Source organism: Cricetulus griseus, chromosome 3, assembly GCF_003668045.3.
Source record: "Cricetulus griseus strain 17A/GY chromosome 3, alternate assembly CriGri-PICRH-1.0, whole genome shotgun sequence".
In the NCBI taxonomy this organism is placed as follows: domain Eukaryota; kingdom Metazoa; phylum Chordata; class Mammalia; order Rodentia; family Cricetidae; genus Cricetulus; species Cricetulus griseus.
In genome coordinates this window covers 101,232,099-101,376,277 of record NC_048596.1, presented here as the reverse complement: position 1 = coordinate 101,376,277, position 144,179 = coordinate 101,232,099, and the positions used below count along the sequence as shown (strand labels likewise).

Below are 144,179 nucleotides of genomic sequence, written 5' to 3'. Positions count from 1 at the left end.
TAGATCCCCTGGAACTGAGATTACAGACAGTTGTGAGTCACCATGTGGGTGCTGAGAATGGAAACCTTTAGAGGAACAGTCAGTGCTCTTAACTGCTGAGCCATCTCTCCAGCCACCAGTACATTTAACTTAATACAAAGTATTTAGGTATATAATGCACAAACATATGTAAGTGCCTTTACATGCCGAGCCAGAGTTTCATGTATACAGTCCAGTATAGCCTTAAATTTCCCGTATAGCTGAGGGTGGTCTTGAACTCCTAATACTTCTGCTTCTGCTTCCCAATGGTTGGGATCACAGGTATGTACTGCCACACCTGCTTGGGTTTTATTTGTTATTTTAAAGGAGAGAGAATCTTAACTACATAGCATAGTCTGTCCTTGAACTCTGTCTCCTGCCTCAGCCTTCCAGCTGCTGGCACAGAAGGTGCCAGCACAGGTATGTATCACCACACCCTGGCAACCATGTTTAACTTTTAAAGAGTTGCCACACTGCTTTTCAAAGCACCAGAAAGCCCACACCGGGGAGCCCATCCGTCGCTATATTTGGCAGGTACAAGTGTCCACAATCCCCTCTCCAGCCTGGGCTCCGACTCTGCTGTGTGAGTGACTCAGTACCAGGAGGTAAGTGGCTGAATGGGATGTCTGAGTGGGCCTTAAGGGTTTCAGGGAGAGTGGATCTGGTCTCCCTTGAGACTTGGAGTTAATAAGACTCGTTTGAAGAGGAAGCCTTTGAGTCCCATGGAAGGTTCCATGTTTTAGCACCCTGGAAGCCAAAGGCATGGCACAAAGTACTGCTTCACAACACTGGACCCCTGGGACACACAGTGACATGGGATCAGGGGGCCTGCCAACTGGAGTCTCAGCACCCAGGAAGCTGTCTTTACCTCTGAGTGTTTAGGGGCAGGTGTGTGTCTCCTGGGTCTCCCAGGAGCCTCCAGGGTCTCTCAGGACCCCCACTGTCCAGCACAGGTGCTGGAGACACTCTCTAAGCTTCAGCTCATAGGCCCTGCCTGCTGGATCCCAAGTCCTTAGTCATAATCCCCAAAGCCTAAACCGACCAGCCTGTGTCCCTTGCCTGTCAATCACATGCTCACTGCCCACCCCCAAACACACTTTCTAGGAATCAACCTCACCTTGAAACCCAAGGACACTTTCTCCCCATCCATCCTGACAAGGCCCCAGGTCCCTTCCAATTCTGCTATCCTGGAATCTTCCTCTCCCTCCTCCCTCCCTGGTCACCATCTCTCCACTATCCCTGTCCTTCCCTCCTCTGCTCAGTCCCCTGCTCCAGCAGCCAAGCCCACAAAGGCCTTGCGTAAACCTCCATTCAGTCTTTACTCTGTTTAAAACTGTTGGGGTCGAGAATAAAGAACAAGGATGGCATTTAAAAACTGATGTCACCGGAGTTCTCGGGAGCATTGGGGTTAATCTGGAAGGACTGCATTAATGGAGCTGTTTGTCACTCTCAGGCAGGTGGGGGTGCAGGCTGGGGTCGGGGGAGGAGCTGCCTGCACCAACCAGGATTAGTCTGAAATGACTGTCTCAGAGTGGAGAGGGCCTTTCTCTCCAAAGAAATTGTTAGAATGTTGATTAGTTGCTGAGAGACTGGCAGTTCTCCCAGCACTATAGAGCAAAGGCAGGGTCAGTCCAGCAGCAGTTCAGACCTTATAAAGATAACAGATAACCAAATTGCTGTCTGCTGCCTCTGAAGCTCCAGGCTGGCCTCCTGGCCTGGGCAGCTCTTAGCTCAGGGGGGTAAGGGACCAGCAAGTGTGGGGGTTGGGGGCTGGTTAGACCTCAGAAACAGGTAGGAGGCAGGATACTTAGTCCCCTATGCCTCTAGAACTTTGTGATCTTGAAGTCTCCACCCTACCTAGGCAGTCCCTCATCTCAGCCAAATGAAAACCATAATAGTCCCTGTTTCTGGTGAGGAGAATCCAGTGAATCAGAGGCTTAGCTGTAACTTGATGACCTGCTGTCTCTAGACATTAATTTACATATTTAAAAACATCTTAAGACATTACTGTTTTTGTACATGTCTTTCATAGTCCCAAGTGCCTTTGGTTTCTATTATACTGATATTTTAACAGTATTTTGTTTTGTTTTTGGAGATTTTTTTATAGTTAAGGCTGGCCTAGAACTCAGGCAATCCTGCCTCAGCTTGAGTGCTGGGATTACAAAGCATGAGTTTGAGACCAGCCTGGGCAACAGGGCAAGACCATCCTTCAAAACACCAAAATAAACAAATGAAGCCAAAACAGTGCACATCAACAAGCTTTTCTTGACTACTTGTTATAGAAACTATATCTGAAAAGGGCATATTTTCTTACTAATGTAATCAATTAATCTTGAGATTTTTCTGTGTGTGGCCTGACAGTTCTCAAGAAGGCCTTCTGTTCCCTACAGGAATATTTGAAAATATGTAGAGAATATTTTTGTTATGCCCAAGCTATACTTATTTTAATGTGTTTTCTTTTGTTTAGATTTTACATGAAGTTAACCAATCTTTTTGAAAATATGCATCATTATATCATATAAGAATTTTATTTCAGGATAGAGAGGGCATGTTGACAACATTACAGAAAGAAGAAATTCAGCCTGGCATGGTAGCCCATGCCTAGAAAAGCAGCTCTTAGAAGTCTGGGGCAGGAGATCAAGAGTTCAGGGCTATCCTCTGCTATGCAGCTAGTTGTGGGCAAGCCTGGGCTTCATGAAACCATGTCTTAAATAAATGGATACTTTTATATTTTTGGTTGTGAGCCTAGCCTTTAATGGCTGAGCCATCTCTCCAGCCCAATAGATACTTTTAAAAGAGAAAGTTAATTTAGAATTTCATATAGCTGTAAATATCTGGGGCTTAGAAAATACCTTAAAAATGTCTAAGTAGAAAAACAAAACTAAACAAAACAAAACTCTAAGTACCTGGCTAAGTTCATGAGCACCATGTACATGCCTGACTAGTGACCCCAAAGACCAGAAGAGGGCACTGGATCCTAGGGACTGGAATTCCACATGGATTTGAGCCACCATGTGGGCTCTGGGAACTGAACCCTAGTCTTCTGCAAGAGCGGTAAGACCTCTTAACCACTGAGCCATCACTCATGTCCCTTCTAAGACTAAAACAAACAAACAAAACCAAAGTGTTATGATAAATCTTTCCGCCAAAAGCCGCCCGAGCCCTACTGCCACGTGTGTGCTCTACGCCAGCCGCCTGCCCGAGTTAGAGCCCAAATTAATACACAGAGAGACTTGTATTAGGTTCAAAGCTGCTTGGCCAATGACTAGGACTTCTCATCTGCTAGCTCAGTCTTAATTATCATAAATTTATATATGTTATAAGACTTATCTTTATAGAGGATGCCTTTTGCTGACACCCTCTCTTGCCCGTGGCTCACATCCTGCCGGTGGAGGATGTGAAGGGGAAAAGAGGATACTTCCTGTTTCTCCTTGCTCAAATATGAGTCTCCTTGCTATGTCACTTCCAGCCTGGATCACCACTTCTCCACTACATTTCCCAGAATCCTCTTTGACTCCTAGTCCTGTCTAACTTGCTGTTTTGTTGGCCAAACAGAACTTTATTAAGCAATCAATAAGATAAACATACACAGAAGTACTTTCCCCATCACCAAAGAACCCCATACCTTTACTTTTGTGTTTATTCCATCTGGATGATTGAACCCATGCCATCAAGCCTGGCAGCAAGTGTCTTTACCAGCTGAGCCATCTTTCCAGCACCAACTTCTGAGGTTTTAAAAAATAATTTGGTGGCACACACCTTTAATCCCAGCAGTTGGGAGACAGAGGCAGGCAGATCTCAGTGAGTTCAAAGCCAGTCTGGTCTACAGAGCGAGTTCCAGGACAGGCTCCAAGGCTACACAGAGGAACCTTGTCTCAGAAAAAAAAAAGAAAGAAAAAATTTGAGTCTGGGTAGTGGTGGTGCACACCTTTGATCCCAGCACTAGGGAAGCAGAGGCAGGCAGAACTCTCTGAGTTTGAAGCCAGCCTAGTCTACAGAGCAAGTCCAGGACAGTCAGGTCTGTCACACAAAGAAACCCTGTCTCGAAAAACCAAATAATAACAACAATAAGAAGAAATATATAATAATAATAAATATATTAATATACTATATTGATACAATAACATGTGTTAAACAACAATGATTACTATAATTATCATTTGGGAGCTGATTATGGTGAAGCTGGTTTATAATTCCAGGATCTGGGAGCTAGTGGCAGAAAAACCAGTATTTCAAGACCATCCCCCCACCCCTGCTCCTTTTTTCTTCTCCTTTTGAGATGACAGGGTCTTGATGTGGTAGTTTTAGCCCAGGCTCAGAGCTCCAGAGTGCTGGGGGTTTGAGCATGTGCTCCTACACTCCTCTGGTCGCTATCATATTTATGTCGGATTTTTGGATCTATCGTCAGGAGTCAGAAATATCTTTCTTTTCCCAACTCCTGGGGTCCTTGGGAAGTCAGAGTATGCTGGGCTTTTCAAGAAGTTGTGACACCCGAGGGCAGCCTCTACCGAAGCAGCTGGATGCAGAGTGAGGGCTGGTGACAGGAAGTCTGGTCTAGCTCCCCAGTCACTGATCTAACAATGCCAGGAGCTACTTGCCTCTCTGGATGCCAGTTGGAGCGGCCGCCCGGAAACCTCAGCCCAGCTGGCCAGCCCAGCACAGCCAAGGAGAGATGCAACGTGTGGCAGGCGCGCCCCCTGGTGGCGCACGGGCCTGGAGGAGGCACCCCGCACGCCTGATCCTCGAGGTGACTTGGGCGGTGCCCAGGCTCCTTGGACCCAGTGACATTTCCTCTTCTTGGACACCAGAGCAACTCAGCCTCAGAGATGATCGGCCAGGCCCCAGAGTCACACGGCGGATCCAAATCTGCTTTCCTGCCATTTCTAAGTTACAAAATGCCAGAATCTTTTTTAAAAAATAATTATTTTTATTTTATGTACATAGATGTTTTACCTTCATGTGTCTGTGTGAGAGTATCAGATCTTGGAGTTACTGATAGTTGTTAGCTGCTGCCGCGTGGGTGCTGGAAATTGAACCCAGGTCTTCAGGAAGAGCAGTTGGTGTTCTTAACCTTTGAACCATCTCTCCAACCCCGAAATAGCAGAATCTTAATATCCTTACCCCCAAAATGTAGACAACCTTCTTCCAGGGAACTGAGAACAAGGCTTCAAAGCAGGTAACTTCAGATTAATGATGCCCAATTGTCCACAGTGAGAGCTGGCATCAGGACTGTTTGTTGAGAAGAAAGCATGTTTGTGTTCATTTCATTCACTCATTATAGTTCTCACACACACTGACTGACATCTCGGTAGACAGAGCCAATGGTCCTCCAAGGATCTCCACACCCTAATCTCTGAAACCTGTGACTAAATTAGGTTACATGTGAACTATGATGTATGATATTGCTAATGAGCTGGCTTTACAACATGAAGTTATTGCCTACCTGGGTGTGGAGACAAACTTGTAATCCACCCTTTGGGAGGTGAAGGCAGGAGGCTCCAGAATTCAAGATCACCCTTGACCTCATAGCAAGTTTCAGAGTTTTAGTTCCAGGGAAGGGTGGAGGAGAAAGAATAGTTAAAGAGAAGTTTGGCCGTAGAGAAATATAGCATTGCTGGTTTTGAAGATGAAGGAGGCCTCCTCCTCTAGAAGACAGGGAATAAAGTGGGGGTGTGGTCTCCCCTAGGATACCCAGGAAGGAAGGCAGTTTTACCAACACCTTGACTTTAGCCTAATGAGACCCGTGTTGTCAGAGATCTACGGGGTAAGTGGGCTTGTCCCTTGATTTTGAAATGAGAAATGTTACAGCAGCATCAGTAAACTAATATAGAGTTCTTGAAGATATGCTCCACACCATTGGGACAGATGGCCGCTGTCCACTCGCCCATGCATTCCCTAAAGCATTGGGGAAGCAAGGCCGTAGCTAGTAGGAGGTCACAGTCAGGACTGCAGAAAGCTGCCTGTGACGGATGCACCTCCCGCTGTAGCTCTAAATAAGCTTCCACTTTGACCTCACAAGAGGAGCATGGTGGAAGCAAGACTGCCAGACATCCCTTAGTTCTGAGTGTGAATTGACTTCGGGGAGCTCCACTCACTGGTAGAGGAAACGGTGGAAATGACAACTCATAATTGCGCTGCACCTGACAGCTGACGTTGATCTTGGCAGCCATGCCTCTTGCTGCCCACAATGAATGGATGATGGAAGACAGGTGCCCTGGAAGGCTGGTGTGTGAGGATAAACAGATATTCCCAGCCCAGAGGTCTTGGAGTTGGCTTAAAGTAAGAAAAACAAACCTACACGTCTGAAGATACTCATGACCAAGAACCCCTGAAGTTGAGGCCAGATCGTGCACTAGGGTATAGTGCTTTCCAGATCTGCGCTCAAGGTGACATCGGTGTGCATCGGGGGTTCAGATCGGAAGATGCACTCTCAGCTCCCGAGCTTTCTGGCCTCGGGAGACCCTACACGGTATCTGTGGCTACAGTGCAGCTCCGGGTTGTGCAGCGCCTTCCACATGAGCAGCATCTCATAGGGCGCGAAGCGGTGCACCAGCAGCAGCTCACGATACATGCAGGGGTCGAAGGATGAGCGCTGTGCACCGGGTAGCCGCACTCCAAAGGGCCGGATGCCTTCGTGGCCGCTGGGTGCCAGGCCGGCCTGCTGCAGACACATGCCCATGTAGGCGTCGTCGATGGGGAAAAGTGGGACATGGAACGCCGCGCTGCGCAGGTCGCGGGCTGTGCGGCTGGACAGAAGGAAGCCGCCGCCGCTGCAGTACACCGGGTAGGCCTTGCCCGGGAAGAGCTGCGGGGGCACGAAGTACTTGCTCCAGCTGTCGCGGATGGGCACAGAACCGTCCATGAGCTGCCCAGTGAAGAGGTGGCGCTCGGGCGACTGCTCCTCCAGGAAGTGCAGTACGTTGGCCGTGTGCACAAAGACATCGTCGTCGCAGCTGAGCAGGAAGCTCGCACCCGGGCAGCGCTCCGCTGTCCAATCCAGCAGGTGCAGATGCTTGAGCGAGAGGTTGAGGAAGGTGTCCTTGAAGTCCCACTGCAGCACATCGCCATGCTCGCGCGCCTCCAGGTCCAGCAGATCGGCTAGCTGAGGCTCGCGCTCTGCCTCTTCCGGAGGGGAGGTCCCCAGCAGGAAGAGGCGACGCACCTGTCGCCCGCTGTAGCTGCGCTCCTGGCCCCACGTGCGCCGGATCAGCTCGCGCCGCTCGTAGTGTGCAGGCGACGACTTCACGGCCAGCAGCAGGAAGACGCCGCGGTGGCCCGCGCACTTGTGGGGCGCGTCCCACAGCTGTGGGAAGCTGCGGCAGTGGCGGTAGCGTAAGAAGTCTTGAATCCGAACCGGCAGCTCCTCGAAGCCGGCCGTGAGGTTCACAGAGGCGTTGGCCACGCACCGGGGCACCGGGAGGTGTGGCGACGGCTGCACCGCAGCTGCAGAAGACCGTGGAGCGGCGGTGGTACCCTCACCTTTCTCCTGTGTGGGCATCTGAAGGACCCACTGGTGCAGCCCCACAAAAGTCACACCCACTAAAAGGAGAGCCAGTGTCTTGGGATTCTTGGACCTGCAGGAGAGTCGAGCCATCTGCAGGGGGGGGAGGGGGGTGGTGGAGTGGGGGATGAGAGTCACAGATGAGCCAGGAATCTTCGATACCAGTGGGATGCCTCTCTATCCCCATGAGGTCGCTCCCAGAGTCCTGCTCAGCCCTTTCTCAACTCTGCTAAGAGGTTAACTGAAGTTGAGACCTGCATGATGCATGCCTTTAGTCTATCCGCACAGGAGAGCCGGAAAAGTAGGAGGATCCAGAGTTCGGGGTTATCCTTAGCTACATAGTAAATTCAAGGCCAAACTGGGTTACTGGAGACCTTGTTTCAAAAAACAAAACAAAAAACAAAAAACAAAAGACAAACCCCCACCCCAAAAAAACACAAAACCAAAACAAAAGGCCCTGGTGCAGTTGTTATATATAGTGTTGTCTAGCATAAAGGAGGTCCTGGTTTGGGTACCCAGAACTACATAAACTGAGTATAGTGGCTCAAACCTGTAATCCTGGCATTCAGAGAGCCTGGGGCAGGAGATTTATTGAACCAAAACAGAACAAGGAATTTCTGAAGACAGGGAACATTCTAGGTCTCCCACAGTGAGTGCTTGCACCTTCATAGCTCTTTATCATGGCTGATGTCACCCAGCATGTTAGACACATGTTCAAAGTCAGTCTCCATCTTGCTTTGAGTTATCATCCAGCCCTTTCTCTATCAGTGGTACCACTATTCACTCATTTGCTCAACCAGAAGCCCCACATCTCTCCCCTGACCTCCTCAGAGTGTGTCTCCACCCCACACTCTGCTGGTTCTGCATTCTACATTCTCAGGGTTACCCTCTCCATCTCTGTCCATCTGGACCTGGTGCTGGCTGGAAGGACAGCATAGTGGGACAAATACTGCTTACTAAGACACCCTCCTTCACTTCCTAGTGCTAGGATTACAGGAATGGCCAGCTGCCACTCCCTGCTTGAGGCAGCTGGAGTAAACTTTGAACAACGAGGGTATACACAGCATCCTGCTCTTTTACCAACCACCTGGCATGGCAAACTGCCTTAATTCTTCCTGCTTTGGAATTTGGTCCTGTGTTGTTTGCTAACCTGCACTGATCTCTGCTACCTTAATTACTCATCTTGTGGTACACTTGAAGAAGTAAAACCTTGAGAAAGTTTCAGTGGAGGTCAAAGGAGAGCAGGCAAACTGCCAGCCATTCCCCTTTACCTCCCCTTATAGCACCAGCATCCCTGGAGCAGGGATGGAATCTGTGTTCGTCACCATTGTAGGCTGAGGAGATGGTGTAGTGTGGTGAATTCTGCGTACTAGGGGTTCAAATACTGCTTCTGTTACTTTCCAGCTGCTTAGTTAAGCAAGCAGACATAGGCTTGTCTCATACCCACCCTCAATTCTTAAAAAAAAATTTATTTGAGACATGGTCTCACTCCATAGTCTAGGGTTCAAACTCTGGATTTTCTTGCCTCAGCCTTCCAAGTGAAAATTATGGGTATACACCAACCACCACACCTAGATCCTTGGAAGGGTTTTTTGTTTTTGTTTTTGTTTTTTCCTGTTATTTTCTGGTGTGTCTGGTATTGGGGAGTCAAACTGAAGGCCTTATGCACACTGAGCAAGTGTAGTGCCACTGAATTACATACCTGGCTCTCTTAGGACTTTTAGTGACAAGTAAATAGTAATGTCTATAAAGAATTTAGCCGGGGAAAGGAGTTCATACCTATAATCCAAGACTCAAAGGTAAGCAGATCATGAGTTCAGAGCCAGCCTAGGCTATACAGTGAGACTCAAAGAGGGCCAGTAAAAGGGCTTAGTGGAGTAAGGTGGTTGCTGCTAAGCCTAATGATCTGAGTTAGCTCCCTGGAATCCACATGGTAGAAAGAGAGAAATGACTTCTAGAGATTTGCCCTCTGACCTCTGCACCCGTGCCATGGCATGTATATCACAAATAACTTTAAACAATAATGACAACAATTAATTTTTAAAAGCTAGAAGGAAAACAATAGCTTGGTATAGTGCTTGGCACTTGGTTAAGTGTTCAGTAAATGTTAGCTAGTATGACTGTCAAGTGCAGATGAATGTTCTAAAACATGTGCTTATCATATATTTTCAGACAGTAGCTTTCAATGATAGGTGTTACTGGAATGGACTGTACTGTAGTACTTGAGTATTACAGACTGTTCAGTGTCTAGATCAGAGTGAGCATAGAACAGGTCCTCAGGGTAGAGTGGCCATTTAGTTACTGTGCACACACACATAACAGTGTCGCTACTGAGCACTGTTAGAAAGGTCAGCTGTAGATTTGCACTGTTGCTCACAGTCCTGCCTCAGTAAAGGAGGGACAGTGACAAGTTGTGCCCCTGTTACTGTCACAGCTACTTAGTGCATACTCCTGTCTGACAAATTTGGATCAGTGATCTCTTTTCACTTTCTTTTCTTTCTCCCTTCCTCTTGCCTTTCTGTCAGGGCCCATAAAAATGGCTTTACTTTATCTTGGTTTAAGGTCAGAGAGTTCGAAACTATCCTTACTTTTCCAAAGTTAAAGTCATAAGATCTAAAGGTCTAAGGCGTGACTATTGTAGGATGTTGGGTCTTAGGTGTGGATGTCTTAACCTGAATGACAAGAGATTTGGTCTGAGGTGTGGTTACTCTTAATTGTCCAGGCCAGATAACGAGAGATTTAGTCTAAGGCATGGTCACCAAATGTTTAGAGAATTAAGGAAGAAAGTCTGTTTCTTCCTCATATCTTGATAAAGAAGTCTTTTGCCATTATTTCCCCCCTTTTAAAGATTGGGGTATTTAAGAATGCTGCAGAATTAACAAGAATGTTGAAGAATAAACTTGGTGCATTCGGTATTCACCGGATTTCCCTCTTGATTCTATCCTGTGTCTCTCTCTTCCTTAGTACCTTTACCTGCCATTTCTCAATCCACACTCCCCCTATCAGGTACGAACTGAGTAAGTTGGCTGGATCTGACTGAAGCCCCACAAAGATGGGTTACTACAGATAGCACCAGACTGGCCCTGTAAAGTGGGCTACTGAAAATGGTACTGCTACACCTTCCCTTCCTTCTTTCCTTTCTACTCCTGCCCACCTGCTTCTGACAAGGTCTTATGTACACCAGCCTGGTCTTCAAACTCATATACAGAAGGATAACCTTGAACTTCTGATTCCCCTGCCTCTAAGTGCTATAATTACAGGCATGTGCCACAATGCCCAAAGTATGTGGTACTAGAAATGAAACCCACTGCTTCATACATGCTGGGCAAACACTCTATCAGCAGCCTATAAAGCCTTTTTTCATGAACAAAAGAATGAAATATGAATGAACATAGGATCTGGAGTCTGAATAAACAGGCTTGAGTCTCAGCTCTTTCCATGGATTACTTAATCTCCAAGGTTTGAGTTTCCTCCCTGGAAAACATCAATGACATCTCTCAGCAAAATAAAATAATCATGAAAATGTTAAAATGCCTTACAAATGCCAAACTACTATATCTTAGGTTTACTTTTATTTTTTGAGACTGGCTGGCCTGAAACTCACTTTGTAGACAAAGCTGGCTTCAATCACAAAGATCTGGGATTTAAACATGAACTGGCAAGTCATGTTTTGAGACAAGGTTTCATATGGCTTAGGCTAACTTTGAACTTCTGATCTCCCTGCCTTCATCTCCCTGGTGCTGGGTTTACAGGTAACTACTACAACTATTCTCATCTTAAAACATAATTTAAAAGTATTTCTCTAAACCAGGTTTGGTGGGTGGCCATGCCTGTTATCCAGTATTCAGAAGGCTGAGACAGCTTGGACTAATCATAGCAAGACTTTTTGGTTTTTGGTTTTGTTTTTCGTTATGCTTTTCAGCTCTTTGTGTAGAGTCACTTCTAGAAAGAAAAATTTTCTCAGTCTTCATGCTTCAGTAAATCTGCTTTTAAAGAAGAGCACATTTCCTCTGCTAACTCAGAAGAAGCTGGAGCGTAGCCAGTTTACAGTAGTGTGATATGGGGAAGGGCAGGTCCTTTCTGAGGGCGGAGCTGGCTCTCTCTGTGCTAGCATGTACAACCTCTGACTTGGCTCTGTCTTGACAACAAGTGTCCTCTCTTTGGTCCCTTTTGCTGGACCTCCCTTTTCTCAGACTGTTCCTCCAGGTGCCGGGAGTCCCTGCCTCAGCTTGGACTTAACTCCAATACCAGCTCCTTCAGGTCACTTCCTGGTAAGTCCAGGTCAACAGATTTGTCTTCTTTGGTGCTGTGGCTACTGAGCTTGCATGAAAGGGGACAGTCTGTCTCTTGAGCCTCATATGTGGGATTGGGCAGATTGTCTCATTTGCCCATGCTGTGAATTGATGTGACTAAGTACTTAGATGCATGTCTGCCACAGGTTAAGTACCACAGTAACCTTGACCCTAATAGGTGCACCTTCATGGAGCCAGGCTAGCCATCCTCTGGAGTGACTGGACCTTCCCCCGGTGCTTTGTGGTCCTCTGGCTGCAGCTCAACTGCTTATTGTTCTATACTTGTAATATGGCCCTCTCTGCTCATAATTCACCCTCCTCCTCCCAAGAACTATTTTGGCTATTTCCTACCCAAATATCAGGATTGCCACCCAGCCTCCCAGCAGCACCCCAGAGTGCTCCTGGGGGAGTATTTGAACAGAAGACATGACAAGCAAAGTAACTTTTGCTATCTTTTGGTGTCTGGCCTCTCCCCAGCACCCAGAACTAACCACTTGGATTTGCATGGGCTGTGAAGTTTTCATCTAAGAAGGACATGGGGTGAGAGGAGGGCACAATTAATTCCCAAAAAGAATGACCCTGGGGTTTGGCAAATGGTTCAGTGGATGGCCCTGCTGCCAAACCTGACGACCAAAGTTTGATCCCTAGGACATTCATGGTAGAAGGAGAGAATTAACTCCTGCAAGTTATTCTCTGACCTCCCATGTGAGCTCCCTGCCCCCTCTTCCCTGTCCCCACACAAATAAATACATTCCTTCTCAGTAAGAAGACCGCACACCACCCCATCTTACCTTGTGTGTTTGAGAGAGGAGACTCCGTCCTGTGCCATCCCAAACAAGGACAACCTTTGCTACACACTGGTTTCCACCCCCTACCCCACCCCCGTGACAGTGGCTTAGTTTAGTATTCTTTCATTTAACCAATCCAGGTCTTTACTCCTCCTCCTCAGGGGTAGGGTGATGGCAGCCACAAGTTTCTTTAGTCCGTGCAACTATCTGGTTGCTCTTTCAGCTCAGGCTTGCATGTGGCCTCCTCTAGAAGACGCTTCTTTGAGCCCTCTACCCACTTTTTGCTGTATATTCTCTGAGAGATTGCAGATAGGATGAACAACTATCTTAATGCTGACTGTCACAATCAGGGTTTCCTGCTAGATTAGAACCATCCCAGGTATGGGACCTGATATTAACAGAATATTCTTTCAAGTCTTCATTGGATACATTGCATGAGGCTTGGGAGATATAGCTCAGTAGGTAAAGTACTTGCCATGTAAGCATGAGGCCCGAGTTCTGATCCCTAGAACCCTTGGAGGAAGCCAGCCGTGGTGGTGTACACCTGTAATCCCAGCTCTAGGGAGACAGACAAGCATAACTGGGGGCTTGCTGGCCAGCTCCAGGTTAATGGTGGGAGATCCTGTCTCGAAAATTAAGGGGGAAAGTGATGGAAGAGGACATCTGATGACTCTCTCTGGTCTGCACATGCCCCTGCACATGTATACACGCACGCATGCATGCGCGCGCGCGCACACACACAAACACACACACACACACACACACACACACACACACACACACACACACACACACACACACGATCATATATATATACTTTTTAAACACACAAATGACATCAGAGTATACTGACTTTGAGAGTACGGGTGCTGGAACCTAGGGCCTATGCATACCAAAAATGTGGCATACCACCGAGCTACCACCTTCCCCCTCTCCTCCTAGTTTTAACTTGATCCTTTGGAAAGTTTCACCCAGTCCCAAGTACTCTGGATTTGGCAAGTGGTCAAGAGTCTGTCTCACCACTTTTAAGAGTGCTCGGGACAGAGATAGTCCCAGTCCTCAAGGAACACAGCATGTCTTTGGAGACAGAAACCATCTGGAAAATGAAAATGAAATTATAAGACATGAGTAGGATGGCAGAGGAAGCTTGGGGAAGGGTCCTGGAGTGAGCCCAGAGAACTTCACATTTGGGCTGCTTTCTGTCAGGTGGAGAGCTTAATGCAGACAGGCAGCCACAGTCGGTATTTCTCAATATTCTGTGGTTTGACTCAAGTTTCTTGTGCTGGACCCACCAGCTTCTTCTTGTGGGCATCTGTATTTAGTGAGTGGTAAGACAAGGGCTGGCTCAGCTGCACTGCCAAATTTTACAGCACAGTGGCCTTACTCGAACTTACATAAAATCATTCTATATAGCTTATTGATCAAACTGTCATAAGAACACCCAAGATGAAGAGGTTTAGAGAGTTCCAGAAATTCATGGTGCTATCTAAACGGTCACATTGAGGTCTGAAGATGGTAAGGGGTTCCCACAGCAGACAAGGAGAGGTCTAGAGGGAGAGGACACTCTGGGCAGGGGAGCATGCCTGTGAGGCACTCAAGCTGTATATACCACGGATGAGGAGCATTAGGGCCTGAAGACACAAAGCTGGGAGGGCCGGGGAGAAGGGCCTTGAATGTCATAACCGGACTTTCACTTGATTCTTTGAAAAGTTTCACAAGTCCTTATCTATGCTCATGAATCTACTCTATCAGCTTACACTGGAGGCAAGGTTGACAAAGGGGAGATAATCCAAGGCCTGGGTTGCCAGAGTAGTGCCTAGTGCTGAGGCGTAAGTAGGTAGGGGCTCTCTGAGTAGAGGGGTAGGCATCTTCATGGCCTGGTGACTTACTGAAGGGCCTGTATGAAATGAGTGAGGGGTGGGAACACGGAGAGTAAAGGGAGGCAGTCTGGGCAGGGGAGCAAAGGTTTCTAAGAGCAGGGCAGTCTAAAGACTTACTGGAAACTTCATGGAAGGGCAGAGTTCTGAAGAGGCTGAAACACCAGTTAGATCTGGGCAGGAACAGTCCTAGGAAGGGACTCCACCGCATCCCTCTCCAGGACTGCGGCCCATCATTTTTGAGGCCATTTCTGGGTAGCTGACTGTATTTGAACACATTTTCTTTAGGCTACCTGAAAACTCCTTTTTTTTTTTTTTTTTTTTTTGGTTTTTCGAGACAGGGTTTCTCTGTGTAGCTTTGGAACCTATCCTGGCACTTGTTCTGGAGACCAGGCTGGCCTGGAACTCACAGATATCCACCTGCCTCTGCCTCCCGAGTGCTGGGATTAAAGGCGTGTGCCACCAATGCCTGGCCTGAAAACTCCTCTTAATAGAAATATTTTCTGTGAAATTTGATAGTAAGCTGAGGTAGAGAGGATTCCTGGGGATATGGCTCTTAGAATAAAATGAAGACTTTAAGACAAACAGTTATGACCTCTATAAGTAGTCTCCGGAGTGGCCACAACTGAAGTCAGCAAGGGTGTGGGGAAGAAGCAACTTTGAAAACATATGGTGTGTTCAGAGGGGTTATTAAAGCAAGCCCAATTCTTTCTTTACTTTCTCCTTTATAGTAGGTGATGTAAAAAGTCTTGGTCCACTCTCTATCCTGCCACACCTTAGTGTGAAAGGCAGGAGTGTAATAAGAGCCTTACTTCTTACTACTTCCAATACAAACAGGTGTTGTGGGCACAGGCAGCCCCTGTTTGTTCTAGGCTGCATGGATCAGTGAAAGGGATCTGGGATGGGGCTGACCCCTTGTATCCGCCAGAAGTTATAAGGCACTCAACAGTCCCAGACAAGGTAATCTTCTGACAAGAATACAAGGAAGCCACTGTTGGATTTATGCTACAGAGTGCCAATCCTACATTTCACAGATATAGAATCTAAATATTAGTTAAGTGACTTTGCCACAATCACACAGCTCTTCGGTGGAGGACCAGGATCCTAGCCAAGTTTTTATGTACACAGAAAGGAAATGATGTGTCTAGTAGAGGACAACCTGACCTCTGTGATTAATACCCGAGAGAGCCAACTGTATGCTGAGACCCCCTCATGCCAACCATGTAGCTAGCTCTGCTGACAACCAGACCCTGCTCAGTCACTGGGTTTCTCTAAGCTTTTGTCTAAGTGGGTAGTATCTCTTTGGGTTGAGGGTCCGTCGAATTTCACTGACCTATGCAGATCTGTCTGAGAGTCTAGGATTAGAGGGCCTGAAAGAACGGGGATGGACTACAGTCTAATGCTGTGGACAACCTTACTCGAGTTTTAGTGTACTTTTATGTATGAATATAACAAGGAAAACAATGATCCAAGGAAGGTTGTTTGAATTTAAAAAAGCATGATCAGAAAAACATGTAAATAGACACCAGTAAGCACATACTAAATATTAACAGAGCAGCCCTTCCCCAGAACTTTCTCAGGACAAGCCAATTTAAAAACAATTACCTGGCATGTACTATACATTATATCTGGGAAAACACACAAGCAAGGCAGAAGCCATGTCCAGATTAGGGGTACAGTGAGGACAGCACTCAGCATATCCTTTCACCAGTTTGGGTTCTATAGCTATGTTTCAATATCCAACAAAGGGCTGGAGAGAAGGCTCAATGGTTGAGAGCACTGGCTGTTCTTCCAGAGGACCCAGGTTCAATTCTCAGCACCCTCATGGAAACTTACAACTGTCCATAACAAATAACAACAAACAAACAAACAAACAAAGCAAAACAAAAGGCCTGGTGTTGATGGTGAATGCCTTTATTCCCAGCACTTGGGAGGCAGAGACAGGCAGATCTCTGTGAGCTCAAGGTCAGTCTCTGGTCTATAGAGCAAGTTTCAGGGACAGGCTCCGAAGCTACAGAGAAACCCTGTCTCGAAAAACTAAAATAAATAAACAAACAAGTAAATAAATAAGTAAAACAAAACCACTGTCTGTAACTTCAGTTCAAAGGGACTGGACACACATGGCAAAGCACCAATACACATTTAATAAAAAGGGAAAAAGCCAACATCCAACAAGAACAGGCATATCTTATGAATAGAATGAAAATATTTGTGCAGGAGACACAAAATCATCTCCAAATACAATCCAGGGAACAATATGTACTTGAAGTAAAAGGCCTCTGCCTTTTCCTGGAGCCTCTCACAGTTCCTCAAGGCATTGTTCACTACGTGTCATTCTTTTGACCCTGTTGTGATAATTCCCCTTTTTTATCCTTTAAAGCAAGAACAGCCAGTGTGGTAGATAAATCTGAGTGTTCTTGGGCATTTATTCTTGTTTGGAGGCATCAACATCCTAAGAGAAACATGAAAAGACATATGTTAAGTGTCATGTTATATGCTAGAGCACAGTGCATAGTAATTTGCCACCAAGAATGTGGATCCATGACTTGTCAGCAATTCCTTTTGCTATACATTGTCCAGAAATTCCACAACTGTCTGAAAAATTTCATCCTGGTACCTAGAAGTCTAGTCCTTCATACCATCTGGAATGGGACAATGGCTGCATGTAGGTCAGAACCTCCTGAAAATTCGGGGAAGCTCCAGTGATAGCTTCCTGTTGGGGCAAATTAAAAAATTCAAAGTAAATAAGATTTTAGCAAGAGTATCTCAGGGAGTTTTTGCTGGAGTGTTTCTTGTCCTGCCAGGTCCTGCCACCTTCTCAGTCCCAAATAAGCACACAGACACTATATTAATTATAAAACTGTTGGCCAATGGCTAGGACTTCTAATTGGCTAGCTCTGTCTTAATTATTAACCCATTTCTATTAATCTATTATTTCCATGTGGCCCTGGCTTCTCAGAGAATGCCTGGACCTGTTACTCCTTCCTCAGATACATGATGTCTCTTTGGGACTCTCTCTGCCTACCTTTTCCAGAATTCTCTTCTCCTAGTCTCCTCTATATTCCTGCCTCTATTGGCCAAACTGTTTTATTCATCAACCAATAAAAGAAACATATATACAGAACATTCTCCCCATCATCTCCTCTTTTCTGTCTAAATAAAAAGGGTGTTAATTTTAACATAGTAAAATTATATATAACAAAACAACTATCAATCAAGAACTATAGTTACCAATATTTAGTCCACTAACATTTGGCAAAATTTATAGAAAATATCCTATCATCTATCCTATCTTTGCGAGTCTACAGTTTTATGTGTAACTTATATGTTATCATAACCAAGGGAAATTATAATCATAACTATCTGTCTTCAACTCCATCAAAGTCTCAGAAGGATAATATATAAACTCTAAAATTGATAGAGACATCTTGCTGCCTGGAAAGTCACCCAACATTCTTCTGTAACGTTGGAGAATCCATCTTCAGCCCATAGTGTGTCTGGAAGACTTCTCGGTGAAGCAGGAAATTTTAAACAGTCTGCCTGTATTGTCAGATTGTCAGTCATTTTTCTCTGTGTCCTGCAGAATGTCTGGCAGACTCTTCCATGAAGCAAGAACCCTACAGGACTGTCCCATCTTGTTTTTTCAAGTTCATCAGTCACTTTCCTGTGGGTCCTGCATGTCCAGTTTATACATCATACAATCAAACAGTCCAGGCAAGAGCAGTTTCTTGCCCAAATGGCTAGTTTTGTCATGTTGAAGGCAAACTCCATAACGAGTTTCTTCAATGCCCATCTTCCTCTCCGATATAATTGGTGTTATAAGGAGCAGTTGTGTCTTACTGTCATGAAAAACCTTAACCATTTAAAATGCCATATTCTGTAGGTCTTTGAAAGATTTAAAGAATATCTATCCATTTGAAATATATCTCTATATATCTAGAAAACCTAAGTTTTGACTATTATAGGTGACTATATACAATCTGTATTTAATAATACATTACATTTTTTTAAATGAGCTGTATAAACACAACACCTAAACAAAAGGAGAAATATAAGTATAACAAATTGACCTTAAATTTGTATCAATAAATCAAAATCCATACCAATGCAAAGTATTCATTTCTATATCATATTCCCTTTTATTCTTTTAAAAGAAGATTGTGATCATTAACCATTTATAACCAAACCCATTTAAATGAAAAAAATCTATAAACAATATTTGGGAATTTGGGCATCCTTTTCTCCAAACTGCTTCCTGCTGCTATGGGGATCCTGAGAAAACCCAGAAACCTGGCCAATCCTGGCTGTTAATAGTCTGCAGGATTGCACTGTCCCAGCTGTTTTGGATGTTGGATAAACTGGGCCACTGCTTCAGGGGGTCTTGCTTGATCAAACCATATTATTAGTCTAGAAGGAATCCACAGCTTCTCATTTTCCGTGGAAACAAAAACAGAACCTCTTTTCCAAAGTAACATGTCCTTATACTTAAGTGTAAAATTCAAGGCATTTTCAAAATATATAAGTTGGATTAATCCAGCAGCATTTATAATCAAATGTCTTTTAGCAGGTGTTGCTCTTTCCTCAACAATCAAACAATTCAAAGACAACACAGTAACATACAGTATCCAGACTCTGTGTACTTTTTCCATTCTTACATGGCTTTTTTTTTCACTCTATTTCTTTTAATTTTTCATTTTTTTGAGACAGGGTTTCTCTGTGTACTTTTGCCTGTCCTAGATTCCACTCTGTTGACCAGGCTGACCTTGAAATCACAGAGATCCGACTGCCTCTGCCTCCCGAGTGCTGGGATTAAATGTGTATGCCACCATCACCCAGTTACTTTATTTCTTTTTTTAACCAGTTTATCCTTTTTCTTCTCTCTCCCAAGCCTACTTATATTTTCCCGACCTGGGCCGGTTCACCCCTCCTTAGGCAACCTGATGCCACCCCCTACCCCAAGGTCACCATATTGACACCGAACTTAGTGTTAGTGCAGACACACCGCTCAGCATAGCACACTACAGACCAGAACTCCTGGACTCAATCGATCCTCCTGTCTCAACCTCCCAAGTAGCTGGGACATGTGCAACACCATGCCCAGCACCTATGTATATTTTTAAACACACTATAAACCCTTTAGAGGTTTTTCTTCATCTGATTCTGTCTTTGTTGTATATCTCTTTTTCTGGCCACGAGTCTTTTATCTGCTAAACAGCATGGCTAAAATTAAAGCAGTGGCTGTTTTAGCACTGGCTTTCCAAGATGGTGGGGATACACTTACCACCAGCTCTAGGAGCTGTCCTCATTGCCTCGACTCTTAACCTTTTTTTTTTTTTTTTTTTTTTTTTTTTGTCTGTATGAGTAAAAGCTAAATCTGCCATGCAGCATGCTGTGTGTCCTGGAGATGTGGTCACTGCTGCTGCCAGCTGCTCCTATACACCATTTAATTGTTTGTAGAAGGGCCTCTTAAAAGAGCTGTGCAGTTTTTATTGCTAACACTGAGTCAGGAAGCCTCTCTTAAAGGAGCTGTGAGCCTCTGCTTGTCTCTAGCAAACAGAGCCCACCTGAGAAAATGTTGCTACCAAGAAGCCCTGCTTGTCTCTGTCCTTTTGTTTAGAATCCCTTTTAAAACTCTTGTCAGGTTTTATGTGGAAATTCTTGCAACCCTCATTGCCAGTGACATTTTGTATCTGGAATTTCTTGTCCTGCTTGTTCCCGAAGCCCCTTCAGCTCCAAATAAATACATAGAGACTTATTATTACTAAACTGTTGGCCAATGGCTGGGGCTTCTTACTGGCTAGCTCTCTCTTAATTATTAACCCATAACTACTAATCTACGCATTTCTACATGGCCTTTTCTTACTAGAGAACACCTGGTGCATCTTATTTTCCCGGTCTCTACATGGTGACTCTTCGTGGTCTCTCTCTGCCTGCCTTTCCCAGAATTCTCCTTTTCTCCTAGTCCTGCCTATCTTCCTGCCTCTATTGTGTGTTTTATTCATCAACCAAAAAGAGAAACATATATACAGAAGGACATCCCCCATCAGGGAGCAGTTCCCTATTTTTAGTTTTTAAAAGTTGTTTCTTTAGTGTGGAATGTGCATGTTCTACAAATGTTTGACCCTTTGGGTTGTAAGGCATTCCATCGATATGTTGAATTTGCCATTCTTTTTGTTTTGTTTTGTTTTGTTTTTCAAGATGGTGTTTCTCTGTGTAGCTTTGGAGCCTATCCTGGCACTTGCTCTGTAGACCAGGCTGGCCTCAAACTCACAGAGATTCACCTGCCTCTGCCTCCCCAGTTCGGGGATTAAAGGCGTGTGCCACCTCTGCCCAGGAAATTTGCCATTCTTTACAGAATTTCTTAAAATTCTTACTAGTAAAAGCAGGGCCGATATCTGTTTTAACTGTGTGGGAATACCCATACAGTGAATGTCTGCAACGTGGAAATAAGAGCTTTGAAGGAGGGTAATTTATCTAACTCTGAATGTGGAATAGTTAATACTTTACTATGCAAGCCTTGAACATCAACACTTAAATTGTCATGTGACCTTCTTTGCTTGAGAACAACATCTCAGAGTCATTGACATAAACAGAAATGTTATTCTCTTCCCAGTTAACAAAGTGAAGCACAGGGAGGATCAGTTCCATTAGCCCAATATGTCTCAGCAGTAACAGACATGTTCAACAGAGACAGCATAGTAAGGAACAGCAATTCTGCAGTCACACCCTTCCCCTGAGATTTCACTAAGTCTCTTCTGAACGTTTTGGAGGGGTCCAAAAACATTCCATAGCAGTAAGGCCATCAAATTTAAAATTTTAAACTATATAAAATAGAAGATAAAATATTGTGAGGAGTAGCCATACCACCCTTCCTTTACTTTTTAAATAACATTTAAGTTGTCCATTAGCTCTTTCCACAACAGATTGACCCTGAGGGTTATAAGGAATGCCTGTGATGTTGGTTATATTAAACTGTTGGCAATTGTCCTGAAAAGGCTTGGCAGTATATGCAGGAGCATTGTTACTTTGTTTTGTTGTTTGTCTGCTTTTTCGAAACAGGGTTTCTATGTCTAGCCCTGGCTATCCTGGAACTTGCTAGGTAGACGAGAACTCACAGATACCCATTTGCCCCTGCCTCTGCCAGGATTAAAGGTGTGCACCACCACTGCCTGGCTTGTTAGTTAAAAAAAAAATTTACAGGTGCATAAAACAGCAAAAGCTAGTGTTAAATCATCTAAAGCATTTAAGAAAGATTTTAATTTTTCATGAGGAATGCAAATTTAAAGAGTTAATTCATTTTTATTTTTGTAAACAAATCTGCTTTTTATAGAAAGCAGAATATCATCCATATGACATATAGTGACAGAGTAAATTGTACTTTAGCTTCTTTTAAAGCAGCAGCAGCAACAAACTTTTGACATAAAGTTGGGCTATTTGTCATTATTCATTCCTTTTCCTTGTTGAATGACTGCCAATAATTGAGGCATTGTCTGTCCTTGGAGGGGTGTATCCAGAGTTAGCCTTGAGTATGCAAAAGCCCAATTCAGCACATAGGTAGTTGTAATCATCGGTATCTCCTTTCTTCCAAAAGGGATGAATGCTGTCTGGCATGAAGCATTAGCATTCTCATATGGCAGTTGCTTAACAGTAAGTATTTCTGCCTCTCCATCAACCACAAGACAACTGACTACCTGTAAAAGATGAGAAACAAAATTTTGATATGGCTCATCAGGCCCCTGTCTAATTTTAGAAAGCTCCTCTGCCTTTTTTCCCAGAATCTGGTCACTTAATGGCATTCGTGCAGTGTCTATGTTGATGTTCCCAGAACAGCAGCATATCACCCTCCCCCATCCCCAGTTCATTCCAATCATCATTAGAGTCCTCAGGTAGAGGAAGACACAGTATCGTAGGCAGGGGAGTGGATGGCCAGGGGTGCTCATCCTTGACCAGAACTAACATTTTTACTTTCCATTTTGCTCACTGGGCCGTTTCTGAATTTGCACTGGAAAAACTTTCTACCTTGTAAGATTTTTTTTCCTCGTGTTTCATTATCTGGCTCATACTCATGTATATAAAGAATCTGTTTATAGCCTTTTCTAAATCCTTTGGCTTGTCCCCATTTATTGTTTGTATCATGGTGGGGACCCAAGTCATCCAGAATTGCACTGAAATGAGCTATGAGCTTTCATTATATTTCCTTTAATCTGATCCCATATTTCAGGATCCAGAGAGCCCTTTTCAGGAAACCAAGGATTATATTCTGTTATTTAATCCCAGAATTCTTACGGCTGGGCTTTAGACTTTGCAGCACCTCTCTTTTTAAAGAAATGATGCATCAACTCCATATATAGTACCCGTTTTCCTGCTTTTGACACCATATCAATCCCTGCTTACCTCCTTCTGCAGGGGTCCTCATGTCCTCTCTTAGCTTTTCATTCAGGTCCCAGATTCGGGCACCACTTGTCAGCTTTTGCCAACCTATGCAGATCTGTCTGAGAGTCTGGGATTGGAGGACCTGAAAAAATGGGGTGGACTACAGTCTAATGCTATAGACAACCTTACTGGAGTTTCAGTGTACTTTTATATATGAATGTAACAAGGAAAGCAATGATCCAAGGAAGATTGTTTGAGTTCAGAAAAACATAAATAAACACCAGTAAGCACATACTAAATATTAACAGAACTTTCTCAGGACAAGTCAATTAAAAAAAAATTACCTGGCATGTACTATACATTATATCTGGTAAAACACAAAAGCAAGGCAAAAGGCCATGTCCAGATTAGGGGTACAGTGAGGACAGCACTCAGCGTTTCCTTTCACCAGATTGGGTTCTATAGCTATGTTTCGACATCCAATAAGAATAAACAGATTTTATAAATTGATGCAAATATTTGCAACAGGAGGCACAAAATCATGTCCAAAAACAATCCAGGGAACAATATGTATTTGAGGTAAAAGTCCCTCTCTCTGCCTTTTTTTCCTGGAGCCTCTCACAGTTCAAGTCATTGTTCACCTTGTGTCATTCTTTTGACCCTGCTCTGACAAGAGTCCCTTATCCTTCACCATTCTCCACTGAATCCTGGGGTGACTCCGTTTCCAGGACTCAGCCGGTGATCCCTTTTGTCAGCTCCCTTATTTGTATTATCAGTGTTCCTGGAGTTTATGACTTTACTCCCAAATTTCAGCTGAACTTCAGACCTGCTTATCACTATTATATTTCCCACTATCATGTTCAGATTGTAAACTGTGGCATATGATCCTGATTAATGATTGATGTAGGAGGGCAGTATCACTGCTGGAACATGAACAATACAAACCCAGAGACTGATATTGGGGTTCAAGCTCCAAACTGAAGATAAAGCAAAGCAGCCAAGACAGTAGATCTTACCTCTACCTCAGGCTGAAATGGCAATCCTGCCTTCATGAATTCTCAGACTGCAATCCTACATTGCTACCTCTCCTCAAGGTGGCTGGAGACTAAATCTTCTTTTTATACCTCTCAAATCCTGGGATTAAAGGCATTTGAACCCAAGTGCTGAGACCACCTTTGTGTTGAGCTGTTTCTCCTTAAGACTGGATCAATTTCATGTAGCTCAGTGTGGCCTTGAACTAACAGAGATCCGTTTGTCTCTTGAGTCCTGGTATTAAAGGTATGCACCACCACTGCCTGGCTCTATGGCTAGCTAGTATGGCTGCTGGGATTTAAGGTGTGTATCATCATTGCCTGACCTCTATGGCCTCAGCAGCTTTGCTTTCTGAACCCTAAGGCAAGCTTTAGTAAATCATAAATAATATATCACCACACTCCCCTGGACTGGTGACCCTGAGTTGTAGATAAAAACAGGTTGAGTAAGCTATGGAAATCAGCTTTCCTCTATGCCTTCTGTCTGCTTCAGCTCTGCCTCCAGCTTGCTACCTTAAATTCCTGCCCTGACTTCCCCCACCAATAGAGTGTGACCTGAAAGTTGTAAACTGAAATAAACCCTTGCCCTCCCCTCAAGCTGCTTTTGATCACAATGTTTCATCACAGAAATAAAAACTCTGAGACAGAGTCCTTTCCTCACTCCTAAGCTGATAATGTGCTTCTTTCGCTTCTTTTGGGAACACATCTCGGTGAGCGTCTCTTAGAGTTTCCACATTTTCTTCAACAGAGCCAAGATTTCAAAGCAAATGCTTATGATCTGCAGTCAGAGCTGCACCTTCCATTTGAACTTCAAGAGAAGTGTTAGGTTTCAAACCTGGAACAAATGGCTGCGGTGCCTATTTAACACATCAAATTGAACCTGTCCATCAGGGTCTCCCTAACATCCCTCAGCCCCTACCTGTTACAGGGTCTTCCTGGCTGGCATATCCTGCCCCCTACTCTGAACTCTCCATCTGGCTTCCCTTGCCCCAGATGCCCTTCCCTATGTAATCCAACCATTTTGCTCATGCTCTCTTTGTACCTTTGGGCCTCCTGGCTGCTGTACCTGGTTCCCCTGCTCTTCCCTCTCCCTTGTCCTCCCCTCTGGTCATGGAACAGCTCAGTCTGAGCATGTCTACTCTGAACTGTCCCAGATGTGCTGCCCCTGGCTATGCCCTCCCACATATCAGCAATAAACGTTCTCCACTACACCTAGGAGCAGTCCTGTCCTTTTCTTTTTTTCATTTATATGGTGCTGAAATCACCTAGCCTGGCTTTGAACTCACTATGTAGCCAAGGTTTTGGTCTCCCATTTTCTTTGACTTACGCCTCTTCACCTAAGAAAAGTTTCCTGAATAAGGAAAACCAGACTGTCTTGGAATTTGGACTAAGGCTAAACTATAATATCTGATCCACATCTGTTAGACTGGATACCAGCTGTTCCTCTGTAGATGATTAAACATCCACAGAGGATTAACCATGGGTGATACCCTTCTCTGTGGTTCCACAGTACATCACAAAGGGAAAAGAGATTACTTCCTCTGGTGGGGATGTTTCATTAAAGCACCAAGGTGGGGGTCTGCATGTAAAGAGATGAATCGGATGCTTGATAATACTCACCTAATCTTGTTTTTTTTTTCTTAAAAAATTTTAAAGTATTATTGAAATCTGTTTTCCAGAGTATAAATGGCAGCACAGGATAGTCCCATGTGCAAGAGGGTGGCTCTTTCACATCTTCACAAAGTATTTGTGCTTACCTTGGTGAGACAGACAAACCATTGTTTGCTCAGTAGGTACTTAGCATTCTAGCTAAGAGGAAGTCAGAGGAGGGGAAGGAAGGGTAATAATGTCCACCTTGTAACGTCCACAAAGAATCCACAGTGGAAAAACAAACAAAGGCTTTGGAATAAAGGTGAATTAGCAATAACCTGGAAGTCAGCAATGATCTCCATACAAGGGGAACAGAAATCTCCTTGCTTGTGAGGCCTGACTGGGGAACTGAAAGAGCCTGGCTTTGACTTTCACACTCTTGGTCCTCTGAACAAGTGAAGTCTGTAAAGAAGTGATTGCAGTCTTGTCCGTGAGGGATATAGATACCTCTCCTATGAGAGGCTAGGAAATTTATGCTAGTGACCACTAGTGTTGCTGAATGAGTAACTAAAAACTTGCCCTAAGAGCCACATAGCCTTAGGGTATGCTTTATTATTATTATTTTTTCTTTTCTTTGGTTTTTCGAGACAGGGTTTCTCTGTAGGTTTGGAGACCATCCTGGAACTTTCTTTGAAGACCAGGCTGGCCTCAAACTCAGAGACCCACCTGCCTCTGCCTCCTGAGTGCTGAGATTAAGGCATGGGATCACCACCGCCTGGCTTGCTGCTTTATTCTTAATCTTACTTGGATGCTACAGAATCTGAGTCTTATAAATTTAATAACCTTGTCACAAAAAGATGTACCTCTGTTTTTATTTATATACTTTATGTAGAATAATTCTTGGCTGAACAGTACAAAAAATGGAGTGCTATGAAATAAATGCATTCTTTAGAAGTGGTCCTTCATGTCAGGTGCAAGTAAAATTGTAAGACCCCCCTGGAAGTTCAGGCCTCCAGAATCTTTTCCCAGGACTGCGGCCATCCCAATCACCATGAGAAGGCAGAAACTTGATGCAAACAGCAAGAGGCTTTAATGAAAGGTGGACGTTTGTACAAACGGGCTCTTTCAGCATGCAGGCTAGAGAGCAGCCCCGTCCCCCAGGCACAGGCGTTTTTAAAAGCAAAAACCATAAGCTTAGGGAGGGGCTTCGACTCTCTGTCCATTGAACCCATGAGTCATGAGTTCCTAGGAAGCCCTTTGTCTTGAGGGGAGGCCTGAGAATCAGATAGCCTCCTGACCCCACCAGTTGTAAAACCTGCAGACCTCAGGATGTGCTAACTAATGGTAGCTATCTATCTCTTCGTTTCACAGGGACCCTTAATTGTTAATTATTGACACATTGGCCGGTGGGGCAATCTGTTTCGTTCATGAGCCCCTTGGGGAGGGTGGCCATCTGGGAATTCTTGGTACCCAGTTATCTTATGGCCTTGGAAGGGAGTAATTGTTGGTGACTGGTAAATTCCAAGCACTAAGTCATAGTAGTAGCCTTGGTCAGTTTCTGGGCTATATTTCTTTGCTAATTTTTAAGTCTTTCAAAATACAGTTTCACAAACTACTTTGGAACTCTTTAGCTTTATTCCCTTCTAAGAGAGGAAGGAGAATAAAGAATAGATAAAACATATGATAAAACCAATAGCAGAGAAAGATAGGAAACCCTTCCAACTATAGGCTACACATAACAAAATAGCATGCACAAAAAAGCCCTGTGACCTCCTGTTGCCAGAGAAGGTAGAGGCTTTGTAAATGTTCCACAAAGGACTGGACCTTAGACTTTCCCCAGCTCTCACGGAGGGGGCGCATTCCTATTCTTTGAAGTATCTGTTTTTTTTTTTTTTTTTTTTGTTTGTTTTGTTTTGTTTTTTTAAATAAAAGGTCTCTATTTCTATCACTAACTATGTGTCCCTGGTACAGTTTTCTTTGTTTAGTCCAGAGAACCTGGAAATCCCATGCGGGCTGTCTGGACTCTGATCTATGTTTATAACACATTTGGTAAGCACCAGCTTGAAACACAAATACTCGCATAGAGATATATGTTTTCTCTTAAGAACTTTAACTCAGGCGTTAGAGAGATGGTTCCAGTGAAGAGTGTTTGCTGCTCTTCTAGAGGACACAGCAGTTCCCAGCACCAACTTAGGGCCACTCCCAACAGCCTGTAACTCTAGCTCCAGGAGACCCAATGTCCTCTTCTGGCCTTTGTGGGGACCCCTATACACACGGCATACTCCCCCACAAAAACTAAACAAATAACACTTTAAGTTAAAGAAGCACAAAATGTCTTCCATCCCCTCCTGCTTTCACTTTCCCTGGAGCAGTTGGGAATGATGGGCAAGCTCCCAGACAGAAGGCACCAGCTCCAATCTATCTGTTTCCCCTTCTTTCCTGTGGGTGGCTTACAGTGGTTGTGGTGGTTGGAATGAGAATGGCCCCCACAGGCTCATATATTTGAATGGTTAGTCATCACAGAATGGTACTCATTGAAAGGTTTAGGAAGTGAGGCCTAGGAGGAAGTGTATCTTTGCTGGTGGGCTTTGAGTTTCAAAGCTCTCTCTTCCTGCTACCTGTGAATCTAGATGTAGAGCTCTTAGCTACCATGTCTGCTGGCATGCCTCCATACTGCCCACTGTTATGATAATGGGGTTAACCTCTGAAACTGTAAGCTCTAAGTTAACTCTTTATTTTCCAATTAAATTAAATTAATTTACTTCATATCCCCACCTCAGTTTCCTCTGCCTCAAATTCTGTTCCCCAACCTGTCCCCCTGACCCTCACCCCATCCACGCCACCTTCGTTTCTATTTAGAAAGGGGTGGTCCTCCTAAGGGTATGAACAAAAACATGGCATATTAAGTTGCAGTAGGACTAAGCACCTCTCCTTGTATTAAGGCTGGTCAAGGCAACTCAGTATGAGTAATAGGTTCCCAAAAGCCAGCCAAAGTGTAAGTGACAGCACCTGCTACCACTGTTAGGAGTCCCACAAGCTACACAACTGTTACATATATGCGAGGGCCTACATCAGGCCCATACAGGCTCTCTGGTTGTCAATTCAGTCTCTGTGAGCGCCTATGAGCCCAGATTAGCTAATTTTGTGGGTTTTCTTATGATGTCCTTGATGCCTCTGGCTCCTACAATCTTTCCTCTCTCTCTTCATCAGGATTCCCCAAGCTTGGGCTCATGTTTGGCTGTGGGTCTCAGAATCTGTTTCCATCAGTTACTGAATGAAGCCCTCTCTGATGACGATTTGGATAGGCAACAATCTCTCTATGAGTATAATTATATTGTTAGGCATCATTACATGACTTTTTTTTCCTATCATGTTTGGTTCTATCCTAGATCTTTGAGCCATCCAGCTTCTGGGTCCTGGCGTCCAGGGAGTGTCAGGGATGGGCTCACTCTTGTGGCATGGATTCTCAGGTTGGACTAGTCATTGGTTGGCCACTCCCACAATCTCTGTGCCACCTTTATCCCAGCACGTCTCATAGGCAGAACAGACTGTAGGATGAAGGTTATGTGGCTGGGTTAGTGTCCCAGTCCTTCCATTGGAAGTCTTGCCTGGTTACAGGATATGGCCAGTTCAGGCTGTGTATCCACTATTGCTAGCAGTCTTAGCTGAGGTCATCCTTGTAGATTCCTGGGCGTTTCCCTTGCAACAGGTTTCTACCTGACCTGGAAATGCTGCCCCCCACCCCTCCAGCCTTCTCTTTCATTATTCTCCTCCTCCAACCATCCCCCAACCTGATCCCTCATGTTCCCATCCCCACTTGCCCCCAGTCCACCCACAAGATCTGTGCATCCCCCTTTGAGGCCTCCATGTTACCCAGACTGTGTTTGTGGATTGTATCATGGTTATGCTTTATTTTACAGCTAATATCCACTTATGAATACATACCATGTTTGTCTTTTTGGGTCTGGGTTATCTCACTCAGGATGATTTGCTTTTCTAGTCCCTTCCATTAGCTTTCAAATATCATGATGTCATTGTTTTTAACAGCTGAGTATTACTCCATTGTGTACATGTATCACATTTTCTTAATCCATTCTTCAGTTGAAGGACATCTAGGCTGTTTCTATTATGAATAATGCTGCTATGAACATAGTTGAGCAAGTGTCCTTGTGGTAAAAATCAGTAGCCCTCTTATATACAAATGATAAATGGGCTACTAAGAAGGAAATCAGGGACATAGCGCCTTTCACAATAGCCAGAAAAAATATAAAATCTCTTGGGGTAACCCTAACCAAGCAAGTGAAAGACCTGTATGAAAAGCCTTTGAAGAGAGAAATTGCACAAGATATCAGAAGATGGAAGGATGCTTTAGTTATGGTTTCTGTTGGTGTAAAGAGACACCATGACCACAGCAACCTTTAGAAAGAAAAAACATTTAACTGGGGTGGCTTACATTTTCAAAGATTTAGTCCATTATCATCATGGTGGGATATAGTGATGTGCAGGCAAACATGGTGCTGGAGAAGTAGCCAAGTGTCCTTCATCTTGATTTATGGGCAACAAGAAGTGGTCTAAGATACTGGGTGGTGTCTTAAGCATATATTAGACCTCAAAGCCCACCTCCATAGTGACACACTTCCTTCAATGATATCACACCTACTCTAATAAGGCCACACCTCCTAATAGTGCCACTCCCTCTGGGGACCATTTTCTTTCAAACCACCACAAAAGACCTTCCATGCTCATGGATCAGTAGGATTAACAGTAAAAATGGCCACCTTACCAAAAGCAATCTACAGATTCAATGCAATCCCCATTAAAATCCCAACACAATTCTTTACAGACCTTGAAAGAACAATACTCAACTTCATATGGAAAAACAAAAACTCAGGGTAGCTAAAACAATCCTGTATAATAAAAGAACTTCTAGAAGTAACATTGTCCTGATTTCAAGCTGTACTACAGAGCTATAGTAATCAAAACATCATGGTATTGTCATAAAAACAGACAGGTAAATCAAAGGAATCGAATTAAAGACCCAGGAGTAATCCACACACCTATTGACACCTGATTTTCAACAAAGAAGCCAAAATTATACAATGGAACAAAGGAAGCATCTTCAGCAATGGTACTGGCATAACTGGATGCTTACATGTAGAAGAATACAAATAGACCATATCTATCAGCCTGTACAAAATTCAAGTCCAAGTGGATAAAAGACCTCAATATAAATCTAGTTACATTGAACCTGATAGAAGAGAAAGAGGGAAATAGCTTTGTATGTATTGGCACAGGAGACAACTTCCTGAATAGAACATCAGTAGCATAGACACTAAGACAGACATTTAATAAATGCAACCTCATGAAACTGAAAAGCTCTGCTAAGACAAAGGACACTGTCAATAGGACGAAACGGCAGCCTACAGAATGGGAAAAGATCTTCACCAAGCCCACATCTGACAGAGGGCGGGTTTCTAAAACATAAAGAACTCGAGAAACTAGACATAAAAACAAAATAAATAATCCAATTAAAAATGGGGTACAGATCTAAACAGAGAATTCTCAACAGAAGAATCTCAAATGGCAGAGAAACACTTAAAGAATTGCTCAGTATCCTTAGTCATCAGGAAAACGTAAATCAAAACGACTCTGAGATTCCATCTTATACCTATTAGAATGGCCAAGATCAAAAACACAAATGACAGCTTACACTGGAGAGGATGTGGAACAAGGGGAACATTCTTCTATTGCTGGTGGAGCAAACTTGTGCAGCCACCATAGAAATCAGTATGGCATTTTCTCAGAAAATTGGGAATTGATCTACCTCAAGACCCAGCTATACCACTCTTGGGCATGTACTCAAAGGATGCTCAATCATAAACACTTTATTTTTAAGAGTTGCCAGGTTATAGTATCTCTTCACAGCAATAGAACACTGACTAAGATAGTGTCCTAGGGCCACAAACCAAGGAACTCACACTAGAAGCTGCCAGTTGAATCCTGTACTTAAGACTGGGGATGTTGGAAAGCTGCCTGCTGCCCACAAGTAAAGGATGGCTTTACTAACCAGTGTAGCACTGACTACATAGAACCATTATGAAAACAGGAAGGTTCACTCAGTTCCCACAAAAGACTTGACCTAGTGGTGTGTATCTCTCCCAGGGTGACAGTCTGGTGGGCTCGAAGTGATCAGGGCCTGGGGCAGATGGGAGAACATCCCTCAGCAGTGCCTAGCTGTGATCAAGTGCATTTCCATGGCAATGAGCCACAACTGGTTCCAGGACATCTGGAAAAGACCATGGGAAAAGTGGCTGTGGTTGGGGTGTTCTGCCTTGGGCCCTGATAGTGCAGACACTTATCTACCCAACATTAACTACTGCCCCATCATCACAGCTGAACTTGCCAAATCTTGGGCAACCTGCTCTTTTGGCAACCTGTGCTTCCCTCCCGGGGATCACCTTGCTGTGGTTCCACAATGACATTCCTCAGCAGTGGGTCAAGCTACCTCTCCTATGGCATAGTTTTTCAAATGCCCACACCTCATCCCCTGCTCATGGATGGACTGGAAGCAGAAAGTACTGTTGCTACTGTGCCTGGGAATACAGAACTGCTGGGCTCAAGTCATGGGGATTGGGATGGGGGTGGGGATGGGAAAAGACTAAGTAAGAGGTTACTTTGAAATCTATTATGGCATGTTTGATCAGGGTGGGATTTATGCCTATGACATCGAAGTGTACAAGTTTAAACTTGGCCACCTTTCCCAACATGACAGTTAAAGACTGAAATAGTGAGGGACCTTTTTTTTTTTTTTTTTCTGAGACAGGGTTTCTCTGTAGCTTTGGAGCCTGTCCTGGAACTCTCTCTGTAGATCAGGATAGCCTTGAATTCAGAGATCAGCCTGCCTCTGCCTTGCTGGGATTAAATGCATGTGCCACCACTGCCAATCCATTTTTTTTTAAATTAAACTTATCTATTTAGTGTGTATGTGTATGACATGGCACAGGTGGAGTCAGAGAACAACTTGCTGGAGTCGGTTCTCTCTTTCCACTACATGGGTCCCAAGGATCAAACTCAGGTCATCAAGCTTAGCAACATGTGCCTTAACATACTATGTCATCTCACTAGCCTAGAAGAGGAGATTTAAAACATAGTCATGCTGGGAGAATGAGTAGAGGGATCTGATGGTCCCCAAAGCATCTTTTACATGCTGGCATGAGCTTTAAACTTAAATGAAAATGAAGAGATAATATTATCTTGCTGCTTGTTTACTCAATTCTGGTTCTACAAGATGGTCCAAGAAGATCCTATTGCTTGAGGAGATGGCAAGCCACCAGCCAGGAGTTAAGAGAATATCAGATCCCCTGAAACTCGGGTTATAGGCAATTGGAGTAGCCTAGTGTGGGTGCTGTAAAGTAAACCTGGGTCCTCTCAGTAAGAACAAGTGCTCTTAACTATCAAACCATCTCTCTAGCCCCATGATACAAGATTTTCTTTGTTCTGTTCTATAAAAACTTTATGAAATTGCTATCATGTGGGAATACAGTATTTGGGGCGATTTGAATCTGTTCCTAAGTCATGGTCACTTGTTTGGTTCCATGTTTGAGGTCAGATCTATGTTGTGTTGTTTTGTGTGAGTTGCTGGGGACTGAACTTATGGCTTCTTACATACATTGGTGGGTAAGCAGCACTCTACCCACTGAACTGTCTTTCCAGAACCTAAACATGGTGCTTTAAGACGTCAGGTACCAGAATGTGCTCACTATGTCCAACCACTTAGTGTTACCTTCTCAGGTAGATGTTGGCAAATGTTTTTGGGACTTGGACTTGCTTGGTTTGGGTCATGATTCACTGGTTTATTATGCGTTGGTGAGCAGTCAGCAGTATGGTGTCCACTGTTTGTTTTCAGTTCATGTGGTTTCAGAACAATGGGTTTGTTTTTAGGATGTTTGGTTGTTAATTCACTAGCATTCTGCCTTTGATCCTTTTGCCACTCCTCTAGTGTCTAATTTACAGAAGAATATTTGAAAAGTTGTCATTTAGTACCTCAGATAGTTTTGTTTGGTAACTGTGTAAACTAAAGTTATAAATATTTAAAAATTGGATAAATATAACTTAAGGTAATTTGATTTTATGTTTCCCAAAATAGGAAATATTTGGTATCTCATACACACACTAAATTGGAAGAGCTGGACTACAACAATTAAAGATCACAGCTTTAATGGACAGCTTACTTTAATTGAAATTTTATTTTTGGTTTTTCAAGACAGGGTTTCTCTATGTAGCCCTGGCTGTCCTGAAACTCACCAGGCTGGCCTCATATTCACAGAGATCCACCTGCCTTTGCCTCTTGAGAGCTGGAATTAAAATGTGTCCCAGGCCTAATTGAAAATTTAAAACATCTAAAGAAAACACTGAAATTTTAATTTACAATTAATAATTTACAATTAATTTACAATTTAAAAACTGTATCTAAGATACAGGAATGTTAAAAATGAGTAAGAAATTAATAAAAGTTTTAAGATTGCATAAGAACTAAAATAAATTCTTAAAAAAAATTTCAAGCATTCTTGGGTTATGTTTTCTGCTCTGACTTCTCCTCTTCCTTCTTTACCTTCAAACACAATAAAATTTTCTATCAAAGAAAATAATTACTACAGTCTATTTTAGGATAAAACCTAAAGAGAAAAGAGATGCCATTCTAAAAAATTTCCTGTTGATTAACTCTTAAACAAGAAAGGAAAATAATCTAATCCTACCTAACAGCTTTATCTTGGAACTTTCTCCTCTCACTAAGACTTTCCTACATCTCAAAGACATAGAGTTTTAATTCTACTATACGGGTCCTTCTTGCTGGATGTAATCTATTCTAATTGTGTCATGTCTATTCTTGGCAATTGTTTTCATGTAATTATCTTTGTCATTTTGCATTCTAAGAAAGAACTAAGTATTAAAAAGTCTGTGGCCATTTCATTTGTACATTAAAAAAACTTTACTGTGTGCTTCTTTCAGTATGCCTATTTTTTAAAGATTTATTTTATGTATACAAGTGTTGTGTCTGCATGTACATATGTTCACCACATGTATGCCTGCTACCCAGGGCATTGGATCCCCTGGAACTGGAGTTATGAATGGTTATGAGTCACCTTTGGGTGCTGGGAATTGAACCCAGGTCCTCTGCAAGTGCAACAAGTGCTCTTGATTGCTGAGATATCACTCCAGCCTTATTGCCAGGCCTAATTTAAAACTTGTAAGTAAACATGAATGTCTGAGAGATATCTTAAAAGACTTGATAAATACACACTGCTTTATAATAAATGTAGGTACTTTTAACTCCCTGAAACTTATTAAAGTGGTATTTTTTTAACCTATCAAATGTTTTATGAAACTTTAAAATGTTACCTGTGTATATAAAATGAACAGCATTGGCATCACAATGAAAGTTCCATTAAGCCATTAAATCTTACACTGGATACATAGATTTTAATAAAGATTTCTCCCAAAACCTGATGGGAGTATCCTTCTGTATGCTGTGAATATGTTTCTCTTATTGGCTGATGATTAAAGCTGTTTCAGACAATGGACAGGTAGGATTTAGCCAGGCAGGAAATCTGAACAGGTATAGAGAAAGGTAGTAGGTGGAGTCAGAGAGACGCCATGTAGCTGCCGAGAAAGGAAGAGGATCTGGCATCACTGGTAAGCCAAGACCATGTGGAGATACACAGATTAATAGAAATGGGTTAATATTTAAGAGAGAGCTAGCCAGTAAAAAGCCTGAGCCATTAGCCCAACAGTTTATAGTTAATATAAGTCTCTGTGTGTTTATTTGGGACTAGACAGCTGTGGGACCCAGAGGGACAGAAACTTCCATCTACAAAAAACATTTCTGGAAAAGATTAAAATTTTATTTCATTTTTTTAAAAGTCAAGGATAACAAAAATAAAACAGCATCAACATGCTTTATGTTGACTCAGTTCTCTGGATGCTGTGGTTAGAATTCTTCAGTTGGAATGATTCCTTTTATAAGAGTGCTCTTAGTGTACAAGTATTGGATGCAAGATTTCTGGTAAGGCTGAGATACATCTAGAATCATGGATATGTTTGCCAAAGATCTTTAAGTTGAATTTCCTTTCCATAATGAAAATTACAGGAATTACAATACCATCAAGTAATAACATTAGACTGGGTATACTTACTCTGTATGTAATAAAAAGGACATATGATTAAATCTTACCAGAAAAGGAAAGTCTCCCTTATTTTGGTTACAACTAAGTGCATTGCTAAAACCTTATTTCTCTGGAGATCCTGGGCAAAGACAATATACTGTATCTGACAGGGTATTAATGCTGATTACAGAAGGGCAGTAGATGTTTGGAGACAGGATACAGCCTGTAGAGGTCATTCTAAGGAAGTGGCACCAGTGTCCATAAGACCCAGGTCTCCACAGCCTGAAGAACACTTTGAAGACAAGGCCACCTACACCTATAAGCTACTAAAAGGCTTAAGGACTTAAAGGACCTCTTCAGACAACAAACAGGATGTCTTAACTTCTTAAAGGCAAAGATAAACTCTATTATAAATCTATCTGTAATTATAATCTTATGTTTTGTTTTTTTTCATTCTTTTTCTTTTGGCACTATTGGTACTCAGTGGTTACAAACCCCATCCAACCCCATCTTCCCTCCTTTAATCTATCCCATTACTGGATTTTTCCTGAAAATTGTTCTTTTGCATTTTGTCATGATCTCAATGTATAACTATCAGTTGGGAGTGTGTGTGTGTACACACACACACACACACACACACACACACACATGTCTTTTTTTTTTCTTTCTTTAAGTAAAGGACCATATCCGGAACAATTTACACAAACATAGCTTTGGTTTTCCTGACTTTGGTCCTTTTTGGGCATAATCACATTATTCTTGCATTGACAGCTTTTCTTTAGATTTATTTATTTTAGTTATTTTACTTGCAGATATGTATGTGTACCACTTGTGTGTCTGGTGCCTGCAGATGTCAGAAGAGGTTGTTAGATACTTAGGAACTGCAGTTATGGATAGTTGTGAGATACCATGTGGGTACTGAGAACCAGACCCAGGTTTCCTGCAAGAGCAATTAGTGCTCTTAACTGCTAAACCATCTCTCTAGGCCAAATTCTTGCATTTTTTTGATCCTGGTAAAATCTGTGTTTTCAGGATATGACAGTTTCAAACTTAACTCATTATGATATAGGGATTCAAGTCAACTCCCACAACAAAAACTCCAAAGCCTCCCTCCAACCAACAGGAAGAGAGCTTTGTGGTCTCTCTTTGGCAAGGACTACACTCCTCATCATCATGGAAATTATACAAAATAGATTATTATCCTTTAGGCCCTCAGAAAGATTTTTGAGACCAAAGCTTCGAGGATAGAGTAAAGTGAGGTAGGCAAATGGGAAGTTCTAGAGGCAAACAAACAAACAAACAAAACACCACAATCCCAAAGGAAGACTAGAAACCCCTCCAACTGCAGTTTATGCATAACAAAACAGCATGCTTTAAAAAAAAGCCCTACCTTCTCTAATTGCCAGAAAAGATGGGAGCTATGTTAAATGTGCTATAAAGGGTAGAAACTCTTGGCCAAGGGCCTTTCAGCCTTAGACCTTTGCCAGTCCTCGGGCCCACTCCTCTCCTAGTAAAAGATCTCTATTTCCATTACTACCCATGTGTCTCTGGTCCAATTTTTGTTCCAGGACACAGGAACCTGGGCATCTCAGGACTCTGACCTACAATCAAAGTACAACTGAAGTTCTCTTAAGATTTATGTTTTGGCATGTCTTGTTTTTAATAACAGGTATGCTTGTTTAATGGCATTCTGGGAAACATTTTTGGTTTTAAAAATGTACTAAACATGTTTTTTTGTTGTTGTTGTTTGAGACAAAGTTTTACTATGTATCTCTGCCTGGCCTGGAACTATATAGACCAGGTTGGCCTTAAATTCACAGAGATCTGCCTGTCTCTGCCTTTCAAATGCTGAGATTAAAGGCATGCATCGCCCTGCCAGGCTAAGGCTAGTTAATGAATATTAGAAAAATGGGAAAGTTGTTTGTTTGTTTTTTATCAATTTTGCATGAGAAAAAACCTTTACTTTTCTTTTGAAGCCATAGCTCAGGATGCAATCAATAGATATATGATCTTTCATTTACTGTTTTCGACAATCAATTCAATTTCTTATACACTCATGTCCAAATTAGAACTATATGTGTCACAGTGAGATTTTATGGCTATTACTTAGTTTTCTAAGTTCTAGATGTGGTAAAAGTTATAAGTCAGTACTGTTTCAACACTTGTATTTCTTCTCAAAAAAAATGAAGGAGCAAATATTTTAATAAGCTTTATGCAAAATAGTCCTGACCATTTTACTTGTAGTTAACCTGATATATGTGCCTAGATATAGCCATGACTTCTCTGAGAACTGGTAAGTACTGCATAATGCAAGAAGTAAAAAATGCACAACTTTCCCCAATAACTTCACTTAAACTATGTTGGCATACAGAATATGGGTAGGCCAGACCACCAGTTAAATTTGCTAGACACAAAAATAATAATAACTTGAAGATCAAAGAAAACAAAATAACAGACTTTAACTGGTGAAAAGGGCTACATTCCACAGGTGCTATGGAAGAGCTTCTGGAGGGATAATAGATGGCCCATCCCTTTGATTGGCTGTGGTCCACAGAGCCAGAGACAAATTCTTGGAGGTAAGAACATAGCCCATTCACTGGCAGGTCAGAGTTTGCTTACAGCACTCTAGCTAGCACCAAGGCAGATAGTAAGGAGCTACCTAGGATCCCACAATCAGGTCTTTCTTTTTCTTTTTAATGTTAGAAAACCATCTGTGAGGTTAAGAAAATAATATAAATCAAAGCTGACATTGCTAAATGCTGGCTTATAGTCAGCCATCTGGACATGGCATTTTACTAGTCCTTAATGACTTTGTTCAATATTTAATCAAAAATTAAGAAAGGTATAATTAACATGCAACTCTTGTAAAAAAAATAAAAAAATATTAATGTCCCATGAATGACCAGCACAAACTGTTAACCTGTTAAGAAAAGCCCAACTTCTCCACCATTCCAGAATATAAATATATGCCATCTGCTTTTCTGTAAGCATCTTAGGTCGAGGACAAATAAGATAAAGCCAGAAGCTAAGCAGCCAACAGACCAATTGCTCATTCTCTATGTGGCTGATTCATTCATCTCTTGTGATGGGCGTGGTGTCTTTGAATATGCAAGTCTTTGGGGACTTCTTGACCATCTTGCCAGAACTACAGTAAGTGCTTTTTGTTTTCTTGGTAGAATAATTCATCAGTGTTTCCTCGGAGGTTCAAACATGATCACTGGCCACATCCCAAAGAGAAACTGTGGAAACAAGTGAGGACAAAACGAGAAGAGATTATTCTATGTCTAAAAGAAATGAGAATTAACAACTATAATACAGGTTAGGCTTGTTAGTATGAGTACCCTGGGCACAGCAAGGATCTTCCTGACTTTTATCAGATCTCAAAAACTACTTTCACTTAATTTATTTAATGTATTAAGCATCTACTTTGCCAAGCATGGAAGTAGACATTTAATCTGTAATTCCTAAAGATATTTGGTGTTGGGGAGGTGGTGTGCATGTGCACATATGTGAATGCAGTGCTTGTAGAAGTCAGAAGAGGGAACTGGGTTCCCTGGAGCTGGAGTGAGAGGTGGCTGTGAGACATCTGATGTGTGTGTTGGAACAAGGGTCCTTTGAAAGAACAGGACATGCTTTAACTGCTGAGGCATCTCCCAGCCCTTTAACCTTCCATTCTTAAAATAATGCTGTAACATTGTAATTAACAGCTCCATTCTGTTGAAGAAACCCAGGCTTAAAGGAGAGACTTATCTAAGATCACATAGTAATAGATGGATAGTAAACATTTCAGACTTGATGTCTGCTGGTTCCAAAGTCTGTGCTCCCATCTACTGCTCCATAGCTCCCTGTTGTCTCTTACATCCAATTTATCTTCTCAAGATTACCACCACCTGCCCTTTGCAACACAGACTTACCTTCACTTTTGGCCTGTATTTCAGGTAAAGTGTTCTTGTATATAAACTGAAAGAAAAGTGGAAAAATTTCTTAGACAACTCAACTCATAGACTATAACTTCAGGTAATTTTAGGATCAAGCATCTCATTATAATGCCCCATGTGGTTGGTATCACAATTCCATCTTTGCAAATGCAGCTGTAAGCATTAATTAAAGGGATGAGAAACCCAGAAAGGCAACAGTTTTTTGTTTTTTGTTTTTTTTTGGTGTCTGTCTTTAAACTGAGTCACTGCTAGAGGTGAAATTAGATCAGTAAACGTTTGCATATAGTAAACACTGCTGAATTTTTCTCTGAAGGTTGCTAGGTTGTCTGTAATATACAACATAAATAGACTTTTTATATTTATGTATACTACACTATTTAAATGTATTTGAACAGTAACAAGTATATTATTGACAACATATACAAAACCTAATTTTCTATTATTCCAAATAATGTAAAGGTCAAGAGATCCTACATGTTAAATTTCTGAAATTTAACATGGCTATGTTATATTTTCCTGTACTAAAAGCTGGAACTGCAGTGAATGGCAGTTTAGATGTTACCTGAACATTTGCTAGCTGTAAAACTTTGAACTTGTTAATTGCTAATATTTTTAAGTGTTTATCCAACAACAACAACAACAACAACAACAACAACAACAACAAAACCCTAAACAACTGCTTTTAGTGGAAAGTTTGTTAGCATAATTTAGGTAGAAGTAATTTTTCACTGGGCGTGGTGGCACTTGCTACCACTTGCCTAGTACTCAATAGAGGAAAGCAGGAGGGTTTGGGGTTTGAGGCCAACCTGGGCTACTTAGTGAATTTCAGGCCGTCTTAACCTACATGGTAAGAATATCTGGGGGTTGGGGTTGGAGTTGGAGGAACAAGTCCTGTTCAACTTAACCATTTCAACAATCTATTAAGTATTTAACAGAATAGGAAATTGAGGCTTAGGGCCAAATAAGCAATTTGGCTTTGTCTTCTAAGTAAAATGGTAGACTAGAAGTTGCTTCCATGTGACCTGGTTAAGGGGGAAAATCAGTATAAGAAAAAGACCCTATCCTACAGAGAGAAAGAAAAGCTTTTGTCATACAGGTAGTATGACTGAAAAAGTACAGAAAAAAGCAAAGCGATGTAGCAAAAAGCAGCTAGGCCAAGAAAAGTAAGAATCCCTCTCCTCTCCCCACCCCCTCCCTCTCTGAGCCTAAAGCTAACCTGCAGTAACCCCAGTGTAGGCCTCACCAACTGAGAAAAACCCTGGAGTCTGATAGCTGAGGTCAGCAGGTAGGGCATCCTCTGAAACTACCTATTTGCTGTTCACTGCTGAGGGAACACTTGACATCCACTGCTGAATTCTCCAGCAGGATGATCAATACTTACAGTGTTTGTAAAGTATGAAGTTGGGGTTTCTGTCCATACAGACTCTTGTGCTTTGGTTGCTCCTCCACTCGTCATACACTTGGGAGATCCTACCTAGAACATTAGCTACCTTGGGTACAATACTGGGAATCTCCAGAGAACCTTTCTAGCTCACAGACTGACTCCAAAACTAAGTATAGTCAGCTGAGACTCTTGATACACAGAGAAGCCACTAACGTTAGACAGCTCTAGTGTACTTTGGACACTTGTCCACTATATGCTCCTTACCAGCAAAAAGCATAGCAGAGACAAGTATCTATAAGTTAGTAGGCCTTCCCCTACCTTGTATCTATTATTTACCATCTCCAAGTTTCAAGGGCATAGAAAGCTGTTCCAAGGCTTGGTCTGTTTCTCTTTCCTGTTTTTCTACCTGTGTATTCTCCTTTTTCTCTTCACTTTTAGTAGTATTTCTACACACACACACACACACACACACACACACACACACACACACACACACACACACACACACACACACACACACACACACACACATTTGATAAACATGTTTTTACTCCCTACCCCTGTCCCCCGCCTTTTCTTGTTATTTTGAGGATGGGTCATATGTAGTATAGGCTGGCCTCCAATTTATTATGTAGATGGGGATGACTTTCAATTTCTGACCCTCCTGCATCTATTTCCTGGTACCACCATGCCCAGTTTTATGTGGTACTGGAGATGGACCCCAAGGCTTTGTGTATGCTAAGCAAGTATCCACAAAGTGAGCTACATCTTTTCTTTTTTTGGCTGTTTCCTTTTTCCCTCCTTCCTACTATATCTTTTTTTTTCTTTTTGAGAGAGTTTCTCTGTGTAGCCCTGGATGTCCTGGAACTTGATCTGTAGACCAGGCTGGCCTCGAACTCACAGAGATCCGATGCCTCTACCTCCCTCCTGAGTCCTGGACATTTTTATTTTTTAATCTCCCTTCTTACATTATCTAATTTTGTTTTCAAATTTTGAATAATGGGAACTCTCTTGTTGCTGTTGTTTTGAGACAAGTTATCATGTAAATAAGGCTGGTCTTAAACTCACTTTGTTTAGCTGAGAATGACCTCTGAGCTCTCAAACTCATGATCATCCTGCCTCTACTTCCCGAGGACTTGGATTACAGGTGAGTACTGTGATCAGCTTTTTTTTCTTTTTCTTTTTATGATCTCTTAATTTTTTTCCACTATGTGTATGTGTGTATATCTGTGTGTGCCATATGTATGTAGGTGCCTGCAGAGGTCAGAAGAGGGGGTTAGGTTCCTTGGAGTTAAGATAACAGGCAACTGTGAGCTGTCCAATGTGGGTAGGTTCTGGGAACCAAACTCAGGTCCTTTGGTAGAGCAGCAAGTGCTGTTAACTGCTGAGCCATCTTTCCAGGCTGTCTTGATCTTTTTTTTTTTTTCTTTCCTTTCATAATATTCATCTCCACTCTTTTTTTTCCTGTTCTTTTAACTTTGCTTTTCTTTTATTGCTTACTGTCTCCTTCCTTTATCTCATTCAGCATTATTTTCACATTTACTCTAAGCAATTTTTAATTTTATTAATTCTTTGAGAATTTTTCACAATGTATTTTGAACATATTCATCATCCCCATCCCTTGCTTTGCAACTGTTTAACTTTGTAGCACATTATATTAATTTTGCCACTTTCTGTTTTATGGTCAGTGATATAGTATTGGACTTTAATCAGTGCTAACAAGCACTTGAACTTCATTTTGTAAAACCTGTCCTTCTGTCTCCCTTGCTACCTTAAATTTTGGATGAGACTTTGCTTAGATATGCATGCATACACAATAATTACTTAGGGATATTCATTTAAAGTTGATAATGCCACACTGAAAGAATCAAGGTAAGAGAAACAAAGATACTGCTACGATTTGCAGATATCACAATCAGTACGTTACCAATGACCATCTTTTTACAACATCCTGTTCCAGACAACCAGACAGGTACCTAGAAGTCTTCAGTCAATTGCCTTAAACCTGAAGGCTTAACTAATTTCATCTGTTCTTTCTGACTTTCTTTTCCCTTAGTTATTCTCTCTAGGATCCCAGGAATAACAGTTCCAATCAATAGGTCTTACCTATAAACAACTTGTGATGATTCAAAACTAGACTCTCACCCCCAGCTCTGCATGGCCATCTGAGTCAATGTTTAGTAAGATCAAGACCGCTTATCTATGCATGTTCAGATCTTATTCCCACTTTTGTTTCTTCCCAGTTAAAACCAGAAGCTCTTCAGTATCTCAAAGATAGAACTGAAGACATTTGGTCTTGTACTTTCTGGTATAGCTATGCTGAATATAGTCTATAGAGTAGTTACAAAGATGCTCTGTCATATCAGAGTATTCCCACGTACATCCAGAGTTTTCCACAAAACTAAGGAACCTTCCTAATCTACCATGATACAACCCTTCTAAGCAGGTAACTAACATCACATTCAAGCTACTTGTTTCCATTTTAAGTGTCCCAAGGATTTCCTTTTCTTTCTGTACTAGATTCTGACCCAGACACACATATACCAACAGGTTATATCTTAACAAGCTTTGTTTTCCTTCACTACAAGAGTTCCTCAGTTTTGTTTCTCATGCACTTGCTGGTCTTAAAGAACACGTTTTTCATTCCGTAGAATGACCTTCAACCTTTATCAATTGTCCCTCAAGATCAGACCCAAGCCAAAAATTTTTGATTCAAAATTTTTTTCTTCCTTTTTTTGGTCCCCTTCCTCCCTTCCTCCCTTCCTTCCTTTCTTTTCTTTCTTTGGCCTTGAACTCAGAGATCTGCCTGCCTCTGCCTCCAGAGTGCTGGGATTAAAGTGTGTGCCACCACTACCTGGCTTCTTTTTTCTATAAATATTTTAGTTTGTTCCCAAGAAGAATCTGAGGCTATATGTGGCATTGGTGAAGAGATCAGTATATACACATTCATTAATTAAAAAACATTATGTACTGGGTTCTGACCACATACATGCCAGACGTTATTCTGTACACTTGAAAGGGGGTAATGAATAAGTAAGTCCCTACTTGGATGAACTTACACAGGGTTGGAGAGGAAAACAAGTAAATACAAACATAATGTGTGATAAATACTTTAAAGGGGCTGGAGAGAGAGTTCAGCAGTTAAGAGCACTGGTGGTTCATAATCATCTATAGCTACAGTTCCAAGCGATCTGATGGCCTCTTCTGGCCTTTGCAGGCACCAGGCACACACACATAGCACACAGAAATACGAGCCAGCAAAGCAAAATAAAAATAAATAAATTAAAAAAAATCAATCAAACAAACAAACGAATGATTTGAAGAAAGATAAAGTCTAATAAGTGGGAAAAGGATGCTATGGAGGTATGACTGGGTGGGATGGCCAGTAAGAACTTAAGTCCATTTTTGACAAAAGTGTCTAATCCTTAACAGTCTCAAAGGGAACAAAGTGATACCAACTTACTTCTGGAAAAGGGTCCTATCTCCAGAAGGTCCAGATTGCCTCTCATCAAGACTTGGATGTAACTGGATATCTTGGATACTAGTCAGCTGTGAGCCATCCACTTTTGGAATACACTTGATAGACTCCCAACTATCAGCTGCTCCATGATCTCATAAATGTAAGAAGGGATTTCTTATGGTCACCCAGTAGCAAAGGCAGTGCTGGAATGCTGATTTTACCTCCAGCATTTTATATTTTCACTTTCCTTCTTGATTTATAAAGTAAAAAAAAAAAAGCAAAATTCTTCCAATAGTAGGTTAAAAAGCCTTTATTTCCTACCTGAAAAGGATGTGAAGATAAGAACCCAGGCCAGTTAAAATATGCCACCATGCATGAAACTGTGTTGCAACACCTAGGATAGGGGGTGCTCTCTTTCGGAAGTTCCTGTGTGGAGAAGGGGGAAACCATTGTGTTACAACTGAAGGTATACTAGTGCTGACAATCTTACATTTTGAAATATTCTAAAACAGGCAATTATTTAATTTCCTCACATTCACTGTATTGTTTTTTTCTAAAAGTATATTGTGAAACAGACAATATTTTCAAAAGTTTCAAGAAGAAATGACTCAAATTAATGTAGAAAAAAATTTATTGACCTCTTATTAACTTTAACTTTAATGCCTATTAATTAAAGGCTTTGAAAAGTCTTACCATAGAATCTATCATTTTGTTTCAGGTAACCTCTAATCTATGGAATTTTTTTTTGGTATTACTTTATTAATACTCTGGAACAACTATTATTTGGAACACACTTTGAGAAACACTAGTTTAGTTAGCTATTTGCTCAGGAAAAAATACATTTCCATCCATGTCAGTATACCACTATACAGTATGTAATTCTTTTAATATCTATGATTTCACTTCTAAGTGCTTCTTTGAGGGAGCAGTGATTAGCAAAGCTATATACAGCAAGAACTTAAAATTTGTAGATTAGTTTCCCAAGTCAGTCACCTAGGAGTTCAGATGGGTCTCAAATTCTTTTGGTTAAAGAAGTATATGTCATACTAATATTTATTAGAGAAGAATACCAATGTGGAATGCTAACTTGGGTTAGTGGATCACACCCAGGGGATGACTATCCATCAGCATAACAGTTTCACTCTCCTAGGCATTCTGCTAGATATTTCTAATTCAGAAGCATGCATCTAGCTCTTACTTACTTTATTATTTCCACCCTGGTCCCTCAGGGATTCATGTAGTCTAGGCTAGCTTTCATGTCATTAACCTTCTGCCTAGAGTGCTGGATTATGGGCATACACCACCATATCCAGCTAGATCTTAGTGTTTAAGCAAGGAATGCTTTTACTTGTCTACATTTATACATCTTTTTACTACAGGGATCTAAGCAAAGTATATACTTACCTACATTTAAAGTTCCACAGTTACATATGCAACTTTTTGATACAGGAAATCATTGAGAATTTCAAACACATGCAAAGGTATGTAAAATAAGAGCCATATGAGGTGGTATATGCTGGTAATTCTAGCATTTGGGAAATGGAGACAGAAGGATAAGGAATTCAAGATCATTCTTGGTTGCTTAGTGATCTCAAGACCAACCTGGGCTATATGAGACCTGTCTCAAAAAAAAAAATCACCCTCCTCAAAAGTAAGCAAAATAATAATATATCTATTACCAAACCAGTAATTATCAAATTATGCTAAATCCATGTCATCTGAATCTTCATCTATGTCTCTCTCACATTACTTTGAGGAAAATTCTAAATACATTTTATCACTAGATTATTTCAGCATATGCCACTAGAAGAACTTCTTTAAAACACAGCTACAAAACTATTTCACATCTAAAATATTAGTAATAACCCTTTACTATAAAAATTTAATTATTAATCAAGTTCAACATTTCTGATTATGTTTTTACAGTGAACCAAGATTACAAATGGCTTTCCTACACTCATCAGTTTTGGTTTTTGGTGTTGGTGATCCAGTCCAGGGTCTTATGCATACTAGAAAAGAATCTGAGCTATATCCTTAGCTTTCATAATATATCTCTTACATCTTTTAATCTTAGGTTATACCTTCCTCTTTCTTCCCTCCTGTAATATATCTGCTGCAGAGACCAGATCATTCAACTTCTAAGTTTCCAAAAGTCTAACTAAACCTTGCTGTTTGACACCTTCCTTGGAAAGTTTTACATGCATTTCAAATGGTTATTATATATCGTTCTTGTTTACTTGATTAAGCTGTTTAGGTAATTTTCTTTTCTTCTTTCTTTCTTTTCTTTTCTTCTTCTTTTTTTTTTTTTTTTTTTTGGTTTGTATTTTAGAGACAGGGTTTCCCTGTGTGACAATCCTGGCTGTCCTGAAACTTACTTTGTAGAACAAGTTGGCCTTGAACTCGCAAAGAGCTGACTGCTTCTACTTCCCAAGTGCTGGGTGAAAGCATGTGTCACCACAACCAGCTTGATTAGGTAGTTTTCAAAGACACAGTAAATCTGTGATTAACTGTATAGTTTTGTGATCCACACATAAAAACTAACCCAAGATCATAAAATATTCTGAGGTTTAATTTCAGACAATTTAAATAGGTATTCCCAGAGTTTAATTTTACTGTGCTATACAGTGTCAACATTGGTAAAAAATACCTTAGGACACTGCTGTTTCTACATGCCTACAAAATTTTCTGCTTCTATGTTGACAATTAGGGTAGTTACCAATTTGATCAGAGAAGAAGGCCAGTTCAGGTACCCTCTTCACTATTGCTAGGAGTCTTAGCTTGGGTCATTCTTGTGGATTCCTGGGAATTGCCCTAGCACCAGGTTTCTCCCTAACCCCATAATGGCTCCCTTTCTCAAGGCCAAGCACTGGACTGAGCTTCGGGAGTCCAGGACATGAGATGGAGGAGGGATTCATAAACAAGGAAGGTCAGGATCATGACGAGGGAAACCCACAGAGACAGCTGACCAGAGCTCATGGGACCTCATGGACAGCTGGGGAGCATGCATAGGACCGAACTAGGACCTTTGCATGTGGGTGACAGTTGTATGGTTTATGGTTTGGTCTGTTTGTGGGGCCCCTGGCAGTGGGGTCAGGATTTATCCCTAGTGCATGAGCTGGATTTTTGGAGCCCATTCCCTATGGTGGGATGCCTTGCTCAGTCTTGATGCAGCAGGGAGGGGCCTGGTCCTGCCTCAACTTGATGAACCAGGGTTTGTTGACTCTTCAAGGGAGTGCTTTCTGGGGAGTGGATAGCTGGTGGGAGTAGAGGGAGGTGGGGGGGGAGGAGGAGGGAAGGAAGGGGGAACTATGGTTGGTAAGTAAAATGACTACAAAATTTATAATAAAAAATTCTCTGCTTAATATAATGCTTCCAAAATTATTTTCTGGGAATGAAAATATATCTTACCTCAGTGAATCACAAAAGATGTTATCTACATTCCACAATAAAAAACCCAATAAAAAGATAGTCAAGGATGTATAACCTAGTCCTCTAAGCCATGGATAAACCCTGTGGAGAAAAGAAAAGCAAAATGACAAATCTTCAAGTCACATCATGATCAGAGGTGAGAGCTGGAAGTCATCATTTTTATGAAAAAGAAAAGTCCTCAGGAGACTAAGAGAAAACCCATTTATTAATGTAGTGCCTTTGCCAATCATGTATTACATACTTGAAGAATTTTTTGAGGTGGGTCTTGCTATGTTGTTACTCAGGCTGTTCTCAAATTTCTGGACTCCCATTGTTCTCTTGCCTCAACCTCTCAGATGTTTAGCTATTTAAAGGTACTGAGAGAGAATTGCCCATCAAGACTGTTGGATCACATTTTCTGCCAGACACTGAACACACAACTAAATCACATAATATACTAAGTGCTTAATGTGTCAGGTATATTCTAAGCACTTCAGTTAATAACACAAAGCCCTGCTCTCAGGGAACTTATAGTATGGTTGGAGCAGGAAACAAAAACACTATTGGCTATAAATGTTTTGAAGAAAAGTAATTTGGAGGTGATATGGAGCTGTCTGTTTTGGTGGGGGTTACCTTGGGTAAATCTGCAAATATACCTGTGGAGCAGGTATTCTTTTCACTTCACTGCTGAGGAAACTAAAGGGAGTAAACTGCTTAAAATATAGTAATAGCAGCTTATTCACTTTTTATAGCTTTAATAAAGTAGTTTTTTTTTTGAGATAAGGTCTTATGAGGTTTGGCCTCTAGCTAGGCTGATCAGGATGACCTTGAACTTTTAACCACCCTTCTGCCTCTGCCTCCAATATACTAGGATTATAAGCATACACTACCACACCTGGTTTAGGACATACATATTTAAAAAGCACATCTAGGGACTACAGAGAAGGATCAATATTAAGATAATATACTGAGTTTTGTTCCCAGTACCCATGTTAGGTAGCTTACAACTGCCTGGAATTCTAACACCAGAGGGGCCAACTCCCTCTTCTAGCTTCTGAAGGTACATAACTTACTTGTACATACTCACATACACACAATTAAGAATAAAATAAATTTCAAAGATGTACATATGAATCAAGACTTAGTGGCTCATATTTCTAATCTCACACTTTGGAGGCTGAGTCAGAAAGATGTCATGGTGGGAAGTCACCCTAGGCTATGGAGAGAACCCGTTTCAAGAAGACAAAAACAAATGAAGGTATATCTGTTGAGTCTATTTGTAATACCATGCAACTACTTCTGTGGTCAAAAATAACATATCCATTATCTCAGAAATCTAGAGGGAGAGGAGGAGAGGGAGGGAGGCTGTGTTACCCTTATTTTATGGGTTCTTTCATTTGGTATTGAGATTCATCCATTCTGTCATGTATGTGAATACATCATTTCTTTTGTTACTAATAGTCCACAGTATGGATAAAGCACAATTTGTTTGGCTGTCCAAACGTTGACAGACATTTCTGTTTCTCATTTTTGACCATTACAAATAAAGCATCTATGAACATTCTTAATTAAGGCTGTGTGTTGAAATATACTTTCATTTCTATTGGGTAAAAAGGAATGGATTGGTTGTATGAGATAAACATTTAGCTTTTCAAGACACTGTTCAATCATTACCCTTCCTCTTTCCCCTTTCTTTCTTGGTCCTGGAATAAAACTAGGGACCATAATATGTTAGACAAGTTTGCTACCACTGGAGAGTCCCTCAAGCATTGGTGGAAAGCAATTGGTACTAACTTACATTTCTACCAGCCATGTACAGTGGTTTGAGTTGTTCTGAATCCATGCACACCTAGTGTGTCAATCCCTTTCATTTTAGTCCTATCTTTAGTAACGTAGTGTATCTCATTGTGTTTTCTATGTCCATTTCCCTCAAAATTAATGAGGGACATTGTTTTGTGTACTTACCTGTCATCCATACATCTTCAATGTGGTGTTTATTATTTGAGTTGTAAAAGTTCTTTATAATAGATTCTGAATGTAAGTTCTATGTTGGAAATATGTTTTGGAGATATTTCCTCAAACTGTGTGACTTGCCTTTTTTTTTTCTGAACAAAGTCTCTAAGAATCAAGTTTATAATTTTTTTCAAGCCAAGTTCTTGCTATGGTTGCCTAGAATGAGCTTGAGCTCATGGGCTCAAGTTATACTCTCACTTTGTTCATGCCACTGGGTCTGGCAAAGGTTTGTTAATTTTAATTAATTTCATACTTGAATTTATCATTTTTTCTTTATAGTTTGTGTCCTAATAAATCTTTGCCTGAAGTTTGCAAAGATTCCTACTAGAAGTTTAACAGTTTTAGTTTTTACATTTAGATATGACTCACCTCTGTTATATTTTTTATAATGGGCTGAGAAACAGTTCAGGGGTAGAACACTTCCATAGCAGGCATATGAGGGTATGTGGTTGATGGCTGTCTTTACTTATAGGACTAGGCATGGTGGCTCATACCTGCAACCCCTGCACCTGGGAGGCTAAGGCAGAAGTCAGTCTGGGATAGACACCAGGAGAGACTAATTCAAAGAAGACTTAGTACTAATTAAAAAAAAAGTAAAATGGTGGTACTATAATAACCTTAATTTATTTTAGATACTACAGGAATTAAAAAAAAACACATAATGGGTGTGTTATATGCTACAGAATTTATAGGCTAAGAAAATTCCTTTTTACTACTATTTAGTAAGGTCTTTTGTTTTTAGATTGTGAACATTTTATAGAATACTTTCTGTAAATCTACAGGTATATATATATTTTATCTTTTATTTTTAAAATAAGGTAAATAGTAAAAACAAATATTTTTAAGACTTTGTTGTTTTAGCTGTAAATATTTGCATGTAAATAGTGATTTATTTTTATGTATTTAGCAATGTTTTGTGTTTTTTGAGGCAGAGGCAGCCATGTAGCTAAAGGTAACCCTGGAACTCACAGTGGATGATTTTGAACTCCTGATCCTCCTGTCTTTGCCTACCAACTTGTTAACATTCCTGGATCAATGGGGATTGTCTAAACTTATGGCCAATCTGCAGCTCTCGTGAGTAGTATGAAGAAAAATTATTCAATGGGGTGAAATGAATGTCTTTGGTTATCTAGGTAGCAGGGCATGAAGGAAAGAGCAAGAACTTCATCAACACACGGACCATGAATTCTCAGAACAGACAAAGATTTTGGAGATATATTACCCATATAACTCAGGGTTTGAGAATAAAACACATAAATTTCTCAAAATATGTGTCTGATGTCATAAGGCTTTACATTCAGCCTGCCTGCCTGGTGTAAATTTATCATCTAAGATGTCCTTTCTCTTCTCCTTCCCTTGGCAAGTGCCTTCAACTCTCTCCTGGGTTAATCCATGTCTTGAATCCCATGCCTTCTTCCTTTTTGTATTTCTCTCTTTTTGGTGAAACAAATTTTCTGATAGGAGGGTATTCCTTACCAACAGTTTACTGACTTTAAATTTCTTTTGCAAACTTTAATAAATGAAAACATACTTTTCTCCAAATTTTGTTGCTAGTTTGGTCGACTACAGAATTCTAGGTTAGACAATTTTCTTTAGAAATTCAATGTCACTGGTCTACTGTTTCTAATGTGGCTTTTGGAAATTCAAAAATCATTCTGATTTCTAGTCATGTCTCCCAAATATTTCCTAGACTGCTTGTTCCTGTTATTGTCTGGTACTTGAAAACACTCTGCTTGCAAGGTGAGGTTTTTGAATTAGGATGTGACTTTCCATGTCACTCTAACAGAGTTAGTAGAAATCTAAAACCTTCCAGTTTTGAAGGTTTTGAAGATTTTACTGAATCTTTTCCTTGTGGCTTTATGCTTTTAAAATAAAGTTTTTTGTTGTAGTCTTAGTCAGACAGAAGCAAAATAGATGTTGATACTTTTAAATACTGGGTGCTTTAGTATTTCTATCATTCATTTCTCTTCAGGTTTACTCTAATTATCTGATTTTTAATTTGTTGTTGTTTTGAGACAAGGTCTCATGTAGCCCAGGCTGGCCTTGAACTTGCTATGGGGCCAAGGTTAACACTGAACACCCCCCCCCCCCCAAATGCAGGAGTTACAGACACAGGCCACCACATCAGGCCTTTGTTTTCTAATTCTTGAAGTTGAAAGATTAATTACTTCTTTTAACTAACCCTATCCCATCCTTTCTGAACTGGGGTCTCACTATGTAGCTTTGGCTGACCTTGAACTCATAGATCCTCCTGCCTCTGTCTCCCAAGAACAGGGATTAGAAGAATATGCTACCAAGCCTGGCTTCTCTTCTTTTTCTTTTTAAGAGGGGGTACTGTTAGGTAGCCCAAGCTAGCTTCAAACTTGTAGTCTTCTTGCCTCAGTAGGAGTATACTTTTCCTGGAAGTATAGGTGTACACAACTTCTGCCAGTATAGAATTTTAGTACCTTATTTCATCTCAAGAGAGATTCTGATCAGCTTCTTTAATACATGCCCTTTATTGTGTAAGTAACCACTACACACTGAAAGAGATTTGATCAATGGTACCACTTCCCAGGAAACTTCTGATGTCATGTACTGGGGTTGAGAAAACTACAGACCTTGTTTCCTGAGGCACTTCTACTTTCACTCTATCCTCTGTCTTTCTTTCCACATTTTGTTGAGGAGGGGAAGGCAGTTCTATCTTCTAAACTGCACAGTAAAATAGATACTGCAGAAAGATGAACAGTAAGTATCCTCTTATAAATTATTTGCACAGAACTGGGCAGTGTATAATCCACTTGGTAATGTAGTAATTGGAGTAAATGTGAACAACAAGCATCACTTGGATTCTGCCAGCAGGGCAGGCTTGGGAACAGCCAGGACCCCTTTGGCATGCCAGTGCCTGAAAGGGACAGTGTGTGTGTGTGTGTGTGTGTGTGTGTGTGTGTGTGTGTGTGTGTGTGTGTGTGTGTGTGTGTGTGTGTGTGTGTAAAAAACCTAGAACTTGAGGCTGAAAGTTATCATCTTCTTTTACTGGAGGACATTTGTTTTCAGGACCCAATCTTTTACTGACTATGTATCTTTCTGGTTCTAGTACATGTGACATGGTGATGGGAAATCAGTTCAAATTATCCAGGCTTTTAAAAAAATCATTTTACATGTATTAATTTTGTGTGTGCATACATACAGGTGTATATATGCAGTAAGTACCACAATATACATGTGGAGGTCAGAGGCCAACTTACAGGATTTGGTTCTCCTTTTCCACCATGTGAGTCCTGGAATTAAACTCAGGTCACCAGATTTGGCAGCAAGCACTTTTATTCATAGAGCAATCTTTCAGGCCCTAAACTAAAAACTTTTGTTTTCTGTTTATTCTGAGGCTCTTGAAACTAAAGATATTAGTGTACTAGCATCTTCCAATGCCTTCAAACTATTAGATAAACACTCATTTATCTCTGCAACTTCTTCTTTGGATTTGATGCTTTGGAATTCTTCTCATGCCCCTTTAAACTAGCTAGCATTTAAAGTTTTTTGTGTTTTATTCAGAATAACCAAGTGTTTTGTTACAGAAGGAATTTTAAGATCTCAGTAACATTTAAAAACAAAATTTGAGATTTTCTATTTGATATTAAGAACCTTTTACAGAAGAATGGTCCTAGGTTCTAGAGATTATCAAGTTAACTAAGTCTTAAGAAGCTAACAAAGAACCACGAGGTAGTGCACTCCTTTAATCCCAGCAGTGGCAGATGATTTCTGAGTTCGAGGCCAGCCTGGTCTACAGAGTTCCAGCACAGCCAGGACTACACAGAGAAACCCTGTCTAGAAAAATAAACAAACAAAAACCAAAGGCAACAACAACAACAAACCCCTCACAAAGTAGTCAGAGACAGATAAGGAGAAAACACAATGTAGTCAGACACAGATAAGGAGAAAATGAACAACACTAAATGAAATGATCACTAAACAGAGATACAAGAAAGAAGGTACTACAAGATAGATAAAAGATTGATTTTATTTCATAAAATTGTTACTAGCAAATACTTTAAAAAGTCTTTTTATTATATGAGAGAGTGGGGAACTCTCTCTCTCTCTCTGTGTGTGTGTGTGTGTGTGTGTGTGTGTGTGTGTGTGTGTGTGTGTTTTGTTGGTACCTTGGCATGTTGCTTTTGGGGGTTGGTTCTCTCCATTTAACTGTTAAAAGTAAAATTTAACATGTGGGGCCTGGAGGGAAGTGCCTTTACCTACTTACCGAGTCATCTCACCAGCCCATTGGTAAGTCCTTTTTAAAAGGTATTTGTGTTTCTCAGCATCCCTATATCCTATCAGACTGAAATTAAGATTTGAAATGTGTTTTATTTTAGGTGCTCAGATTACAAACAGAATACAGTGGGGAAAGATGGAGTAAACTGAGTTTCTTTCCATTAAATTCCACAAAATCCTATGTATTAAATGTAATATTGAACAGACATTAGAAGACTTTGGAAGGTAGGGAGAAGGAAGTAGACTAGGTATGGGTTCTGAGACCTGAAAAATGATAGTGGTAAGTTTCCTATGTTTTCTTTTAAAATTAATATTTTAATTAACACATTACAACAAATTATGGTTATATATACTTATGGAATACATGCTCATGTTCTTTGTATACAATGTTGAGTAATTAAATCAAGCTAATTGACATCTCTATCTCACTTGTCATTTTTCTGTGGTAACATATTTGAAATTTATTCTCTTAGCTATTTGAAATGCACATTACTAACCATAGTTAACTGTTGTACAATAGACCTCAAAAACATATTCCTCCTGTCTGATACTTTGTACCTTTCCAGCAACATTTTCCCATTGCCTTGCTGCTCCACCCCCAGCCTCTATAACCACCATTTATTCTATACTTACAAGAGTTCAGCATTTTCAGTTTCCACAAGTATGAAAGACTGTATGGCATACTTGATATTCTTTTTTTTCTTTTTAAAAACTGATCTTTAAAATTACATTTAGTGTGGTATGTGTACACATGTACCATGGAAGGGCAACTCACAGAAGTCAGTTCTCTCCTCCCACCACATGGGTCCCAGGGATGGAACTCAGATTGTTAGTTATTCTAAGTCATCTCACCAGCTCAAGTGGTATTTCTACTTAAACATGGCTTATTTCACTTAGCACAATACTCTTCAGGTTCATCTACCATATGCATTCTTTGTTTGTTTGCTTGGAGTTTTTCAGACAGGGTTTCTTTGTGTAGCCCTGGCTGTCCAGGCACTAGCTCTGTAGACCAAACTGTCCTCAAACTCACAGAGATCCTCCTGCTTCTGCCTTCCAAGTGTGTATGACCACTGCCTGGCACCACATGCATTCTTTTGGGCTAGTATACTCTGGACTTAGAAGGGAACTAGCCAGTATATGAAGTCTAGGCACAGACAGAAAAGGTCCCAACAAAACCTACTTTCTCCACCAAATGAATCAAGATAAGAGCCAACCTTGAAACACAGAAACTTGTAATAATCACCTGCTAGAGTCAATCAGTCTCTCTGTCTCTGTCTCTGTCTCTCTCTCTCACACACACAAAATGTAGTTCCTTCTCCAAGAAATTCAGCAAATTGGGTCCAGACTTCCATCCTTATTAGGTATCCAGGAAAAAGGCAGAAGGATCACAAGTTCACAGCCAGCCTGGGCAATACAGCCAAGATTGTCTTGTCTCAAACAACAAAACCAGAAAATACACTTCCCCTTTCTTGAGTTTTTAAAGAAAATGTATTGAGGCAAAAATCACAATGTCATCTGATGTGGTTCTAAATTTATGTAGAGAAAATATTTCAGGTAATTATATTTTAAATGGAACAAGACACATTGAATTATTCTCTTCTCCACTCCCAAAATACATTGAATTCCTAATCCTAGTACTTCAGAATGACTTTATTTCTAACTAGGGTCACTGCTGATCTTTCATGAAATAAAAACTGCTGGTAAGAATGCAGAAAAATTGAATCACACATACATTATAGGCAAAAATGTAAAAATGGCAGAACCACTCTGGAAAACATTTCTGCAGTTTTAAGAAAAACTAAACATACAATTTCCATATGTCCCAACAATTCTACTCTGCGACTTTATTCCAGAGGAAAGAAAACAAGTGCTTTTTCAAAAATCTTGTACATAAATGTTCATAGTAGCTTTATGACAACCCCAATCTGTAAGTTACTCTACTATGGTACACCTATACCATGGAATACTACTCAGCAAGAGAAATATGCACTATTATGGAGGATTATACTGAGGTTCAAAAATAATCTTTAAGGCTATACTCTATAGAGTTTTATTTATAAAACTTGTTTGAGAAGACAAAACTATAAATACAAAAAAGACTAGTAATTGCCAGGGATTAAGGACAGGGAGTAGGGGGCAGGAAGTAAATGAGGTGATAAAGGAACAACACAGGGATCCTTCTGTTGATGTGTTTTGTGTCTCAATTGTGTTAGTATCAACTCCTGGTTGATACCATATTATACATGCATTTCTACATTATCTCAAAATAAAAGATTGTACCACTTGAGCTAAATACCCAGTGTATGGCTAGGACCCACTTAATCTCATGAGTATTATTTAATTTTCATAAATTCTTTTGTTTTGTTTTTGTTTTTGTTTTTGTTTTGAGACAGGGTTTCTCTGTATTGCCCTGGCTATGCTGGAACTCACTCTGTAGACCAGAATGGCCTTGAACTCACAGAGATCCACCTGCTTCTGCCTCAGAGTACCAGGATTAAAAACATGTGCCAGCACCACCTAAGATAAATTCTTATTAAAGATTATGTATAACTCTTAATGATCTTGTGTAAAATACTTGGTGGGAGGAGGTGAGTAGTACTTTTCAAAGTCTTTAACATCCTAGTCAATGTTACATATAATCAAGTAGATGTCTCATATATAGTTTTCTTCAAATTTCTTTAATTTCAGAACTTTTGTTTTTATATGATGCACATTAATAAGTTACTTGAAGAACAAGCCTTCCATACATCATAAATAAATGATGGATTATAGTTTTCTAGCACTATTTTGCTAGAGTTAGGTTTTATTTTATTCCAATTTAGACTATAGATTTACGGATATAAGCCTAAGTATATTTTTATCAGAATGTTGATGGTAGATCCAAACTACTTACCATGTGACAATATAAATAGAACGAAGTACTAATGTAAAGACCAACATTCCATACATGACCTGAATAGGGCAGAAAAAGAAAATGGTCAGTAGAACTCTTCCTTTCTTCCTATCTACCTATCCATTCCATCCATCGTCCATCCGCCGTCCATCCATCCATCCATCCATCCATCCATCCATCCATCCATCCATCCATGTATGTTGTGGTAACAAGGATTGAACCCAAGCATCATACATACTAGGGAAGTGTTCTGCCACTGAGCTACTACATCCTTTTTTAATTTTTTTATTAGTTTATTTTTTACATTCCAATCCCAGTTCCCCCTCCCTATCCTTCGGCTCCCCCAATTCCTCCCCCCAAAATCCCATCTGCTCCTCAGAGAGGGTAAGGCCTCCCCTAAGAAGTCTACTAAGTTTGTTCCATCATCCCCTTGAGGTAGGACCAAGGCCCCTCCTCACCACCCACACCCCTATGTCTAGACTGAGGAAGGTATCTCTCCATATGGAATGGGCTCCACTGAGTCCATTTGTGTATTAGAGTTAGATCTTGGAACCACTGTCAGTGGCCTCAAATATTGCCCCAGTCACACCATTGTCACCTATATTAAGGGAGCCTAGTTCAGTCTTATGCACGTTCCCCATTTGTCAGACCAGAGTCAGTGATCTCTCACTAGCTCGGGTCAGCTGATTCTATGGGTTTCCCCATCATGGTCTTGACTCCTTTGTTCATATTATCCCTCCACCCTCACTTTGATTGTACTCCAGGAGCTTGGCCCAATGGTTAGTTGTGGATTTCTACATCTGCTTCCATCTGTTTCTGGAAGAGGGTTCTAGCTTCTCTGGGGTTGTGGATTATAGGCTGGGTATCTTTTGCTTTATATTTGGTATCCACTTGTGAGTACATACTATATTTGTCTTTTTGGGTCTGGGTTACCTCACTCAGGATGGTTTTATCTAGGTCTGTCCATTTGCCTGCAAATTTTAGGATGTCATGGTTTCTTACCACTGAGTTGTACTCTATTATGTAAATATACCATATTTTCTTTATCCATTCTTTGATTGAGAGGCATCTAGGTTGTTTACAAGTTCTGGCTATTATCAATAATATAGCTATGAACATAGTTGAGTCCTTGTGATGTGAATGTGCCTCCTTTGGGTATATATCTAAAAGTGGAATTGCAGGGTCTTGAGGTAGGTTGATTCCTAATTTTCTAAGAAATTGCCATAGTGATTTCCACATCAGCTATACAAGTTTGCACTCCCACCAGCAATGGAGACATGTTCCCCTTTCTCCACATCCTCCTCAGCATAAGTTGTTGTTGGTGTTGTTCTTAGCCATTCTGATTGGTGTAAGAAGATATCTCAGAGTTGTTTTGATTTGCATTTCCCTGACAACTAAGTATACTGGCATTTCTTTAAGTGTCTTTTCACCATTTGAGATTGTTTTGTTGAGAATTATCTGTTTAGATCTATGCCCCATTTTTTAATTGGATTATTTGGTAATGTGATGCTTAGTTTATTGAGTTCTTTATATATTTTGGAGGTCAGCCCTCTGTCAGATGTGGGGTTGGTGAAGATTTTTTTTTCCCATTCTGTAGGAAGCCGTTTTGTCTTCTTGACAATGTTCTTTGTTTTACAGAAACTTCTCAGTTTCAGGAGGTCCCATTAATTAATTGTTGCTCTCAGTGTCTGTGCTACTGGTGTTCTACTTAGGAAGTAGTCTCCTGTGCCTATGTGTTCAAGGGTATTTCCCACTTTCACTTCTATGAGGTTCAATGTGGATAGCTTTATAGTGAGGTCTTTGATCTATTAGACTTGAGTTCTGTGCATGGTGATAGATATGGATCTATTTGTGTTCTTCTCCACATTGACAGTCAGTTATACCAGTACCATTTGTTGAATATGCATTCTTTTTTCCATTGTATAATTTTACCTTCTTTGTCAAAAATCAGGTGTTCATAGGTGTGTGAGTTGATATCAGGGTCTTCAATTCGATTCTATTTGTCCTCCTGTCTGTTTTTATGCCAAACCAAGCTGTTTTCATGACTACAGCTCTATAGTAGAGCTTGATGTTAGGGATAGTGATGTTCCCAGATGATCCTTTATTGTACAGGGATGTTTTGGCTATCCTGGGTTTTTTGTTTTTTCATATGAAGTTGAGTATTGCTCTTTCCAGGTCTGTGAAGAACTGTGTTGAGATTTTGATGAGGATTGCACTGAATCTGTGTATTACTTTTGGTAGGATTGCCATTTTTACTATGTTTATCCTACCTATCCAAGAGCATAGGCTATCTTTCCATCTTCTGATATCTTCTCCAGTTTCTTTCTTTAAAGACTTGAAGTTCTTGTCATACAGGTCTTTCACTTGCTTGGGTAGAGTTACAATAAGATATTTTATATTATTTTTGGCTATTATAAAGGGTGCTGCTTTCCTGATTTCTTTCTCAGACCATTTATAATTTGTATAGAGGATGGGTACTGATTTTCTTTTTGAGTTAATTTTCTATCCAGCCACTCTGAAGAAGATGTTTACCAGCTGTAGGTAAACATTCTACCTGGTAGAAATTTTGGAGTCACTTATATATACTATCATATCATCTGCAAATAGCCCTCAATTTGACTATTTCTTGCCATTTACTCCTGGGTGAGTTTGCTTCTTTCTGTTCTAGCACTCTCAGTTGCTCTGTTAATTCACTAGTGTGGGATTTTTCCAGCTTCTTTATGTAGGTATTGAGCTACTATACCCTTAAGCTCCCAATTCTTTTTTCTTTTTCTTTTATTTCACACAAACTCTTACTATGTAGACTAGACTGCCTGGAGTTCTGGATCCTCCTGCCTTAGTCTCACAAGTGCTGGGACTACAGCTGTATGCTACCATGTCCAATTTAAAGTCAGTTTTTAAGAAGATGGAAGGGTCAAGTGTAGTGGCACATACTTCCATTACTGGGTATTTCCATTACTCAGGAGGCTAAGACAAGAAGATCATTAGTTTGAGGGTAGCCTGGACTATATTGCTAGACCCCCATCTCAAAGCCAGCCAACCAACACACATTGATCTTTCTCATAATTAATAAGATTCCAAAGTAATTGGACAGCAGAGTATCATATAATAATATAGGCTATGAAATAAAAAACAAAAAAAGTTTTTCCCTAGCTTTGTCACTAACTAGATGAGAGAAAGCAGACTAATCATTTATCCTTTCATACTCTCACTTATTTCATTTACAAAGAAAGATATTTTAGTATGATACTGGTTAATTCAATCTATGTAATATGCATGAATAGACAGACATTGTATATACATGTTATAATGTAGCATAAACAGATCAAAATTATTAGCTATCTTTTTTCCAAATGTGCTTATCATATCAGCTTCCTTACAGTTCTAGTTAGTAATAAAATGTACAAAGAAGCATAATAGAAAAAATTTAACTCAAACTACTTAGTCTTGTTTTTCACATTGTTTACACACTGTGTTTTTACAAAACCTGAGGGAGAAGTGAGAAAAGACAAGTCTCCATATACTGATGTACCACATCGATCTTTAGTGGACATCTACTCTTGTCAGGAAAATTAAGTAACAGGGCTCCTTGAGATAGCAGATGGTCTCTGAGATATCAATTACTGATTTGTCAATTCGCTGCTATAAAGGCTTCACTGGCTTCCTAGGCATTCTTTTTTATCTACTCATATATGCTTTTCTTTTTTTCCCCTTTTCTTTAAGAAGTACTGGTGAATCTATTTAATGTGGCAGTTATATAATTAGGATATTACCTCATTTTGAAAGACCATCAAATTTGGGTTCTCATATAGAGATTTCTGGATCACCTTGGACTTAATAGTAAAGTAGAATTTTTATCAGTACTTTCCCTCCTCTGGAAATTGAATCTGTCAAGCACATACATTTGTTGTTTATTAACCCTTCCCTTTTAGTTTCATAGCATTGCTATAGCATCTATCTCTAGAACTAAGTCAAATCTCTTTTAGAAGCTTTTTACAATTTATCATGGGCAGGAATCTACATGTCATTTTACATCTTAATGTACAGTTTTAATGCCAGGTCCTCCTGCAGTCAAGACTGTGGGAAGGGCTGGTCCAGTCAGTCACTTCCTGGGGCTGAGTGGGATGGTGAATGTCGACAACCCAGACCCCACCCCCACCCCCCCTTAGTCACCGGAGAGAACCACACTGAGCCGTGGAGACCTGTCAAAGCAGTCTCACTTTATTGTAACATGCATGGGCTTATATAGAGTTGACAAAGTGGGTGGGGACCTCAGGATGGGGTGAGGTGTAAGGGCCAATAATATCTCACCACGCTAGCAGTAGCTGGGCAGAGGCAGTTTTGCTGAGTAACTCCTATGCGGAAGTGATAGCTCAAAGACAGGTCTCCAAACTCTAGCCAGGCTCAGGAAATTCCACTAGGCCTTTTTAGGCCCAACATTTTAAAAATATTCATTTTTATTAATATACGTAGCTTGCCAGTATGACTATGTATTGTGTGCATGCCCAATGCCTGCACAGCTAGAAGAGGACATTAGATCACTTGGAACTGGAGTCATAGATGGTTGTGAGCAACTGAGGGAAGTTGGGAATGAAACAACTGGCCTTCCCAAGGAAGAACATACCAATTGGTTGTCCAGTGCCAAATGATCACCCAAAAAACATATATACAGGTAGCAATTTATGGACTCAATAGGTTATATTTAGGAGTACATGTATATTTGTATACACATATACATGTATGCATGCAGTAACAATTAGTGTTTTCTTTTTTTTAGGCCATGAATTTGAAGGAGCGTGGAGGAGTATATGAGAGGGTTTAGAGGGAAGAAAAGGAAAGGTAATTATAATCATTTATTTTTGAGACAGGATTTCTTTGTGTAGCCCTGGATGTCCTGGAACTAGATCTGTAGACCAGCCTGGTCTCAAACTAAGAGATCTGACTGCCTTTGCCTCCCAAGTGCTGGGGTTAAAGGCGTGGGCCACCACTGCCTGCCTTAAATTTTAATCTTGTAAAAAAAGAAAAGCAAGCTGAGAAATCCATGAGGAGGAGGCCAGTAAGTCTTGCACTCTCAGTTTAAGTTCCTACCTCCAAGTTCCTGCTTGAGATCCTGCCTTGACTTCCCTACATGATGGACTGTAAGCTGTAAGATGAAATAAACCGTTTTCCTCTCAAGTTTCTTTTGGTCATGGTATTTATTGCAGCAACAGAAGCAAACTAGGATATTCTCTGAAGTGTTTTTATTCCAGACTAGTTCTTTATTCTTTACTTGTGCTTGATGAATTTAGCTTTTGTGATCCACAGAATCTTGTTACATGGCCTAGGATGGCTTGAATTTACAATCCTTTTGCCTTAGCCTCCAGAATTCTGGGATTACAGACATGCACTGTTTGGCTTATGACTTTGTTATTTTTAAAGGTTATAGTCAAGTTACTTTGGGGAATTTCCTTAAGTTTGGGTTTGTTTTATATCTCTTTGTGATTTACTAAAATGATGCTGCATCCTCAGTGAATCACATCAGGAGAAACAGGATACCCATTTGATAACTATTACTGGTGATACTAAATTCATTGTAGATTTTTCTAAATATGGTATCTAAACCATGAGTTCATATTAATACTGACCTAGAATTCTTTTTTTAATTATTATTGCTCTGGAAATTCTTTCTTTTTTAAAAAATCAACTTTATTTATTTTACATCCCAACCGCAGTTACCCTTCTCTCCTCTCCCCTGTCCCCAAATCCACTCCTACTCTATTTCTGTTCAGAAAGGGGTGGGCCTCCCATGGGTATCAATGAAGCATGGCTTACCAAGTTGTGGTAGGACTAAGAACCTCTTCTTGTATTAAGGCTGGGCAAGGCAACCCAGTAGGAGGAATATGATCTTGAATTCATAACTTCCTCTTGCTCCTGACTCCTGAGTGCTAGGATTAGAGGTGGGCACCACCAAGCCCAACTATCTCTTTCTATATGTAACTTCCTCTAACAGTGAGGAATAGCTGTTTGCTCAATTGTTTGGTAGTTTATTATAAAGAACAGTACAAAGGATGCAGATGAGTAAGAGAAGGTATGGCAGAAGGTACGCAAATTTTTCATGCCCACTCTAAGCATGCCAATGTTCTACTTTCTGGAAGCATTTATCTTGTCTTTGTGTGTGTGTGTGTGTGTGTGTGTGTGTGTGTTTGTGTGTGTACATGAGCACTAGCACCAGCGTGTGTGGGCACATGCTAAGGACATAGATATCCTGGGTTTAATCCCTGGACCTAGGGTATAAATCACAATGGACATAGGTAGACTCAGTTTTCAACCTGCTTCTCTTTTTATCAGCATACATTACTGTTATATGTAGAGAAGAAAATATTTCTTGCTGGAAAACACATAGCTATTGAATATGGGTAGGTTACATTGATATTTTGTCATAGAACAGATTTGAATAAGCCTAAAACACAAAATGGAAAACTGATGGTCATTAAATTACAAATCTTTCTAAATAAAATGGCAATTACATAATGATTCACTGTAAATTAAAATAAATAAGATGTAGTGTTGATGAGTACATATGCTTCAAAGGCCTGAAGAAAAAAAAAAAGGCCCCATAAGGAAGTTACAGATTTTATCTTAACAAATGGAGTACAGTTAGATGATTAATGTATTGAGTTAGAGGAATATTTATTTTCTATATAAGCATTTAAGAGTATGAGTCTGACATTCCTGAGATGTATTTATGTATGTATGTGTATATATGTATGTATGTGTGTCCATATGCATCTTAGCTATTTTGTTAAAAGAATGGTAGCAGGAGTCATACATTAGTTACTCTTTTTCTATTGCTGTAGAGAACACCATGACCAAGGGAGCTTATAGAAGACAGGGTTTATTTGGGCTTATGGTTTCAGAGGGTTAGAATACATGGTGCAGAGTGGAGGCAGCAAACTACAAGAATGGTGGCTGGACTACAAGCTGAGGGCCCACATCTCTAACCACAAGCAGAATTCAAAATGACAGCAAATCTTTAAACTCTTAAAGCCCACTTTCAGTGTACTTCAACAAGAGACCACTTCCTAAACCTCCCAAACAGCACCCTCATCTGGGGACCAAGTATTCACACATCTGAGCCTGTGGGGCATATTCTCATTTAGACCACAAGTCATGTAACTCTAGGTTATGATCCTAGCTCTGCCTCATACCATATTTGCTGTCTGAAGGCAACTGATTTCATATCTGAGTTCATTTCCCTTAAGATATTCAGACTAATCCCTAATTTGTAGGGCTGTCAGTGAGAATAAAAGTTTGAAGTTTGTATGGTGTCAGGCACAGTACTCCATCAATAACCCCCACCTCAAAAAATCCATTAAATATATTAAGGAGAAAATATCTGAGGAATTTACAGTTTAGTTTTTTCTATATCATAATATTTTAAAGACTTTTTTTTCTTTTGGACAGAAGATCTAACAGGCTAATCTGGTCTCAAACTCACTATGGAGATAAGGCTAGCCTGATCCTCCTTCCTGCATCTCCCAAGTGCTGGCATTACAGGTGTGTGCTACCACATTAGGCTTCATAAAAAGACTTTATGTGTGTGCATATGCATGAATCTCCAGGGTTCTTTCAGCTTCTAAGAGTGATACTGTACCTGTATTACTGAATACCAATATCCAGCTGGACTGTTACATTGGCTGTCACAGTTATATTCCTATTACTGATGCCTAGCTCCTGTTTGTAGCTTTTTAAAGTGATCTTTGCTTTGAAATTCTTTTTTTGAGTACTACCACATTTTAATCACAGCACTTGTGCAAGCAGCATAGGCAGATGGATCTCTATGAGTTGAAGGTCAATTTGATCTACATAGAGCTCCAAACCAACAAGGGCTGTATCCAGCACAATCATAAAGCCCATGCTGGCTTTGAACTGACTTTGTGGCTGAGGATGACCTTGAAGTCCTCCTGCTAGGATCTCTTAAGTACTGGAATGTACCATTATTCTAGACCACTGGTTCTCAACATGTGGGTCATGTTCCCTTTGGTGGGGGGGGGGTTGGACAACCCTTTCACAGAGGTGGCATATCGTATATCCTGCATATCAGATATTTACATTATAATTCATAACAGTGTCAAAATTATAGCTATGAAGTAGGAATAAAAGAATTTTACGGTTGGGGGTCACCACAACATGAGGAACTATAATAGAGGGTTGCAGCATTAGGAAGGTTGAGAACTAGTATTCTAGGCTAATAGTAGATTCTTGACATTTTACCATTTCAGTTTCAAAAGTTGTATCAGCATATAATTTCCTAGAGAAGGGAAACACAGACAACAGGCATATACTGTTAAACAAGTAAATGTTTCATAACTAAAAAAAAAAAATATCAGGCTGGAGAGATGGCTCAGTAGATAAGGACACTTCTTACTCTTGCAGAAGACCCAGGTTTGATTCCCAGAACCCACAGGGCAGCCCAAAACCATCCATAGCTTCGGTTCCAGGGGATCTGATACCTTCTTCTGACTTTCATAGACCCCAAGTATGCACATGGTACACAGAGATACATGCAAGCAAAACACTCACATAAATAACATAAAATAAATAAATCTTTAACAAAATTACCTGATGGAATATAGGTTCTTTTACTTTTAGGTAAATCTGAAAAATATTAGAAGAAACATAAGTGAAGGAAGGTATATAAAAACCTATTCCAGCCACTCTTCAAATCCCAAACCCCTTCTTCCTCTTTGTTATTCCAACCAGATTCTAGCCATATAAAACCAATCAGACAAGGTGGCATGGCACAGAAGGTTAGCACCTACAGGTAGCCTTTTTCTCATGTTAGTCCAGGCATGGCAAAATAAATAATTAAGTATTTCAATCAGTGATGGGCTGCTTCAGCATTGGTCTTTGTGTCACAATCAAGGAGAGTCAAGGATACAAGGTTATTCGTGGGCTGGGCATTGGTGGCGAATGCCTTTAGTCCCAGCCTGCCAGTGGCAGGTGGATCTCTGTGAGTTTGAAGCCAGCCTGGTCTACAGAGCGAGTTCCAGGACAGGCTCCAAAGCAATACAGAGAAACCCTGTCTTGAAAAAAACAAAACAAAACAAGGTTATTCATGGAGCATGGATAAATTATCTCAACAGTCCCTGTACCAGTAGAAAGAATACTGTAATCTGGGACCAAAGTCAAATTTCTAGCTCTTCCACTTAATTGCTATAGGCTTTCAGCAAATGCCATTTAACTTAAACAAATTGATCCTTACCTGAAGAAAGGAGAACAGCAGCATGGAGTATGCTAAACTAAAGTACACAAAAGGATCTAGACATACTAGATTATCAGTAAGTGAAGCCATTTAAACAAAATCCTTATAGACATTTCAGCTTCCAAACTATTCACTACCTAGATACACCTACAGTTACACAAATCCAAGTTTCAGGCTCCAGTGTCTTGTTCGAGTTAAGTTCAATGCCTTTGCAAGATTTAATATGTACATACTGTCTATAGCAGCACAACTTTTAAATGACATAGTACAAAGGAATCAAAATTCAAATCAACCCTTCAATGACTCTCACACTACCAAACAAATTTCAGACTTAACTTGACATCCAAATACTCCCACAGCTGCTGTCTTCCTGTCTGTCCTCACTGCTTTCTTCTCCTCACGCTAATCTCCAGAGAGCATTGTGTTTCTTTGAATGCATCACTTCCATGCTTTTGCATTTGTAAACACATTGCTCTTTACTGTGTTCAGAAATCCTACCCAACTCACATATACTTTTGAAAATTCAACACAAGTTATTCCTTCTTGAAGTCTTTTCTGATCTCTTCCATTTCCAAGACAAGCAACTATTCACCATCTACCTATAAGGTTTATGGCAGTTACCTTCCTAATGCTGTGACCCTTCGATACAGTTCATGTTGTGGTGATACCACAACCATAAAATTCTTTAGTTGCTACTTCATAACTGTAATTTTGCTGCTATTATGAACTGTAATGTAAATATCTAATATGCAGGATATCAGATATGTGATCCCTGTGGTGGCCACAACTCACAGGTTGAGAAATACTACTTTATGGCATTCTACTGGTTTGTTGCCTTCTCCTATAAGATAATAATCTCTTTGCTATCTAGGACTGGGCTTAGACATCTTTATGTCTTCATTTAATGTAGTAATCTAATGAAACTTCACATAGTTTTAAAATGTAGCTAAAAATTTATTTCTGAAATAAGTTTCTTACTATAAAAAGGCCACAATCATTTCCTCTAAATAGTCAAAGGGCTTTGACTGAAACATTACCTGTAACTCTAAATTCATTAAGAGAATGTATCTAATCTGTGTTTATTTCAAAATACTAACTGGAACCCATTATGTAGTATAGGCTGGCCTTGAACTCACAATCCTCTTGCTTCCATCTCTTGAGTACAGGGATTATAGTGTGCACCAACAGGCCAGGCTTAAGGGTATGTCTCTTCAACTGTTTTCTAGGCCAAGAATTATGGAGTCCTTATTGTGTGCCAGGTCTTAATATTATAGTTAGTATTAAAAAATGTTCTATTTTAGCCGGGCAGTGGTGGGGGCCTTTAATCCCAACACTTGGAAGGCAGAGGCGGTAGATCTCTGTGAGTTCAAGACCAGCCTGGTCTATAGATCGAGTTTCAGGACAGGCTCCAATGCTACACAGAGAACCCTGTCTCTACAAACCATAAAAAGTTCTATTTTATCTTCATTTTATGGTAAGAAAAATTATAGCTGAGAGAGAAGTAAAAATATTAGATCCAAACTCATATCCAACTGATTCCAAAGCTTGACTTATTTGTAATTGTAACATCTCTTAACTTACAAATTATGTTGTTTAAGATGACCTCAAACTTCTGATCCTCCTGCCTCCACTTTCCTGACTTAGGTTTGGGGAATGCAGACATATACCCACATACTTGGCTTTATTCAGTGCTAAGGATATAGTCTAGGGTGTTCTGTACTCTAGGCAAGCACTTTACCAACTAAACTATAACAGCACTCTTATTATTTCATATGTATTTTTACCTTCTAATTTTAACTTAATTTTTTTGTTTTGTTTTTCAAGACAGGGTTCCTCTGTGTAGCCTTGCTCATCCTGAAACTCGATCTGTAGACCAGGCTGGCATCAAGCTCAGAGATCCACCTGCCTCTGTCTCTTGAGTACTGGGATTAAAGGTGTATGCCACCACCACCTGGTAATTTAATTTTTATATTTTAAGACTAATGTAGCCTGGTCCCAAAATTGGCTGTGTAGAAAAAAATGGCATTTAACTTATGATCCTTCTGTCTTTGCCTCCTAAGTGCTGGGATTACAGGCCTGTCCCAACATGCTCGCTCCATGTTTTAATTTTAAAAGAAGGTCTTGCTGTTTAGTCTATGTTAGCCTCAAACTTGGGATGTCATGCCTTGGCCTGCTAAGTGCTAGGACTACAAGCATTCATCACGACTTACATGGTTAATAGGCTAACAACCAGGCTATAAGAAGTGAAGCCATTCTGTACCATTCTGTCTTTGTTTTATTTCTACCCTCTCTATTCAATGGGCCATATATCCCACATACTGTGTATATCTGCTTCTTTTCATCCCCATAGCTATACTATTCCATTCTTAGTCCCATATTTTATGAAGTATGAAAAATTCCTGTATTTAATCTCCAGACTCCTTTAATCTATCTTTTGGAATATGTAATTTTTCTAAAATGTGTCTGATTACATTTTTTCTACTTTATGGATCAGTACTACTTAGAGAAAACTTTAAACTCTTAAAACATAGCACACATGGGACTTTATTACCTAACATTTTGTCCAACTCACTAGACCCATTTGCTACTTTCTTCTACCATATGGCAATCACCTATATAAAACCTCTCTCAGTCATACCCATGATAATTCAATTGGGCAGTCAAGGCAAAGAATTCAACAAACATCTGGCACATAGTAATTTTTAAAAAACAGCAATTCACTATGTTCTTCTAAGGTCTGTGTGTATGGAAATACAAAAGACTAAAAACGCTTTACCACACTGTTGACCAGAGACCTAAAAAATTGCTGTTCATCAGTTAAAATCTAACTCAAGAGATTCTTCTCTGATGTTTGCTCTGACCTACTCTAAAAGTATTTTTTTTTTTTGTTTTTGTTTCCTCAGACATAGTCTTTTGATGCAGCCCAGGATACTCTCAAGCCAACATGCCTGTCAAGCAGTAATCTTAGTTTTTGTTTTCTAAGTTCTAGGCTCAGAACAGAACATTAGGTAGCCCAAGGTGGCCTCAAGCCCATGTACGATCCTCATCAAGCAGTTTTTTTTTTTTTAATTAAAATTAGAAAGGAAGTGGAGGCATGATGAGACAAAGTCATATAGACAAAGCTGGCCTAGAACATACTATGTAGCTCAGGATGGCCTCAAACTTCTTATCCTCTTGTTAAATGGCCTCCAGGTGTTGAGATAATAAGCACATACCATCATCATGGCTTCAAGAGTAAACTAAATTTTAAAGCAATTTATTTATATTATGTTTTAATTATTTGTGTTCGTGTGCACACATGTGAACATACCTGCACAAGAGTGCAGGCAACAGATCCATCTAAAGTTACAGTAACATGGGTTTGTGAGCCACCTGATATGGGACCAAATTAGGGTTTTTTCTAAGAGAGGTATGTACTTTAACTACTGAGCCATCCCTCCAGTCCCCAAATTAATTGGTTTTTAAAAATGGTTCATTAAGACAAAAATTACACATATGTATGATGTGTAATGCACTCACATGGTCTTAACTGACCCTCTTTTTTCACATCACTATATGACAGGTTTTTACCTTTATTCTTGCAGTCATTATCTTTTGATGCAAGTCTTTGTTCTTGTTTAACTTCCCTAGTAGAATGAGTTCCCTCATGGATACCAACTGCTTCCTAGTCACTTTTGTGTTTCTAGTTTCTGACACAAATTTCCAATTAATATTTTCTTAATCCAAGTTTAACAATGAAAACAGTCACAGTAGGACCAATGTGGAAAACTTTACTTCTTGTTTTTAACATATAAGAGGAAGTAAGTTCATCCTTGAGAAAAGCAATTTTTCCCATCACTACTAACTAAATATTTACTTTTCAGCCTTTTCTTCATCTTAAAAAAACACATTAAAAATTATTTGGGGAACTGAAAAGATGGCTCATTGGTTAAGAGCACTTGCTGTTTTTACAGAGGCCCCAGATTCAGTTCCTAGCACCTACATGGTGGCTCACAACCATCTGAAACTCTAGGGGATCTATTATCTTCCTACCTCGTCAAGCATCAGTCACACAGATGGTGCACATACATACAGACAAAACACTCAAACACACACACACACACACACACACACACACACACACACACACACAGAATAAAGAAATCTAAAAACAAACTTTTAAAAGCTGTTTTTCAATTAAAAGTAATTTTTGAAAAGGAAACAAAGGTGCAAGGCTAAAAATATGACATTCCAATTGCATAAAAATATTTCAGTTTGAATAGTTTCATGCAAAGACTGGAAACTGTTTCAATTTCCTATACCTTACTGGAGATAAAGTATGACTTACCATGGTTACTATTAAACTGAATAGAACTAGGGTAAAAAGCAGATGGTAGTTTATTGAGCTCTTTGTCTTGAAACATTCAAACCTTTAAGATAAGAGAGAAAGAAATTTACTTTATAATGTATAACCAGGAACAAACTGAATGCTGCTTACAACTTGCTCACATGCTTGTGTGATCCAGCAATACTCACTATTTCAACCCTCCCACCATCCATGTTAGAAACACTGAACTGTATACAGATTACAAGAGGCTAAGAGGATCAGCAGTAGCCACATAACTTCAGCTGAGACAATGAAGTTCTCTCTTCTCCAAGTATGAATTGGGAAGACAGCTAAACCAACTAAGTAAGGGTACTCAAAATATGGTATCAGATAGTCTAAGGCTGAAAAATCTGGAGGCAGCCAAAGTGAATAAACAAGTGAATGAAAAGACTTGAAGCCATGTGGAGAGAAAGGAATGGAGAAAAGACAAAGGCACAAACATATGACTTTCCAGTTCTAGTGAGGCAAGGTTATATTCCCTTCTATTTGGTTTCAGTTTCCTCATGTCCTTAGAAAAAGGAAGTTTCTTTAACTCTAGTAGCTTTGTGTATTTGTGTATCTTACAAATAATGATCTCTCTCTGAATGAAACTACTGAGATCACTGTACTGCTAGGCATGGGTAGTTCATGCTTTTTATTTAGCATTCAGGAGGCTGGGACTGGAGGACAGCCCTGGGCTACAGAGTGAGATTAAGCTGAAGAAGAGAAGGAGGAGGAGAAAAAGGCTTCTATCATAATTATTTTTTCTTATGTGTCTCCCCAACTAGATTGTGAAGTTTTTATATACAATGATACAATCTTATTAGTTTTTTTCAGACAATTACTAGGTTTGTGCCCAATGAACAGGAGATAGTATGGGGGCAGGGTTGGCCATCAGTAAGCACCCAATCTTTGAGGAATATGCATTAGAATAGACAGCAGTGCCTTCTCAATTAACTAACTGCTTATAGAAACTGAACTACACGCTTATCTCCTCTGTAAACTAAGGAAACTGGAATAGAAGGTTTCTATGCTCTCTTTCACCTTTAAATTCTATGGTTTTATGACTCTGAAGATGATACAAATATGAGGCAGGATCTTTTAAATTATATGACTATAATTGGATGGAAGAGTTAGGTAGTGTATTTATGAATTACACTTCCTTTTTGCTTTGTCTACAGCTGAGAAACTTATTTCAAATTTTCTTAAAGGATATTGTTAAGCATCACATAGAAGCTCACAACTATCTACAATTCAGTTCCAGGGTCACAATGCTTTCTGTCCTCTATAGGCACACACATGGTACACAGTCATACATACAGGCAAACTACCCATATGCACAAATGTTACCACAACTTTATTTTATTTTATACCTACTTTTTTCTTTCATATCGAAAATTTATTAGATGGTTCCCACTCATCTTGAATCGGAATGCTTTCAGAACTACTTCCTCCAAAAGGAGTATCCATCCCTCTGTAAGTTGTGTTTTCCCCCCTGTAGGCTGACATAGGACAGTGGAGCAGCAAACACAAAGACTAACTAACTAAAGAGTTGCTTTAGTTAGTTAGTGCATAACTAAAGATTATAGTAATTTTATAGCATCCCAGGCATTTCATATCTGTGACACAGGGATTTAGGCTCTGCACTCAATTGGGGCTCTGCAGTTTTTCTTGTGTTTCAACTTTGCCCCTTCTGGAGAGGGATGACAGAGATCCTTTATAAGAGGCATGTTCTAATAGGGAAGTCACGTTACCACCAGAAAGGCTATATTGCTACTTTCTTAATCTGGCTCTGTCCATAGAGGGTTAGTACCTTGACTCTTTGCTTTCTACTTCCATGCCTACTATAAAGCTTTTCCAGCACATGCTTCACAGAAGAAAGCAAACAAAGGCAAGCAGGTTTAGAAATAGTTGGAGGTCTAAACTGCTTTGCATACTTGATATGGTCAAAGAACATCCTAAAACTAATTCAAAACAAACAGACAAACAAACAAAAAGCCCAATCAGGGTTAAAGATTCTGACACTTGAAGTTTTCTATCATGGGCTATTTCCAGGAATATTTTGGTGTCCCTCAGAGATTATTAACCTGTATAATGTGTGTCTGGAATGTTTATTAATGAAGCTCTGCTCACACCCTTGATCAAGTTGCTAAATTTCTCTGTGCATTACTTTCTTGTGTATAAAACTAGTTCAGTACCTACTGTCTTCATTAGGTGAAATGAGACAGTACAGGGGTAGGCACAAAGCCCCATCTATAGCTGAGGAACCACTGGCATTTGATAACTGCAAGGAAAGAGACAGTCTGGTTCTTTAATGGTGTGACCACTGATATTTCAATTACAATCAAGAGAAAGCCCCACACCCAAGAGTAGCTGACCAACACAAACTGGACTTGATAATAACAGAACATAACATTGGGTGGTTAGGGAGATAGGAATAGATCTGGGAAGAGTTCAGGGAAAATGATCAAAATACATTGAAATTCTCAAACAATAACTATGAGAGTACTTCACTTTTCAGGTAAGTTTTTTTTTTTTTTTTTTTTAACTTTACATACCAATCCCAGCTTCCCCTCCATCTTCTCCTCCCCCCACTTCCCCTCCACCTCCACTCCCCATCTACTCCTCAGAGAGGGTAAGGCCTCCCATGTGGAGTCAACAAAGTCTGTCCTATCACAATGTTAAGGCAGGACCAAGCCCTTCCCCTCCCCTCATGTCTAGACTAAGCAAGGTATCTCTCCATAGGAAATGGGCTCCAAAAAGCCATTTCATACATTAGGAATAGATCCTGGTCCCACTGCCCCAGTGGCCCTACAAATTGCCCAAGCCATCCACTGTCACCTGTATTCAGGGCAGTCCTATGCAGGTTCCCTAACTGTCAGTCTGGAGTCAGTGAGCTCCAACTAGTTCATATCAGATATTTCTGTGGGTTTCCCTATCACGATCTTGACCCTTTGCTCATATTATTGCTCTTCCCTCTCTTCGACTGGACTCCAGGAGCTTGGCCCAGTGGTTAGTTGTGGATCTCTTCATCTGCTTCCATCAGTTACTGGATGATGGGTCTATGCTGATAATTATGGTAGTCCTCAATCTGATTACAGGGGAGTTCAGGCACCCTCTCTACTATTGCTGGTGAGTTTATCCTTGTGTATTCCTGGGAATTTCCCTAGTGCCAGGTTTCTCAATAATCCCATAATGCCTCCCTCTATCAAGATATTTCTTTCTTGCCCTCCCTCTCCTTCCCCCAACTTGACTATCCCATTCCCTTAAGTTCTCTTCACACCCCTTCTCTCCTCCTCTCTGCCCTTGTACCCTCCCACATTCCCAATTTACTCATGAGCTCTTGTCTATTTCCCCTTCCTAGACCAATCCATGTATGTCTCTCTTAGGGTCCACTTTGTTACCTAGCATCTCTGGGGTCATGCACTATAGGCTGGTTATCCTTTGCTTTATGTCTAATATCCACTTATGAGTGAGTACATACCATATTTGTCTTTCTGGGTCTGGGTTACCTCTCTCAGTATGCATTTTTTCTATTTCTATTTGCCTGAGACTTTCAAGATTTCATTGTTTTTTTTCCCCACTGATTACTACTCCATTGTATAAATGTATCACATTTTCTTTAACCATTCTTCAGTTGAGGGGCATCTAGGTTGTTTCCAAGTTTTGGCTATTATGAATAATGCTGCTGTGAATATAACTGAGCAAATGTCCTTGTGGTATGAGTGTGCATACTTTGAGTATATGCCCAAAAGTGGTATCACAGGGTCTTGAAGTAGGTTGATTCCCAATTTTCTGAGAAACCACTATACTGATTTCCAAATGGCTGTACAAGTTTGCACTCCCACCAGCAATCCACATCCTTTCCAGCATAAGCTATCATTGGTATTTTTGATCTTTGCCGTTCTGATTGGTATAAGAAGGTATCTCAGAGATTGGTATAAGAAGGTATTTCAGAGTTGCTTTGATTTGCATTTCTCTGATGGCTAAGGATGTTGAGCAATTCCTTAAATGTCTTTCAGCCATTTGAGTTTCTTATGTTGAGAAATCTCTGGATAGATCTATGCTCCATTTTTTAATTAGATCATTTGGTATTTTGGTGTCTAGTTTCTCGATTTCTTCGTATATTTGGAGATCAACCCTTTGTCAGATGTGGGGTTGGTGAAGATCTTTTCCCTTTCTTTAGGCTGCTGTTTTGACTTGTTGACTGTGTTCTTTGCCTTACAGGAACTTCTCAGTTTCAATAGGTCCCATTTATTAATTGCTCTCAGTGTCTGTGCTACTGGTGTTTTATTTAGGAAGTGGTCTCCTGTGGCAATGCATTCAAGGCTACTTCCTACTTTCACTTCTATGAAGTTCAATGTGGTTGGATTTATGTTGAGTTCTTTGTTCAATTTGACTTGAGTTTTATGCATGATGATAGATATGGGTCTATTTGCAGTCTTCTACATGTCGATCTCCATTTATGCCAGCACCATTTGTAGAAGATGCTTTCTTTTTCCATTGTATAATTTTAGCTTCATTGTCAAAAATCAGGTGTTCATAGATGTGTGGATTAATATCACTCTCTTTTATTTGATTCCATTGGTCTACCTTTCTGTTCTATGCCAATACCTAGCTGTTTTCATTACTGTAGCTCTATAATAGAGCTTTTTCAGGTATGCTTTTATTAAGAAACATTTCATGGACTAATGAGATGGTTCAGCAAGGAAAAGCAATTATAGTTCAAGCCTGAAGACCTATGTTCAATCTCAGTATACCAGTATGGAAGGGGAGAACCCACTTCTGAAAATTGTCTTCTGACCCTAACATGTACACTGTGGTACATGCACAAACACACAAGCACACACACTAATAAACAATAACAAAAGAAACTTGTGCTGTCTCAGCAGTTAAAAGTACTTGCTACTCTTGCAGAAAACTTGGATTCAGTTCCTAGCATGTACATGGCGGCTCACACCCTCTATAACTCTAGTTCCAGAGGATCCAATTACCGCTCCCCTCCCACCCCCCACCCCACCCCCATCTGGATTTTTCATACCAGGTATGCACATGGTACACAAACATACATGCAGGCAAAATGCTCACACATATAAAATAAAAATAAATAATATTTTTAAAAAGCAGTAACTAAAAAAGAAACCATTCATACTATAGTATAGAGAAACTACCCCAAAACTTTCATGGCACAATTTGGATACATTCTTCACTTAAGAAAAGGCAAAATGTGTATTAAAGTCAAATTAAGATACTATCTAAACTGGCATTAGGGTTTTGAGATTCCTGTAGCTTCCCATAAAACTAAATTCTGCAGTAACGTCACAATATTTTTATCTTTTACACAACATATCCTAGTAATGTAATTGGATCAAAAACCACATTGAATTGAATTTAAAATGTAAGTACTCACATGCAGTACACAAATATGCAGCAGCTGTAAATCATGGGGAGCTCATCCAATAGCTACATGAAGCAGAGAGACAAAGATGTGAATATAGTACAGTTATAACTATGGAAGTCAAAAATAAAATTTCAGAATGATTATGATTGTCATCTCTTAAGCTAGGGATGTACCTCGGTAGAATGTATTGCTTAGCATGCACAGGCCCTGGGTTCAATTCCTAGTTGCTTTCCCCCAAAATTACTAATTCTTATTTAGTTTCTTTTACTAATTATTTAATATATCCATCACCATCTAACTTACTTGTATAGTTTGTTGTATGGTTATCTATCCATCCCTTCTAAGACAGACATCTAGGTAGTATGTCTGACTGACTTTTCCCAGAGAGCAGCCTTATAATCAGAGTCCAGGCCAAGGAAATCGAAAGTAATTGTAAATGTGAAGATTTGAGAAATATTTGGGAAGTAAAATAGAAATTTGTTATTAATTTTATAGAAAGGTAAGGAGAAAGAAACCATAAAGGATATATCAAGTTTCTTGCCTAACAATTCAAGATATAGTAGTGCAGTCTAATGAGATTATGAAAACAGAGAAAATGACAAGAACAATTTTCAGCATTCTAAGTTTCAAGTACCTGACATAGATAGGTAGAAATGTCTATCAAGTAATAGACATTTAAAATAATAAAATAAAGTAATAAACATTTAAAATAATAATAAAATGAGAAGTACAAATCTGTAGCTTAGGAGAAAGATATAGACTCCAGATTGTTTGTGGCTTATTCAAAAGGACTACATTTACAAAAATATGAATATGTATTCATTTGTACACATGTGCATGTGTGCATGCACATGGAGGCAAAAGGTCAACCTTTAGATGTTTTTCCTCAGTCACTCCCCATCTTGTTTTTTGAAACCAGTCTCTCACTGATCTGGAGCTTGTCAATTAGGATAAACTGGCTAGCCATAGAGCACTAAGAATCTGAAAAGATGACAATGGAGCATTTAGAGAAAAATTTAAAAAATCAGTTTGATCAACAACAACAACAACAACAACAAGCACTAAGAATCTGCCTGTCTCTGCCTAGATGACAAACATATGCTACTACCACTCTTGACACTTTTATGTGGATTCTGAGGATCAAACTCAGGTTCTCATGTTTGCACGGCAAGTACCTTACTGACTGAAATATCATACCAACTCTGATTTGTTTTATTTATTTAATTTAGTTATTTAGCAGAGAGAGGGATATTGTTGGGCATGCATGTACCCTGCACATGTGTGGAGTTAGAGGACAATGATTGGATGTTGGTTCTCTCCTTCCACCATGTGGATCATGAAGATCAAACCCAGGTAGTTGGACTTGGCAGCAAGCACCTTTCCCTTTTTCTTTTTCTTTTTCTTTCTTTCTTTCTCTTCTCTCTCTCTCTCTCTCTCTCTCTCTCTCTCTCTCTCTTTCTCTCTCTCTCTCTCTCCTTCCCCCACCCAGACAGGGTTTCTCTGTGGCTTTGGAGGTTGTCCTGGAACTCGCTCTTGTAGACCAGGCTGGTCTCGAACTCACTGAGATCCTCCTGCCTCTGTCTCCCTAGTGCCTGGCCCTTGTCTTACTATCTTACTAGTCTTCATTTTATTGCTTTTTTTTGGGGGGGGTGTTTTTTAAAAAAGATTTATTTTATTTGTGTAAGTGTTTTGTCTTCATGTACTTATGTGCAACCGTGTGTGCGTTTGGAAAGGGTTGTTGGATCCCCTGGAACTGGAGTTACAGATGGCTGTGAGCTGTCATGTGAATGCTGGAAACCAAACCTGGGTCCTCTGTAGTTGGCATACATCATAATCAATTTTGAATTTCAGGATAGCCAGGGCTACACAAAGAAACCCTGTCTCATTAGTGGTGATAAGCCAGTTCAAATGACTATATATATAACCTCTTAGCAGCAAAGACAGAAACAAAACAGAGTCCATCCCATTCAAATGGATACCACTGACACAGGAAACACTGCAGGCACCTAAGAATATGATTTTGTGAACTGCTTACAACTAGGACACCCCCATGTAACAGTCTTCTTTAATGCTATTTTAAAATTATGTATGTCTGCATAGAGTTGGCACACATACACAGAAAGCCATACTACTTCTTTATATGGTCAGTTTGAGTCCTTTTACCTGAAGTGATGACAAGTCCCCCCCTTTTATTATCCTTTAGTTATGTGTTCTTTTCTCAAATTGGAAGTGTCTCTAAATTGAGAGAAATAATCACTTACTTTTGCCATTACTCACCTGCATTTCATATTTCAGAGTCATGTGGAAACACCAGGATCCCATTCCTACCACTGAAATTAAGACAGACAAATGAAAGGATTAGCAAGAAATTCTTTGGGGGCCAAAGTGACTTCAGAAGGCACTAAGACGTTTCAAAGTATTAAGTTTTGAGGAAAACAAAGTTTATAAGGCCTTATAACAAGGTACAGATGATGCTGAGTTAGTGCTGTGATTGAGGATTTTGGCATAGAAGAAAACAAGCACAGTATAATTTTTCTAAAATTCTCCCTAAGTAGATTACTAGGTAACACAACTGTATTATTTCTATAAAGTACTGGATGCTCAGGATAAGCTTTAATGTGCATAGTTGGTCAGCTTCCTTTCACACTGTCTTATACTCCTCTGATCTATAAAACCTAGCAATACAATTTAGAGAGCCACAACATCATATATACAAAACTACTGTACAGACACCTAAATGCAGTTCTTTTGAGAACTTTCTTGAGAAAGTGTACTGTCATCTGTCTCTATGTGTGACTACTTAATAAACTAACTTTGCTTCTTTCTGACTCATTCTGTAATTGTTTCTGTGGCATATAATCAAGAATCCAAGAGAACATCTCAGACCCTGGTGGCAGTTTGGGGCTGTCTCTGCCACAACAAATAGTTCTGTGTATTGAGGTTTTATGCTATGACAAGTGTGCTGACCACTATATATGCTCTAGGTCCTTTCATCTTTACAGAACCATTATCAGTTACCATCTGGCCTTCGTGTAATTCACTGACAACAAAGGTTTACACATGGTATACAGCTATTAAGTAATAAGGAAGAGATTCTAACTCAGCTTCCTTTGTAAAATATCTTATATACAACTTATATATCTAGGAAAGAATTACAGAGATATGTACAGAAAAGGGATAGAAGACATTTTCAATTTTCTGGCCCCAAAGTGGGCTTTATAAGCATGGCTAATAAAATTTTGTAGCTAGGTAGGACTTTTATAATAAATAATTGTATCAACAGTTCATACATTCATGCTAATTGAAAGGAGAAAAAAAGAAATAGCATCTTCCCCCTTTTGGTAGTACTGGGGATTAATGCTGGGGCTATGATCATGCTAGGCATAGCTCTACCACTGAGCATCCCAAGCCAAAAGAAATTGTAAATTGAGACAGAGTCTAAGTTGTACAAATTGATCTCACACTCACTATGTATGCAAGCCTCCCAAGTGGCTAGATTACATGTGCACCATTACACCTGGCCAGGTGTGTGGTTCAATTTGTCCATCTTTTCTTACATCTGGATTTAAATCACAGAAAGTCTTTCAAAAATGCTGGACACAAATTCACACACACTTTTTCTTTCAGCATTTGTAATATTTTGGTTTTTATATTTATACTTCTGATCAGTTTAGAATTTATTTTTGTGTATGATATAAGGTATATAGTCATTTCTCTAGCATCAATTATGAAAATATTTTATCTTTGCCCCAATGACTGAAGACAACATTTTATCAATATTTGGTAAGAGATATATAAGAGATATATAAGAGATATCTATATCTATATCTATATCTATCTATCTATCTATATATATATATCTTACCAAATATTGATAAAATATGCCTGCCTGCCCAGGAATTTGTGTATTTCTATTTTATCTCATTTGTTGACATATAACTATTCATAATAGTTCCTTATGGCTGGGAGATAGTGGCACATGCCTTTAATCCCAGTACTTGGGAGTCAGAGGCAGGCAGATCTCTGAGATCGAGGCCAACCTGGTCTATGGATGGAGTTTCAGGACAGCAAGAGTTACACAGTGAAACCCTGTCTCAAAAAACAACAAAGAAACAAACAAAAAAAGTTTCTTATGATTCTTTATATCACTGCATCAGTTATAATTCATCATCTTCATTTCACTGATCATATATATTTGTCTTTATTTCATTTATTTCTGTTCTGGTCTTTATTATTTCCTTCCTTCTATTACTTTTAGGGTCTACTGTTTTTTATTTCTTGAGATGCAATGTTAGGGTTACTTAACACTCTTCTTGATATAAAAATCCTTTTTTTTTTTTTTTTTTTTTTTTTTTTTGGTTTTTTGAGACAGGGTTTCTCTGTGGCTTTGGGGGCTGTCCTGGAACTAGCTCTTGTAGACCAGGCTGGCCTCAAACTCACAGAAATCCTCCTGCCTCTGCCTCCCCAGTGTTGGGACTAAAGGTATGCACCACCACTGCCCAGCGAAACATCCTTTTTTGAATTGCTTTTGCTATTACCCACAGGTTTTCATATGTTGTATTTCCATTTTTTCATTAATTCACTATTTATTCAGGAGCATATACCTTAGTTTCTCTATATCTGTAGAGTTTCCAACATGTTTCCTTTTATTTATTTGTAGTTTTACCCCATTCTGATCAGAAAAATACTTAAAATCATTTCAATCTTAAATTGTTAAGACTTAAACTTGTTTTGTGAACCAAAATGTGATATCCTAGAGAATGTTCCATGTAATGTTGTATGTAAGTATTCTGTAGCTTCTGGGTATATGTTCCATAAATGTATTTCAGGTTTATTTGGTCTATAGTATAATTTAGATCTGCTAGGGTTTTTTGTTGAGTTTTGCCAGGATAAACTGCCAATTGCTAAAAGTAGGATGTTGAAGCCTCCTTCTATTATTGCATTACAGTCTGTTTGGTGTGTGTGTGTTTATTTATTTATGATTGTTGAATTGACCTTTTTATTATTATAATAAATGACCATATTTTAGTAATGACCATATTTGTCTTTTTTTTTCAATTTTTGCACTCAGTATTTTAGTTGACATCAGTATAGCTAATCCTTTCAGTATACATTTCTATAGAATATCTCAGCTAGAGGCAATACATAATTTCTTTTGTTTTTTAATCATCAAGTATTCTATGCTTTTTAATTGGAGAGGTTAATCTATTTACATCCTAGGTAATTAGTGCTAAGTAAGGACTTGTTACTATTTTATAAATCTTTTAATTGTTTTGTATATACTTTTTTCTTCTAGTACTCTTTCTTTGTGGTAGTGACTTTTTTCTAGTATAGTCTAACTACATGTTTTTTACCTTTGAGTGTATTAATTAAGGTTTTTGCTTTTTTGTTGTTGTTGTTGTTGAGGGTTGGGCATTTTATTCAATTAATAATGATTAGAACTACTAATATGAATGAGGGCATTAAGGTGAGGATGGGGAAAAGATGCAAAAGAAATCTTAAGAGTTCTTTTCCTGGAGTAACTGGCTGTCTCTATGAGCAAAGAACAGCAAGCATTTGATGTAGCTCATTAAATGCTTAATGGGAGAATATAAAATTGAACAGTAAAGACTCCCGGCAAGGTTTTTGCTTTATGGCTACTAAGAAACTACCAAGAATGTCTTATAATAGGTTATGCTAAGCAGATTAAAACTCAAGTTTGATCACATAGAATGAAGCAAAAAAAATCTTTATTTTATTTTATTTTTTTGTTGTTGTTTTTTGTTTTTGGAGACAAGGTTTCTATGTAGTGCTCTCTGTCCTGGAACTCACTTGGAAGATCAGGCTGGCCTCAGACTTGGAGATCCTCCTGCCTCTGCCATCCAAGTGCTAGGATTAAAGGGGATCACCACCACTTCCCAGTTAAAAATCTTCATATTTTAACTTTTCCCTTCCTACATTTTAAATTACTGATGTCACAATTTATATTTTATTGTTCATATAATTATTACAGTTATCTAAGCTGGCCTCAAATTGCTATGTAGTAAAGGTGATCTTGTAATTTTGATCCTCCTGTCTGCTAAGATTACAGGCATAAGTCTTTACATCTGCTTTATGCAGTGTCTGGGACCAAAGCCAAAGCTTGGAGCATTCTAGGCAAGTATTCTACAAACTGAGTTATATCTCCATCCCTATAATGTCTTATCTTTTACTCTTCTATTCTTTCATGAACTCAAATCACTCATATAAATGCTGTTTTGATAATACTCTACAAATCCCTTAAACTCTTTATTTTTATTTTTAAAATTTCTCTTTATTATTTTTCTCTCCTGACTATATTTATTTAAATAACCTTTCTCGTGCTTGATTCACTGTTGGTGCTCTCTACTGTAGTTTTTCATTACATTCATTATATTTTTCAGCTCCATAATTTCTGGGTTTTTTTTGTTGTTGTTGCTGTTGTTGTTGTTTTCTTTTTTCTTTCTTTTGTTTTTTCTGTTTGATTTTTAAAATGGTATTTCCATCTTTTCTTTAAACTTCTCCAGTAGATTTCTGAATTGTTTTTTACTAAAGTTAAAGCTTCCTTTAAAAAATTGTTTAAGAGGGCTGGAGAGATGGCTCATCGGCTAAGAGCACTGACTACTCTTCCAGAGGTCCTGAGTTCAATTCCCAGCAACCACATGGTGGCTCACAACCACCTTGAATGAGATCTGGTGTCTTCTGCTGGCATGCAGCCCTCTGCTGGCATCAGAAGACTATATACATAATAAATTAAAAAAAATTGTTTAAGATATATTTATGTGTATAAGTGTTCTTCCTGCATGTATGTCTGTGTACCACATACATGCCCAGTATCTGCAAAGGTCAGAAGAGGGTATCAGATTCCCTGAAACTGGGATAATTGTGAGCTACATGTAGGTGCTGGGAACTAAAGCCAGGTGCTATGCAAGAGCAACAAGTGTTCTATGACACTGAATCTCTCTCTAGACTCTGAGTTAAACTTCCTTAAACTAACTATATTGAAATTTTTTGATAGATTCCATTTTTCTGGGGTTAATCACTGACAACCTATTCTGTCTGTTTGGTGAGGTCATATTTCACTGCTTGTTTTTATGCTTTTAGACATGAAATGTTGTCTTCTCATTGAAGAATTAGGTGTTATTTCAGTCTCTGCCAGTATGGCTTTCTTTGTGCCATTCTTCTTCACTTAATCTGTTCAGAAATTCTATGCAGGCAGATTTGCATTTCCTAAGTCTGTGACCACTGCAAACATTTCGGTACTAAGGGGTGCTTTTAGACTGGAATGAGTTTTATTTTATTTTATTTTTTTTAGTTTTTTATTTTTCATATATTTGAATTACAAACAAGATTGAATTACATGACGATCCCAGTTCCCTTCTCCCTCCCTTCCTCCTCTAGCACCCCCCCAACTAAAATCCTACCTATCATATGTCCTTTCTTCTAATATACACCTGACTCAAAATTTCTGCTTCCTCATGACCTCTGCATCTAAGGACTCCAAAGTTGATATGGGAAGCCTAGCTACATAGAGCAGCAGAAGACGAAGGGAGGTTACTCAGAATGTATTGAGAAAACTTCAGGGGAACTCAAGAAATTTGTGGTAGATCAAGTATGCATGACTCTGATGCCTCCCCACAGATGTGACAGTTCTCTGACTGCAGCAACAAGAGCTGAAGCTGACACTGGATCTTCTTAAGCTCTGTTGTGACACAGTAATGGGTGAACCTATGCTGGTGGCCCAGGCATGCATGCATCTCCCAGCAGTTTCACACAGAGTTTGGACAGTTTCCAACTACAATAGATCAGAGTTTGAGCCAAGCAAAGGGTAAATTTCAGATCCACTGTCAAGACCAATGTCAGAAGGCAGATAAATCTCTCAGCCACTCCTCTATTCCTTCTGAACACTTTGGCATATGAAACAGAGCTATATTCAAGCCCTTAGCATAGGGCTTGAAAACAGGAACACAACTGGGTGTGGGTGTGTACTCTCAAAACAATCCTTTTAGGTCTTAGGCTCCACTATAGTTGTTCAACTTCTTTTTTTTAATTTATTTTTTTATGTGCATTGTTGTTTTGCCTACATTTTTGTCTGATCTTGGAGTTACAAACAGTTGTGAGCTGCCATGTGGGTGCTCGGAGTTGAACTCCGGTCCTCTGGAAGATCAGTCAGTGCTCTTAACTGCTGAGCCATCTCTCCAGCCCAGTTGTTCAACTTCTTATGGAATCCTGAGGCTTTCATAGAGACTCCTCTGTGAACAGGTATGTGAAACCTCTTATTATACTTATGGACATTATCTTTCATATGTTACAGCTTTTTGTGTTTATTTATTCATTTGAGACTGTTTATTTAACTAAGGAAAATTATATTATAGCACACCATTGTTTTCAAATGAAGTATTCTACATACCCGTGAGTGCTAAATAAGCAGCAATGTACCGTTTTTCCAGTCTATCTCTAATGCTCTGAATTGCACCAAAAATTGGAGGTACGATCATAATCAGGTTACTCACTGTATTCCCTACAGGAGAAAAACAGAAGATATTTAGATTGACCAGAAACACTTAAGAACACACTGATTTGCTCTTTAGCAACAGTTAAATAAGGAACTCCTTGGAAGACCGTGATAAGATACTGTCAAGGTACTACAAAAAAAGTCTTTACTCAATAAAAATTTCTCAAAATGACCAAATAAAACAAAAATACTTCCTGAAAAATGAAACTAAGAATGTTTTAGAGTATACCCACTTAAGACAAATTTTAAATTCTAAAAGCAAGCAAGGAAAGGATCCCAGAAAAACCTCAGAGATAAAACAGTAAGTTAGCTGAAGATGGAGTCTATACTCAAAGTGTGGTTCTCTGTAAGTAAAAGACAATATAAATACTGATATTATAACATAATAATATAAATAATAATATAAATAACTGGGTTATTATTTTGGCTGTGGAATTGAAAAGCAATGAACTGAAAGTCTACATTTTATGGGTTTTGTAATATTTCATTTTTCTTGTAGTGTTCTTAGTTTTAAGACATGAGACGAGATTTTTAAAATTCATTTTTTCTGTAATGCAGTGGATTTTTTGTTTGTTTGTTTTTGAGACAGGGTTTTTCTGTGTAACAGTCCAGGCTGTCTTGAAACTCACTTTTGTAGACCAGGCTGACCTAGAACTCACTGAGATCCATTTGCCTCTGCCTCCCAAGTGCTGGGATTAAAGGTGTGCAACACCACTGCCTAGCTTGCAGTGGATCTTATATGACTTTTGTTCTCATCTTTACAAAAACAAAGTTCCAAGGAACAGCAAAAAAGCAGAGGTGTGTCACTAAATCTGACGACCTGATTTTAATTCCTGGGGTCCATATATATGGTGGAAGAATCAATTCCTTCATATTGTTTTCTGAATTCCACATGTGTTCTGGGATGCATATGTATATGCACACATGTAAAAAATAAAACATGATAAAAATAAAAACAAAATTCAAACAGGAATAGCAAAAGAATAAAACCATGTTGCAGAAGTTGTTAGTAAAACAAGGAAAGAAATTATTAAACAATGCAAATTTTTTCCTTTTTTTATTAGAAGGAAAATTATTTTACATGTCAATCCCAGGTCCCTCTCCCTCCCCTCCTCCCTTGCCCCCCCAACTAAGGCCTTACCTATCCCATACCCTTTCTCCTCCCCAGGGAGGGTGAGGCCTTCCATAGGGTGGTCTTCAAAGTCTGTCATATTCTTTGGGATAGGGCCCAGGCCAACCCCCTTGTTTCTAGGCTCAGGGAGTATCCCTCCATGTGGGATGGGCCCCTAAAGTCTATTCCTATGGTAGCAATAAGTACCGATCCACTACAAGAGGGCTTATAGATTTCCAAGGTCTCCTCACTGACACCCACATTCAGGGGGTCTCCCAGCTATCAGTCTTGGGAACGATGCAAATTTTATTACAGGCAGAGATGAGTAACATATTTACAATGTTTCAAGTGAATGATTTTCAATACAGTTACTAATATCAAGATAAATTATCAATTAATTGAAAAAGTAGAATGGAGATATTTTCTCAAACAATCAAGGATTGGAAAAGTATATTTGCAACACATCTTTTCTCTGGAATCAACTAGATAATATAATGAGCCAAAATAAGGACATTACTTATGAGAAAAGATGAGGTAAAAATCTAAAAAACAGGGGCTACAACACAGGAAAGTAAAGGATCAAGAGGACTGCTGTCTAAAATATCAGTGATGACACGGCTGAAAATAAAGCAGGAAAGTAAAAAACTGCAGGAAATTTACAAGGAAAAATAGGTAATTTAATGAGTCAAAATATTGGTAGGATATTTGATAGAAGTATTAGAAAATCTGTACTGTTTAGTCAACCTGGTCTCAACCAACCCAGGCATCTGTTGCTGAATATTGGGCTAATTCAATTATACGTAATACTGTAAGGATTAACCATATATATCTGTGAGTTCTGTATGAGTGGTTTCAACCCACCACATATTGGAAATATTTTTAAAATGTGTACTAAACACAGACTTTTTCTCGTCATTATTCCCTCAACAATATAGTAACTACTTATACAATATTTACAATATGTGTTATTATAAATAATCAAGGGATCATGATTCATATTGAAGGATGTGTACAGACTATATGAGAATATTAGGCCATTTTATGTAAGAGATGAGCATCTGCAGATGTTGATATTCACTGGTGTTCAGAAGAAGGCATCAAATCCCCTGGGACTAGAGAGGTACAGGTGGTTGTGAGGCACCATGTGGGTGCTGGATCTTGTGCAAGAGCAACAAGTTCTCTTAACTTCTGAGACAACTCTCCAGACATATGTTTTTAAAAAGCTGATGTAGGAGCTGAGGATTTAGCTCAGTGGTAGAGGGCTTGCCTACGAAGTATAACACCCTTGTTCAGTCCTCAGCTCCAAGGGTGGGGTGGGAGCAATGGAACAAAAGAAAATAAAAAAAGTTGATTTTAAAAATAGGCATAGAGTCAGGCGGTGGTGGCCCACGCCTTTAGTCCCAGCACTCAGGAGGCAGAGGCAGGTGGATCTCTGTGAGTTTGAGACCAGCCTGGTCTACAAGAGCTAGTTTCAGGACAGCCTCCAAAGCCACAGAGAAACCCTGTCTCAAAAAACAAAACAAAACAAAACAGACATAAAATTGTCCCTTATAAGACATTATATAAATGATAGCCAATTTAAGTTTACTAGACAAAATAATATACATGATTGCAGACTTAATTTTTTTAAATTAAAAACTGCTATTAATCAGGTTCTAACCAGAATTAGTAAGCCATAGAGAAATTTGAGCAAGAAAAGTTTACAATAAAAAATTGCTGAAGGAAGTTAGATATACTTCAGTTGGCAGAATTCTTTCCTATCATTCATGAGGCACTAAATGCTAAGAATTGATTTCCAGTATCACACTAACCAGGTGGTTCATACCTATAATTCCAGCACTCAGGAGCATGAAGACCAGAGGTTTAAGGTCATACTCAGATACTCCTGGAATCCAGTTGCAGAGAGGGAGGAGTGATGAGCAAAGGAGTCAAGACTAGGCTAGAGACACCCACAGAAACAGCTGACCTGAACAAGGGGGAGCTCAAGGAATCCAAACTGATAGCTGGGGAACCAGCATAGTACTGTTCCAGACCCCCTGAACATGGGTCAAGAGGCCTGGTCAATCTATGGGGCCTCTGGCAGTGGAACAGTATTTATCCCTAGGATACGAATGGACTTTGAGAGCCCATTCCACATAGAGGGATACTTTCTCAGCCTAGACATATGGGGGAGGACCTAAGCCCTGTTTCAAATGATAGGACAGATTTTAAAGATCCCCCATGGGAGGCCTCACCCTCCCTGGGGAGCAGAAAGGGGATGGGATAGAGGGTTGGTTGGGGGGGGGGGCAGAGGAGGAAGGGAGGGAGAGGGAACTGGGATTGACGTGTAAAACAAGCTTGTTTCTAATTTAAATTTTTTTTAAGGGTAAAAAAGGTTATACTCAGCTACACTGTGAATTGAAGGGCAGCTTGGGCTGTATGAGACTTGGTTTCAAAAATAAAAAAAATATTGGAGCCAGGTCACCTGGCTAAATATACCTGTAATCCCAATACTTAGAAGACAGAAGTAGAAGGCTCTCAAGTTCAAGATCATATTATTAATTAAAGGAAGGAAATAGAGTGGCTAGTTGGTAAGAAGTAAAGAAAACTCTGCAGAATAAAAAAAAAATAGTGGGTGCAAGGAGAGTAGACCTACTCTCCCTACTCACTGTGGTAGAGCAGTAAAGAGGATCCCTCAGGGCTGAAATGCTGAACAACAGCCATGGTTCATTGAACAGTAGAGAAGCTGTTATGTGACATGCTACCAAACTTGCTGAAATCCACCCATTAAAACCTGCCAGAAGGTTGGGGGATACAGCTCCATTGATAGAGGGTTTGTCTAGCATGCACAAAGCCCTGGGCACAGTTCCCAGCACTGCATAAACTCAGTGTGGTGGTATATGTCTATAATCCTAGCACTCAGGAGGTAGGAGAAACATCAGAAATTGAAGGTCGCCGGATGTTGGTGGCGTACGCCTTTAATCCCAGCACTTGGGAGGCAGAGGCAGGTGGATCTCTGTGAGTTCGAGGCCAGCCTGGTCTACACAGTGAGTTCCAGAACTGTGTCTAAAGCTATAGAGAAATCCTGTCTCAACCCCCCCCCCCAAAAGAAAGAAAGAAAGAAAGAAAGAAAGAAAGAAAGAAAGAAAGAAAGAAAAGAAATTTAAGGTCATCTTCCACTGCATAGAGAATTTGAGACCAGCCTGGGATACATGAGCCCGTTTCACAAACACACACTCACATATGCTTGCACCACACACATACACAACCCTCACCAGTCGGAAAACTGTCTTGTAAGGTGCCAGCAAAAGCGGACAACCCTGCAGGTGTGGGAAGAAATTATTGGTGCTTTGGACTAACTTCAGGGCCTAGGTACTAGAGAAGCTTCCTGAACTTGTGGGAGCTATATGGTACTAATTTCACCTGGACTTTAAGAACCGGCACCCAAGAATCTGCCTGGCTAATACACCAACACCAAGAAGGAAAAGCCCTTCCTCCTGGGATGTATCTCTAGTGCCATCTACTGACGAAGTTTAACTCCTGCTAGTTGTCAAAGGAACAGTTAAAGATAGTACAGAATAAATATTGAATTTGGAGCAAAAAACCGGCAATAAATTGATTCTAGCAGTTAAACTTCTTTTCATCAATTGTGCCTGAACCAAACTATGGCTGGCAAGGGTGCCCTAATAACCATATAAAAATGTGAGTTTGAGGTGAAATAGTTTTTCCTTTTCTTCTCCATATATCTTAATGTGCCTGTAGAGTTTTGTAATTTGACGTACTAAAAAGATGGATGAGCCAGGCGGTGGTGGCACACGCCTTTAGTCCCAGCACTCGGGAGGCAGAAGCAGGTGGATCTCTGTGAGTTCGAGGCCAACCTGGTCTACAAGAGCTAGTTCCAGGACAGCCTCCAAAGCCACAGAGAAACCCTGTCTCAAAAAAAAAAAAAAAAAAAAAAAAAAAAGAATGATAGAAAGAATGATAGAAAAATAAAGGCTAAATTACTTCTGCTAAGAATTTAATTGGGTTTGGAGTTAACTTCTAGAAAATTATATTAAGAACAGCTTATTTTCTAGAAATAAAAACATTCATTCATATACCACACAATAGTTGCTAAATATTGAATAAAAAATTCTGCTTGAATATTTATTTAAATGAATTAAACAATCTTTTGTGTAAGCATGGGACCTGAGTTTGGATCCCCATAAATCATGTAAAAGCTGAGTGTGGTTGCATGTATCTGTAACTTTTGCTATTAGGGTTTGGAGTTGAGACTGGCAGATTCCAGGGCCCACTAGTTAGCCAATCTATCAGAAATGATGCACTCCAGGTTCAGTGAGAGATCCTGTTTCAACACAGTAAGGTGGAAAGTGAATGAGGACACCTAATGTTAACCTCTGGCCTCTACACCCACATGCATGGGTGAGTGAACCCACTCTATACACATGCATACACACAGAAGTAAAAATAAAATTTCAAAAATCTGAAAAGTTAAGCATTCTCTTTATATATTTTATAGGCCAGGTTGGCAATATTCTAGTAATTTCAGAGTTGCTTAACAGTCATTTTTTTCAAGAAAGACTCACATATTAAAATATGGTTTTATGATTGGAAGCTGAAATGGCTCCCCCACAAGATCATGATTTGACCTCTTGTCCTCCTGCTGATAATGCTACTTTGGAAGGCTCTGGAACGTGTAGGCGATGAGGCCAAGCTGGTAGAAACAAGTCATTAAGGGCAAGTTGTTGAAGGTTGTACATAACCCCTCATTACTGTCATGAACTCTGTTTCTTGGTCCACAATGTGAACAGCCTCCACCACACTCTGGCTTCCATGCCTACCCTACAAGGACAAGGTGAAACTAAGATAAATCTTCAGATTATTTCTGTCATGTGTTGTAGTCACAATGACCTCAAAACAACAACAACAACAACAATAAAACACACACACACACACACACACACACACACACACACACACACACACACACACACACACACATATATATAAAGAAAGGGGGAAAGGACAATAAGCAAAAGATAAGTTTAGAAGAGAACTATGAATGAAGATATACAAGCAAGATGTTTTGTTTCAGCATGACAGTAGGTGGAGCCAGTGTGTTCAGCAAGCTAACTGCCCAGTATTTGGCAAAAATAGGGCCCTGAGGTGACTAGATGCTGCAATTAGGAATTGAGATGAATTTACAAGTATATAACCATCTCCCAGAGCTAAGAATAAAAACATAGAAGCATTAAAACCTAGTGAAGCTCAAAAAAAAATACCAATTGTGCGTTACTGATGCTTCAAAAGCTCTCCCCCAGCCAGCAAATGAGCTACATGAAAGCTGTACAGTAAAAGTTTCCCCAAATTTCATTTTACCAAATATTTTCATGGAATATCCAAATAGTGCTAAAAACTCCTGGGCCTTCAGAGCTGGAGGAGGACAGGGAGAATTTAATCTCTCCAATTTATAGCAGGCAGCACACTGTTCTATGGAGGCAATTGATTTGTTAGCTAACATCTTCATTTAACAATCTATAAATGAAAAATATTTAAACAATTACATATGATCAGATGATACATACATGTGTATTCATTCTCAGCACATCCAATATCTTCTGAGTCATGCATACACACACTAATGTGCACACAAATAAAATTATGCTAATAGCTTTTTATTTAAAGAAGTTTTAAAACACTATGAACATTTGTCTTGTTTCTTTGGACTGCCATAACAAACGACCATAGCCTGGGTGTCTTTATGAATTTATTGAGAAGGTTAGAAGTCTTAAATAAAGGTGTCAGCAGAGCTGTTTCCTTATGGAGGCACTGAGGAAAAACTGTCCCCTCATTCCTCTGAGTTTTGAGTTGACTGCTGGCATTTTTTGGCTCTCTTCAGTTTCTAAATGCATCATTCCAATCTCTGCCTCCACTTTCACCTGCTTTCTTCTCTCTTTGTCACTGTGATTTTTTCTTACAAAGATACCAGTCATTGAATTTAGAGCACCCTAGTTCTGGTATAATTTAATCCTGGGATTTTAAATTATATCTTCAAAGACCCTATATTCAGATCAGATCATACTCTGAGGTACCAAATGGACATGAGTTTCAGGTGAACATTATTTGCCACCACAATTATTATTGAACATGCTTTTAAAAGAAAAACATAACATATTTTAAAGCAGCAATTCTTTTTTCTTTTTGTTGGTTTTTCCAGACAGGGTTTCTGTGTGTCACCCTGGCTGTCCTGGAACTTGCTCTGTAGACCAGACTGGTCTCAAAAAGCAGAGATCCATCTGCCTCTGCCTCCCAAGTGCTGGGATTGAAGCCGTGCATCACCACTGCCCAGCTAAATCAGCAATTCTTTTTCAAACTAAAATTTGTTTTAAACTAAGATATAACATGCACATAATTTACCAAAAAGTGAAACAAGCCAGGTGGTGGTGGTGTAGGATTTTAATCCCAGCACTCAGAAAGTAAAGCCAGGCGGATCTCTGTGAGTTCGAGGACAGCCCAGGCTACAGAGAGAGTTCCAGAACAGGAGCCAAAGCCTCACTGAGGAACCCGGTCCTGAAGAAAAAAAAAAAAAAAGTAAAACAATAACAAGGAAATTATCCTTGAGAATTCCTTAATTACCTTATATAATGTAGTAAACATGATTTTAGAATATATTTCTTTTGAAATTTATTTTTATTTTTTGCATATGAGTGTTTTGCCTATGTATATGAAATTTTGCACAACTGTGTGTGTTATGCACCACACACGCAGTGCCCAAAGAGGCCAGAAAGGGGAGCTATCCCTGAAACAGGAGTTATACATGGTTGTGAACAGGTGCTGGAAACTGATTTCTGGTCCTCTGCAATAGCAGCAAGTGTTTTTGATTGCTGAGCCATCTCTCCAGCCCTTAGGAACACATTCCTTTATCTATACATTTTATTATCCCATAGGTTGAATTCCTGTGAGTAGAATCTTCTCCTGGATACTACCTAGCATTTCTTTTTAAGAGCTGGTTCCCCATGTAGGAAGGCTGCAAGCTATAAGAGGTTCTACATTCCTACACTCCTCTGGTCAATTCTCACATCAATCCAAGATTCTATGTTGTGAAAATTAGAATCAGTTGCAATAAAAACAGCACTCTTTTGAACTTTTATAGGAAGGTGGTGTAGTTAATGCCTAATATATTATACAGTATATTTTGACCAAATATACTGTATAATAAACAGTAAAATCGGAAAAATAACCTATGAAATACCTCATGATAACAGAAACTGAAGAAAGCATGCTGAGTAACCAAAATTGAACTGGCACTGGGGAGTTCCTATCTGAAGTTCTGGTTTAGACTCTGGTTTGGACTTTAAGAAGTCCCAGATCAGCTAGGTAAGTGGGATGGCTAATAGGCAGGTTGATAAGTAAACTGGTTTCAGGTGAACCTTAAGTTCTGTACTTTTTTAAGAGTTGTACTCCAGCTCTTGAGTGTATATCTATTTAATGCTTTGTCATAAAATTATCATGAAATAAAATTTATATAAAGAACTACTACATATTGAAGTATGTAGTCATGTAGTCATCAGGTTCACAAGGCTATTCCTAGAAAAGCACTTGTTAAAACTGTTTTAAGATGTGAGTTTAACTACCTGCTTTTTTCATGAGCACCATTTTAATTTGAAAGACAGACAGGTAAATCATGATTATTTATTCTTAGGAATATGGAAGATCTTCCTGGAAATAAGCAAAGTGAATGTTCCTTCAAGAAAATCAATTGAATGTTTTTTTTTTTCAAATGACAAAGTATTAGCTTTTGAAGTAAAACTTAGTTTTGAAAATCTTGTAACTACCACTGTGAGACTAGCATCTTGTCAATATACACAGGTTTATCTTGCAATGCCAAAGTGTTATATTACAAATGTGATTTTGTAAATATTAAATAAGTACCTTATGTCTAAAAGACCTATATTAACAGTGAACCTTTTTTTCTAAATGGCTGAGGCATGATGCTTATAAAATCAAGCAGATTTGGTAAAAGATCATTCAAAGTACAAGAAAAATTAATGTATTTTAACGTGACATTTTGGCACAAGATCAATGATATAGTCATGGAGGTCTATGTTTTAACTTACCATGAGACTACAACAACTTGTCAAGTTTTAATATAGAATCAAAGAACACCCACAATTATTGAGAAAAGCTAACAAAACATTTCCTTTACCAACTACCTGTCTGTGTTTAAAGCCTAGTATTTTATAGATTTGACCCAAAACATTATTACAGATTAAATGCAAAGGAAAAGGGGAGAACCCAGCTGACTTTTATTAAGCCTAATGTTAGAGACTTCTAAAAATGTAAAGAAATATCATTCTTATTACTAAATTTAATTATTATTGTATGTGCACGTGTGCATGAAGTGTGTGGTAGGGCACCTGCGTCATATCCAACACGTGGAGGCCAGAACTTTGTGGAGTCAGTCAGTTCTTTCTTTTCATCTTACAGGTTCCAGAAATTCAACTTAGGTCATCAGATTTGAAACGCAAGCATCTTAATCCACTGAAACATCTCACCAGCCCTCACAATAATTTTTAAGAGCAGGAAGAGACCCTAGAAGCATAAAGTTTGAAAAGAACCAGATACAGAAGTAGATGAACACATTTCCCACAGCCTGGCAGACCTTTCAGTGTTGGCCAGGGTTGGGAGTGGATTTTTTTTTTCTCCCTGAGACAGGGTTACTCTATGTAGCTTTGTAGACCAGACTGGTCTCCAACTCACAGAGATCCGTCTGCCTCTGCCTCCCGAGTGCTGGGAGTAAAGGTGTACACCACCATCACCCAGCAAGAGTCTATTTTAATAATGTTCTCATAATGTACTTCTATCTAAAAGGTTTCCATTGGCAGTGTAGACTGTTAAGGAATAGAAGTTAAGAGTTATCTTATAAATGAGCAAGCAATTTAATTATAGTCATGCTAAGTAGTGATGTAATTAATTACAGGGATAAGCCTTACCTAGTCCCCTATATGTCTTCAGAGTTAAGCTTAAAGCAAATAACTAGAAACAAAGTTTGTCTACTCAGATATACCTAATAAGCAGACAGTCCTCAAATGCTCAGAGATCTGCAGAATATGGCATTTAAAATGTTTTATTAAAAAGCTTTTCACGGGCTGGAGACATGGCTCAGAGGTTAAGAACACTGGCTGTTCTTCCAGAGGTCCTGAAGTCAAAAGTCAATTCCCAGCAACCACATGGTGGCTCACAACCATCTGTAATGACATATGGTGCCCTCTTCTGGTGTGCAGGCATATATGGAGGCAGAATGTTATATTCATAATAAATAAATACATCTTAAAAAAAAAAAGCTTTTCACAATAGAGAGGCATGCCAGCTCCTGGCAGCACCCCTATTTCCTCCAAAGAAGATAGATAGGCACAGAAGAACCTCCACCCAGAACTGGCTTCAAAAGTGGCAGTACTAGCCACTGAGCAAACCTGCCTTTCACCTCAACTGCTGCAAAAACCTCTTCAAACCCTGGACAAAACAGGACACTGGGGAATTGACAGCCTCGAGTTGCCTAGACAAAGATACGTTGCTCTTCCTACAAGCTCCTACTCCACAGTCTTCTGAGGCCTGGCAGGCCTACGCCTTCCAGTAGAAGACTGATGTTGCCCTGAAACCTCTGCCCTCAGTGACCATGGAGAACCCCAGAGTAGCAGTCTGGTCAGCCAGCAAGTAAGTCTGTCATTTTAAATCATTAATTCCAGTAAAATTTATCCTTCTCAGAACTCTTGGCGACTAGTTTGGCGACTAGTAGCTTTGCCAGTTTAACAGTAGCAATAAAGGCTTCAGCTGCCTTCTCAGTTCTCTGTAAAATTCAGGTCACAGGCCTCACTTTCCTAGAGCAAATACTAAGTCTAGATACAACTTACCTCATTACCAGACTCAAAAAAGAGATAAACTCACAAAACAGATTTCAGTATAACTTCTTACCGTTCCTGTTTAAAGGAACTTAGTTTATAGTGACTGCTTTCAGTGGTCAGCCACCTGTATTTACTAGTGAATTAGATAGAAGGTATTTTAAGGTGCAAAGTTTATGTGAGGACATGAAAACTTAAGATGTGAGTATCTAAGAATATTTCAGGGTCTAAGAAAGTGACTTAAGGTATGTAAATGCAAGTTATGAAGGTGTGGGGATGAAAAGGCTTAAGTGCTCATAAAGAGAAAGTGATTTGAGATCTGAAACATGCTCCAGATCTCTCACTCTCAGTATGCTACAGTTATATTAAGACTCCAAAAGTTCACAGTCTTTTGTGAACAGTAACCAATAAAATTCTGATAAGCTATTAATCTAACTCTGACAGAGTACTAAACACCATACTATACCACTATACAATCATAACTACAAAATCAAGATTTTAAATTCCCTTTGGTTGTTTTCTACTATAGACCTCAAAGGTGCTTTTCATTGTGCTAAAAACATGTCACAGTTTTCCAAATGGAAGAAAGAATGTTAACGCTTTCAATCAAAATCAATTCTGGCATGAGTAACTGACATTTCTACTGTGTGAATTTCAGTACAGTTTACAAACAATGGGAACACTAATGTTAATGTGTTTAAAACTTATCTTTTCACAAACTCAAAGAATTCTTCTAAGTTCCAGGAAGTCGTATTGGATTCACCTCAAAGAGGTCTGATGCATCCCTCTTTCAATTACCAGGATCTAAGCAGCCTAAGCCCCCCACCTTTCCCTGGTCTTGACACTCCCCTCCCTCAATTACCAGAACCTAAGAAAAAAAATTTTCCCTAAACTTAACCTTGTCCTCTGTTCTTCCAGCACTTCACCAGGTCTAAGAGGCACTGTGATGGTTCCATAGAGCCTGAACAGTGGTGAGGTAGCTAGCTACTTCTGGATGTGGTCAGCTCTCCAGTTTTCTCAGTTCCCCATAGATTCCGATACCCCCAGATCAGCAGGAAATAGTCTCAAGAACTCAGAGCCACAGTCCCTTAACTTACCACACCCCTAAATCCTCATCTTTTTAATAAACAATAAGGGGAAAAGGTTAGCATTCAGGAGACCTGGCAGACTGTGTCACCCCTACATACATGACTTGCCAGTACTTAGGCAGTACTCTGAACTGCTCAGGGTCCCAACAACGTCTTCAGCCATGTTGCTGAACCCAGCCCGTTCCTCCTCTTCCTCTTCCTCCTTCATCTGCCTCTCACCCTCTAGCTCTCAGTCTCTCCTTAACTCTCTCTCTCTCTCTCTCTCTCTCTCTCTCTCTCTCTCTCTCTCTCTCTCTCTCTCTCTCTCTCTCCCACTCACCCCACATGAGGCTTCTCTGCTCTCCCTTTTTCTCTTCCCTCTCAACTTTCCCTTCCTTCTCTCCTTTCTCCTCCCCCAATAACACTTCCCACATAAGCTCTGTCTGCATGGCATGTTTGTCTCTCACCTTTCGTGGTTTGGACACAACCCACCAAGGTCTCTTTCTTGTGCAGTATCATAACAGTATGGAGGTCATGGGTTCAAGCCTCAGCATTTGAAAGAAAAAAACTCAGTTGGAACAGTAGCAGGGGATTCTATAAGTCTCTGCAGGTCATTAATCATGATATAGGAGGACAAAAAAAAAGTCATGAAAATCCCTACTGTAGCTCTGGAAGCTTGAGCTTTTAGATGACAATAGATGATTCAAGTATTAAAAATGTTACAAGAATTCAAACACTTGAAAACAATCATCTCTTTGCAAAGTCTCTTTCATTCTCTAGCAACAAAGAAGCTTTCTTATACTAACTACCAGAAATTTAAAGGAGCAATTAAAAATTAGTGGTAGAGAAATAAATCCTACAATCCACAACCCCAGAGAAGCTAGAACCCTCTTCCAGAAACAGATGGAAGCAGACTAGCCAACTAACCACAACTAACCAAAGGGCCAAGCTCCTGGAGTACAATCAGAGTGAAGAGGAGCAGAAATATGAACAAAGGAGTCGAGACCATGATGGGAAAACCCACAGAATTAGCTGACCCAAGCTAGTGAGAGATCACTGACTCAGGTCTGACAAATGGGGAATCTGCTTAAGACCAAACTAGACTCCCTTAATATAGGTGACAATGGTATGAATGGGACAATATACGAGGCCACTGTCAGTAACACTAATGTATAAACTGACTTAGTGGAGCCCATTCTCTGTGGCGAGATACCATGCCCAGCCTAGACACAGGGGTGTGGGGGTGGAGAGGTGCCTTGGTCCTGCCTCAAGGAGATGATGGGACAGACTTAGTAGACCTCCTAAAAGAGGCCCTCCATGGAGCAGATGGGAGGAGGGGGAGTGGAGGGAATGGGAGGAAAAGAGGGAGGGGGAACTGGGATTGGAATGTAAAAAAATAAATTAATAAAAAAATAGTGGTAGAATTAAGGGTTCACAAATAGTTCCAGATATAAGAAGGGTTTCTTCATATCTCAGTTGATAATTATTGTTGTTTAGTGATATGAAAAAATGCAAATATAAAAATGAACAAGAGCCAAAACTCTGATCACATTTTCAATATTTACAATTCCATTTAATTTTATTTTAGTATAAAGCTACATAATGTTTTTTTAAAAGATTTATTTATTTATCATGTATACAGTGCATGTCAGAAGAGGGCACCAGATCCCATTATAGATGGTTGTGAGCCACCATGTGGTTGCTGGGAATTGAACTCAGGAACTCTGGAAGAGCAGTCAGTCAGTGCTCTTAACCCCTGAGCCGTCTCTCCAGCCCACTACATAATGTTTTATTTACACAATTTTCTAGCAACTGAAATTTATCTCTTTTCCAGGTTTTACTACAATGGTCAATGATATAATCACCAAAGTGTATGTGTACACATATAAAATCCTTTTATGAGTATTTTAAAAACTTATTTGTGGAAGGCTACACACAGCTACAACTTCAGACACAGGCATTTGTTGTCACTTTCCTCCACCTATATGAAGGCTTCCATAGAAAAATTTAAGGAACATTAACCTAATTGATTTTCCTCTGTTACAAATGAGGGGATAGAGATCCCACATCAACTGGCTTTCCTACATTTATGCAGGAAGCATAAGAGCCATCTCAAAATAGTGTCCTGAGTAAATGCCCCTTTCCTTAGTTATTCTACTTTTCTTCCTGTCTTAACATATGTTTTGCAATAACAAAACACTAGAGATTGGACAACTTATTTACCTCAATGTTCTGGAGGCAGAGATTGGCAAGAGATTCATGATGCATCATAACCTGGGGGATGAAGGAAAAGTAGTGCACACAAGAATAAGGGAAATGTTAGGCTCCCTCTAAAGATATATGATCTGTGCTCAGAGCACCCATGACCTCATTACTTCCAAAAAGTCTCAACTCACAATAAAGTTACATTGAGAATTAACTTTCCACATGAGTTTTAGTGGATATAAACCATATTTAAACCATATCACTCTCATTTTTCCCTTCCTGGTTCCAAAAAGTATTTAATTATGTTCTTCCACTGTTGGCCCTAAACAATAATACAAAGTCCTTTTTCCCTACCTGCAATGATTTTTCCTGGTGACAGGGACATGTGTATGGATACAAAAAGCAGAACCACAATTGAAGCAATTAGGAAGTTATAAAAAATTAAAGGGCAGCAGACATAGCTCAGTGGTAGAACACTTGTATGACATGCATATGATCCTAAGTTTGAGCCCAACCAAATGCTCACACATGCCAGTACACACACACACACACACACACACACACACACACACACACACACACACACACCATCATCATCATCATCATCATCATCATCATCATCATCACCATCATCAAAATAATATGATGCTGAAATGAGAGTTCAATAAGACAGACTGGAAAGTCCAGATACTTACGCAAGTACATTTAAGATACATTAATTATTGTTAGAATACGCATTTAACAAATGGTAAGAGGTAACTGAACTAAAATTCATCGTGAGAAAAATTAAGCTCAATCTTTTTCCCTTTTCTTACATTAGGTAAATCAAATATAGTTTTGAATATATATGAGTAAAGTATTAAGAATACTAGGACATACATTTTTTTTTTAAAAATCACTACATACTACTTGAGTAGCAACATATGGCCCACTGGGAATTTCAACCTTGAGCTCTCATGAAACCTAAATTTATAACCCAGATCCCACTGGTTCTATTCAGAGATAAGCAAACTGGTGCACAAATTAGGATCCTTTGATATCTTCCATAGCTTCAATGTCTGCCTTACCTTTCTGTTGCTATGCCTTCTCATGTTGTGAAGATGGATGGCTCCTTTAAGATATCTAACCTTGTGGAATCTTTATAATATTTTCTATAATTTTCACAAGTACAAAAGTAGGCCGTGTAGCTAGCTCATATGCCTCTATTCTTATAAAACAAAAAGTATCTACATATTCTACTTTTCCTAGCTTATAATAAATATATTCACACCTTCTGATATTCACTTCCTAAAACAATCCTCTAAGTGGATACATGTATGAGAATATTCATTTACTAAAGACATTGAGGCTCAATGAGAAAATGACTTGTACATAGTTGTTCAACTGAGAATGCAGCAGATTCAAACCTAGGACTAAGCTTATTAACTGTACCACATTGTTTCCAAAATATGAAACAATTACATACCTATAATATCTCCACAATGACTCTGTGGATGATGATGAGACTATCTATATTAAGAAGTAATTAGTTTTTAATGGCAATATATAATATTGATGCTAAGATACTAAACTTCTTCATCCCTTCACTCTATAATTTATGAGCATCTATTAGAGGGTATAGGCATTGCACTGAGTAAAGATTATAGTAAAACAGACATTTTTGAGAAGAAAATACATAATTTTTCAGTTCATAAGCAAAAAGGAAGATAATTTGAATTTGAAAGATAGTGAAGACTTTTTTTTCAGATAAGATCACACTATGTAGATCAGGGGCTAGTATGAAACTCACAAAGATTCACCTGCTTTTGCCTCCAGAGCACATAACCACATCCTGAATTTATAGTAAAGCTTTAAAACATTAACCAACATTTATATGCTACTTTCAGGTCTATGGAAGTCATTTTCCCTATCTAAGCCACAAGATATTGGTAATCTAGTATGACAACTAAAGAAAAATTAAGCAATTTGTCTTATATAAATATCTCAGCTGGGCAGTGATGGCACATGCCTTTAATCCCAGCACTGGGAGGCAGAGCAGATGAATCTCTGAGTTTAAGGCTAGCCTGGTCTACAGAACGAGTTCCAAGACAGCCAAGGCTACATAGAAAAACCTATCTTGAAAAGCAAAAAACAAAAACAAAATAAAATAAAAAACCCTCAAGGAAAAATCAAAGTTCACATACAAGGACACTGATAATAAAATTTCTATTCTCAGGGCTGGAGATGGCTCAGTGGTTAAGAGACTGTACTACTCTTTCAGAGGACCTGAATTTAGTTCCCAAAACCATGCTCCAGGGGACCCAATGCCCTCTTCTGACCTCTGGTGGTCACTGGACTCATGTGTACAAATAGATTTAGAGTCACATACACATATTAGAATTAGGGTCTGGAGAGATGGCTCAGAGATTAAGAGCACTGGCTGCTCTTCCAGAGGTCCTGAGTTCAATTCCCAGCAATCACATGGTGGCTCACAAGTATCTAGAATGAGATCTGGTGCCCTCTTGTGGCCTGCAGGCATACATGTAGGCAGAAAACTGTACACATGATAAATAAGTAAATCTTTTAAAAAAAAAATCTTAAAATGTCTATTCTAATTCTACTTTGTGAGCTATTTTTATGTTGTTCTGGAGAGAGAGATAGAGAGAGAGAGAGAGAGAGAGAGAGAGAGAGAGAGAGAGAGAGAGAGAGAGAGAGAGAGATTAAATCTGATTCCTAAGTAGTAGGGGAAAAAACTTAAAAATTTTTGGTTTTTTTTTAATTCTCAAATCTCTCAAATGAACTAAGCTAGTCCTATCAGAATTTCTGGACCAAGTTCCACTGGAACAAGATATTTTTTCCTAAGGTAATTCATTCACTGCCCAAGTGTCAGCTTAAAGCCTGGGGGAAAACAAAAAAAGACAACCACTTTAAAGAAAACAGAACAGGTCAGCCAAGTCAAGTGAGCCATGGTACCAGAGGTTTCTCTGTGATCCAACTAAAGCAACAGTATTATCAAACACATAATAAATATTTTCATGGTCTTTCTATTAAGTTATGATCTAAATACTGAATTTCTCGTTTTACTTGAAATAAATAGAATTAAAGTGGAAAAAGCAAGTTAGATAAAAGCAAAAGAAACAGTTTTTATATTCTTGGAATCACTATAGTAACTGTATATGACATCCTTTGATATAAAATGCCATCTGGTTTGGGTAATATCCTTATTTTACTTATCAGAGAACTTGATCCCTAGACAAAGTAAATAAATTCTGTTAGAACAGAATATCTGGACTTAACCTCATGTCAAATCTCCTTGACAACAAGCTTTGTTCCACCTATCACATTAGATGAAAAAACAAAGGAAATAATACCTAACATATAAAATAACGAGTGTTAATCTCTACTAATAATTCTAAAGAGCAAGCAAACTATATATAAGCCAGAACTTATCTAAACTTCTAAAATGTATTTATTTGTATACTTTATAATTAAAGAAATGCTACTGTTAAAGAATTCTTCACTGCTATAAAGAATCATTTATTGGGCCTGGAGAAATGGTTCAGTGGTTGCTCTTACAGAGAACCCAGGTTTGGTTCCCAGCACCTACAACCATTTATATATAACTCCAGTTCCAGGAGTTTTTGTTTCCAAGACAGGGTATCACTATATAGCCCTGGCTAACCTGGATTAAAGGAATGCGGCACCACTTGGCTTAATAAATATATTCTTAAACACACAACTTAACTCTAACAGTATTAAAACTCAAGATACTTCTGAGGAATGTGGCACAAAAGGAAATAAAAAAACCAATATGGTAACCAGGTTATGACTGCCCCAAGAGAGTAAGGGAAGATCATGAGTGACTCTTTCGGTACCACAGGAGGGTGAGATTCAATACTCACACCAGAATAAGACTGAGGCCTTGGACCATTTCAGTAATGAACACTAGATCTGAGACTGCTTGGTATGTATAAGGGGCTACCAACTCACAGCTACATGAAATTAAAAAAAGTAACCACTTACCAGTATTGAAAAGCAAGACAGCTGATTCATATTGATCTTGCTACAGGTAAAATAAATAAATAAAACACAATGGAAGCAATAATTATTTCACTTGGGAATATGTGACCACAACTATTTGGGCAGCTAAGATAAAAGAGTAGAAAATTCAAGACCTGCCTAGGTGACAAAGTGAATTCAAGGCTACCCTGGGCAACTTAATGAGTGAGACTGTTTTAAGAAATAAAAAGAAAGTCCAGTGTTGGTGGTGCATGCCTTTAATCCCAGCACTCAGGAGGCAGAGGCAGGCAGATCTCTGTGAGTTCAAGGCCACCCTGGTCTCCAGATCGAGTTCCAGGACCTCCAAAGCAATACAGAGAAACTCTGTCTCAAAGAAAAAAAAAGAAAAGAAATAAAAGGAAAAAGAAGACTGGGGTGTAGCTAAGTGGTAGAGAATTTGCCTAGCATGTACTCCGTGGCAGCTATGAACTCAGACCAACAACAACAAAAAATCATAAACTTATTTAAAACTTTATATTAAAATTAAATAAATAACAAGTGTTTATTATTTATCATGTGTGTGTTGTGTGTATATGTGTGTGTGTATGATGGAAGAAGGAGGGTATGTGAATGCCATAACGTGTGTAGGCCAGATGACAACTCTGTGGAGTCAGGGGATTGTAATAAGGTTGCCAGGCTTGTACAACAAGCTCTTCTACCTGATAAGCCCTACTACAAGTCCCTTACAAAGGGTTTTTTGTTGTTTTGTATTTTGTTTTAGTTAGGGTTTCTGCTGCTGTGAAGAGACACCATTACCATGACAACTCTTATAAAGGAAAACATTTAATTCAGGGTGGCTGACAGTTTCAGAGGTTTAGTCTGTTATCATCATGGTAGGCAGCATGCAGGCAAACATGGTACTGGAGAAGGAGCTGAGAGTTCTACATCTTGATTTGCAGGCAGCAGAAGCAACTATGTGCCCTCCTGGGTGTAGCTTGAGCAAATATGAGACCTTAAAGCCCACCAGTGACACAATTTCTCCAACAAGGCCATACTTTGTTGGTATGGCCACTCCTTATGGGTCAAACACTCAAACACATGAGTCTATGGGTGACATATCAATTCAAACACAACCACAGATTTTGTTTTGTTAACTTAACAATGTAAACTTTTTGGATGCCACATCTTGTAATAATGTCAAAGGCAGAACATGCCTGTGAGAGCAACCTCAAAAGCAGAGAGAGAGAGAGAGAGAGAGAGAGAGAGAGAGAGAGAGAGAGAGAGAGAGATCAGTGAAGCTAGTAGAACAGCTGAAATACCAGGTGTATAAACACAGAGCTAAATTAATTAAAACAACAAGAAAAAATGGGAAAAAAACAAAGAACAAATGCAAAAAAGACGGTAAAAAAATGATAACCAAATCCCTTCTTGGCCTTTTGGCTAAGATCAAATGTAAAAAAAATGATAACCAAATCATACATTTCCTATAAACAAACAGATAACATATGCCAATGAAAAGGCAGAGATTTAAACCAGGTGTGGTGGCTCATGTTTATAATCGAAGTACACAAGAGACTGAGACAAGAGCTGTCTGAGTTCAAAGCCATAGAAGTTATGTCAAAAACAAAACTAAACAAAACAAACAAAACAGGAAGAAATTGTTAAAATGACTGTGGTGGTTTGAATAGAAATGGACTGTTGCAGGATATTTGTTCATACTGCATTAAGTTGTGTCTATTGTTTTGCCTCACCTGTCTAAGGCACCTGATCGATTTAATAAAGAGCTGAATGGCCAACAGATAGACAGGAGAGGACAGGCAGGACTTCCAGGAAGAGAGAGTACCTGGGATGAATCTAAGTGTGTGAGAATACCAGTGAGACATGGAGGGAATCAGACATATAAGATTAAAGGAAAGGTTAAAAAGTCACATGTCAGAGCCGGCCAGTGGTGGCACACACCTTTAATCCTAGCACTCGGGAGGCAGAGGCATGCAGATCTCTGTGAGTTCGAGGCCAGCCTGGTCTACAACAGCTAGTTCCAAAGCTGCACAGAAAAACCCTGCCATGAAACACACACACACACACACACACACACACACACACACACACACACAGAGAGAGAGAGAGAGAGAGAGAGAGAGAGAGAGAGAGAGAGAGCGCAAGACTAAGCTAAAGCCAAGCTTTCAGACTTATTAAGTCTTCATGTCATTATTTGGTGGCTGGCAGTCCTAAAGAAAGTCCTACTATTTTAGGACTTTCTTTAGTCCCCATAGACTCATGTGTTTGAATCCCTAGCCTATAGGGAGTAGCACTATTAGGAGGTGTGGCCTTGTTGGAATAGGTGTGGCCAAGTTGGGGGAAGTGTGTCACTGTGGAGATGGGTTTTGAGGTCTCATATGCCTAAGATACACCCAGTGTGGTACACAGTTTCCTTCTGCTGCCTGTGGATCAAGATGTAGAACTCTCAGATCCTTTCTCTAGCACATGTCTGCCTGCATGCTGCCATGCTTCTCACCATGATAACAGACCAAACCTCTAAAACTGTAAGCCAGCCCCCAGTAAATGGTTTTCTTTATAAGAGTTAAACGGTGCTTCTTCTCCTTCGGGAAAACACCAAATGGCGGATGACACTGGTGCAGCGGGAGGCCCCGGAGGCCCCGGGGCCCCGGGGCCCAGGATTAGGAGGCCACGGAGGCTTCTGCAGAGGCTTTGGCAGCAGTCTCAGGGGCCCAGGCTGTGGTGTGGTCGAGGACCGCTGCTGGGCTCGTGGAGGTAAAGCCGAAAACAAGGAGTGGATCCCCGTCATCAAGCTGGGCCGTCTGGTTAAGGACACGAAGATTAAGTTCCTGGAGGAGATCTACTTGTTCTCCCTGCCCATTAAGGAATCCGAGATTATTGATTTCTTCTTGGGCGCATCCCTAAAGGATGAGGTTCTAAAGATCATGCCAGTGCAGAAGCAGACTCCGGCTGGCCAGCGGACCAGGTTCAAGGCTTTTGTTGCTATTGGAGACTACAACGGTCATGTTGGTCTTGGTGTTAAGTGCTCCAAGGAGGTAGCCACTGCCATCAGAGGGGCCATCATCCTGGCCAACCTTTCCATTGTCCCTGTGCAGAGAGGCTCCTGGGGGAACAAGATTGGCAAGCCCCACACTGTTCCATGTAAAGTGACAGGCCGCTGTGGCTCTGTGTTGGTGCGTCTCATCCCTGCCCCCAGAGGCATTGGCATCGTCTCTGCTCCTGTGCCCAAGAAGCTACTGATGATGGCTGGAATTGATGACTGCTACACATCAGCCAGGGGCTGCACTGCCACCCTTGGCAACTTTGCCAAGGCCACCTTTGATGCCATCTCCAAGACCTACAGCTACCTGACCCCCGACCTCTGGAAAGAGATTGTGTTCACCAAGTCTCCTTATCAGGAATTCACTGACCATCTTGTGAAAGCCCTCACCAGAGTCTCTGTTCAGAGGACCCAGGCTGCGGCTGAGGCCACCACATAATGGTTTTTATACAAGAAAAATAAAGTGAATTAAGTCTGATAAAAAAAAAAAAGAGTTGCACGGTCATGGGGTTTCTTCACAGCAATAGAACTAAGACACTAACAAAAATGAATGTAAAAGTCATTTATAAATCCTATAGAAAAAGTGCTTTAAATGTTAAAATATACAGATAGGTTAAAATTTAAAAGAAAGAGCCATACCAACATGAACTATGAAAAAGCCGGGTGATTACACTAGCATCAAAGAAAGCAGACTTCAGGATTTAGTTATTACTAGAGAAAACAGATGACATGTCATAGAGGTAATGGATCAATAGCTCAAGCTTATCAATGTGTATACAGTCAATTCTAATAACAAAATTTTACTATGTATAAATTATAGAGTTCTGCTTTGCTCTTATAACTCTACCCAGTCATTACTTCTAAAAGCAGTCTGCTGTGAGAAATTAGAGAACATATCTAAAAGTTAAGAGTGTACATCTAGGATGAGTCAACAATTAATCCCAGTTCTGCAAATTATTTCAACATTGAGCTACATATTCACTGGGTGAAATACCTCTTTTGATTATTATGCATACATTAAAGGGATCAATAAAAGGATGCTCATAAAATTCTAGGAAGATAAAACAGCTTTCAAAAGTGCTAAACTTAGTTCTTAGTTTTTTAGTCTCATCTTCTAAGACTTAAATAAAGTATGGTATAATTTGGCATACCAAGTTTACATAACAGGAAATCAAAATTGCTCAAAACTCAACTTCAAACACTGTTTTCAGTTACCTATTGCTGAAAAACCAGTCTAAATGTCAAAATTTCAAAAGACATTTTATTATCTTTCATAAAACAATATGAATAATGAAAGGGGCATGGATAACACATATGTTAATAGCATTTTTGAAAAGAGTAGTTCACACATTGGGTGGAGTGGGGAATGGAAAAAAAAAGACGGAATACCTGAGAATAAATAAACTAGATATCATGGCATGTGAGTATATATTCACCCCAGAATGGTTAAAATGAAAGTAACTGAAGCAAAATGCTGACAAGAATGTGGGCCAGATGCTGTATGTGTAAGTCAGGATGGTAGTACATGGCTTTATTCCCAGTAGTTAGGACTAGTGTAGGTTACATAGAAAGTTCAAGGCTAGCTAGGGCTACATAGCCAGACCCTGTTTCAAAACAAAAACAAAAACCTATCACTGTAAAATGGAGAAAAGCCTGGCAGTTTCTAATACAACAAAAACATATATTTACTCTATGTCCCAAATATTTCAACTGTAGGGATTTACCTACAAAAACAGATGGATCTACTAGACAGGTGTGGTGACACAAGCTTACAACCCCAGCACTTAGGAGGCTAATACTGAAACAACTTCAAGGTCAGTGCGGGTTAAACAGCAGGTCAGCCAGGGCTACATAGCAACGCATGTCAAAATAATAAACAAACAAACAAATAGAAAATAACAAAAAATGCATATGTCTACAAAAAAGACTTGTTCAAGAATGTTACTGATAATCATCAAAATCCAAAAACAGTGGACAGCCACCCCAGCAGGAAAATGGGTTCCATGTTTCATTTATAGTAAACTACCACTACACAGCAACACAGATGAATCTCAAAAACATTCCACTTAGCAAAAGAAACCTTACATCAAACAGTAACTACTGGATGATTCATTCCACTTACATGCAGTTCCAGAACAGGCAAATCTACTTTATGGAAGGAGAAAAAAAAATCAGAAAAATGGTTGCACTGGTGACTATTAACACAGAAGGGGCATGAGATTCACTGCAAAGCTCTCTCTCTTTTCCCTTGCCCCCACACTTGCTGGAGAGCATATGAGGCTTCTAGGGCTTCAGAAATGCTAACCATTCACTGCACCACAAAGCTACATCCCCAATCTAAAGCTGCATATCTCTATTAAGGGCTTTTTATACAGGTGTATTATTTTTTCAGCAAATATGTTTAATGTTTATGTATTCCACTGAATAAAGATTTTATACCAAAAGAAAAACACATAAAATTTGAACTTTATATTTTAAACAAATGTGAAAGGTTTTAGGGGAAGTACACTGTGTCAAAACAAAATGATAGGCAGAGAGAAGAATCAGTAAACAAAAAAACAAGTACAAAAAAATGTTAAAGTAGAGCCTAGGCAGTGGGTAAATAAACATCCACAGCAGTATTCTTCCAAGTTTGTTGTATATTTGAAATTTTCACCTAAAAAACCATTAAGTTGGAAGGCCAGAGAGATGGTTCAGTTGTTAAGAGTACTGGTTGCTCTTCCAGAGGATCCAAGTTCAACTCCCAGAACCCAGCAGAAGCTTACAACTGCCTGTTAAGATCCTACAGTTGCAGCCTGATGGTGGTAGCACATGCCTTTAAGCCCAGCACTCAGGAGGCAGAAGCAGGCAGATCTCTGTGAGTTCGAAGCCAGTCTGGTCTACATAGCAAGTTCCAGGACAGGTTCCAAAGCAATACAAAGAAACCCTATCTAGTTGCAGAAGATCAATGTCCTCTTTTGGTCTCATTGCATATTAAGCATGCAAGTGGTACACAGACATACATGTAGGCAAAGCACCCATACACATAAAATAAATAAGATAAAACAATATAAAGAGCAGTGGTGACACACACCTTTAATCCCAGCACTCAAGAGGCAGAGGCAGGCAGATCTCTGAGTTTGAGGCCAGCCTGGTCTACAGAGTAAGTTCCAGGACAGCCAGGGCTCCACAAAGAAGCCCTGTCTCAAAAAAACAAAACTAAAACCAAACAAACAAACAAAAAGGATATAAAGTGCTTATCTCACATGCCTGCGGTCCTTCACTCAAAAGGGGAATTTTATAGAAAGTACAATGATACAGAGAATACATGACTTACCCAAAGTCACAAGCCTGAACTGGAGCAAAGTTCCAGACTTTAGTATACTGGCCTTTCTATTATCCTGTTGCTTTTTCCATAGTAAAATGCCCAGGATTTTCATGTTACCATACTGTTCTTTTTTTTTATTATTATTACTATAACTGTTCTTATTTCTTTCTGGCTCTGTCATTTTGATGAATTCTAAACATTTCTGTAGCCCAACACAAAATTGTAAATTTACTTAAAAATTGACGGGTTTTGATATATATCAATTGTGTGTTTCTCAAGAATGAACTTTGTAGATGGCAGTGCAGTGTTGTTGTGTTGCAATGTCAAAGTTAGGTATATCTACAAGTCTTTATAAATCTGTTTCAGGTTTTTATTAAATATCATTTCTGTTCTAATGTACCCATAAATATGCCCACCACCACCACCACAACAACAACAACAACAAAAACATTTACCTGCTGTCTCTTGAGTTTGATATATTAAACCTAAATATTTTTGTACACTAAATTTGATCTTTCATTTGTTCTTCCTTCTTTACCTGACTTACAGAGCTTTTGAGTTATAAGTTGGATGCAGTGCCGCCTGTCTGCTTTTCCTTAGGAAACAAATTCTCTTGGGACAAGTGAAATGGCTCAGTGGGTAGAGGCACCTACTATCAACTCTGAGGACCTAAGTTCAATCCCCACGACCCAGATGATAGAAAATGAATTGACTCTCGTAAGGTGTCCTCTGATAGCAACAAGCATATGCACACATACACACTAAAAAATAAAATATAAGTGTAATAAAAATTTTAACAAAATAATTATCTTCTTTTAAGATGACAGGAATGTCATCTCTGCCAGCCCACAGAGACCCAGAACTAAAAGACTCCTAATGTGTACCCACTTATTTCAAGAAAAATGGAAGGAGTCTGAGAAAAGGAAAGGAAAAGAAAGGAAGCAAAAGTAAGAAACCAAATACCCCTAGGGACATATGTATGAAAGACAACGGGTTAAAGCCTTTTATCCTGGGCTACAGAAAAAGAAATAAACTCCTTTCTCCCATCTAAGTGAATCTTATATTAAAGCTATAAAGACTGAGGGCACTGAGGGATGCCTACTTCCTTCTGCCTGGGTCCTACAGATAGGACTGAAGAATAGCAACAAATCCATGAGGAGAAACAATACATAACTCAAACCATCCCAACTCCAAAATAAAAGGAAGATGGCCACATGGTCTTACTTCAAGTGCTGTTGATTCTTTCCATTAGTGAAGATGTAGCCAATCAAGTTACCTCTTCTACCTGATGAAAGTCATAACTAAGAATTTTCTAGCTTTTTGATATATAACTCCTAGAAAATGTAAATTCTTGAACATTCTTCTATTGAATACATTTTTTGAAATGTATTTCACTTGAAAGGAGCAGTGCGGGGGCTGGAGAGATGGCTCAGAGGTTAAGAGCACCGACTGCTCTTCCAGAGGTCCTGAGTTCAATTCCCAGCAACCACATGGTGGCTCACAACCATCCGTTATGAGATCTGGTGCCCTCTTCTGGTGTGCAGATATATATGGAAGCAGAATATTGCATACATAATAAATAAAATCTTAAAAAAAAAAAAGGAAAGGAGCAGTGCAAACAGGCCTGGTATCTCAGGCCTGCAATCACAGCTACTCTGAAGGCTAAGGAAGTAAGTTCAAGTCCTGTCTGAACTACACACAGTGACTTCAAGACTACCTTGGACAAATTAGTGAGATTCTGTCTTAAAATAAGAAACAGAGAGTTGAGCTTAGCTCATTAGTACAGACAGACAGACAGATATAGATAGATATGCAGACATATAGGTATAGATAAAGATATATAGATACAGCTTTAGCACACAAATAGCCCTAGGTTCAATCTCTAATCTGGGAGTGGGGAAAGTGTGCCTATTTATATCCTTCTGGCATTTTCAAATATCATGGACAGAGAGGCTGCCTATACATAACAGTTTTACAGTCTGAAACAACTGACAAAATAGCTCAACAAATATTTACTGAATAAATGAAATATTCTGAAAAAAATTAAAGACAAGTTCTCTTAATGCCTAGGGTGGATGCTAACTGTAGCCAAGAACAGCCTTGAACTTCTGACTCACCTGTCTCTACCTCCTAAGTCCTGGAATTGTAGGCATGGGCCACCACACCCAGCTCCTTAAATAATTTTTAACCGAGTAATTTCTTCTCTAAGGCAATAATAAAAGATTAGAACTCTCCTGTTCCTTTTGGTACTCTTTCTTCCATTAAATTACTAGTACTCAAAATGTCACTTCCTATGATCTGTGCACCATGGTAGAAAGTTGTCAGACCTAAGTTTGAATACTATTTCTGCCACTATTAGTGGCACATCTATATACCATTAAGGAGGTAACTTCTTTCAGAACTAGTTTCTCTCTCTTTTTGGGGGGGGGGAGCGGGTTTAGAGACAGGGTTTCTCTGAGGCTGTCCTGGAACTAGCTCTTGTAGACCTGGCTGGTCTCCAACTCACAGAGATCCACATGCCTCTGCCTCCCAAGTGCTGGGAATAAAGGCATGTGCCCCCCCACTACTTTTTCTTTTTAAAAATGTGATAGCATCACCTACTTAATAGGAATGTGTTGAAGATTATTAATACACAGGCAATCTTCACTCAGAAGAGTTCCAATATGTATATATTTTAGCTTGCTAGAATTTAGTTAAATAACACTAATTGAAATAAATATACTACAAACTTCACTGCTAGATCTTCAACCCACATATAATTACATAAATAAATTTTTGCAGTGACCAACTAAGTCAATTCTTTCAAAGTTGGTTACTTTCAGAGTCACTAAATATCTGTTATTCAGTCCATGTATAGACAGCAAAGCATAGTTGCATTTTTTCTCCTGATGAAATCTTACAAAAATGAATATTAAGAAGGAACTGACCAACAATGTGGAAAGGACAGCAGCAAAACAAACTCCAGTCGATAAAAATTCCAAACTAATAAGAACAGAGTTCTAAGAGAAACAGTGGAAATGTGTTGTGGGATAGTTGTACACTGTTGAAGGTGTACTGCTGTGATTGGTGCAATTAAAAGCTGAACGGCCAATAGCTAGGCAGGAGGTATAAGCAGGACTTTTAGGACTTCTAGGCAGAGAGGAAGTAGGAGGAATCTAGGCGCACAAGAGAGATTCAAGGAGACATGGAGGAAGCAGGCTGGGTGGTACATGACAGAATATAGATTAATAGAAATGGGTTAATTTAAGTTATAAGAGTTAGTTAAGAACAAGCCAAAGCTATAGGCCAATCTTTCATAATTAATAAGAAGTCTCCATGTCGTTATTCTGTCTCTGCTGGCTGGCAGGACAGAAAAAAAAAACAAACTTGTTGCAGAAATGTTAATGCTGCTATCATTTAAGGGGATAAAGATGAACTGCCTGAGTTCATCTTTAGTTTGCCTATAGTTAAGGCAAACTTTTCAACCTGATGAACACAACAGTTGTGGTGAAAAAGTGTGAAGATGACCCATAAGAATGATGGTGGCCAACAACAAACAAAACTAAGTCAATTCTAATTAAAGCAATTCTTGGAGGTATTTCACAATATAGAAAGTGCAAAGAATAAAATTCTAAAAGATTGTCCAAACTCAGAAAGGAAATACATTCAAATACAAAGTCAATGCATAGGGAATACATTCATTCCAAGTTATGTGTTGAGAAGCTACATTTGATAATAAGTTACTTTACAAAGAAAACACTCCTGTGTATGTGGACTATTTGTGGGAGTCAGTTCTCTCCTACCTTGTAGGTTTAGAGAATTGAATTCAGGTCACCAAAGTTGGCAGGAAGGTAAGTGAGCCATCTTGCCGGCCCTATTTGACAGCAGCTTTTAAAGTTTATCAAACAACTATAACTTTTATACTATGAATTACACAATTGTTTGGGGGCCACCAGGACTGATGAATTGAGTTTGGTCCCTGGAACTCATATGGTGGAAGGAAAGAACTGACTTCTGCAAGTCATTCATCCTCTTGCCTCCATACAATGTAGCATGTACACACTCCCTCCACCACATAAACAAAATATTATCAGCCAAGTTTTAGCTTGCATTGTTACTTGTATAGTCCAATACAAAACAGGAACCATTTATTCCTGTAACTTCTGGCACATCAGAGAGCTTGTTATTTCTTACCTAAAGAGATTCTCTTCCCTTCCCCCTGATCCTTCCAATCTTTTCAAATAAAAATAAATTTGAATCAATATGGGCTGATAGCTTTTAGCGGGGCAGTGGTTGCAGACACCTTTAATCCCAGCATTAAGGAGGCAGAGGCAGGCAGATCCCTGAGTTCAAGGCCAGCCTGGTCTACAGCCAAGGCTACACAGAGAAACCCTATTTTGAAAAACAAAATATATAGGTACATACATACACACACACACACACACACACACACATATATATATATATTAAAAAAGAAGACAGCTTTCAGGACTGAGAGTTACCACTGCCACATCTGTGGTTCCCCAAACTCAATTATTATCCAAAATACACTGTAATGCTGAAAGATGACTGAATAACTTAAATGTTCCTTTGGTTTATCTTTTATGATAATATAGATTTCATATATATAGGATTTCTGTTCTTCTCCCTCGAATGCAAGGGCAAAACAATAAGTGTAATAAAAGCGATGATGGGGAAGCAAAAGTGCATAATAGATTTAGAATACAACCTCAATCTGAATACTGTTTCAGGACAATTCATTGCAACTTTAGATAAATTATTTCTTAAAAATAAATGTTCCTGGGCTGGAGAGATGGTTCAGCTATTAAAGGCTAGGCTCACAACCAAAAATACAAGAAATATATGCTCCTTCCAGTGATTGTGGCTCACTCTTGTGATCCAAGCACTTGGGATGCTAAGACAGGAAGTATACCAAGAGTCTGAGGTCAGCGCAGCCTACATACACATTGAACATCTGGAGTGTCTGGGTTACAGAAACCTTTTCACAAAACAAAACAAACTAAAAATTAAAAATAAATGAATATTTCAAGTTCTTAATCTGTGAAATGGGCATAATAATACCTTTAGAGATTTATTGTAAAACTCAAAAGAGATAAAAAAAAGGCTTAGCAAATTGTGATACATGGTGAGTACTTAGATAATAACTATTATTATCCTTAATAATACTATCATAAAAACTCACTAATGTAAATGTGATAGAGCTGCACAGGAGGACAGGTTAAGATGTATTATATTAATAAGCTTTTGCTTGCTTTTTGTTGTTGTCATTTGTTTTTTGAGAAAGTGTTTCATGTAGCAGAGTCTGGACTTGAACTCCTGATTTTCCTGCTCCCACCTCCCAGGTGCTAGAATTACAGGCATGTGCCAAAACACTCAACTTTTTAAAATCTGCATAATATTCAAAGGCCAAATACACTCCAAATTGATAGATATCCACCACTATATTATATGGTCAGACAACTTGACTCAAACTCCTTCAGGCCATTTCCTCCAGGTATGTACACAAAGAGTTCCCAACACACTGATTTAATCTCTTCTTGTAACCCTTTTGATTGCTATGCCAAAACCTTCCTTCAGTCTACTCAGTTTCCTCTTCTGAGGACATGAAGAAGTAAAGCCATTTCCCATTTCTCAGAGCTATGTGCCAAAATACTAGTATCTTCCTCTCTCACAGTTCACATGACTCAACTGTCAGTTTTCTCTTTTGATTCTAATCTAAAACCTTGTTTCTGAACTAAAAGTCTTTTTTAACCTATGTAGATTAATAAAACTGAATAAGGTTAGTTCCTTTACTACACAGTTCCTCTTCAAACAAAAGACTAAGGTAAGGAATGCCTATTTTAGCGCTTTCAGTGACAAAAAGCTCTTGCTCCCTTACCCCCATGCCAAATTGTTCTAAGACAGTATTATTTGTTAGAAAGTTTTCCCTTGTGTTGAAGCAAAAATCTTTCCTCTTACAGTTATTTTCTGCCACCCACTGCACCTAATTCTACATTCTAGAGAAACTGAGTGAACTTCAAGCCCATCCAATATTTGAAGACTCCTAAGAGGGGAAAATAGAAAGCTGCACACTTCCAGTTCAGAAAACATGATTTTAAGTCTCCCTAGTGGTCATGAGCCTCTGATATTCTTGCCAAAGCTATGTAAAAACGAACTGGCAAAGTGATTCCTTTGCCTTGGGTTGCCAAGTAATAAATGATTATTTTGCCCGTTTTCTCATTTACTGTATAAAAATTGTTAAACTAGTAGTTCAGAAAAAGTGGTGCTCAATCTATGGCACTAAAATCCTGAAAACTGCAGGATCATCTGGCATGAAACTTGCCATTGAGAAGGACTCAAGAATGGAAATGTTAGAAGGAGAATTTTGCATCATGGCCTGGTAAAGTGGGTTCATTCAAAAGAAGGCAGTAGCAGCCAAAGACTATTCTCTGCTCCTTGCCAGAAACAAACAAACAAAAAGAATGATCAAACACTGTACTCTCAAAAGCTGACCAAACTGGATGGAAGAAGTGGCAGATTTCTTTCTGGCCTGGTAGGAATAATCATCTAGGAAATGAGAGAGAGAGAGAGAGAGAGAGAGAGAGAGAGAGAGAGAGAGAGAGAGAGAGAGAGGAGAGAGAGAGAGAGAGAGAGAGAGAGAGAGAGAGAGAGAGAGAGAGACAGAGACAGAGACAGAGAGAGAGACAGAGAGAGAGGAGGGAGGAGAGAGAAGAGAGAGACAGAGACAGAGAGCGCGACCCAAACCTGGCCAGCAATGCAGATCTAGCAGCAGCAAATCGCAGACTCTGAAGGCACATTTGTGGAAATAAGTGTCCTCAGATGACCATTAACCCCTAGAAAGTCTGATAAGCTAGACGCAGAGGGGAGCAGGGAGACTTAGTCTCTCGTGCATTTTGGGAGAGAGGCTGGTCTGGAGCAGGAAGGTAGTGATAAGGTGTTCTGGCTTCCACTTCTGGTGCAAGTGGCGATCACTGCCACTTGCAGACACCGGAGTAAGGGTGGGAGTTGGGGGCGGGGGGACGGGGGCTTCGGCTATGAGAAACGGTAACTGTTCCCTGGAGGTGAGCGAGGACTAATGAGAACGAAGAGATGAAGGGAAGGGCCCTGAAGAGTTTCCCAGACTGGGAGAGGATGAAGCCAGTAAGCGTCCCCTTCGTGCCCGGCTAGCTGAGGCGGGTAGCGGCCGTCGGGCTGGCGTTCAGGGCCCTCCCGGCAGAGACCTCCTCAGCCCCGACCTCGGGACGGACAGCGCTCGGCCTGGCCGCAGCAGCGCCCAGGTAGGAACTCCCATTCCCAGCCGCGCGCCTCACTGTCGTCCGAGGTCCAGGAGCGGCTCCCACGTCCCTTCCGTCCCCAACCCGAAGGCCCCCTGAAGCCAGTCCGGGCACAACGGGCGGCCTCGTCAGCTCCCCGGCTTCCCCCGGCCGCGCACGCCCAGCTGCCGCTCCCGGGCCCGGCCTGGAGCCTCCGCTCGCTCGCGGCCAGGTTCGCCCTCCGCGTTCTCCACACGCCGCCCGCGTCTCCCCTCAGCGCGCGCCCTCGCTCCTCGCCTCGGGCCCCACTCACAAAACTCAGCGACGAACTGGGTCAGCGCATAGTTCTCCTCACACCAGTCCAATGTGGAGGTCGTGGGGCCCCAGTAGCCTTCGCGGTCCACAGCTGGAGCCATCGCGCCGCCGCCCCACACTCTGCCCGGCCGCTCCCGGGCCGGCTCAGGCTACGCGCGCTCTCCGGCGCCCTCCTCCCTGACCAGAAGGACAGGGGCGGGGCTAGAGCCGTCACTGAACCTGCCCAGCGGCAGGCCCCGCCCACCGCGCCTCCAGACCGCCGCCTCCTCCTACACAGCCCCGCCCACGCATCCAGAGCAGGCGCACAGGGCCCATCCAGATGGCGCCTGGGTGACGCCTGTAGGTCCTGGGCTCCCAGAGCAGTGATCAGCTGGAGAAGGTGGGAAAGTGGGGAACCAGGCCGATCTTGACAAACCCGTGGCTCAAGGTTGGAGGCGTCTGGCACCCTCTTTTCCGTCTGGACGGGACCAAGCCTCTATTAGTGTGTGGGCAGTCTGGTTTAACTGGGGGGAGAATGAAATGAAACCTTTCTCTGTCAAGCCCGGGGCTATATTAAACTTGCACAGTGAGGCACCTCGGTGTCTAACTCTGGCCACGGGCCTCCAAAAAGAGCACCCCTAGCCACCTCCGGCGATTCCCGGGAAGTCACTCTTGAGTGTCCTGTGGAGACAAAAGAAAGGGCAACAACTCAGAATGGACAGAATAAAAATTAGTTGTTGGCATCCTTTAAAAGTATACACTGGATAAAGCACTAAAAAGTTCGTGACTTCACTTTGGGTGTCTATGCATAGCATTTTCTGCCTTATTAAGAGAGCCTACACCAGCGTCAGGACTGGAAGACACCTCAGTCTCCAGATTGGGCTATTAAGAATGCAAACACAGGTCTGTGGATGGCTCGATGGGTTTGGCTAAAGACATTTACCATTCGAGTCTGGCAGCATAAGTCTTACTTCATGAACCATGTAAAAATGCAAGGAGAGAATTGACTTCACCAAGTTGTCCTCTGACCTCCATACAGGCGTCCTGGAAAACATGCCTGTACACACACACACACACACACACACACACACACACCACTACCACCACCACCACCACCAATAATAATAATAATAATGATGATAATAATAATAATAATAATAAATAAGTAAAATTTTTAAAATAATAGACACATCTTGTTGCCCTTTGTGTTCAGTTCCAGCAAACTCTCCCCAGGTCATGAAGATGCTGGTCAGCTTCCATAGTCCTTCCTTTGCTTCTGAATTTGGCCAACTCCCCACTCTTCCTTCAGCTCCCTGAAGATCTTCCTAACTCTCACAGCCAAGAGACATGCCTCTGAGAATAGAGACCTTGCTTTCTATATCCAGTCTACAAGGTTCTACCTGGACTCACTATGCGAAATAAAGAGTACAGATAAAGAATTATACAGTTATTGCTTTCTAAGTGAGTCAGATGAGCCACAACCACAGGGAAAAGAAAAAGGGGAGACGCACATCATTAGTCACATGGAATGTCACATGGGTTTATCAGAGGTAATCCATAGTAAGTCAAGGTACATCTGTATTTGCTTTCTTAAAAAATTATTTGTTAAACCAGGTAGGTGGTGGCAGTGAACACCTTTAATCCCAGCACTCAGGAGGCAGAGGCAGGCAGATTTCTGAATTTGAGGCCAGCCTGGTCTGCAAAGCAAATTCCAGGACAACCAGGTTTACACAGAGAAACCCTGTCTCAACAAAAAAAGAAAGGAAGAAAAAAAGAAAGAAAGAAAGAAAGGAAGGAAGGAAGGAAGAAATTCCAGTCTATAAACCAGAAGTTTACCTTTGTTCTGCATGCATGCACTTATGCACACATACCATCAAATATACTCACACAAAATCGTGTTACATGGGAACTGGCAAAAATGAATTGGACATCTACTAGAAACCAAGACTTCAGCTCAGGGGTGGGGATGCAGAGTAGAATAGCAAAACTCCTGGCTTTTAGCCTGATACTAATTTAACTGCCAAAATGAAATATGACAAGATACCCTGACCAAGTGAGCTAGCAAATTCACTTTGCAATAAATGCTTAATAAACATCTACTGTGTGTCAGACAGTATTGTAGGCAATTGAAGAAGACAAAACAGATATACATACCCAATGGGTCCAAATGGCTGTTACAATCATAGTACCTAATACTTACAAACATGTACTCTGCTCCTGTAGAGTTGTGAAATCTAACAGTCCTACAAAGTACTGCCTTGTACTATTAAGTACTACCTTGATGCATATAGTAAAACCGACCTGGTGAGTTTGAAATGTCTCTCTAGGACACCCAGATAACAAGCACCTGAGCTGAGACTGGAACCTAGGTAGTCTAGTGTGAGGGCCATTTTTGTATCTCTTATGCCTAGCTGATCTCTAGGAGGTCAGAGGAAGGGGCTCTGGGCTGAGCTGACAAGAGGACTATGGGCTTTCTAAGGGCCAATATTGTGTTGGGTTTCACCCTCCACCTGGTTTGGAAAAATAAGGCTTGGCAGATCTGCAGGGACAATTTCCTTTGGAGTCCAAAGGGTTTTAAGCAAGAGCTTGATGTAGTTAGATTTGATGAAGGGAGGGCAGATAACATTGATGTGAGTACATTTGCCCAAGAGAGGGCAGATAACACTGATGGAATACATTTGCCCAAGAGAGGGCAGATAACACTGATGGAATACATTTGCCCAAGAGAGGGCAGATAACACTGATGGGATACATTTGCCCAGGAGAGGGCAGGTCAACATAACTGGGCAAGACCTGGAGCTCTTGAACTAGTAAGAGCACTGCTGATGAAGAGGGGCACATTTTCTGGACTATTAACACACAGAAATCAACAGGATTTGTAAAGAATTCGAAGGAAGGGTTAAGCAAGAGGGACAAGATGAAGAGCCATTCCCAGCTGCTGGAAAAAGCAGAAAAGAAATCTGGCAGCTGTGAGTTGGGCAGTGTGCAAGAGAATGTGTGGAGAGACATTTCTGGGCAAGAACACAGCCTGCAAGGGCTTGAAAGGGCAAGAGAAAAGAGAATAGAATGAGGCATTTAGAGTGTCGCCCTTGTATGCAGAGGTGGGGGCAGGGCAAGAACAACTATTAGCCTGAGGACTGAAAGTCTGGCCTAATGTGCCGTAATGAGACCCTTGCTGTGTATCCTAGCAAGAACAGAGTGGGGAAAAAGTGGGGGAATAATAAAAATGTCCAAATCTGTGGGTTAGGTAGAATAGGTTTCCAGGTTTTAGGAGGGTCTTAACAGTGGGGCAAAATGGGGAGAAGAAAATAATCGGTCAAGTCAAGAGGCTGTGGCAACAATCTTGACAAAGACTGGCCAGGTCATGTTAAATTGTAACACAGCCCTGGGCAATTCTTGCACCAACTTTCCAGGACAGACCTCCAGAGCTCACTGATTTGTGAGAAACAGGGGAGAGCAGAGATTCCCAGATCAGCTAGTGAGCCCCAAATATTGCCGCCCTGGAAGATAATCACTACACAGGACCAGACCTTGCAAACCTTTGGCTAAGCACCTTGAACAAGGTAACAAAATAACGTGTCAGGGGGTTGAGTATTCACTAAATAGCCCCAGAAGGATTGTTTCATTTTGAATGAGAGTATAGAAATGTCAACAATATGAAAACAACCCAGGGATTCTTGCTCTATGAACTGGAAAGCCTCCTCTTAACACCACCTAGGAGCCAGCCCTCTCAGTCTCTGACCATTTACATCTTCACATCTGCCTCAGAGCTATTAGTTACCACCTTGGTGCTGGCTTGAATCTCAATCTCTACCCCACATCTCTCTTCAGGGCTTTAGTTCTTGAACCAATTAGGATCACATTTTTGCTGCAAATGACAGAAAAATAGTTCCAGCACCTTAACTAAAGGAATTTTTTTAAGCTGGACATGGTGGTGCACACCTTTAATCCCAGCACTCTGTAGGCAGAGACAGGCCTAGTCTACAGGACAGAGAAACCCAAAACAAACAAACAAACAAAAAGGATTTTTTTTTTCTCAAGTAGTAGACTGCCCAAGTTCCTAACTTAGCTGCCCAATGCAGAGCATTTTCTTGATCTCTTTATAGGGCTTTCAGCCCATGGTCACAAGATCACTGCTGCTTGTCCAAGCATCCAACTGTGATCCCTCAGGAAGAAGGAAGAGTAAGGACAGGGGCAAAAGACATATACCAAACTGGGCCTGTCGTTTGCTATCAGGAAAACAATATCCCTTCTAGAACATTTACCCGGGATATCCATTTAGAACTATTTAGAAGCAACCATGGGAGCTCAGAGACAATGACAGAGAATCTGGGGAGACTGGCAAAAGAGTCTAGGAGAGAGTTTGAACTGGGTTGTCACCCCAAACAAAACATCCCTGTTAGGAAAGAACTCATCCAAATAATTTTCTAAGCAGTTCCATGGGATATTTCACAAGGCTCTCAAATTTAGTGTGTTTTAAAACTGCCCTGCCACTTCCCCCTGCACTCTGGCTTCCTTGACAGTGGTTTCTTTACTATGGTGTTGAAATTCAGAGCCATTGACCCAGCTTGCTGAAGAGAGAAGGTATAACTGACAGCCAGTTCTCCCATCCTGTCACATCTGATCAGTGACCAGCTTCTGTGGTCACTTCCTCTCTGTCCACTTCCCGCCTCCCTCAGCCTTGCCTTTTTGAAGCCCCCATTGCCTGTGCTGTAACAGCCCCAAAGAAAGTCTTGTCTTGTCCTGTCTCACAACCTCTTCTCTGTGTGTTGGCTGCCAGAGGACTGTTCTTAATCTCAAAACTATCAACATCCTCTAAGTACTAACTCTGTGATTTCCCACCACCTATAGAATAAAGTCCAAACCTTTGGACATGACCCACAAGCCTTTGTCACCTGATCCCTGACAACCTCTGGGCCTTGTCATCACATTTCTAAAATATTTCCTCTCCCTTTGAAAAGGTCTGTTTGTCTCCTCTTACTCCCCGGCATGTGGGCATTGCCCCCGACCTCCAATCTCTCCTTTTCTTTCTTCATCCTACACCTTCATTGCTAACTTTTTCTAAATTCCAGGTCTCCACTTAGACTTGGCTTCATGGGGAAATTCGACCGATCTCTCTGTAACTTCTGCTTCTGCACTGTGATCATCTGTTTCCCGTGTTCCCCACCAAAAGGATCACTGACCCTCAGACTTCCATCAAACCTGAAGAAGTGGACTGCCTTATGGAGTGTGTACCTCAGACAGCATGGGTCATTGTGAGACAGATAGTCTTCAGAAACCCCTAGCCAGGCTCCAGATGGCCTTGGGACAAAATAAAAAAAGTGTCTTGGTCCCCAGTATGTTCCCAGTACCCAGCACAGTACTGGGTGCCAAGTTAACCACCTGTCTACCTCCAGACCATTGGCCTTACTCTCCTCTGTGTTGTCTCATATACATAAAATAATGACAACTAGTTACATGGTAGCTGACTGAGATCAGACTTGCCAGCTGATCAATTAGCCAATCTCTTCTAATAACTCTTGTGATCCTCCTGCCTCTACATCTCAAGTGCTGGGATTACAGCCAACTGTTGATTACTATGACTGTTTTAATTCATCCTGGGGCTTGAACCCAGGGTCTTATGCATACTAGCAAGCACTCTGTCAACTATGCTATGGCCCCTAGCAGTACCATTTATCATTGCTGAGACTTTTTCCAGCTCGATAGTCTTTAGCTACTTCACCTAAAATTTACAGATATTAGAGGCACCCCCATTAAGATTACTGTTGGGAGTCAATATGATAATGAGTTTCAAGCACTAAGGAAAATGTTTTCTCTAATAGCAAGAATTCAATGTACATTGACCCACATTATTATTTCTACTATTATGACTATCATTTAAAAATGCTTGTTGAATTCCAGCCAGGCATTTGAATGAACATATGTTCATTCAATTTCATTTAATTCTCCAAGGAAATATAAGTATCACTATCCTGTAGGGAGTCACCCTAGCCCCGCCCAATAGTCCTGGGGCAGGTACCAGGTGGACCCAGGGACTCGCCCATAAGGGCGTGGTGAAGGAAAGCCGGAATGACGTAAGGGGGCTTCTTAAGGAACCGCGGGAAAGTAGAAAAGATCGGGTAAGATGCCATGGAAAATGGTTACCAACTATCCGGGCTGTACAGACATTAAATACAAATGACAGGCCTTCAGAGGAACCAAAGGCCCTGCCATTAAAATGGCTTACAGACGAACCGGTCTGGATAGGGCAATGGCCTTTGACCTCTGAAAAGCTAGAGGCTCTAGAAAAGTTAGTACAGGAACAGCTAGAGGCTGGTCACATAGAGCAATCTACCAGCCCTTGGAATTCTCCTGTATTTGTCATCAAGAAGAAGTCAGGTAACTGGAGAATGCTGACAGACCTGAGAGCCATAAATAAGGTAATTCAGCCTATGGGCGCTCTACAGCCTGGAATGCCATTGCCTTCCTTAATACCTAAAGGATGGCCGATCATAGTAATTGACCTTAAAGACTGCTTTTTCACTATACCATTACAAGAAAGTGATAGAGAAAAGTTTGCATTTACGGTGCCAACTCTTAATAACTCACAACCAGTTCGGAGATACCAATGGAAGGTTTTACCTCAGGGGATGCTAAATAGCCCTACCTTGTGTCAACAATTTGTACAACAACCTTTGGAAATAATTCGTAAACAATTTCCACAATCTCTTGTTTATCATTATATGGATGATATTCTTTTAGCAGATTCTAGTGAGGAAACTTTAGAACATATGTTTACTATGGTGAAGGAGGTTCTGCCTAGATGGGGTTTACAAATTGCCCCAGAAAAGATACAAAGAGGAGATTCTATTAACTATTTAGGATATAAGATAGACTTACAAAGAATCAGACCTCAAAAGGTACAAATTAGAAGGGACTGTTATCAAACTCTTAACAGTCTTCAGAAGCTACTGGGAGAAATATCTCAATTACAGACGATTATTGGTGTGGAAGGACATGACTTAAAGCATTTAAAAATGGCACTAAAAGGCGATAAGGACTTAAACAGTCCACGAATATTATCGGCTGAAGCAGACAAAGAGCTACAATGGGTAGAAAACAGAATATTGGAAGCGCATGTAGATCGGATAAACCTTGATCTAGACTGTATTCTGGTCATCTTGCCATCCAGAGAATACCCTTCTGGGATTCTGATGCAGAGGGAAGACACTATATTGGAATGGATATTCTTGCCACATAAGCAGAACAAAAAGCTAAAGATGTATATAGAAAAGATTTCTGATTTGATTTTAAAGGGCAAATTAAGACTTCGTCAGTTGACTGGGAAAGACCCAGCAGAGATTATAGTACCCTTAACTAATGATGAGATTTCCTCCTTATGGAAGGATAATGAATATTGGCAAATAGCTCTCACCGACTTTTTGGAAACAATTAGTAACAACTATCCCAAAACCGACAAAATTAAATTCATAAAAAAGACAGTTTGGATTCTTCCACACATTGTAAGACAAACTCCCATTTCTGGAGTTCTTACCTTCTACACTGATGCTAACAAAACAGGTAAGGCTGGTTATAAAGCAGGTGAGGTAAGTAAAGTAGTTCAAAGTCCATATACATCTGTACAGAAAGCAGAATTATATGCAATTCTTATGGTGCTCATGGATTTTACAGAACCTCTTAATATAGTTACTGATTCCCAATATGCAGAAAGAGTCGTCTTGCACATAGAGACTGCAGAATTTGTCCCTGATAACACTGAACTAACCTCGTTGTTCTTACAGTTACAGGAAACAATCAGAAACAGAAGTAACCCACTGTACATTACGCATATCAGATCCCATACGGGTCTGCCAGGCCCACTGGCACAAGGCAATGATGAGATCGATCATTTGTTGATTGGCACTGTGCTAGAAGCCTCGGAATTTCACAAAAAAGCATCATGTAAATAGCAAGGGTTTAAAGAAGGGCTTCTCCATCACTTGGCAACAAGCCAAGGAGATAGTGAGAAACTGTCCTACTTGTTCCTTTTATAACCAAACTCCACTGCCAGAAGGATGTAATCCTAAAGGCCTTCGGAGGAATGAGATCTGACAAATGGATGTTTTTCCACTTTACAGAATTTGGAAATTTGAAATATGTGCATCATACCATTGACACATTCTCAGGTTTCCAATGGGCTACTGCTCTCAACTCTGAAAAGGCTGATTCCGTTATTACACACCTACTGGAGGTGATGGCAGTTATGGGCATACCGGCGCAGATAAAAACTGACAATGCTCCAGCATATGTCTCCACAAAAATGGAACAGTTTTTCAAATATTATAACATTAAGCATGTCACAGGTATACCACACAACCCTACAGGACAAGCAGTCGTCGAAAGGTCTAACAGGACACTTAAGGAGATGCTCCATAGGCAAGCTGGTAAGTCGAAACCCCCCAAACATAGATTACATAATGCCTTATTAACGCTAAACTTTCTTAATGACAATGACAGTGGGCAGACAGCTACGGAAAGACACTGGACTACGGAAAAAACAGCTAAACTAAACCAACCAGTGTATTACAAAGATGTGCTGACCTCGGTATGGAAACCTGGACATGTATTACGTTGGGGTAGGGGTTTTGCATTTGTCTCCACAGGAGAAGAAAATCTTTGGATACCATCAAAATTGATCAAGATTCGAGTTGAGGGAGACAACCCCCTCGACAAGGATGACTGACAGGTATTTTCTGAGGAACCCCCCTCTATAAGTCAAAGGAAAGAACGTAGCTATAACCATTGAACAAAAGGAACGTGCTATACGGTAAAAATTTACAGCTGTCTCTTGAATAACTCTATGTCTATTCATTTCCTAGTCCCTATTCAACTAAATCGAGACTGGATTTAGAGTTGGATTTGGCTTTCCTACTCTAAAATCCAAGCATGTTATTTAACAACATTTAAAAGTTTCTGTGTTATATCAAGAAGCCAATTGCTATAATACAGAATAAATAAAGAATAAGAGGACTATCTTTGTTTTTTCTTGGCTTTCCTTTTACACCCTCTCATAATCATTGTTAGTCAAGGTTCGTCAAGGTACCTTTCCCGGTACACATACATAAACAAGTGAACATTTCTCTGATGACACTTATGTTTGAGTCTCATACAGCCATCAAGACCCAGCCTGACAGCAATCCCTACATGCTCCGGAAAAGGAATTGGACTACACCTCCCCGACTACACTGGATTCAACTCACTCCGTTTCGACTGACACTCCAACCAGAACCTCGAGTAATGACTTCAATCAAGTTGAGGATTTCAACATAGATCTTCAATCAAACAAATCATCTAACATGGACTAGACATAACTCATTAGAGACTTTCCCTGTACTGGCATTTTTTTTTCCACAGGGCCCCCACATGACCATCTTCGTCCCTTTTCAGCAGGAAGTAACCTAGAAGATGCTACGCCCCCGTTCCCCATTATTGTGTATTAGGGTAGTGTAAGCCTAGTTAAGAATGACCTTCTTATTGTTTAGAGTTGGGATTGGAAGAAGGTGTTCAAGTTAGACACTTTTTCCACATGACTTTAAGACTTAGCTAGAATAGACATAGGATGTATCATAGCAGATTATTGTATCTTCTTGTATTCCACCCTTATGATTGTTAGTTTTGGATATTTTACACTATTAAGTTTTAATCCTCTCTTAGACTAAAAGGGGAATTGTAGGGAGTCACCCTAGCCCCGCCCAATAGTCCTGGGGCAGGTACCAGGTGGACCCAGGGACTTGCCCATAAGGGCGTGGTGAAGGAAAGCCGGAATGACGTAAGGGGGCTTCTTAAGGGGCTGCATGTGGGGACGGGGCCCCCTTTTGTTCTGGCCGCGCTGGCTGGGTTCTTAACCTAGCTCTGGCCTGTGTTTCACCCGGCTGTCCTCTAAAATAAAGAGACCTTAATCCAATACTATCCTCTTTTTTTAAGATTTTATTTTGTGTGTGTGTGTGTGTGTGTGTGTGTGTGTGTGTGTGTGTGTGTAAGCACATGGGTGCAAATACCTGAAAAGGTCATTAGATTCCCCTGGAGTGGGAGTTACAGGTGGCTGTGGGCTGCCCTACATGGTTGCTAGGAACTGAACTCAAGTCCTGCACTCTTTAACCACTGAGTAATAAATGATCTCAGGACAGTAGGAGGCTGAGTTTGAGTTTAAGTACTTACTAAGACGGTATTTTAATACATAATAAAATGCAAAGATTAACAGAAAGATGCCCAGGAAAAGGCTTAGACACACCTAAGAGCGCCAGTCAGTGTCTTAGTAGCCTCAGTTTGTAGGGTCTTGGAGGCCAGAGGAATGACATTGTTTAAAAGGTTTCAAAGGGACCTTCTTTCTTTTCTTTTTTGATAAATGAGATTATCAGCTGGCTCTAGCAGTTCCTTGGATAGAATTACAATATGATACAGTAAAGAAGACACAAGGAGCCAGGTGGTGGTGGCACATGCCTTTGATCCCAGCACTCAAGAGGCAGAAGCAATAGGATCTCTGTGAGTTCAAGGCCAGCCTGGTCTACAGAGCACAATCCAAGATAGTCAGAGATGTATAATAGAAAGATTCTGTCTCAGGGGGAAAAATAAGTAAATCAAGTATGGTAGCTAGATGGAACAGTGTGAGTGAACATCCATCCATCCATTGCTGATGGCAATATATACATATCTAGGCAATCTTTTTAGAGTTCAGTGTCTGGCAAATGTGCAGATACAAACTGCATGTTTGAACAAAGGTGCTTCTAGAGATACATCCTTAAAAAGTTCTCACAGCTACATATTAAGAGACATATATAAGAATGTTGCCTACAAGGACTAGAGAGATGGCTTAGTGCAGGAGACCTGGGTTTGATTCCCGATACCATCATCAAGCATCTTACAACCAACTGTAACTCCAGTTCCAAGTGATTTAACGTCCTCTTGTGGCCCCCACTGGTATCTGCACCCACAAGGCATATGTACATATATGTAGGCAAGCATTCACATATATAAAATAAAATAAAATCTTTTTGAAAAGAAATGTTAGCTACATTATGATTTTGTGATGAGAATAGGCTCTTATGTTTGAAGACGTAATCCCCTGTTAGTGTAACTGTTTGAAAAGGATTAGTTTGTTAAAAGAGAACTGAGTCCTGTAGGTTGTCCTCTGACTTCCACATGTATACCATGTCATGGGTTCGTGTACACAAACACACATGCACACTAACTAAATGAATAAAGTAATTTTTTTAAAAGAAGGTTTACACACCTTTAATCCTAGCACTCAGGAGGCAGAGGCAGGCAAATCTCTGAGTTTGAGGCCAACCTGGTCTACAGAGTGAGTTCCAGGACAGCCAGAGCAACTCAGAGAAACAAAAACAAAAACAAACAAAAAAACAACTAAAACAAATAAAGATTGATTATCTCTTATCCAAATTCTTGTAACCAAAAATGATTTCATGTGTGTGTATGATGGCTTGACTAAATGTGTGTCTGTGCACCATTTGCGTAAGAAAGTATCAGATCTCTTTCAACTAGAGGTACAGATGTTATGTGCTACCATGTGGGTGCTGAAAATGGGATATGGGTCCTCTGGAAGAGCTGCCAGTGCTCATAACCAGTAAGTCATGCCTCCAGCCCTGTATGTTATTTTTTTTATTGTACTCGAGTTCCCACCACATGAGCAACCGGTTATTATTCAGTTTGTGCATGGGAACACGAGAGAGAGAGAGAGAGAGAGAGAGAGAGAGAGAGAGAGAGAGAGAGAGAGAGAGAGAGAGAGAAGTGTGTGCCTTAAATAGGTACTGATTCATAAAGGCTCCCTTAAGAATAGAGATGCACCAGGTGGTGGTGGCGCATGCCTTTAATCCCAGCACTTCGGAGGCAGAGGCAAGTGGATCTCTGTGAGTTTGAGACCTGCCTGGTCTACAGAGTGAATTACAGGACAGTCAGGGCTACACAGAGAAACCCTGCTTGGAAAAACCACAAAACAAAACCAAAACAAAAAAATAGTGAATCTTTGGGGTCCAGAACTGCTTCAGCTCTCTCTTGAGCCATCCCTGACTTCTGCTGCCTGTCACCATCTGCCTATCTGACTTCTTGATGGCCTGGGATTTACCCTTTTAAGGACTTTTGACATATACTGTCTTCTGGCTCAGAGTCTAGCAAGCTGGACATTTGCATGATCTGATCTACAGTTCCTCCCACCCCCAGAGTGGGTACATCAGCTCCCAAGTGCAGCTGAACCCCAACCCAGATCCAAATTAGTTCTGGAGCCTTGCTGAACCAGAATCTGCATCTGAACTGCATTGCCCTGTCCAACTCTGGCGAGGGTGGAGGCCTGAGCAATGGGAAGGCAGAGGTCAACAGCCCATGTACCATCTTGCCAGCAGGCCCCTACCAGTTCTCTGTGTTGGCTTCGGAGCCATGCATGCCTGTGGTGAGTTGTGCAATCTCAACTTTGCTATTGCAAACCTCAGCCAATAACAAAGTGTTCATAGGACACCACAAATTCCCATTTATAAAAGGGCAGGAGAGATGTCTGGGTAAAGGTACTTGCCACCAAGCTGACAACCTAAACCCTGGAACTCCCATGGTAGAAGGAGAATCCCCACTTGTGTGCTATAGTACATTCACATACACACATGTAATTAAAAAATTATGTGGGGTTCAAGACAAGGTTTCTCTGTGTAGCCCTGGCTGTTCTGGAACTCACTCTGTAGACCAGGTTGGCCTTGAACTCAGAAATCCACCTGCCTTCCAAGTGCTGGGACTAAAGGCATGCACCACTACTGCCAACAAAACAAAACAAAACAACAACAACCAAAAGAAACTCATCTCAGCTTTTTTTCAAAAAAAAAAAAAATTCATTGGTGCAGATCAAGCCCAGACCTCATGAAATAAAGCACATGCTGTCACTGCATGATACCCCCAGCCCTTTCCTTTTATAGTATCAAGATTTTGTCAACCACTTGAGTCCTATCACTTCTATGATATCTGCATTCACTGACTTAAAAAGATGTGTGTAATGTGGCATATGGTTTTGAGAAGCTCAGAAGGTGGGTTATAAAACTATGTGCAATGTAGTCCCATATTTAAACACACACAGAGAGAGAGAGAGAGGGGGGGAGGGAGGGAGGGAGGGAGGAGGGGGGAATGAGTATCTATGGGAAATGGAGTTAGGGGTAATTTTCATTATTTAATGTATTTGATAAATAGCTCACTACTTTTTAGAGTTAGAATTTAAAAAATACACAGGTTTAAAGATTCACCAGCTTCAAACTGAATATGGTAGCTCATGCCTGGAATCCAGCTCTGGGGAAGCTGGGATGGGAAGATCACCCTAGTCCAAGGGCAGCTTAAGATTGGTAGTGAGTTTGAGGTCATCCTGGGTTACATGAGACCTTGATTCAAAAAAAATGAAGAATAAGTTTTTCTTTTAGTTTGTTCCTTAACATCTTCTCAAAAGCTTTTGTTTGCTTATTTTTAAGACAGACTATCTTGTAGCCCAGACTATAAACTTGTCATGTAGTGATAGGTGTCTGATCCTCCAGCTCCCTCACTCCTGAGTGCTGGGATTATAGGTGTGGCTCACCATACCCAATTTATATGGTACTAGTTCTTGAACCCAGGGCTCTGTACATGCTAGGCAGGCACTTAACCAACCAAGCTACATCCATGGCCCCAATTATGAGACATTTTCTGTTGGAACACTTGTATTCTGATGCATAAACTGATAAAATATTTGTTCTCATCTAGGACTAGAGAGTCTTGGGGTAAAGGAGAAGTCAGCTTTAGATTCAGGTCAGATTGTGTATGTGCACACGAGTGTGTGCATGTGTGTGTGTGTGTGTGTGTATGTGTGTGTGTGTCTGTCTGTCTGTCTGTCTGTCTGAAATTTTTATTGATTAATTCTGTTATTTGACACATGCACACATGCATGCATGCAAACACACATAATGCATGCTGATTATTCCCCCAACACCTTCTCTTATTTTCCTCCCATCCCTTAGAGCACCTCCCCACCCCTTATTTCTACCTGTTTCTCTTCCAGAATCATGACTTTGGGTTTGGTTTTGTGACACATTTAGTTTAACCAGGACCATCAGTATGACCATTGGATTGGAACTATCCACTGGAGCCTGATCATCAGTGAGTGTGGTAGTTTGAATGTAATTGGCCCCCATAAACTCATAGGGATTGGCAGTATTAGGAGGTATGGCTTTGTTGGAGTAGGTTTGGCCTTGTTGTAAGAAGTATGGAGGTAGCCTTTGAGGTCTGATATATGCTCAGTCCACGCCCAGTGTCTGAGACCACTTCTTGTTGCCTTTGGATTGAGATGTATGTTGGCTCCTTCTCCAGCACCATGTCTGTCTGTATGCCTCCATATCCTGCCATGATGATAATGGACTAAAACTTCTGAAATTGTAACCCACTCAAATGTTTTCCTTTATAAGAAAGAGTAGCTGCAGTCATGGTGTCTTTTCCAAGCAATAGAAACCATAACTAAGACTGGCTATGCAACTGAAGACAATGATTCCCTTTTCATTAAATCTGTTAGTAGCTCTGTCACTAAGGGTCCAAACCTTTCTAACTCTCAGTTTTCTGTTCTTTAAGGTGGAGGCAGTACTGCATCCCAACATTTTACTATAATGGCTAAATGAGGTAAAGAGTGTGGTACACTGTTGAGAACATACCTGAGAGCAACAGCTTCAGTGACTAGTCTAGGCAGGTGGCACATGAACTGGCATGAAGTCGTCTGCTAGATACCTGGATCAGAAGCCAATCTATTTGATAAGAAATGATTCTGAGAAGAAACACAGGTATGCCTGATGGGATATATCAGTCTCCATGGTGGAAAGAGAGAACCGACTGTCTCAGTTGTCCTCTGGATCTGACCACCAGTAACACATAAATTAGGCATGATGTCATATGCCTATCATCCAGGCACTTGGGAAATAAGGCAAAAAGGATCAGAAGTTTAAGGTTATCTTTGGCTAATTAGCAAATTCTAGGCCAACCAAGTCTATAGAGAGCCTGTATCAAAAACAAATTAACAAACAGCAACAAAAACCAGTTCCTTTGATTTGGACTTTAAGGAATCTTTGTAGATGGGTACCTAGGGTTGAAGTGAAGAGTTCAGTATGAGAGAAGGGCTCATATTATGCTCTGTAGATAAAGCAAGCCACACGGGGCTATTGTAAACCCTGACACATACACTCTGAGAAATCTCAACAACAACAACAAAATACACCTCCGACCAACAGGAAGATGATAGATAAAGAGATATAGCTAAGAGTAGGGAAGTTAATGTGATTTTATCCTTGCACTGAACTCAGTGTCCATGTCCTGGGTGAGGGAGCAATCTCCGGCATGCATATGCTGAGCACTTTGGTTTAGGGCAAGGAGCTAGGAGCTGTTCATCATCATAGGGATTAGGGGCAGGTACAGACAGTGTAGGGCCAAGTAAGGGACTCACACTTACTGAACCCTGACTGTGTCTGAGACATTGATACACCTTTTTTTCATTGACTCTTTTTTAAAATTTTAGCTTATTTTATGTTTGGTACTAAGAATTAAATACAGGACTCCACGCATGCTAGGTAAGTGACCTACCTCTGAGCTACATTCCCAGGGTTTTTGTTTGTTTGTTTTCCTATTGTTTATTTTTTAGATAATGTCTTGCTAAATTGCCTGGGCTGGCCTTGAATTCACTCTTATATCCCAGGTAGGACTTGGATTTGCTATTCTCCCACTGAATCCAGCTTCAGTGGTCTTCACTGAATTGCTAAGTTCCCAAATGCTGAGCATCTTAGCAATTCAGTGAAGACCATGTAATTACTAAGCATGAAACTAGATCTCAAAGGCTGATGCATCAACCTGCTGACAACCCATTCCCCCTGAATAAAGTTTCTTAGGAGAAGTGGCTTAACAAAGTAGAAAGCAAGAGCTCTCAAACAAGAAATGTTGGGGTTTAGTTCTTTCAGGGTCTACAGTTCATCACTGGGCCTTGGTTTTGTTTAAATCAGAAGAGTGACACCAATAGCACTGGGTGGTTGGGCAGCTCAGATAGATCTGAAATTGCTGCTTAGACTCAAAGAGCTACATAAAAGGTGACACAGTGTTTAGGAAGCTAAGGAGCCTGGGCCCAGCATGATACCCGATGTTGAACCTTGGATAGCTGAAACAGAGGGTATGGCTTGGCTCACTTGGAGTAGTATTTTTAAACTAGCCATTAAACTGGAATTAATCCAGGCATTGCATGGGAAGTGGTTTGGGTGAGAATCGATCCTTTCATTAAATAAGTGTCACTTTCTTTTTGCATGAACTGGAAGAAGAAGGCAAATGAAGAAGGTTCTTTGTAACCTGAGACAGAGGGTGTTACAAGTCCTTGGAGAGGTGCTCTAGAATCCCTGTGGATTAAAGAGCTAGGCCCCAGCTCGAAGAGGCAGACAGCTGCAAAGGACAGAGTGACACAAGTGATCTGCAGAGCTATGAGTATCCAGAGGAGAGTGAAGAGAAGGTTAAGGTCCATGGCTTTGCACTAACTTGGTGGGTGGTCAGAGACCCAGAGGATGGAGGTTGGTGGGGGTGGTAAGGCTACAAGGGAGGGCCTAGTGGGATGCTGTGAGAACAACAATGGATTGTTCGGTTAGGGCTCATCTGCAGCTTTGTGTAGGGGCTGTGTTGGTTTGAAGCACGTGGGAAGCTGAAGCAGGATCACAAGTTCAAGACTAACCTGAACTACAAAACACAAAACCAAAGGCCCACTGTAGGGGCTATGAATGTAGCTTAGTGGAACCCTAGCAGGGGTGAGACCTCAATCTGGCCAACAAAACCAAGCACTCAAGGCAGATGGAATTTTCCAAAGATGGCAGCATTAACTCATGCCAGTCCCAGTGTGACACTGGCACACTTCCAGTGACAAATAGAGTCTATTCACTGCCCTTGAAATGTGCAAGTGAGTCTGTGTAACTGAGGAAATGGTACTTTGGTGCCAGGCCACACTTCAAAGGAACAGAAGCTCTATTGTTGTCACTGGGAGCATCAGGTGGTGGAGCCTCCACTTGACACTGAAGTAAGGGGAGACTGTGGAACAGAGAAAGGAGGATACAGACAGGATGCAGGGAGTAGAGAAGATGAGAAGGGGGCATCAGAAGAATATATCTATAAGAATACAGATATTCCAGAATGTATTTATAAATACTTTATTCACGATTATGTTTAGAAGTAGGAAACATTCTTCACTGAAATATATTCAGGAATATATTAAAACAAGCAACAACAACAACAACAACAAACCCCTAGGGGCCAGGTATAGTGGCACACACCTTTAATCCCAGCACTCAGGAGGCAGCAACAGGTGGATTTCTGTGAGTTCAAGGCCAGCCTGGTCTACATAGTAAACTCCAAGCCAATCAGGGATACATAGTGTGTCCCTGTCTCAATATAAAAAATAAAAGAAAGAAAAGCTAGTATGGTGTCCTATACCTGTAACCCAGCACCAGGGAGACTGAAGCAGGATTGAAACTTCATGACCAGCTCATGATATATAGTGAGACTGTTAGACCCCCCAAAAACTCAAGTATCCAGGGTCTCAGGCCAGGTTCTCGGTCACCCCAATCACCAGGCGGATTCGAGAGCTTGCTGCAAACTGCACGAGGCTTTATTGTAATTTAACGAGCTAACCCTATGTTAGCTCGGGTCTTTCACCCACCTGCCATGGCGGACGGCTAGAAAAGACGGCTCCTAGGGTCTCCCAAAAGATCTTATAGGGCAGCGTAAGGGGAGTGTCTAGGGGTACGCACAGGCTCACAATTGGTGTGCCTCCAGGCTTGGAGGGCTTGCCCTGTGTTGATTGGTCAACTGGTTGTTATGGCCCATAGGCCCTCCCAGGGTGGTTGCTATGCTCTCTACGTCATTGTCATGCGCTTGTCCGTAAAGCACACACAGGGTCGTAAAGCATAGCGCCACCAGCTAACCTCTGATTGGCTCCTTGTCACGAGACAGGCATCTGACTTTAGTGACTAGGTCAAGGTCATAGAAGCACATGTTTGACCATTATGGCTGCCAAAAGGGAAGCCGGTTCCTTCAAGACCATGTCTCAAAAAAAAAAAAAAAAAGAAAAAGAAAAAATATATTTAATATACTTACATTAGAAGAATATGATCTAGAATATTAGGAACTTTTCTGAGTGTATTATTTTTCTGCTCCCCCATCTCTCTTCTCCAATGCTTCACTGCTCTCTATTCCCTGCTAATTTCCTCTGTCCTTTAGTTTCTCCCCTCTGGCACCCTGTGTCTCCTCTTGGGTCTTGGGACACTCCTACTCTCAGAGGGAGCTATCACCGGCTGGTGCCGACCCCTCTCAACCTTCCTCCATGCAGACAGTACCCTGGGTACAGCAGTACAGAATTAAGAGCAAAGTAGGACAAAGTGATAGATCTTGAAATCCTGTCCCAAAGACAAAAGGAAACCATCCTATCCAGCAGCAATGACAACAAAAACCTATAGATTCTCAACAGCAGAAGCGAATCTGGAAACACGACGCTCTTTGGGACTTAGCCCTGTGGTGATTTTGTCAAGGGGGTGTCTTTGAACATAGTGACCTGCTTTCTTCACAGAGCTCATCTTCAGGGATGACTTTGTGTGATCATTCAGAAGAGCCAGGAGCAGCCCTGAGCCCAGACTAGGAAATAAACAATAACCCACCTTAGGGTGCTACCTAGGAACCCAGAAAAGTTCAGTCACATATGTGAGGCTACGCTTAATGTCAATGTCCCTGCCATCAGTCACCACTTCTGCCCAGAGGTAACCATGTAGAAACATCATTTGGAAAAGAGGGAAGGGGGGGAAAATAGTTACCATGGTTCAAAGGCCAGAAATAGAATAGGGCAAATGAGGTTGGGTGGCACACACCTGCAATTCCTGCTCAGGAGGCTGAAGCACAGCTTCAAAATTTGAGGTCAGGGTCAGCCCGCATTTACGTAAGGAGACCGGGACTCACTTCTCCAAAGGAGAGCAACAGCATGGGGCTGTTTGACCTTAGAAGTAGCTCAGGAGTTATCTGAGGGAGTGGCTGAGAGTGGTAAGGAAAATCAGATCCAAGAAGAGTGTGGCAGTAGCTTTGTATGTGGCAATGGGGTGCTTGTGCAAGGCCTTGGGCCTTCTGTTCCTTCTGGAACAGAAGGAAGGCTGTTAGCGACAGCTGCATACAAGATGATATGGGGCTGGTCTCAGCAGCAGCCGCAGCAGCCTGGGAGGCAGGAGACTCTTTCAGGACACCTCTACAAATGATAAATGGACTTTACAAAAACTGGTGCCCAATTTATTAAAAGTAGGTTACACTTGGGTGTGTTCAGAAAGACACACAGAAGTGTGAGAGGAAAGGAGGGTATGAGGAAGTGAAAGCAGGTTCCAGATCACGTATTCTGTAAGTGCCCACTTGATTCACAAATGAAGATAAACACAGCATGAGGCCCCAAGTGGCCATTTGTGAGAAGTGCCACAGTGAAGTGCTGTGGGACCGTGGGAAAAGTACCTTGGAATCACAGTGCTCTGGGAAGGCCACCCTGACAGGGAAACACTGTGTGCAAGGGTGAAGAGACGTCAAAGACCAAGGAGTTGCTGTTTAAAGGTGTGGAGAAGAGGGGTCAGAAGGGGGCAGAGAGAAGACATGACCCGGACAGCAAGGAGTGGGTGTGGTGGCTTCAAACATCATCCTGAGGAGCAGGGGGTGGGGGAGGGCCAGCCACGGAGGCACATAAAGGCATCTGAGTGGGGCAGGGGCATTATCTGAGTTGTGACAGGACACAGACAGAGGACAAGCCCTTCCTGAGCAGAGACATCAGCAGGTGGCAATTGACATTGCTGCTGTGACAGACAATTATGTTCTCAATGAGGTTTCTGGCAGGAAGAACACAGCCGAGGGGGCAGTGGTGTGGAATACAGCAATGGTGGCTTTGACTGCACACACATGGTTGTCATTTGTTAACCAGGCTCTGTTGGGGTCAAGGGTGTGGGCATATGGGGCAGTTAAAGTTGCTGTGCTGGCAAGCTCATAGCCCACTGGGGAAAAGACTGAAAGGAAGCAACATCATTTGCCTTTGAATAGGTTCTGGGGTCTATGCCAATTGCTGGCATACCATATGGGTAGCCCCTTCATTAACACTGCTGCAGTCAAATTCCAAAGGATTATCTTCACCTGCAGGTGGGGAGATAAGCTCCTAGGGCCAAGGTTATACTGGCCTTTCAGGCAAGCCCTCCAAAGATAGTGCTTTATCTCCTATGCCAGGTATCTTCATGGAAGGCATCCAGAACCTTCTTCCATTCCTTATTACATATATAGTTGTCAGTAATGACATGATTAAGTAATAATTCGCAGGTACTTCTCCATTTTTTAATGTACAGTAACTTAGTATCTACAATAAATCTACAACTTAGATGCCTTATTATCTTCACTATCATGAGGAACCAAGGCACAGAAAGGGTAAATGATTAAAAATATTGAAATCATGTGTATGTGTGTGTGTGTGTGTGAGTGATATATACTCATGCCAGTATAGGTGCCCTTGAAGTCCAAAAGAGGGCTTTAAATCCCCTGGAGATCAAGTTACAGGCAGCTGTAAGTCGACTGATATGGGTGCTGGGAACTGGGATCGTTAGTTTTATTTTGTCAACTTGACACAAGCTAGAGTCACCTCAGAAGTGAAAATCTCAACTGAGAAAATACCCTAATTGGATTGGCCTGTAAGCTAGTCTGTGGGGCATTTTCTTGATTGAAGATTAATGTAGAAAGGCCCAGCTCACTGGGGCAATCCCTGGACAGGTGTAAGAAAGGGGTATATAAAAAAGCAAACTGGCAGCCGGGCATTGGTGGCACACGCCTTTCATCCCAGCACTCGGGAGGCAGAGGCAGGCAGATCTCTGTGAGTTCCAGGCCAGCCTGGTCTACAGAGCGAGTTCCAGGACAGGCTCCAAAACAATACAGAGAAACCCTGTCTCAGAAAAAAAAAAAAAAAAAAAAAAAAAAAAAGCAAACTGAGCAAGCCATGCAGATAGCAAGCCAGTGAGCAGTACTCCTCTCTGGTCTCTGCTTCAGTTCCTGCCCTCCAGGTTCCTGCCTCGAGGAACCCTCCATGAAGAAATAAGCCCTTCCTTTTCCAAATGCTTACAGTTATGGTATTTATCATAGTAATAGAAAGCAAATGAAGACAGCAATCAAACTCAGGTCCTCTGGAAGAGCAGTGCGTGCTCTTCACTGCTAAGCTATCTCTTCAGCACCAAGGCTAAGCAATGTGTTTGAAGTCAAACCTCTAGCAAGTCTGGCCTAGTGCCTCCAATGCACTATATACACCATGAATTCGTGACTATCCTACATAGATTTAAAAACAATGCCCCCTAATCAAGACTGTATCTACATGTTTGTGTCCTCATCCTTCAGTCATTGCACCCCCCTCCACACACACACACACACACACACACACACACACACACACACACACACACACACACACACAGAGCAAATCCATGATTGGAGACATAGAACATCCATACTCCTTAGGCCTGGAAGAAAGAAAAGAACATAGTTGGAAGGTTTAAACATGGGCAACTAACAAATTCAGTTTTAACATTATCACTCTATCTGCTCGATAGACACTAAACCACAGCTATTTGTAAACATGAAAGCTGGCCAAGTTACATGAGAAGTGTAGCTTCTCAGAAGAAGACGCAGTGGTGCTGTGATCAGAGCATGGCTGCCACGACTTTGACTACAATCTCTGCTTTTTTCCCTTAGAGAGATGGGAGTTTTGAACTTACTCTTGGCTTCATGGAAATCTTCACTGTAAGGTCTCTGGATAAGTTTCTTTGGCTAGGTCAATGTGAGGTGCTTGGGCACAAGTATCTAGTGTCTTCTCCAAGGTCAAGTCCCTCCCCTGTTTATATTCCTCTAAGGACTTCCTTTTGCCGCCTAAACCATGATGACCCTGTATGATCCCATCTCCCTTCACAGCGCCATCTGCAGCTTCTTCCCACTGTAATCTACTTTAGCCATGCCATGCCTCCTCTTTGCCTGTCTAAGAGTCAAGCATGAGCTGGGAAGAATGCCCAGGGAATAAAGATGCTTGCTGAAGAAACTTGTCTCGAGGCCTAATGGGGTCACCACACCTGACAACCTGAATTCCATACCAGAGATCTGTATGGTATGGAAACTGACTCCTACATGCTGTCCTCTCACCTCCTCACACCCTCTATGATGTCTTCAGGCCCACACATGCACACATACACACACACTCACATGCACGCACACACATATACACACATTGTAAGAAAAAGAATTAAAAGCCAACTTCTAAGGAAGTAAATAGTCATAGATTTTTCCTAATTAATATTTTAAACTTTATTATTAATTTTTATTATTTCCTGAAGCAGAATCCCAGGCTGCCTTGTTACTATGTACAGTAGAGGCCTTGAACTTCTGATCCTTTTGCCTCCATCTCGCAAGTGCTGGGATTACAAGCATGAACCACCACTCCCAGCTTATGTAGTGCTGGGAATTGAACCCCGGACTTGGTGTATGTCTGCCAACTGAGCTACATCCTAGCCTTTTTACTTATTATTTTTTATTTAGATTTTCTCTTTTATTAATGTTTCAGTGAGCACATAAAATAGTGTTTCTTTGGGATTTTTTCATATATAATGTATTAACCTCCTTTGTTTTTAATACATGAGTTACAAACTGCTAGAGTTTGGTGGGAAACATCTTGGCCTCAGAGCCAAATAGACATGGATTCTAGTGGCAGCTGTGCTGCTCGACGGCCCTACCAGCTCACCTAGCCTCTGGAGCCCTTGCTTCACAACTAGAATTTAAGGAAAGGGTGACACCTCCCTGAGAGGAACATTGAATTGGATGTTGGGTATAAAGTGCCTGGGCACAGTTGGCCTTCAGGAGATACTGACAGCCTCTGTCTCACGAGCTGTTTCCACCTTCAGACTGTGGTCTCCAGAGCTATACTCTGCTTTCATCATTACTCTGTGGAACCTGCACAGAATTGATGTTCAGTGTGTGTGTGTGTGTGTGTGTGTGTGTGTGTGTGTGTGTGTGTTTGAACACAAGGGTAAAATCTACTCCAAGGCCTTGTCTTGATTCTGGTGGCTATGCCAAAATACCAGACACAGTGGCTGCAAGTAAACAGTCTCAGTAGACTGATAAGCACAGTTCTAGAGGCTAGTAACATGAAGTCACAGTGCTAACTAACATGGTTGTGATCTGGAGAGGTCTTCTTCCCTGTTGACAAACTACCTTAGAATCATGGAACCCTCATGGTAGAAAGAGGGGTAAGAAATTTCCCTGGGTGGCTTTACTGGGTTCCTGTCCCATTCCTGAGGGCACCATGTCTGCTTGGCAAGTTTGTCTCTCACCTGCCATGGAATCCTCCAAGGTCCCCCTCGGGCCATATATCATGACACTCACTACACTCCCTTCCCTGTGTTTTGGAATAGTAATGTATCCTGTGCCATTATATGTTGGAAGTGTGTGATCTATTTTTTGGCTTTGATTTTATAAGTGATTCAGTTAAGAGATTGCATGAATCTCCAGCAAAGACTTTTAACTATGGACTTTTAAGCATTGTTGAGACAATTATAGACTATGAGGACTTTTGAAGTGCTGCTGAATGCATTTTTCCATTATGATATGGCTACAAGCCTTTGAGGGCCAGGGGGTGAAATGTGGTGGTTTGAAAGAAAATGGCCCCCAAAGGAAGTGGTACTATTAGGAGGTGTGGCTTTGTTGAAATGGGTGTGGCCTTGTTAAAGGAAGTGTGTCACTGCGGAGACTTTGAAGTCTCATATATCCTCAAGCCACACCCAATCTCTCAGTTAACTTCCTGTTGCCTTTGGATCAAGATAAAGAATTCTACTGTACCATGTCTACCTGCACACAGCTATACTCCCAGCCGCCATGCTCCCCATCATAATGATAATGAACAAACCTCTGAAACTGTAAGCTACCACCTTAAATGTTTTCCTTTATAACAGCTGCCATGCTCATGGTGTTTCTTTACAGCAATAGAAACCCTAAGACAGGTCGAGAGCCAAAGAGAGCCTGGAGCTTTTGTCCCCTCTGAACTCTGCTGCTTCTGTCTATTCATTGCTTGCACACAGCATTCTGGGTCTTGTCCCAAACATCAGGGACAGTAACACAGCTCCCTATACTCAAGAGGCATTTTAGGCTTCCGGGGAGCTAGTAAACAAAGAGGAAACCCTTCATAGGCTTCATGAAAAGTGTTTACATACAGGTTTCTTATGGTACACTCTCTCTGAAACAAATCCGCCAATTGGAAGTGCAAAGTCACCCTGTTTCATCCCAGCCTCTAGCTCTAATGCTTTATCTTTTCAACTCATAAGCTTTTTGACCCCACTTAGAGCCTTCCTAGGCTTGTGCTAAGTCCTGGATCCCTGAGGACCAGTAGAACAGCCAGGCTAGGAGCAGATGTGGACATGATAATGAAAGAGCAATATAATCTGAATTTAGTAGGAACAGGGAAATGCAAGAATCTGGGGGAGCCTGCATCCCAGCCCAGCAAGAAGGCTTCAGAGAGGGCTTCCTGGAAGAGCAGACATATGAGTTCCTTCCTTCTCCCTCCATTCTCTCCCTTTCTCTTAAAGATTTATTTTCATTTCTTTCTAATTATGGTGTGTGTGTGTGTGTGTGTGTGTGTGTGTGTGTGTGTGTGTGTGCTCAAGTGTGAATGCAAGTGTCCATGGAGTCCAGAAAAAGGCATCAGATCCCCAGAGGTGGAATTAAAGGTAGTTGTGAGCTATCCAGTATGAGTGTTGGAAGCCAAACTCTGCTTTAAACCTGAAAACCCTGTGGTCAAGAAGAAATCAACTACTCTGTTTTATTTTATTCTATTTTTATTTTATTTATTTATTGTTTTTTTGAGGCAGGGTTTCTCTGTGACTTTGGAGCCTGTCCTGGAACTAGCTCCTGTAGACCAGGCTTGTGTCAAACTCACAGAGATCTAGCTGCCTCTGCCTCCTGAGTGCTGGGATTAAAGGTGTGCACCACCAACGCCCAGGTGGGTGTTACTGTTGGTATTTTGGGCACAATTTCATTTATATAAGCCTGAAAAGAAAGAAAGAGAAAAAACTTGCCCAAAATTCTACAGTATGAAAGGTAGAGAGGGCTTGCAGTACAGTGGTGGCATAAGCCTTTCATCCCAGAAATAGGAAAGTAGAGGCAGGTGGATCTTTGAGTTCTAGGCCAGCCTGATTTACAGAATGAGTTTCAGAATAGCCAGGGCTAAGCAGAAAAACCCTGTCTGGAAAAACAAAAAGCAAACAAAAATTAGAGGGCTTATCAAAGCACATACATACATACATACATACATACATACATACATACATACATGTAAGGATAAATCTTTCTGGCAGGCCGCCTGAGCCCTGCTGGCACACTAGAGCCCCAAATAACACAGAGAGACTTATATTAGGTACAAATGCTGGTGGCCAATGACTAGGATTTCTTACTTGCTAGCTCAGTCTTAATTATCAACCATAATTATTAATCTATATATTTTATAAAGACTTATCTGATTAAGGACACCAGCGGCATTCGTCTTCTCTTGTTGGGCTCACATGGCAGCTCCAGAGAAGAGGAGGAAGAGGAAGAGAGCGACTTCCTGCTTGTCCCTGCTTGTATTCTGAGTCTGCCTGCTATGTCACTTCCTGCCTGGATCACAAGACTACTCTTTATTACATTTCCCAGAATCCTCCTCGACTCCTAGTCCCACCTATCTTGCTTCCCTATTGGCCAAAGGTATTTTATTTATCAACCAATAAGAAAAACATATACACAGAAGGATGTCCCCCATCACATACATACATACACAGCTGGGGCAATAACTCAGTGGTAAGCACTTACCCCACAAGCATGAAGACCTGAATTCAATGCCCAGAACTCTTGTAAAGCAAAGCAGACATGATGGTAAGTTGGGCAGAGAGATAGATCCTGGGGCTTGCTGGCCATTCAGCCTAGCCCACTTGGTGTGTTCCAGACCAGTGAGATACTTGATCTCAAAAAATAAAAAATAAAAAAAAAGATGATGGCAGTTGAAGAACAGCACCTGAAATTGTCCTCTGACCTACATACACACAGCACACAGACACATCCACAGGCACACACACACACACACACACACACACACACACACACACACACACACACACGCTATGCATTCAGGTACACACATGCATCTGCACACACAGAAACACACTCACATACACAAGCACATACTAAACAGATAAATACAACTTGTAGCGACTTGAAAGCCTGAGATAGGAAGATGGCAAGTTTGAAGCCAGCCTGGGCAATTTATTGAGATTCCGTCTAAAACATAAAATTAGACGGGCTGGTGGCATACTTCAGTAGAAGAGAGTTTACTTAGCAGCCCAAGGCCCTGAGTTAATTTCTAGCACTACAAACAAACAAACCAGCCTCTTTGTTTTTTTCCCAGGCTGGCCATAACAAAAGCAACTCTGCAGCCACAGGGCTTAGTCACTCTGACCATTTGTTCCAGTGTCAGTCACATCCTCTGGCAGCTTTAAATTTATAGCAATGTTCTTTTTGTGTGTGTGTGTGTGTGCTGAGAATAGAACTGGAGCCCCACACAAACTCTACCTCTGAGCTACCCTCCAGCCTTAGCAACAATGGCTTTGTACTTCCTCCCCAGTGTGGGACTTAGGTGTCATTCACTTGTAATAGACAAATGCAGCCAGGAGAGACCTGGCCTAAGGTCTAGACTTCTCCAAAATCTTAAATACAAGAGGAAGTATTTTCACAGCTTCTATATCTAGCTGTCAGCTTCCCCCTGCCACCAGTAAAAGGTGTTTCTGCAGAATTTTTTTTTTCTGAGATGGGGTCTCTTGTATTCTAGGCTGTCCTCAAATTCACTATGTAGCCAAGGATTACCCTGAACTTCTGATTCTTCTGCTTCCACCTGCGAAGTGGGGATCACAGGCTTGGGCCAGCAAACCTGTTTTATGCAGTACTAGAATCCAAACCCAGAGTTTCTTGTATGATAGGCAATTAGTCTATAAAAGAAGTTGTATCCCCAGCACTGTTAGTGTGTGAATGTGTGTGTGTGTGTGTGTGTGTGTACACTCCTGTGTGGGAATGTGGGTGCACACACCACAGTGTAAAACTGGAGGTCAGAGGACAACATTAGGTATCCATCCTCACTTTCTGCTTTGCGGCAGGATCTATTTATTGTTTTTCCCTCTGTACATGCCAGGCTAGCTGATCCACTGACTTCTGGGAGGATTCTCTTATCTCTACATCCACTTATAAGAGTGCTGGCATTACAAACACTCAAACTATATGTCTTGCTTTATCTGAGTTCTGAGGATTTGAACTCAGGACCTCATGCTTGCACAAATGCTTTTATTTACGTAATAATCTCCTCAGCCCACCATCCCTGTTTCATTTGTTTTTTGTTGTTGTTTGAGACAGGGTTTCACTATGTAGGCCAGGCTGTTACAGACATCACCG

At 40.5% G+C, this 144,179-nt stretch overlaps 2 protein-coding genes, 1 long non-coding RNA gene and 1 pseudogene across 5 annotated transcripts; 1 reads left to right on the top strand and 3 right to left on the bottom strand.

Annotated features, from left to right (window-relative positions):
- Positions 1 to 6,448: 6,448 nt before the first annotated feature.
- B3gnt6 (UDP-GlcNAc:betaGal beta-1,3-N-acetylglucosaminyltransferase 6) lies at positions 6,449 to 7,612 on the bottom strand. The gene has a single exon (XM_035441634.1). It carries the CDS (start codon positions 7,610 to 7,612, stop codon positions 6,449 to 6,451), a length of 1,164 nt encoding a protein of 387 aa, XP_035297525.1.
- A 14,143-nt stretch (positions 7,613 to 21,755) lies between these two features.
- LOC113834874 lies at positions 21,756 to 24,121 on the bottom strand. The gene is made up of 2 exons (XR_003483831.1): positions 22,871 to 24,121; positions 21,756 to 22,167 (listed from the first exon to the last, which is right to left on the bottom strand). It is a non-coding gene; the product is annotated as an uncharacterized LOC113834874 (long non-coding RNA).
- Positions 24,122 to 35,350: 11,229 nt separating this feature from the next.
- Acer3 (alkaline ceramidase 3) lies at positions 35,351 to 116,828 on the bottom strand. Of its 3 annotated transcripts, XM_027407711.2 has the most exons (11): positions 116,647 to 116,823; positions 84,372 to 84,482; positions 78,242 to 78,294; positions 75,974 to 76,026; positions 70,546 to 70,627; positions 65,576 to 65,611; positions 56,975 to 57,033; positions 47,824 to 47,925; positions 44,737 to 44,841; positions 39,548 to 39,593; positions 35,351 to 38,872 (listed from the first exon to the last, which is right to left on the bottom strand). In XM_027407711.2, the coding sequence occupies exons 1-11, from the start codon at positions 116,747 to 116,749 to the stop codon at positions 38,819 to 38,821; spliced, it is 804 nt and encodes a 267-aa protein (XP_027263512.1). In that variant the 5' UTR covers positions 116,750 to 116,823; the 3' UTR covers positions 35,351 to 38,818. The 3 variants fall into 3 exon arrangements, with proteins under 3 accessions (XP_027263512.1, XP_027263513.1, XP_027263514.1); XM_027407712.2 differs by lacking the exon at positions 47,824 to 47,925 and having other exon boundaries at positions 116,647 to 116,828; XM_027407713.2 differs by lacking the exon at positions 84,372 to 84,482 and having other exon boundaries at positions 116,647 to 116,825.
- Positions 105,333 to 106,214, top strand: LOC103161233 (annotated as a pseudogene).
- Positions 116,829 to 144,179: the final 27,351 nt, after the last annotated feature.

Bases quoted from the DNA above. Each gene is read 5' to 3' on its own strand.
- B3gnt6 (XM_035441634.1), bottom strand. From the start codon at position 7,612: ATGGCTCGACTCTCCTGCAGGTCCAAGAATCCCAAGACACTGGCTCTC.
- Acer3 (XM_027407711.2), bottom strand. From the start codon at position 116,749: ATGGCTCCAGCTGTGGACCGCGAAGGCTACTGGGGCCCCACGACCTCC. The intron at 84,483-116,646 runs GTGAGTGGGGCC...TTTCTCCTGTAG, and splicing joins CCAGTTCGTCGCTGAGTTTT to GGAATACAGTGAGTAACCTG. The intron at 78,295-84,371 runs GTATGTAGAATA...TCTTAATTTCAG, and splicing joins TGCTTATTTAGCACTCACGG to TGGTAGGAATGGGATCCTGG.